The 144,179-nt window shown below is 43.1% G+C and overlaps 2 protein-coding genes across 5 annotated transcripts; one reads left to right on the top strand and one right to left on the bottom strand.

The window, feature by feature from the left end:
- Positions 1-71,273: 71,273 nt before the first annotated feature.
- LOC147884850 (F-box only protein 6-like) lies at positions 71,274-77,395 on the top strand. The gene is made up of 2 exons (XM_087397597.1): positions 71,274-73,663; positions 76,749-77,395. Exons 1-2 carry the CDS (start codon positions 72,428-72,430, stop codon positions 76,755-76,757), a joined length of 1,245 nt encoding a protein of 414 aa, XP_087253723.1. The 5' UTR covers positions 71,274-72,427; the 3' UTR covers positions 76,758-77,395.
- A 20,420-nt stretch (positions 77,396-97,815) lies between these two features.
- LOC147884849 (P-loop containing nucleoside triphosphate hydrolases superfamily protein) lies at positions 97,816-143,635 on the bottom strand. Of its 4 annotated transcripts, none has more exons than XM_087397429.1 (6): positions 142,953-143,635; positions 141,497-142,725; positions 112,144-112,180; positions 111,402-112,020; positions 111,238-111,313; positions 97,816-97,841 (listed from the first exon to the last, which is right to left on the bottom strand). In XM_087397429.1, the coding sequence occupies exons 1-5, from the start codon at positions 143,572-143,574 to the stop codon at positions 111,262-111,264; spliced, it is 2,559 nt and encodes an 852-aa protein (XP_087253555.1). In that variant the 5' UTR covers positions 143,575-143,635; the 3' UTR covers positions 97,816-97,841; positions 111,238-111,261. The 4 variants fall into 4 exon arrangements, with proteins under 4 accessions (XP_087253555.1, XP_087253554.1, XP_087253556.1 ...); XM_087397428.1 differs by lacking the exon at positions 97,816-97,841 and adding an exon at positions 99,215-99,275; XM_087397430.1 differs by lacking the exon at positions 97,816-97,841 and adding an exon at positions 100,586-100,604.
- Between the last annotated feature and the right edge of the window lie 544 nt (positions 143,636-144,179).

Raw genomic sequence — 144,179 nt, 5'->3', positions numbered from 1 at the left:
TTCTAATTCCATCGAACAAATAAGAGTAGAGTTAGGCACATCATGTTCTCCTTGAATTTGGAAGACTCTACCCTCTTTTTCAAACATAATGGAGTTATTAAGATAACTCCACTATAAGCTATGCCTAAGACTATACAGCCATTCTCAACCAAGCACTAAATATGTTCAGTTGAGATGCATGATTTGGAAATCCAAGGCATCCTGATAACCTTGAATATCTACCTCTACACCATGTATCATGGTGTACCAAACTTTTTTATCACTGCCCTTTGCTAAAGAGACCACATATTTATGGGCACTCGGACTCTTAGGCAATTTTAATTTCTTAACTAACAAGTAGTTCAAGAAATTATGTGTTGCACTATCATCGACCATCACTCTTAGTCTTTGCCCCTTAATTTTTCCATGCATCCTCATTAAATCATGAGGACCAAAGGTGGGCTATCACATTGTCGATGATAGACAACACATGTGGGTGCTATCCCCACGATAGATCTCTACCTCAATGTACTTTTGAGTACCATTAAGCTACAACACTTGCACATCATGTACTTGTTTTTGTGGAGGTCTATTTGGGGCTTTAGCTCCTGCTTGTTTTTTTTAAGGGCAGTTCCAAGCAGTGTGGTCTTTGCCCAAACATTTGAAGCAAAGATTTTCTTGCCTGGCCCTTTCATAATCCTCTTTCTTCAAGAGAGGATAATTTTTTGTTTGAGGTTTCTTAGGTGGTACCTGAGGAACCTCCTTGTTAAAGTGCCCCTTCCTTTTCAAATTGGAAAACTTGTTGAACTTTGGAACAAAACCTGTTTGCTCTGAAGTTCCAACTTTGATCATCATATATTTGGGCATACTTAATGGATTCCTCAAAGGTTCACCTCAACCTTATAAGTGTCTTTGAGGCCTCTCACAAAACCCCTTATTTTTTGGAATTCATCAATTCCCTTCAGCTCAAGGACTGCCTCCCTATAGTTCACTATGTACTAGACTAGAGTGTTTTTACCAGTAGTGCAATTGTACCAAGCTTCCCATGCTCTTTCTAATTCGTTTTCTGGTAAAAACTCTTTTAGGAAGGCTTGTTCAAACTCATTCCAATACCTAGGAATTCTATCATGTTCCCTGAGGCTCAAGACTTGCTTCCATGACTTGATTTTTATAAGTATTCCTGAGTTGATCGAAGTCTTGCCACTTTTGCAAGAATGTATTAATCGCATCTTTATTATGCTCCTTTTCTTCCCCATTGAAAATTGGCAGTTTCAAGTCCTTAAGGATATTAGAGGTTTCTCTAAGTCGAGAGGTGGACCTCTCAACTTGATTAGGAGAAATTGATGATTTTTCTGTAATAGTTACTGATTGAGAATCGGATAACTTAGTTTTGGCTTTAGCTAGGGTTTTCAATATATCACTGATAACTCCTAGCTATGTTTCTATATTTTTCATTCGAGTTTCAAGTTTAGTGAATTCCATATAGGGAATTCCATAATCACCATAGTCTATGTTGTCCATTTCCACGTTATCGTCTTGAGTTTCAATTTGTACCTCCTCATGTGTTTCCTCTCGAACTATCGCTTTTTCTTTTCTAGCCCTTTCCTCAGCCTCTCTAACCATATCATCCCTTTCTAGAATTGTCATTTTAAAGATGTGTATTTCCAAAAATTTTAAAGTAAAGCGCTTTATGTCAAAGAGAAAAATATGATGCCCACTTCCCTGATATTTGTTCGAGGCTTTGAATTCGCTTTTGACGTCGACACGTCCTTTTATTCTGCAAGCGATCCTCACTTTCGATTCCGCTTTTGCACTTCCCTCGATGTTAAACTCCGAAGTCCCACTTTTAATTTTCTTTCTTAGTTATGGCAAGGCTTTGGAAAGAGAGGGGTTCAAAGGGGGCATAAATGCCTTGCTTAGTTATGGTGAGTCTTTGAAAAGAGAGCAGTCCAAAGGGGGCATAAATGCCTTGCTTATGTGGACTTTTCAAAGGTCTAAAGACCTTAGACGATGTGGCTTATCTTCCTCTATGCAATTTTGTGCATTTCATGTTGAGCTCGGCTACTCGTTCATGTCAGGATTACCGGTGCCCTATGACACAGCCCATTCATCTACTCCTTTGAGTCAGGTGTCTCCTTCCTGTTCTGCATTGCAGCGTTTGGATTTCATATGCATAGCTTGAATTATCTATCAACCCATGTGTTGTTGTAGTGAGACCCAGAAGAATGTCACCAAATGAGAGAGAGACAACACTATGGCATCAAGATGGAGAGACAACGCTATGGGATCAAGATGGAGGGACAAAAGGCACACGCTGCTCTAATACCAATGTTGCATCTACTCAATCATAGAGGGTCTTTGCATTTTCCTCCCAACCATGGCTTCCGTGCCCTCCCTTCAATTCCCTTTTTCTCCCACTTTCCATGTGGAGCTCTCCTTCTAAAATCCTCCCTTTGCTCCGCACTTGCCAATTGGCTTATAGCTTTGGTGCCACATGTTCCACAAGGGACTCCTCTCTTTATAGCCCTCTCGAGGACTCCATATGCACCACCTCATAAATGCCTAGGTCTAGGCATGACCTTAGACCCAAGTCCTTTAGCCCCTACTAATGCAAGTGCTGCCAAGCCCTCTGGCTTCTCGCTTTATACAATGGTCATGGTATTATAGTTGATGTAACACATAGGCTTCACAATCCATCAAAAATTAGTATCGATATGTCTTGAGCTCCAAATGTAGTGATAAAACAACAAATGCTTCATACAACTAATTACTTTTCTTCATGCGATGGGATTGGCATTTCAACTCAAATATTCTAATGTCTAGCATTATAATCATTAACATAATTACCAAAACAAGGGCTTGGATATTGAGAGTCTAGGCTACGGGTCCAAGTCCATTGCTTTGTTCTTTGATACAATTTTGTGACCACTAATTTTTGGAGTCATCACCAGTAATTTCTTAGGATCGTCCACCCAAGAAGATATGACCGCCATAGTTATTTCTATGGATTTACCATTCTTGGGACCCTTTTAGAGTAGACAATAGTGTTGGACTTGGAGTCTCTCATCCGTGAGGTTATTGAAGTTTCTCTACTTAGTCCTTAGGGATCTTCCATCTATGGGTAGCTTTTAGTAGTTGCAGGTGATGAGACACTTAGGTCTACCACCCATGGGAACCATCTAGGTTTAGCAGTTCTAGTTACTAAGAATAGTCACAGTGATGAAATTTCAATAGTTCCAAGTAGTATGGTTAGTCAAGAAATCGCATCATCAGTAGACTCCGAGACAGCATTAGCAGTGACCATGTCTTCACCCTCACTTCCTTTTGGGTTCGGTCCATTCATCAAAGGTGTTCCTTAGGTGTATATTCATATTCTATGTGTGCTATCATTGAATTAGACACACTTACAAGTAGCAAATACATAGTCTTGTACTCATGAGATCTTGCACTCTTTCAGGAACCCATAGTGCCATGCATTTCTTAGTTCATTTGTGGGGCAATTATTTATCAGTTTCTCTAGGTGATGTCTATAGCTAAAGCTATTGCAGGTCCTAAAAGGGTACCAGATCTTTTGCACTCAACAATAGTCTCCATTCCCATGAGGCATCATCCCCCAAGCATCCCCCTTTTCAACATATACTGAGGTTTAACATATCCCATAGTTTAAACTTTGACATAAAACGATGTCATGGGTTAGGCCCAACCTTGCCAACTACCAATAAAGATGCGCACCATTTTGAGAGAGCCAAGAATCTGGCCGACTATGGAGCTTGTTGACCATTTTTAATGTCGGTCAACCTAGAGTTGTACAATAGACTACCTACAGACAAAAGCTTATATAAGCATGCCTTCTTTTCCATTCTAGACATTCAGATTCACCTCCTCTTGGATGTGCCCGTTTCCAGGAGTCCAATAGCAACTAGCCCTTAGCTTTGAGAGCCATGAGATGATGCAAACTTCATCACCATTCAGCCAGCTAGTTCTAGGCATTGTTCTCTTGCTTTAGTCAGGGATTTAGCTTTCTTCCAAGTCATTTTACCCTTGTATTTGCAACCCTATTAGACAATTATATATTGGGAAAATAATGCCATTTTGTAGTCATATAGTCAATTTTGTTACCTCCTTAGAGGTTCCCTATATTCCCCTCGATAGTCTCCCTTACTCATTTCATAGTTTCACAATGGATTATGGGTATCCGTTCACTTCTACATTAGTCGCATTCATTCACCAATTAGATTGGAGATTGTGTGAGTTAGTCTCCCTTTTACAATTATGGACAAGTACAAGATTATCTGCACAAGGTTGGGGAGGTAGCCTATCAATTGGAGCTACCTAGCACCTCCACAATCTACAATGTGTTTCATATCTCCTTGCTGAAACCACATGTGGAACTGCATGTGAAGTGCTTCTAGCGGTGCCACCCATGGATGAGGAGGGGCACATGCTCTATTTTCCTGAGCGCATTGTGGGTTGTAGAGATAGAATGTTCTGCAACAAGCTATGCATGGAGTACATCATCAAATGGAAAGGACTTCCTATAGATGGACAATCATGGTAGCCAAAGAGCATTGTTCAAAAGTGCCTCTATCTTTTGCTGAACTAATCATCATTTTTTCTATCTTAGCACCCTTGTGCATCAACCAGACCATGTATTTTTTAGGGAAATTTTATTGGGGAAGTGATGGCTATAATGAAGGGGACAAAATGGGGGACTTTAGTGGGGTGGAGGACTATTTAAGTAAACTCCCACCATCCATTATATTATCATGATTTGACATATTATCCTACTACTCTCTACTTCCTCCTCTTTTGCATCCTATGTGCCTTCTCTCTCTCTCTCTCTCTCTCTCTCATGTCTATCTAACTCCTCCCTCTCCCTTCTACCATCTTTGGCCCCTTCTCCAAATCTATGCTTGTCTCCTTGCATGAATCACTCTAAATCTACAAGAAACATTGTCCCATGTCATTGTACAATAGAAGAGTGACATGTGGTAAGATATAAGAAAGGTTAGATAGAAGGATAACCTTGTACAATAGCAGAGTGAACCGTCATTGTACAATAGAAGAGTGATATGTGGTAAGCTGTTAAAAGGGTAGATAGAAGGATCAGCTTGACCAAACAAAGTAGGAAATAGAAAATAAATAGAGAATGTAATGCGACAAAAGAGAGAAGAGAGAGAGAGGTGAGGGGGGTTCGATGAGGGGGGGGCTCAATGAGGCAGGAGGCAAAGGTTGGAGAGCGGAAGGTTAAAGGTAGCTGTTGTAGGCTCAATGGCAAACAAGGAATGGGGGAGCCCTACATACAGAGCAAACTGCCCCCCAATAGGGGGTCGGGGTCGGGGCCTAGATGGTTTATAAGGGCATGGGCCATTAGGAGAAGGTTGAAGGCAGCAAGTATAGGCTAAATGCCATACTAGGGTAGGTAGGTAGCCTTTACCTATTCTTTAGAATACTCATGGTCAGGAAAGCACAAGCATGAGAAAATAAAATAGACAAGATAATCACAACAAAATAAAGAGTTCTGAGATTATTGCAGCTAAATATCTTTTTTAATAACAATGCCTTAAGAAACAATTAAGTCCACTTAACATTTCTTCTCTTGTTTGTCAGTGGCCTTCATTCATTCATTTATTCATCACTCCCTATATTTTATACTCTCATTTTTATCATGGAGCATGTAAATACTAAATTTAATTTGAACTTATATCCTACTATTTTATGAAATTTTAGAAGGGAAAAATAGAATGTGTAAGAATATGAATATGAGACATGATGCGGGGTTCATCTAGACCCACTTCTCCTTGCACAACTAGGTCATTGTTTTCTTGGGTGTAGCCATTTTGGTGAGGTTGAGGGACTTTTCTATATATAGGTATCTTGCATGAACCATAACTTATGCATTGCTCAACAAAATTCAGCAAACTTTGTCTTCAAGTTGTAGTACACATTCTAAACTTGAACATGAGAGCAAAAATTATGGAATAAGGATTTGGAACGAGATTGTTAAAACATTACAAGTGCTATGTTGCATGTGAAGCATGCATCCTAAAGACTATAGGATATAGTAATTTATTCAAAAACATCAAAATTTTGTTCTATATATACATGCAACCAAGTAATCATTCAAAAGTACACTATGTGACCTCCTCAACCCAAGGACACACCTAAATGAGAACATTAGACATGGGTTAATGGGCCTTCAATGTTGTGCTAAAGTGATGCATACCTATTTGAGGGCATGCTCCATAACTTTTTTTTTATTTGTTGAAAACCAAAACGGATTGAAAATTTGGAATCCAAACTAGTGGGACTCTTACATGGTGGTCTTAAAACATTGATAGTTGTTGGTATTGGTATTTAGATTCACCCTAAAATGGAAGAAGTTGGTAAAGTGCAATTTGTGCATGTGAAAAGATATTTTAATAAATCCAACACTATTTACAATTTTGAATTGTTAATTTTTCCATGCACTTTCTTTCTATATGGCTCATAGGCATGCCAAAGGTAATTGCCTTTAATAATACATAGCATCAAACCGGATAGTGTGCCCTTTGGCCTATTTGGATTTTGAAGCATTTTAGGCCACATTGCAGTTATTTGGGATATCCAATTCTACTGATGTGTATTGCCGTGGAGGGGGGAAAATCGGTAGCAGCGGTTGAAATTTTGCTACTCTCGCGAATTTTAAATTTTCACACCTCCCGCCCATTAAATCTTGGAAGATTAAGTACTTGCAACCTGCCTCGCCCTGCAAATGCCCTGCAACCCGCACGCATCTCGATGTGACCTTGCATAGACTTTGGTTTGCCATTGTCTTCTTTTGGGTAAGTTGTCTTCTATTCTTTGCTTGCCTCACCAGCTAGGTTCTCTAGGTCTGATCATGGACATGGCATGAGTTGCAACATGCAGCTCGCCATGGCTTGCAAGAGAAGCAGACAGAGGCTGCAAGACAGGAAAGCTGAAAAGCCAGGTCAAGGCACAAGGAACAGAGTGCGGGTCGAGGAAAGCACTGACACGATATCGAATCGATAATGGAAGACACTTTTGCAACACCTGCGAAGGGAGAAACAACGAGAAGAAAGAAGACTCCTTGCATAGCAGTAGCAAGAAGCGGTTGTAGATGCACACATTCGATCATTGCCATCAGAGCGAAGAACACGAGCTGTGGTGTCACGATTGGTGGGAGCATTTGAGGTAGCAACATCAAGCCATTCAGGTGATTACTAGTCTCGAGTTTTCACAAGCTTTAGCATGCACCCTAAAGTTTGCAGAGTAACTACCGTACCAACACCTCGAGAGATGGATGCCCAAGAGGCGATGCTCTCTAACCTAAGAAATGGCCTATAGAAAGTGAAAGGGGTGCACAACTTAGGTCAACTAGCTGCAAAGAGGGTGACATTAGCTATGTTGGTGTCCCCTGAAACAAAGGAGAAATGGCTTGGGTGCATAATGTTGAAATTGTTCTCAATTAGAAGGATCAACATGCCTCCAGCGGTGAAACGTAGAGAAGAAGCAATGAATGACCCGATCCGAGAAGTCTGTGGGCTTCAACAAAATGCAAGAAAAGGAGAGATAGCCTAAGTGTGAAAGTCATTATTACAGTGATGACGTTTTGGCATGAAAATACGAGAGTTTCTCCAAATAGAAAGGACATCTATAAGAAGCGGACAGGATGCAAGGTATTTGAGGAGCACATCATACATATGCTAGATACATCGCGGGTCAGTGGTGCCTAAACTAGCCCGGTGGTTGTTTGTGATTGAGCTTTGGGATAGTTTACTTGTTTCATTTCTTAAACCAGCCTTGAACTAAATGTGATTGTCTTAAACCAGTCCGGTGGTTGGAACATCATGCAACCATAGGCTGGTTCAGCTCAATTGCCAATTATGTGATTGTCCTTAACCAGCATGGTTAAATAGACAATAGTTGTTGTCCAGCTCGGTGGCATGGTTGAGCAAAATTTAATAGCAATATATTTCACAATATATTGTTATTTTATTAAAGTTGCCCGATGATTGGAACATCATGCAACCATGGCTGCTTCAGCTCAACCACCAGTTATGTGATTGTCCCAAACTAGCGTGGTTGAACAAACATTAGTTATTGACCAGCCCTTTGGCTGAAATTATTGTATTTCTTAGTACATTTGTTAAATTTAATTTTCGGCTATTCGGGTCAAATACCACGATTTCTAGATCGGGATGGCTTAGACTTAATGTGATTATCCTAAACTAGCCCGATGCTAGTTCACGACAAATATCAAGCAGTTATACTGATATAAATTGTGAAATTCAAAAATGAAAAGAAATATATTGTTATTTTCTAATGGTGAAATTCAGAAATGAAAAGCAATATACTTGTTATTGTCTAATATGTGAAGTTGAGACCGTCAAGCTAAACCAACCTGGTGGTTGAAATTGTGGCAGTGTCCTAAACCATCCCGGTGTTTGAAATTATGACTGTCCTAAATGTGTCCTAAACTAGCCCGGTGGTTGACTGTCCTAAACATGTCCTAAACCAGCTTGGTGATTGAAATTGTGATTGTCCTCAACCAGTGCGATGGTTGAAAATTATTTTTTTTCATTATTTACTTTAATTAGACTATGTTTTGTCTTCTTTTAGTAGTAGCAAAAAGGGGGCTCACTGTTTTGTTGTTCCCGCATGTTGGGTTAGTAGACGGAGATGTATCTCAAGTTTATGTATCAGAATCTGGACATTTCAATTGGGCAGAGGAGCTTTGAGCATTTTAAGCCCTAGTACATCAGGAAACTCAAAGACTGGAATGCTTGTTGTTGCAAAACACACATAGACTTGGACCTGGCCTGGACAAGCTATGAATGACTTGAGATCTGGTCGTGTTGGAGCATTGCTCCACAAGGATCGATACCCATGCCTCCCCAATGAATGCACAGTCTTTAGGCCACCTGGATCCTCATCGTGTGTTGCAAGGGAGGGTAGATTTTGTAGCCTAAGGTCTCTGTGGGAGCTAGTGGTTTGTCCAAAGGGAGACCGTGAGTGGCATAGGATTGAATGCATTCATGGCACATGCAAGCATTGCAATTTGAAGCTAAAGAAGAAGACATTCAATGTTTGTCCAAATGAAATGAGGGAAGACAACCATGTTGCTCTAAAGTGGATGAGATTTGAAATGTCAGTGCTAAAGGATCCGATAAAAAGAGATGGCTACTATCATATAGGAGCACCCAGCCAACGGAGCTTGTAGGTCACATGGTTCAATCCATCCCAAAATATGTGCTTCACAATTTCATGACCAGTTGGTAGGATAAGCAGTTCAGGACATGCCTTGCCAATTTTCACCGTGACACTATTGTTTCTGTCATAGATTTTGCAGAAAGTTATTCATTTCAAGAATAAGATGAGATATAAAGTGCTCACTGGTACAACAAGCAGATAACAATTCTTGTGCATATCGCGTATAGTCATTTGCTTGATTCTTCCACGCCTGATGCCAATCTTCTTGCTGACACACAGGAGTCCAGGTCAGTGCAATTCACATACCATTTCTACATTTAAGATGATTATAGGGAACATGACACCTTATTTGTGCAACATGCTTTTCTACTGCATTGGGAATGGCTGAAAAAGAAAATTCCTCATGTAGAAAATATAAGACAAAATTGGGTGTGGTCAGATGGTGCTGCCTCTCAATTTAAATCAGCCCATGGATTTTACTTCGTCTCAAGGTTCAAATCTCTGAACGGTGGTCTAGACATGATGTGGAATTTCTATGGGTCTAGCCATGGCAAGGGTGAACATGATGGATGCGGTGATGTTATTAAGCAAGCTCTGTTTAAACACCAATTAGCATGCCCTCAAGAAAAACTCAATGATGCCCATGATGCTGTAACATGGCTTACAACCAACCTCTCCATAGGCACACATTCAACATACAATAAAAAAAGCCTTAAGAATACTGTAGTACATAGAGTGTTCCATGAAGTGAAAGTGGATGAAGTGCAAAGGAGAAGCCGGCACGAGTTTGAGATAATTAAAGGAGTTTGTGGTGTGCACAACATATGGGGCTTTTCAAACAATCAACTGATGAAAACAAGAAAGCTTTCTTGTTTCTGTAGTACGTGCATCATAGGGGATCATGATGATTGTGAGAACATTGCAGCCTGTGAAGGCATGGGAGCGAGTTCAAGTTTTCCCTGTACGTTCAAATGGAGTGACAATGGAGAGACAAATGACTCACCACAATTTGGGGAGAGTTTTGATGTCCTCACTAACTGTCTGGAAGAGGGGGATAACTTTGTCGTTGTTGTAGCATCTAGGGAGAACGAGGAAGATGACCCATACTTTCTGTTGAAGAGCACAAAACCTAAGTACAAGGTTGAGGGAACATTTAAGGATAATTGGGGAACAACCTATGAGAAGTGAGATGTAGTAGTCGGAGTTTTTTGGTACAAAAAAACATCCAAGAGAGGCCACAATTATGAACTACTACATAAGAGTCCACAAACATGTGTGTACTCTCATCTAGTAAGAGCTATTAAGTTCCAGATGCAACCTGTGCCACAATGAAATAAGGGCAAGAGTGTCCTCAAATTGGATTTAGACACACATGAGCACATCTTGGGGTGTCTTGGAGCGATGGACGAGGACGACTGAGATAGTACTAAGATAATGTATGTAGTCTCATTGCAAGGAAACAATATGTCCACTTGTCTTAGAAAATGGAAACTGTATTTGAGACTATGTTTCTTTTTAATATATCCCAAACAACCACCATGCTAGTTTTGTTAAATTGTTTTTGTAAATCCCAAATGGTAAATCCCATGCTTGTTTTTTGTATATCCCAATAGCCATCGCGTTGGTTTCCCATGACGAATCCACACATCCTACAAATCCATTCATCTTGTAATAATAGAAGCAAATCACCACACTGGTGGCTGTTAATATCCTACTGCGACCAACCACCGTGCTGGCGATAACTTATCCTGCACTACTACCATGCTATCCGTACACTACTGCTGTGCTATCCTAAAATTTGTTGCACAGTGCTATACTAAAATAGTCCCCTTTAGACTGTTTATCATTTCGTTAACCATCAGATTTCATCCCATGCTTGTTTTTAGTATATCCCAACAACCATCGCGCTGGTTTCCCATAACAAATCCACACATCCTACAAATCCATTCATCTTGTAATAATAGAAGAAAACCACCGTGCTGGTGGCTATTAATATCCTAGTGCAACCAACCACTACACTGGCGATAACTTATCTTGGACTATTACTGTGCTATCCCTACACTACTGCGATGCTATCCTAAAATTTGTTGCGGGTGGTAGCACATTTGGCTAGACTAAAAAGAAGTGTCTATTGAGAGTTCACGCTCAACATCATGTGATCACGTGTGCATAGCACCATCATGTGATCATATGTGCATAGCACTAACCTTATAGAGTGCTATAAAGGAAAGGGTTAGATCCCCTAACCCTAACCCTAAATGGGTTTGTATATATTCTATTTTTTCAACTAAATCTAGTGTACAGTTAGTCATTTGTGGTGTGCTCTCTAGCTGTGCCCTCTCTCCTCATCTCCACTCTTCTCCTCTCCCCTCTTCATATTTTGTGATGGTATCAGAGCTGCCTTGCCTTCCACTGAGGCATTGCGATTCTTGAGTGAGAGAGAGTGATTGTGAGATTAAGAGTTCTCTTGAGTGATCGTGAGTTTCTTCCGTTCGCTTCCTTTGAGAGAATTTTCATAGATTCATTTGAAAGAATTTCCGTTCGTTGATTTCATTCTTGTTTTTGAGAGAGAGAGATCTAGATCTTAGTCTTTGAGAGATAGGTTTTGAGAGATCTGTGAGAAAGAGAAAGAAGGTTGATTCCAAAGTAGTGAAGCTTCTCTGTCAGCTTCCTTCGACAACTTTGACTAGAGCTCCTAAGCTAAGCCTCTCCAACAAGCCTCCTTCGATGTCCATCCCTATCAAAAGCTCCTGGCCATCTAAGACTTGCCTCTACTCCATGCTACAAGCACCTACAACAAGGTGGCCCTCAACGACTACTACATCTACAACGACTGCATGCCTGAGGTGCAACAGCCCCTGCGTGCTCGCAAGTCTCCATGACTCCACCTCTTCAACGAGTAGTGCTACCAACCGCCTTCTTCATCTGCAGTCCCAAGTGTAAGCATAGTCTCCATACATCTGCACAGCAAGCACTGGAGACTACCTCAACGCCGTCGATTCTAGCCTCTCCAACACTAGCTCCTGCACCTCCAAAAGCTAGTGCAACCCTTGTCTTCCATTTGGCCTCGATAGCCCCTATTTTGGTTGCTGCTCCCGATAACTTGCGGAGTTTTGCATTTTGTGGAGCTGAGGTCATCGTGGAGGGCATCAGCATGTAGAAGTGTCATTGCGATCAGCCCATATCTGTCAGCACGTAGCGACTCCTTCTATCAGCACGCAACAAGACTCCAGCGCATGCACATAGCTCCATAGCTGAATGGCTCTCAACCTTTAACAACTCATGTATCTTCAGTCGACTATAGAATAGCAGTGCAAGCCCGCGGCTCTGTGGTTGTGTAACAAAAACTACAGTCTTCAAGAACCTCTGCAATAGCTTCTAAGGCAGGCAAGCTCGTCTTCTCTCCAACCAGCACCTTGGAAGTAGACCCGCTCCCCAAAAAAAAAAAGGGCTTCTCTCGATTCAAAATCCGCATCTACGCGATGCTCTAGAATCCGCATCTCTCCAGAATCGGTGTCGCTCCATCTCTATGTAGGTTAAGGTTATCCAAAAGTCCACCTTAGTACACGTGGAAATGCCACATGGCAAATGGATGGGTCTCTAACTATGGTTAGTAGAACGACATGTGGCAGATAGGTTAGGTCAGTTGACCTTCAGTTTGTTCACTGCCATGTCACCACTACCATGTCACTTGACACATCATCAGTGCCATGTCATCAGGGACACATCATCAGTGCCATGTCATTTGCCACATCATCTACTGACATCATCATCTGTGCCACCTCAGTTGTCTAATCAGCACTGACCTTTGTAGGCACACACAGTGCTTCACAGTCACTTCATGTGACCTTTCCTGCCACCTCAGCACAGGCTCCACTGGCACACCTCTTGCTTAGCATAGTGCCACATCATCACTACATGTGACCCACAGTGACACATCATCATTGAGCACATTTGCACTCCTTTTGCCCCTCCACCTAGATGAAGTCGTATCTCTTGATCCAGGAAGAATTTGAGGGCGCTCCAAAAAGGAAAGTCGCTCTTTTTTTTGTGCTCTACGTGCTTGTCACATCGTGCACACATTTCGGTGCAAGTTACACTCACATTTTAGCCTCACCAACAAACATAGGGTTGAGGCTCTAATTATAGAAGTTCTTACTTTTGTGTCGATTGCAAGTTGTCTATGTATTCATGCTATTAGGCTTAGTGACTGAATTTCGCCACACCATCAATGGTATCAGGTTTGATCACCTATCTATCTGATTGGAGGATTTAGTTTTTTGAATGCATGTTGAAGAGATCCATTACGAGAGCAGCAGCAACACCACTTGTGCTTCCATGAGATATTAGAAGACCTAGGAGTAAATGGTGTCGACTTTGTGTATTAATTTGTATTGATGGTAGTCATTGTGCTCTTAGCAACATTCAATTTCATATATGGTTGTGCAAGCATTAGGAAAAAAGGGAGTTCATTTTGGGGCCTTTTACGGTTTGGAAAAATAAGCTCTCAACCAATCAATAGAGGGCCAACGTAACGTTGAAAATTCACGAAAATAAGAGAAAATAGAAAAAAGAAACAATACTTTATGTAGGTACAAGCATGCTACATTAATGTGGAGATTGATTTTTTATTCTTACAAGATCTTTGGACAAGAAGATAGAATCTACACTGACATTTTATCTGACAAGGGCCTTCCCGCTTCCACCTTCCTTTGAACTTTGAAATGTTGTGCCACCTTTCGTGCGAAAGGTCTACCATTCTACACCATTGCCTCATTGTGTAGCAGCCTTTCTTTTCCAAAACTGCTCCCTTGATCCTGTTTGGCGTAGAGTAAGATGTTTCTCGTCAACTGTCTGTATGCCCACTTTCTCTTTCTTGAAACTTCAAATTGTTATCTTAGTTACATTACTTTGCTATTGTTACAGATTCAGAAAATCTCCATGGTGAATCAAAACCACGGCCGTTCTTGTGGAAGACGCTCTGTGGATGATAATGCTACGAAGGCAGAATTATACCAAACATCCTTACCCCGTCGACTTGCTTCTTCTATTTCATCGGTAGAGAATTCAAGTACAGTCAAAACGGAAGGAACTTGGGAAAGGTTTAGTGTTTCGAAAGGAGCATGGGTGCTCATGCAACCTAGCAAAAGAAAAAGACCCCAGACAAAAAACATTTTCTTGGCATCGTGGAAGGGAAGAGTACGAGATTTTAAAATCACCAGAGGGAAGATATCCGTGAAAGAAGTTTTGATTCAGCACGTGTACATGCATAAAGAACTTGTCTTGCGAGACTATCCAAAAAATCTTCCGCAACACAGGCCTAATTGTATATTTTTCTATTGTGGTTTTTTTCTTTACGAGGTGTATGGATTTTTAAGATGAAGCTTTCTCTCTTAGCTTATTGACATTCTTGTGTTGTTTTATTTCAGATTTATATCCTTCATCGTATGAGACATGGCAAAACATCGATTGTATTCTGGGATTTATAGATGTTCTGCATGGATCGATAGGAGAACAACAATACCAAGGTCGATGTGCAACAGAGCTAGCTCAATCGGGTGTATTTTGTACTGATCATTTTTATCAGTTGCTAGACAAAGCTAACACACATGGTGTATTAATAAAACAAGACCTTCCGGCATGGAATTCAGTGGATTGGCCTCACCCACATTCTAGTGTTACAGAGGCATATAGGGCGAAGCTTTTTACAGAAGTACAAAAAGCTCTGAGGCCCAATATTGCCACTAGGATAGTAAAAATTTCTTTATGGATGCCTCTCACAGTTTTTGTGGACTTGTTTAATACCTTTCCAGTGAAGGTTTCAAAAACAATGTTCACAGTTAAAGCAACAAATTCGGCATACATGCCACAATTTTTGGATAAAGGTTGGGATAAGAAGACATGTAGTTCAGTGTTTTGTGAGGTTGTCCAACCTTCTATGCAACTGAAGTACATGGTTGCATCACAAAATTTTATTTTCTCTTTTTATTACAAGCGCAATCGAATGCTAGGCACAAAACTAGTCCCAATGGATCAAGATGAAGATTCTTTTGGTGCAGAAAATAAACTTATTGATATTGATGTTGTTGAGAATGGTGATGTGCTAGTCAATATCTCATTAAGAGAATGTTGCTCCCTAGCTCAATTGCGCAGTGACATTCTGTTTGAGACAGAAGGTTCTATCTCAAACGACTTTTATTTATCTACAACAACAAAAAGGTACACCATCTGATTTATCCTAGTCTCATTAAGCATTGCTATTAGTTTAATTTACCACTCTGATTCATATTGCTTTTTTGCAGTTGCTCAAAAGAAGAGAGAGCTCAATAAAATGCAAAGACATCGAAAATTTAAAAAATGAGATAACACAGACTCCATAAACAAAGGTTTTGTATTCAATCAAGTAAGATTTTGTACAGAATTGTTTAGTTAAATATGTAGAACATATTTCTGACATCCATTTTCTATTTATGTACAGCTTGATCCAGAGGCTGCTCTACATTTTTTGGAGGATCTTTTTTCTGCTGCTCCATCCTGTCCTGTGCAGTATGTTGGTGTTGCTCCATTGTCTCCTCCACTACCCTAGGAGCATCTCTTTGCTGCTGCTCCACCTTCTCCTCAACAACATCAGCAGCAGGTCGTTGCTCTTGTGTCTTCTCCTCCTCAACACTATGTGATTGCTCCTGTGGCTTCTGGTCCTCAGCATTAGGTGCTTCATCTGTGGCATCAAGGTGTATGACACCTTCTTGTACTTTAGAGCTCTCACCCAGCTCCACAGTAGCTGGTACAATAGGTTTGGGGGAGGCATAGCTCAAAAACCTCCAAATTGTATGAGCTCTAAAATTATGTACATAGTTTGAGCTGAAGCTATCCTCTTTCATCTACAATGGTAGATGATAATTTAGAACACTTTGTATCATTATGAATTATCTTCAAGCTAAATGAAAATTATTTTTTCTTACAAGGTCTGGCTATTCCTTCTCAAAGTAGCTTGAAAGTAGATATTTTGCATTGATCAGCACTCTCCATCCGCAGCTACTTGAATCATCTTGTTGTGGTGTCTGTACAGTTGGAAAGATATGTTAGAAACTGTTAGCATCTGCACAAAACAAAATTATTCAATAAGTTCAAAGACATAGCATTTAATAGACATCAGTAGAGGGAACGACTTTTTACCTCTAGACTTATTGGCTCTATTGAATCCAAAAGAGAGACATTGGGAGGACAATGATCCAATGCATCTAAAAGCCTTCTAATACAACTGCAATATGTATAATTTAGTTAGTATGATATCAAAATAATGAAGTTTAAAGTTCAAAAAGCACACATAGCACTTACAATTTCAGCTCTCTGTGTGTGTTTTTAAGAGAGTTGAATAGAAAGCATTGCTTCTGCTGGATGTCAATAGAAACAAAACTCCAGTGGTCACTGCATAAGGAAAAAAGCATAAGGAAATCAAAGGCTACAAGAGTTCCCAATCTTAAAGAAGAATCTTAAAAGAAGTAGTCACCCACATACCTGCTATGGTATGGAAGTAGCAAAACATCAATTACTTCAAAATTGCAGTGTTTGAACCAGCTGGAAATACTAATGGGAGTCTCCTTTGCATCTCTTAATTTAGAAGAAATGGCAAGATCAATAATATGGACTGTATGCTGTACAGAGGGGTGAAGCTAGCTTCTCATCATGCTACATAGGACCAAAAAATAATTAGGGTAGTTTATAAAGGAGGTACAAGGAGGATTGATTTGCAAAAAATGTAAAATAATAGACACTTACTAGAGCATTGCAAGAATGATAGTATCTGAGCAATACTCATTCTTATGAGCCAATGCTGCTAAGCATTGTTTTGTCAAGTCAAAATCATTCACTGAAACTTCATCCTCAATATGGACAACTACATTAGGGCCCAGCTCCTGCAACCTTCTATGTATCTGCAGCTCCTTCTTTCCAGTCTCCACATCTATAACAGATTTTGTTTCTTTTATTTGCTGCTTCAGTGACTCCTTATAAGCAGCCTTCCCTCTGGTGTTCTTTGAGTGCGTTACCTCAACAACCTTTACCTCGTCTACCTTCAACTTCCTTGTAGGTGGAATTAGCAATATGTCTCTCATCTTTATGTCCTGCCATTCCACAGGATGAACAAGCTTGTCATACCTCCATCTCACTCTGGACAAAGTGTTGAAGTCTTTGGCCATCAAAGTCACCCTGTGAGCATGGGCTGCTACCAGCATTGCATCTTCAAAATATTTTTCCAAGTAATCCTCTGCCATTTCCTGTAAGGAAAGAATGGCAGTTCTATTCCACCTGAACCCAAGGTTCCAACTATCACAAATTTCTCTCACCAGTCTTTGAAAAGGTGCCTTGGGTATTGCAAAACCTATAGCTTTCTGTTGCCTCCTGATCTCCCTTAGCACACCTGCACCATGATTCAATCTTTTGGCCTTTTGCTTGAGCAGGCTCATTGTCTTACCCTTCCTGCCATGTGCAGCTCTTCCCTTTGGAGGCACACTAAATTTCTTGGTACCTGCCCCAGCTGCTGTTGCTGCAAGCCCTGGCCCTTTACCAACTTTCCTTGCAGTTGACTTGGTTCTTGCCATCACTCTGAAAAACTGCATACAAAGGATTGGAAAGAGATTACAGACATGGAGAACATGTTTTGACAAAAAAAAGGCAATCACAGGGGTGGATGAAGCAATATAGAGAAATTTGCAATAAAATGCGATATGAGGAGTTTGAAATTCCAAAAAAGTCCAAATCGCATTTTCCTGCAAATTCCTAAAATGACATGCTGGTGCATTCCTACAGAGATTTCTCTGTCTCTACAACTAAATACAGTATGAATGGAGTTTATGCAAGAAGATTACAGCCATCGATAGCTATGGAAGTCACAAAACCAGAATGACAGGGGTTGATCAAGCAATATTTCAATATTTGCAACAAAACGTGATTTCAGCTGTTTGAAATTCCTAAGGCCTTCTCCTCACGTTTTCCTGCAAATTCATGAGGCAGCATGCTAGAATATGCCTTCAGTCATTTGAAGGTGTTTGCATAACCATGCAGGATGGATTGAGTCTATGGAAGGCAAGAAGTGTGCACAGACTGAAGGAAGAACCCATAAGTACAGTTTTACCCTCACATGCAAATATCACACTTGAAGATCTACATTCCTACAGTGATTTCTCTGTCTTGACTTGAGTCTATGCATTTCCATGCAGGATGGATTGTTTCTATTGTAGGCAAGAAGATTGCAGAGACTAAGGGGAGAACCCATTGTTACTGACCTGAAATCTATATGTGGATGTGCTGTGCTGCTGATGAGTAATCTGTGCTGAGGATGAACCTGTGCTGCTAGACAGGATGCTAATGTTGCAGAGTATGGAGGTAGGGAGGCAAGAGAGCAGAGACTGGAGGGCAAGAGGTATGAAACAGGATACCACAAATAAGTGCAAATACAAATAAGGCATCTTCTAAATCCCACACGTGTGGAATGTAGTCGTTTTTCACACGTGTGGATGGGACCCAGATCTCTTGGAGTTTGAAATTTGACACGTGTGAAAGGTACACTTTATGCCTTGGAACTTGTGCCATTCATGATTTCATAATCAATTCCACAACCACTCTTCCCTCCCCTGCCTCCCAATCTTTCATCCCTGCCACGACCCTCGCATCTCTCATTTCCTTCTCTCTAATCCTTTCCTACCCAGCACATTCCATCCAGACTGCAACTTGCTTGAAGACTACTACTACTGCCAGATCTCCAGGTTACCTAGAGTGTAGGAGATTTACCAGTGCAACTCCAACAGCATGGAAAAGGAAAAAAAAGGTCAGAATTCTAGATTGGTTTCAATGTTTTTTAACATATATTTCTTCCATCCATTGGATTTTTGATGTCCAAATGTGTTCACTCAGCTCCACCCTTCTTGTTACATTTTCAATTTATACTGTCCAAGAATGTGGTAAATCACCCAGGAATTTGATTGGAGATGGATATGAATAGAAACTAGAAATTTGCAACAAAATGCGAGGAGAGTGGTTTATAAATCTCTAAATAGCCCATATCGCATTTTGCTGCAAATTCCTGTTGTTGACACATTCCTTATGAAAAGTTTCATTGAGCTCCATTATTTCTCTTGCATATGAGATCATAGTGTCCAAGAATCAGTGAGATGAACCTAGTGTTTGATTTGACATGCACATGAACAGAACTGGAGAATTTGCAACAAAATGCGAGGAGAGTGGTTTATAAATCTCTAAATAGCCCATATCGCATTTTGCTGCAAATTCCTGTTGTTGACACATTCCTCATGAAAAGTTTCACTCAGCTCCAGCATTTCTCTTGCATATGAGATCATAGTGTCTAGGAATCACTGAGATGAACCTAGTGTTTGATTTGACATGCACATGAACAGAACTGGAGAATTTGCAACAAAATGCGAGGAGAGTGCTTTATATTTTCCAAATGGTCTCCCATCACGTTTTGCTATAAATTCATGTGTCTGATTTGGTTCTCACTTCTACCTCATTAATTTGCTATCTTTAGCCCTGTGGAAATCTTCCTTGATGATGAGAAATGTTTTTGCTTTGGAACAGTTGGCTCCCAGGCCCCACCTTTCAAGAGGAAGCTGGACTTTTCTGCTACTATTATTAGACCACAGCAATCACCAGGTGAGTCATGAGATGTCATGAAGGAATTATCGGGTGATATCCAATGCATTCACTGATTGCATATGTCAGCATATAGAATTCATAGTATATAAGTTTTTGAACAGGCAAAAAGAAGAGACTGGAGCAGAGTGCTGATTCTTCCATCAAAAAACAAATGGAACCAAAAGAGGACAATTCTCCAGATTTGCTCCTATTTGAGTTTCTTCACAAATGCAAGGCTCAGAGTAACTTCCATATATACCACAGTATTTTCAACATGGAGTTCACAATGAGCTTTGTACTGAAGCATCACAAAGATTTTCTTTCAGACTATTGGGATACCTTCAAAGAACTGACAGAGGCAGGAAGAATTGTGGAAGGAGAAAAGGTTTTTGTGCATATAAATCATATTGTCTCCAATGACAGGCTGAGGTACCATGTGAACAGAAGATTTGACAGCCTGCCTGATCAATATAAATTCAACTGTACTTTGCACACCAGAAAGTGCAGAGTGCTCGAGGAAACCATGGCATTTCTTATGTACATTGTCTTCAGTCAGGAGTCTTTGGATGAACAAGGGCAAGAGATTAAAGAAGACACATCTGAAGCAGAGGAAAAGGAGGATGCTTCTTTGGTCACAGAAATGGCAGAGCAAGAAGAAGATATCAACCTTCAGGATGAGGGGCTGCAAGTGGCTGCTCTTGACCTTGTTCAACTGAGGACAAAAACTCTGAGGGGAGCAGAGCCAGTTGAAGATTTTGATGTTCAGAGCAGCGACTATGCAGTGCCCATGCTTCCAGGTGTCTTGATTGGTGGAAAAGATTATGTTTTCCTCCATGATATAGAGTGTATGTTCAATTTGAGGGAGGACTATGCCATTTCCCTTATTGCCCAGGCTTCAAGGCTTGACAAGGAGGTTGGCATAGAGGATGACCATTCACTATTGGCTTTGGAAACAATTTTTGATCCGGTAGAGGCCCTTACATTTTGTTTCAAAGAGGCTGAAAAGTTCCAAGAGCCAGATGAAGCTGCCTTCCAGCTCACACAGGAAGCTATGAATCTCTCAGCACTATACACAGAAAAGCCTAAAGAAGAGGCTGGACAAGAGGGGAGAGGGATAAATCTTTGGAAAGATGAACTGCTTGTTGCTGATGAAAATGAGAAGGTACTTCAAATCAAATACTTTGACTTCTGCTTCACTTTGTTTTTGTAGGTTGTGTATTGTCTCACTCCAATCTTTTGATATGTGGCAGCTACAAATTGACGATGACACAATCCTCCAGAGATCAAGTGGAAGCAGGCTGGTTGGGTTTCGCAAAATGTCAGGCCTAGCTCATTATATTCATGATCTAGGCAGTGCCAAGATCTTGATTTACCATAGGCAGTTGAGCAACAATGGAGAAGCCATTGTTTACTTCTTAAAATGTTTGTCCAGGGCTTTAGGTGGACATGTTCTTTCATGGCAAAAGGAAAAGATCATTTTGATAGAGAGGTTGTCTGCCATAGATATATTTGGAGATTATGTGAATAAGCAGGCCTCTAGGGCCGCTTACTTTTTGTCTTACACTTCTTATGCATTAGCATGTGGTGTTAAGGAGCCCAAATGTCTGGAGGGCTATGGAAAACACCAGCTCATAAGGTTTCGAGAGCCACCCATGATTGCATCAGGCCACACAGTTCAAGAAGAGGAATAGGTGGAGACAGCTGAAGAAAAGGATACCCCTCCCAGACAAGCAACAAAGGCAAGCATTGATAAACAGACAGTCGACATCAAGCCAATAAAGAAGAAAAAGACTCCAATCAAGATCAAAAAGAGAGTTCCGATCGGCAGGCCCTGGGAGAAATAGGATTTAGTCATCAAATATAGCACAAACATTATATTAAATTTGAATTGATTTGTACAAAGTCTTTGATATCTGGTATGATCTTGTATAAATGAACAATAAGTTGAAGATGAAATGATTTGTACATTTGCATAGAGTGGTGTCGTTAAATATTAAACAAACAATATATTGAAATTATGAACAAATTGAATTAAGTTTAGATCATATGTTTCACAAAAGAAATACTTTTCATGCATAACACCAAGAGTCACTTGTTCCACAAAAAAAATTTCTATTGAATGAGTTTGAAAACATTGGACATAACACCAATAAGTTACAAATGATTCCTATTCATGTTTACTTGTCCATTTATGGTTTCTAAATATCTTTGATTCCCTCCATTGTCTATGTCTCTCTGCTGCAATTAAATTGTCTAGAGCTTGTCTTCGTCTTTGCTTTTGGGCTAGAAAAAAAGCAAGCTTGATTTTGGAGCTAGCAACTTTTCTTTTAGCATGCAGCCTCTGTAGTATGCCTCGGTAAAACCATTGGAAGACTTCCTTCAGACTCCCTCCATAGTGTTGTGTGTGTCTGAAAAATGCATTACGTGCCATGTAGTGAGACTTCTCCATGCCTTGGGTAGACCAAATTGCTAGGCATCCATACTTTTTGACAAAATAGGGAAGGTGGTTATATATGATATGCTGTAAGACATAAGAATGCATAGTAAGTAATAAAAAAAAGAGGATCACACTTAAGTAAAAGAAAAAGACAGAACCTTACCATGTAGTGAGTTATATTGCAGGCTATCCACGCGTCTTTCATTGACTTCCCAAAATGTTTAATTGCCTCCTCAAAGTTCTTGTAATCACTCTTTGTCACAGAACATGAAGAGTAGATCAAGAGACCTCCACACCTCTGCCTTCCTATTTCGTGCTTCCCCATCTGCCTCATGATCTTTCACAGCATTATGGACTTGCTTCCACAATCCATAATTAATCTTTGAAACTTTTCTACCTTGCCTTACTTGCTTACTGTGTTTGGGTCGAGACAAGAATCTTCTTGCCTTAACACCACCAATAGAGGGCTTGATTGGTACCTCCTTGCCATTGGTAGACTTTTTAAAATCCTTTGTGATTTGAACATCTCCTCCATGCAAACCTATATCAGATAACACTTTTTCCAATGCTTGAAGAGCATCCTTTCTATTTTTTTCGGGACGGAGTTTCCAAGCAAATCCAATATATAAAAATACCAATTTCTCAATAATTCGACATAGACCATGCAATGTGCAGATGTGAACATTACATAGTGGAATGTCCAGAATGGCCTTGAAGTGAGGGTCAACTTTATCTCTATTAGGTGCTCTCTTCCACCATTTTGAATCCATTACTTGAGCTGATTCTTTGTAGTAAAGACAAGGAGACTTTGAGTTGCCTCCTTTACTAATGTTATACATGCACTCAAGTGTTTTAAGATCCCCGGCCATGTGCCACTCTACTTGAAAATCACCTTTTCCTGCAACATGGAGATTCTCACCTTGCACTTGTCTTTTGATTATTCTTGGTATTTTCGTGTGGTGAAACACCCAATCTAGTGTTTCATGGTCTTCGGTCTTCACCTGCCAGATTGTAGAAAACAAAAGTATTACTATAATAGATTTGAAAACAATGACCAAAATCAAGTATAAAACAAAAAATGATCATACCTGGAATGAGCCTAACCACCATATGTGTTTCTTTGACTGCACACTAAAATACTTCGAACTCGCTTGAGTCAATGATGTATCAATTGCTCCATTCATCAATGTAATAGTAACTCTTTCCATTTTCTTTTCCTTTACAACCTCACACTCATCCAGTTTGATAACAAATTTCAAAATGCCTTTGCACTCCTCAAATGTTATTCCATAAAACTCGACCATTCTTTTTTGAAGTTGTTGTAGATCTACAAATATATTGTTCCAAGGATCATACACAGTGGTTCCTTTAACACCATGAAATATTTCTTCAATATGGATATATTGCCCAATAAATTCATCTATACTTTCATTCAAATGACCTCTTATCCTCCACACGGTTGCTGGATTTGGCAGTAAAACTCGTTTAATCCTTTGATCTTTCAAAGTTGAGGATATCGCATGGAAAATCGAACTATATCTCTTCCTGCTAACTCCACTAACATCAAGAGCCTCTTGGATTATAGTGCCATCAACTTGATTATTGGATACAAAGTCCTCTACAACATTGCATTTGACTGTTTTGTATTTTTTTTCCTCAATCAAACCTTTTTCTACACCGCAAGAAAGCAATCCTTTCATTTGTTTAACAGGAAGAAGGTTCGGGTCCATATTTTCTTTTGCAGGCTCCAATAATTTCCTGTAGTAACAACACAATATGCCTATATCATTCAGTACCTCCATTCTTGTTTTGCGACAATCGACGAAATAGATATAGTCTGGAAGAGAGCCTTTTTGAGTATACAAAATGATAAATTTCAATCTAACCTTGCTTCCTGAATTCGTCGCTTGCATCCACCAGTCCCAGCCTTCAAATTTGCAATGTTTTTAATCCTCCTGCTACGTGGTCTGTCTCCAAGCACGGTTCTCTTCTTTCTTGCTCTTGTCAACTCTTTTTTACTCTTTGAATGCTCCTCAATTTCATTCTACAACTGCTGCTCCAATTTTGCACGAATGGCTATCTCCTGCATCTTGGCCCCCTTTTCTTGTAGGTACATCATTTTATACGTTTCCGCAAATGCAAACTGCGCTGAAATATAACCAAGAAGTCCATTTTGTCCATCGCCGGCAAACCTCAGTAATGTGGTGGGATTGACAAATGGAGGTGTAGAGTTTTTTACTTGACATTTTGGATATATGCTTCCATCGCACCATAAGTCAATATGTTGAAGCCCTTCTCTTCTCATATTTTCCCGCTGTTGAGCATTCAGCACCGTATCCTTTCGTCTTTTTTGTGCTAGAGCATATTGTTCTTCTAAGTCGATGTGAAGATGGTGTAATCGCTTCTTCTGAGATAGTGACTCACTAGTATCGGCCATTTTTTGTGCTTCTGAGGTTGCGAAGTTTGTTTTTCAATCTCATAGTCGTTTTGTAACATGAATCGTGGAAGTGTGGCGGTATCCATGTGAATATTTTGAAAACTTGCAATCACCAAGTTCAGTGATGGATTCTTTATGAAAGGCCTGCACACGTCGGCAAAAGAGATGCGGAATCTTTGGTAAACAAAAAAAAATCTAAGGAGATATTTAATGCAAAATTGTGTTAGTCAGACAAAAGATTATCTTATTCCTTTTTGAATTGACAGTTCTGTAGTCCTTACTGACAGTTTTGAGCCACGTTTCTGTATTTTACTATTTTTGAGGTCTTTTAGGAGAGAAATAAATCAAAAAATAGTGAATTTCTTACAGGGCCCCAAAATTTTTCTCTAATGTGTACTCAGGGAGTTTTTGGCATGTCTTGTGATACCCAAACCAGAAATTCTATTTTTCTAATCACTTGTGGGTTGTCACTTTATTTGAGAATTGAGAGCCTGGCATTCTTGTGACCTTCCCTACTCAATGCCATTTATTTGTGCATTTACGGTGCATTCAAGCTTATGGGTGTTTGTACATCTAACCTAGACTTACTGAGTTGTACGATATGAAAGATCTTGATCCTTAATTTCCTTTAGCTCCATGTTTGTGCTACCATGTTGTTATTTGTGGTTTGGTGGTCTCCAAATGTACTTTTATAGAGGTGCCATTATTTAATATCTTTTTCTTTTCTTTCTTTGAAAGAATTCATAGATAGTAGTGCTAACGATCTAGGCTGACATTGACATTGAGAGTTGACACTTGAGTTCTTCTATGGGCATACCTTTTCTAGAATCATATCCTGGGGCGCCAACTCAATATGTAATATGTTACTACCCTCGTCCAAAATCGAGGGTATGGGAGGACAAGGTCCATATATAATATGCATGGATTTCCTTTAAAAAATTCAAATATGCAAGGGAAAAATATGAAAATTTCATGTCCCCCCTCCCACAAAATATAAGGTATATACGTTGAGAAATGTGCATGATTTTAAGATTTGTACATAATTTTCATAATATGTGAGGCCCAAGGGGGGTTTCTTTTGGATGAAGGGGGGTAAAACAAAAAATACACTACAATATGAAACCATCTCCTTTCAAATTAATGTAACTACAAACCCCTTTGCCTCTACATCGACGCATCTGATCCAACACTTAAAAAGAACAAAAGAAAAGGAATTATTTGCTATTCTTTCATCAATCAATGGTTGGTATAGATCGAGATCAGAGTAGACTAGATTGCCATAGAGGGGATGCTTTGAATTTCCCCAAGTTGCCAATCTAAGCCATGCCTGAAATTCCTGACTAGTACCCAGTCCATATGCTCACATACAGTTTCACATCATTACATTACCTGAAACCTTACATTCATCAATTTAGTGAGCAGACTTCAGAGAGTACAGAGGCATTGCAGATTGTTCAGTGGGCAAATAGCACATGATTTCACACACACATGCCACCACTGTAAAGCCTATTCAGCTATCTCATGGCATCATACACATCATTTCAGCCTTGTAAAGCCTCTTGGCTATTCCCAGCATCATTGCCACAAGCCTTGTAATACAAATCAAATTTTATATATTGCAGTTCTATCTTCACCAACGGTTCAGAGATTTCACTTGGCATTGTCAGTGTATTTGCAGTTGATTCATACAGAGATTTTCAAGACACTTTTGAGTACATTTCTTGCACCATGTCTACGACTAGCAATCTCAATCTGGAGGCATCTACTAATTTAGACAACTCCAATTACGGTACATGGAAATACCAAATGGAGACCATTCTTATACTTCAGGACAAATGGGAGTATGTCGATGGGTCTACACCTAGACCATTGGCCGATCCAGCTCTACTCCATCTATTGTCACAATGAGAAACCAGATCAACCAGAGTTTCCGCAATAGCAATGAAATAGGTCATGCTTATGTACTCCGCATAAAAGACTACAACAATCAACTTGCAGCAATAGGAGAGACTATGAACCCCGCAGAAATGGTTCAAGTAATTCAGAATAGACTAGGAGAGGGATACGAGAATCTAGTCTAGAGTATTTCCATCTAACGGCAAATTCCGACACTCGAAGAACTTCAGTCAGAGTCCTACTTGGTGAGGAACTCAGGACTCAGGACATCCAAGCACATAAAGGTCATTCTAATGATCATGCATTCACAGCTTCAGACAGAAGTAGAGGCAGAGGTAGATCATATCAGAAAAGTGGTCATCATCAACAAAGCCAGAATCAAAATCAAAATTAGCATCAACATCAACATCATCCTCAGCAACATCAGAATCAGCAAAAAGGAACTCATTCCAACCGAGGAAGATTTCAAGGACGAGGGAATGCATCCACCAACGTGTCAAACATTCAGTGCAACTACTGTCACAAGTTTGGACAGTATGAAAGAGATTGCCGCAAGAAGCCGTACGACCAAGGCGGTCAATCCAAGTAATTGAGGAAATTTTCGAGGCAGAGGAAATCATCATGATGGACATTCTAGTCACAGTCATTTTGCAAATGAACATGGTAATATGTTTCTTACAAGTGAGAAAATGTATCAGACTGATACAGTGTACCCAAACACTGATTACAATCCCAAAGAGAATTACAGCTATCAAGTCGACCAAGTGGAATAGGATCCTTGGTACATCGACAACGGTGCATTATCTCATATGACAAATCATCAGGAATGGTTCACAGAAAAGAAGCCATTAGAAGGTCAAAAGAATGTCATCTACACAGCAGACAATACACCGAATTCGGTTCAAGGGACAGGTGTTATCCCTATGAACAATTTCACTGTTATGAAAGGATAAGTGAAAGATGTGCTCTATGTTCCGAAGCTCAACAAGAACCTCTTGTCAGTAGGTTAAATGACGGAACACAATTACAAAGTCATCTTCGATGGTGATGAATGCACTATCAGAGACAAATCCAAAAGATGTCAGCTAGTAGCAAAAGGTGTCAAGGAAGGACACTTATACAGAATGCTAGCTACAGTACTAGATAAGTATGCCATGTCAGCTCAACCGCAATAGATGCCACTATCTACAAAATGGCACAAGAGATATGGTCATGTCAATTTCAAGTACTTGTTAGATCTCAGGAATCTAAATATGGCAATTGGGATTCCAAAGCTACAGTTTCTTGGAAAAGTTTGTGAAGCATGCTGCTTCGGCAAACAGAAGCGAACCAACTTTGGCAGAAGTACCTCTCGTGCACGAGGTATTCTTGATTTGATACATATAGATGTATGGGGTTATGCTTAGACCCACAGCATCAATGGTTCACTTTACTACTTGACTTTCATCAATGACTACAGCAGATATTGTTGGGTCTACTTTCTGAAAGAGAAATCTGAAGTGTTTTCTAGATTTCAAGAATTCAAAGCCATGGTAGAAAACCAGACAGGCAGAAAGATCAAGGTCATGAGATCAGATAGAGGAGGTGAATACATGTCTTCAACATTTGTAGAAATCACGGCATTCGAAGACAATTCACATGTGCAGATACTCCTCAGCAGAATGCAAGAGCTGAAAGGAAGAATGGGACTTTAGGAGATAGTGCTAGAGCAATGCTTAGTGAAAAGCATCCTCCAAATCAGTATTGGGCAAAAGCAATAGCTACAGCAAACTACTTGCTTAATTAGCTTCCTACCAAACCGATACAGGGTGTGACTCGTTATGAAGCATTCACTCGACACAAGCCACACATTGGGCATCTCCACATATTTGGTTGCATAGCATATGCCCACATACATGATGATCATTGCAGGAAATTGGATGCGAAGTCACGCAAATGCATCATGGTTGGCTACAATGAAGAAAGCAAAGCATACAAATTGTATGATCCCATCAACTGCAAAGTCATTATCTCCAAAGATGTAATCTTTGATGAGGAATCGGAATGGAAAACCTCACCTACATAGGAGATAGAAGCATTGACTTCACAGTCATCTACAGAATAGGTTGATGAAGAAGAGCAAGAATTGCCAGCAACACCCCAAGTAGAGCCATAGCAGCTCAGACAGTCTACTAGGGAAAGCAGACCTCTAGCTAGATTCACATATGCTCAGAAAGGCAAAGCAATTCAGGTGGAAACCACCAACTATGCTCTTATGACTACTATCATGGCTATAGAAGAGCCAGTGTACTTTGAAGATGCAGTAGACAAGCCAGAATGGTAAACTTCTATGAATGAAGAAATGGATGCTTTGTATAAGAATAATACTTGGGAATTATGCGACCTTCCACCAGGAAAGAAGGCCATAGCAAACAAATGGGTATACAAAGTGAAGTACAATCCAGATGGAAGTATTCAGAGATACAAAGCCAGACTAGTTGCAAAAGGATTTGCACAGCAATATGGTCAAGATTATGATGAGACTTATGCTCCAGTAGCAAAGATGGATTCCATAAGGTTCTTGATATCACTAGTGACACTCAGCAGATGGAATGTGTATCAGCTCGATGTCAAGAATGCATTTCTCAATGGTTATTTAGACGAGAAAGTCTACATGCAACAAATAGCAGGTTATGTTGAACCAGGAAAGGAGAATAAGGTTTTCCATCTCAAGAAAAGTCTGTATGGCTTAAAGCAAGTACCCAGAAGTTGGTACAGCAAAATTGATAAGTATTTTGCTGATCTGGGATACATGAAATCCAATGCAGATCATACTCTCTACTACAAAGTTCAAGGGGAAGACATTACTATTGTACTTTTGTACATAGATGATCTGATTGTGACAGGAAGCAAGGATAGCTTCATCAGAAAACTAAAACAAGAATTATCTACAGAGTTCGACATGAAAGATCTTGGAGTTATGCACTATTGTCTTGGAATTGAGTTCTGGAGAGATTCAGATAGCACATTCATGAGTCAACTCAAGTATGTTGACAGTCTCCTGAAGAAGTTTTATATGGCAGATTGCAAGATTGCAGCCACTCCCATGGAACAGAGTTTGAAACTTACTAAAGATTCAGAAAAGCCTACAGTCAATGACAGGTACTATAGGCAACTCATCGGATCTCTTATATATCTGACAATCACATGACTAGATATTTGTTATGTAGTAAGCTCACTAGCACAGTTTATGGCAAATCCAAAACAGTCTCATTGGAATGCAGCCAAGAGAGTCTTGAGATACATCAGAGGTACAAGACAGTTTGGGATAGAATACAGAGGAAGTCATCCACGGTTGCATGGATACTGTGACAGTGACTATGCCGAAGATCATGAGACCAGGAGATCAACACAAGGATATGCATTTTTCCTTGGTCAAGGTGCTATATCATGGTTGTCAAACAAACATGTCTTTGACTAAAGTAGAATATAGAGCACTCACTAAGGTGCATGTGAGGCTATATGGCTTAGAAGACTATTGTCAGAAACAGATTACTTTGATGAGTCAAAGCCAACAACAATATACTGTGATAATCAATCGGCTCAAGCATTGGCCAAGAATCCAGTATATCACTCCAAGACAAAGCACATTGATGTCAGAGAGCACTTCATTAGAGAAAGAGTGTTACTTGGTGACATCACATTGCAGCATTGTGATAGCAAAGAAAATGTTGCATACATCTTTACCAAACCACTCGGTAAACAGCTATTCGAGAAACACCGACTAGCTCACGCAGAGGAAGGAGATTCCCATTAAAGGGGTGTGATGGAATGTAATGCTCAATCCTTCTTTGATTCCCTAGAATCATCATCTTGAGGAAAGGCCTACTTCATGATGTTGATCTTGAGGGAAGGTGTTGAGAGTTCATGCTCAACATCATGTGATCACGTGTGCATAGCATCATCATGTGATCATATGTGCATAGCACTAACTTTATAGAGTGCTATAAAGGAAAGGGTTAGATCCCCTAACCCTAACCCTAAATGGGTTTGTATATATTCTATTTTTTCAACTAAATCTAGTGTACAATTAGTCATTTGTGGTGTCCTCTCTAGTTGTGCCCTCTCTCCTCATCTCCATTCTTCTCCTCTCCCCTCTTCATATTTTGTCAGTGTCCATGGACATTGCTTTTTCAGCACTTGTAAAAGCATATTTCAAACTGATTGTGTGACTGGTCAAGAGTGTAAATTAAAAAATAAAAACCATGTCCCACGTTCATGATGCATAACTAACAAAGACATTGTAACTACCAGTCCCGCTTCTCCTTCTGAAACCTCCCACTTTGAATATGCAACCTGGAGAATATATATATATATATATATATATATCTATTGGTGCTCCGAGTTCTTTCTTTGCATTCTATCTCTCGAAAACAGCCTCAGAGTAGTAGCACTTCAAACAAATGCCGAAAGAGGTGAGATCCTGAGTGGAGTGGAGTCTGTGAATTCCACTACTAGTGAGGAACAAATCAACTTGAGACCAGACTACAGTAGCAACACTTCAAACCAACGAAATATTTGCAAACACTCCTACTGAATTAACAGCGTCCCCAGGACCATCAAAGTTCATACTCAGTTTCTTGTTGAAAAATGGTACGTGCCTCTGCAAGAAACGTCTTTTCTTTTCTATTTCTTAAATGACATTGCAAATGAGTTCAAGTGGCTATGCTTTATGCTACTTTTTGCATGTGGATCTAGTTTATTTGTCTACAAGACCTGAGGATGTCAATGCCGAGACATTGACACAACTGACCCATCAAGAAAAGGAGGTAGACACTGTCAGAGAGTACGAGGCTGCAAAGAAAAGAAAGCAACGACAAAAAGCAAGGGCAAAGGAAGCTATGGCAAATCAGGAAAATGTTGTATCTCACATGGACAAGAGACGAAAGATAGCAAAGGAGGTTGTTTCCTTCTTTGAAGAACAAACAAGAGGAATGGACTCAGAAACTAGAAAGGATATCTTCATGCAAATCATGTTTCATCCCAATATCAAGCATTTGCATGGTACCAACGAAGATGTTCAATTGTTGCAGAAAACATTCGTAACCAATATACGCATAACCTTAACCCATGTCAAACAATCATGGAGCCATGATGAAGTTTTCTTCAAAAGGTCTACTATGATGATGTTGATGAATTTTGATGAGCAAGAATGCCAAGATTTCAGCATTGCAAAGGCTTCCAAGCTTTTGGGTGTTCATAGGGAAAACTTCTACTCTGCAAAATCTTGCTTGCCCATGGAAGAACAAGAAATGTTGTCACTATCCTCCTATCGAAGACAACAAAAATGATGTAGCAGCATTACACAGGAGGTTCAAGATATTGTGCCTGCATTTTGGAATCAGGAAACACGGGTGTCCCCCAATAAGAAAGACGTTTGTAGAAAGAGGATAAGCAAAAAAACCTATGTGAAGCACCCTATCCATCTTCTTGAGGAACCTCAAGTATGGATTCGCCTCCAAATGATTCCTCATCTGAGTCATAATGAACTACTTCTAGATTGGTTTTTGCCATGATGAACTGCTTCTAGACTAGCTTTTGCCATGATGAATTGCTTCTAGATTGGTTTTTGCCATAATGAACTGCTTCTAGACTGGTTTTTTCCATAATGAACTGCTTCTAGACTGGTTTTTGCCATGATGAATTGATTTGAGGTTGCATTCTCACTGCTATGTAACTACTTGGAGCCATGTAGACTCCAAGTTAAGGAATCACACATTCAATTGGATCTTCTGTTGGACTGCTTTGTCAATGCCGCTTGGTCCTCTTGCATGGCCATGTCACTCATAGCTTCTCTTGTAACTACTTTGAGAATGGTTTGTGACTAGTTTCTGTACAGTGTGCTTTGCATGTGCTTTAGCAATGTTAAAAGTGTTTTCACATGTGCCTAGTTGGGTCTTTCACTTTAGAAGTGCTCTTGCAAGTGCTGTAGGGATGTCTTTTCACTTTAGAAGCTTCTATGGCATTGGATTCATGCTCAATGTGATAACTGTTTTACGACACTGCTTTCTTTTTAAAAACTATTTTTTCACAGCTTGATTTTTTGATTGGTTGTTAGTGCTTTAGCAATGCTTTGTGATTGCTTTGGCAGTGCTTTGCATGTTCTTGTTACTGCTTTGGCAGTGCTTTATGATTGCTTGTCCTTTTCTTAACTACTTTATGAGTGCCTTTCCAGTGCTTTCTTCTTGTAATGTGCTTTGCATTAAAATTACAAGTTCTCTGTATGTGCTTTGTGATTGCTTTGAAAGTACTTTAACATTGATTTGTGGCTGCTTGTACACTGCTTTCAATTTGAGGGAGTGCTTTACATGTGCTTTTTAGTGCTATGACAATGCTTTAGTGTTGCTTTGTCACTGCTTTGCTTTTGTAATTGGTTTGCATGTGCTTTGGCAGAGCTTTACATGTGCTTTGGCAGTGCTTTGGATGTGCTTGTTACTGCTTTGGTAGTGCTTTATGTGACTGCTTGTCCTTTTCTTTATTGCTTTATGAGTGCTTTTCCACTACTTTCCACTTGTAATGTGCTTTGCATGATTTGTGGCAACTTGTCCACTGCTTTCTATTTGAATAATGCTTTACATGTGCTTTGCATGTGCTTTGGTAGAGCTTTACATGTCCTTTGGCAGTGCTTTGCATGTGCTTGTTACTACTTTGGTAGTGCTTTATGACTGCTTGTCCTTTTCTTGACTGCTTTATGAGTGCTTTTCCACTGCTTTTCACTTGTAATGTGCTTTGCATGATTTGTGGCAACTTGTCCACTTCTTTTTATTTGAATAGTGCTTTATAGGTGCTTTGCAGGTGCTTTACATGTTGTTTGCATGTGCTTTGGCAGTGCTTTGCATGTGCTTGTTTCCTGCTTTGGCAGTGCTTTATGATTGCTTGTCCTTTTCTTGACTGCTTTATGACTAGTCACTTTTCTGCTATTTTCCACTTGTAATGTGTTTTGCATGATTTGTGGCAACTTGTCCACTGCTTTCTATTTAAAGAGTGCTTTACATGTGCTTTGCATGTGCTTTGGCAAAGAAGTTACATGTGCTTTAGCACTGCTTTGCATGAGCTTTACATGTGCTTTGGCTGTGCTTTGCATGTGCTTGTTACTATGTTAGCAGTGCTTTACGACTACTTTGTCCTTTACTTGAGTGCTTTATGAGTGTTTTTCCACTGCTTTCCACTTGTAATGTGCTTTGCATGATTTGTGGCAACTTGTCCACTGCTTTCTATTTGAAGAGTTCTTTAAATGTGCTTTGAGAGTTCTTTGCATGTGCTTGTTACTGCTTTGGCTGTGCTTTATGACTGCTTGTCCTTTTCTTGACTACTTTATGAGTGCTTTAACAATCATTTGTGGCTTCTTGCCCACGGCTTTCTATTTGAGTAGTGTTTTACATGTGCTTTTTAGTGCTATGACAATGCTTTAGTGGTGCCTTTTCACTGCTAGGGATTTGCTTTTGAAGTCCTTGAAAACAATCGTCATATCAAAAGCTTTTTCCCCAAGTCCTTTACATGTGCTTTGGCAATGCTTTGCATGTGCTTGTTACTGCTTTGGCAGTGCTTTATGACTGCTTGGGCTTTTCTTGACTACTCTATGAGTGCTTTTCCACTGCTTTCTACTTGTAATGTGCTTTGCATGAAATTCACAAGTTTTCTACATTTGCTTTGTGATTGCTTTATAAGTTCTCAGTATGTCCATGGCACTAGTGGTTTACATATGTGCTATGATTTCTATCCATGATTTCTATCCAACTATGCTCCCTTTGTTTTGTGCATTGGCATAGGTTGAGTTCTTCCAATGATTCAAGGAAGAATTTCCAGAGATCAAGATTCAGCAATGCTCGTTTGAGTGCTTGAAGCCCTCTTTCATTCGAAAGATAAAGGACAGGTACATATGCTACTGCATTTATCATGTGCAAATGTGTTTTTTGAAGGATGCAGTCAACTAGCTAAGGACCCAAAGTTTTGGGATTCATGGAGCATGCTGCAACTATGACTGTAAGGTATGTGGAAATAGTGAAGGCGAGTGTGGCTGCAATGTTTTTCAACATGCTAACATGGGTGTCACTAGTCTTTGGAATTCTATGTTAAGCCCCAAACCTCTTGAAGCCTGCTACCACCATCGTGGGTGTCTTTTGGGTGACTGCAAAAAATGTGGCCCACGCAAAATGTCATGCTACCCACACGAGATGAATTTTGTTTCCAGAAAGGTGATGGTGAAGGTCTTTCAGAATGTGGAGACAGGAACTATTCATCAAGCACAATTACACTTACAAGTGGTAGGCTAACAGTTCAACGAGTGTCTACTGAGGTTTCTTGAAGATGTGGTGGTTTCAGTGGTGGACTTTGCAGATAACTATTCTTTCAAGGAGCAGAACGAGATTCAGTCCATGCCTTGGCACTCTAGCCAGGTTACAATTTTTGTCCACATAGCATATGTCCGTATATGATCTGAGATGAAGAAGACATTTCATTCTTTCATTTTAGATGACAAGGTGCACGACACCATCTTTGTCCAGCATTGCTTTATGCTACATCATAGGTGGTTGTTTGATCAAGGGTTGGAGTTGACTAGGCATTGGGTTTGGTCGGATGGAGCAGCCTCTCAATTCAAGGCTAGAAGACCTTTCCATTTCGTTTCTAGAGTTGAATAGCTAGTGGGTTTGAAGATATGGAATTTCTTTGGATCTAGACATGGAAAGGGCGAGCAACTAAAGACACATGAACAAGTAAAGACAAATGGAGCCATCTTTAAAAATGCAAGAGATGTTGTGGACTTTTTGAGGACCAACTTGTCTCATGGGGCTCAACTATGCATCTAAGGACAGAAATGTAGCACGATTGTTTTGGGTTGTTAAAGAAGGAGATATTGATGGATCTAAACAGTGGGACTATCAACTTGTGCCACAGACACAATCCATGCATTGTATACGAAGAGTTGTGCAAGGGGTTGTCAGTAAAATAGTCATGAAAAGGTTGTTGTGCTACTGCAATGCTTGTATTTAAGAGTATTGGGGACATTACACCAGTAAGAAGCATGTGGTCGATTGGGAATATTACACCATTTTTCTTGATGATGCAGGTGTTTTGGAGACTGATGAGGAGCTCATTGAGGAGCCTCTCTTCGAAGGGCATCATGAAATTCTTAGCGATGCTCTTTGCATGGGGGACAACTTCGCAGTGAATGCAGAGGTAGACAATGAAGAGGGTGCTGCTTTCTACATCTCGAAGTGTACCAAAGCTAAAGAGAAGAGCCAAAAGGCTATGCAGGATGCTTGGGGCAACATAATTGCTGCAAACTCCTTTGTTGTGAAGGGTCTCTTTTATGGTCATCAAGGTGACTATTGCTACAAGATTCTTGATCACAAAGCTGAGGTCATATTATATTCCCATCTTGTAAGGTCAATCAAGATTTGGGAGAGCTACGTTACTTCTTGGGCATTGAGGTGATTAGATCCACAAGTGGGATATGACTCTTGCAGAGGCAGTATGGATTGGACATGCTGTCCAAATATGGGATGATAGGCTGTAAGCCTATTTCAGTTCCTTTGGTGCAGAATGTGAAATTGAGCGCAGATGAAGGTGAGCTTCTGGAAGACCCTACTATGTACAGACGCATAGTAGTAAGTTTGATTTATATGAGTATTACCAGGCCAGATTTGAGCTATGCTGTTGGGTTGGTAAGTCAGTTTATGCAGGCTCCAAGGAAACCGCATTTGGATGCGGCTAGATGCATACTGAGGTATGTAAAGTCCACATTGCAGTATGGACCATTTTATGAGACTGGGGTTCAGATACAATTGCATGGGTACACTGTGATTGGGCTGGTAGTATTTCTGATAAACGATCTACCAGTGGATATGTGTTCTCTTTTGGGAGTGCTGCAGTCACTTGGATCAGCAAGAAACAGCCTACAATTGCCTTGTCAAGCATAGAGGCTGAGTACAGGGGTGCAGCAATGGTTGCATGTGAGGTAGCTTGGTTGCATAAGCTACTTTATGATATGCATCAGTCTACAAATGGGCGAGTTGTCATTTATTGTGACAACATGAGCAGTATACACTTGGCAAATAACCCACTCTATCATGGTAGAACTATGTGCATTATCACTATGTGCGGGAGAAGGTTCTAGTAGGTTTTATTGATCTAGTTTATGTCAGCACAGAGGATTAGGTAGCTGACATATTCACAAAGGCATTGGGTGCAGAGAAGCTGTGCAAGTTCAGAGACCTACTTGGTGTGCAGGAATTGGGATTGAGCTCGAGGGAGAGTGTTGAGATATCGAGCTCTACTCGTGATATGCCAGGGTGACCGTTGTGCATTTATGTCACCGACTTGTTAACTGCAGATGCGGTTGGTACAGCGCCCATGAATAATAGCTGGATGACAGCTATCTTTATGTACTCTAGTTAGTGACTCAATCAGTATGCCACCTTAGTTAGCTGAGTTTGGTTTGAGACCCACATATAGGGTTCACCTATTCTTTTGTACTTAGAGTTCTTTTGGCTTTCACAACTAAGAAGAGGAAAACTGTTTTCAGCCTCCACCTTCGTTATATTCCCCCATTGTGTATGTGAGAAAGCTGCAAGTGAGACTCCTTCCTTCTCTCCCACTCTCTTCACATGTTGCAACTTCTACTTTGAACCTGCGATCCTCTCCTCTCCCATGTCATTCCTTGTCCAGTAGCTCCTCGAATAATGAACAAATCAGACAAGGCCAAAAAAGTGCACAGGAAAGCGACACTAAATTTTGACCATAAAAGTTTATCGCTAGAAAGAAAATCATGTTATGTGAGTCCTTGGAAGCAAGCTAATACGATGCTTATACTGAGTACACAAATAGGAGAGATCAGAGAACGGCATCAAAATATGCAAATCTTTACACGATTCGTCCAAAAAGAAGGCACTCTTGCTACATACGTTTCACGCCGAAGGCCTGTAGATTTAGATTTATTACATGTCCTGTCTTTTTGTGCATTCTGTCACCTCAATTGAGGCCAATTTCATTGCCCCACAAATTGACCGCTCAAACTTCTCTCCAGGTAACTACGTTGAGAGTCTACTTGTAGGTTCGCTGTGCAATGTCAACTGAATTGTGCCTACGACTCTTGCAATTTGTATAGGCTTCCAAATCTCTAGAAAGGAGACTAAATTGCACCTATGACTCTTGCAATTTGTACAAGATTCCAAATCTTCGTAGAAAGGACACTACATGCTAAATCAAAGAGATGGAGACAAAACCCTTTACCTCACGCTAGCCCACGAATGGAATCTCGATGCCACACTTTTAAGCTTATGTAAAGCTAAAAACTTCAAAAGCTTTAATCTTTAAAATTAATCCATCCTCCTTCGGTTTGTCATTCGAACTTTCTCATGTGGCAATGAGATGTCAAAAATAAACGAACGAATCAATGACGTGCTACAAGCTCAAGCTCGACGATGAGAGATGCCTTGTCTGTTACAAGCTTTTAAGCTCGACGATCACAAATGCCTTACCTCTAATGTTCCGCTAAAATTTTTCGGTGTTGATGCAGCCAACCAATGCCCTCTTCCGTCTTGATACTATACATGCGTTATACTTAAGATATGTCGGACGACAAGAAGCAACAATCTCAGTGCTGGCAGAACCAAAATCAGTTCTTGCAGGATCGCCACGGACCAAAGAAGGCGACGAATGTTCATCATCATTTTCTCATCATCTGCCTTCCTTCCTTGCTTGCTTTGCTGCTTCGGATTTGAGAGGATTCTAGGCTTTTGGGTATTCCTCGGCCACCTCTCCACACGATTTGTCTTGCAGTGCAGATGTTCCCAAGAGCCACTCTATCTACGTTCTCATTGCATCGTGGAAAGATTTATCTGCGTCCTGAAACTTGGCTCGGTTTGGGGAGAGCCTCAAGAAATTGAAAGGAGGTTTTCCATGTTGGACAGCAGATGGGTGGGAGAGGAGAGCGTGCTAAGCTATTACAACAGCAACATAGCAAGGGTGCCACATAGCAACGAAAGGAAGTCCCTTCCTGTTGTCAGATTAAGCTTGCCAAAAAGGATAATGGGCGATTGTGAACAGACGGTAAAAGAGGGATATAAAGAAGGAAGGAATCAGAGGCAAACATTCACAAATTGGATTGAGGAAGAAGGGGAAGCAACGCCCAAATAGATGCAATTGGGCAAAGTCCTACAGAAAGCTTGAATGAGAGCAGTCTATCAACAGGAGGTTGGGTACTAGCAATGGATGAGAGCAGTCTATCAGCAGAGGTTATGTGCTAGCGATGAGCAGTGATGAAAGAGGGCAAGCTATCAGGAGAGGTTGTGTACTATCAATGATCAGTAATGGATAACGAGTTACATATGCTATAGTCCAAAAAATGTGGTGATTGCCCACTTGTCTACCATTTATTTTTTTCACACTGTTGCACAAATATGAATTAAGTAATCTGATCTGAGTCTCAGAGCATAGATCCAGTCTGATATGAGTCTGGCAGCATACATCCAAAGCGTGAAGGCAATGCTTGTTTGAGCAAGAACTCACCTAAGATAAGTGACATGGATGATGTTCTTGATGAGGATCAAGTTCACTTGCTACTGCAGTTGCTTCTGTTTTTTTGCATGTTGCATTTGTTGCAGAGAACACAAATTGCTGCTTTGCTTGAGCTAAAAATCAAGGCAAGAAGACATGCAAAACATCGACGGACTTAGGCAAGGATTTACTGCTTTGCCATACCTTGATTTTACTGCATTATGGTCCAGAACAAATTTGGAGAGATTTCAGATGCACTAGAGATACATTTGAGTGGTTATGCTTTACAATTTTTCAACCCTATGGGATAGAGGGTGATGAAGTAGCACCTAATTGGAGAATTATCTCTCTGCATCGAAGGGTAGCCATATTTTTATGGGAGGTCGGCACATGGTGACTCTAAAAGCTCCATTGGTCAAACATTTCTATGTGGTCAAACAACTGTCAACAAGATTGTGCACCTAGGAATCAAAATAATTGCCAAGCATTGGGCAAATATCTACATCTCATGGCCAATAGGTGAGCAGAAATTTGAGGCCTTTAGAGGGTTTTTGAGAGTCATTGCTTCAGTCGATGTGGATGCCACATTCCCATACAAAAACCTAGTCTACATGGTGCGGACTATTACAATTACAATTACAAGCAGTTCCATTCAATAATTCTTATGGTAGCAGTAGACGTGGACGTATACTTCTTGGATATAGATGCAGGACTATGTGGGAGCCTTCATGACTCTAGGGCATTGGCCTTGTCACGGATACATAGGCGAGCTGAAGATGGCCTCATTGATGGAAATAGGTATTGGATCATTGCAAATACGGCCTTTGCACCTCCAAAGGCTTGGTTGATGTGCCCATATAAACGAAATAAGGGAAACCTTGAGCCTGCTCAAAGAGCCTTCAATTATGCATTAAGCTCCACACACATTTGCATTGAGGTAGCTTTTGGGAGGCTAAAATCAAGATTCAGGATATTGCTTAAAAGAATGGAGGTTGCTCTTCACACTAGTGTCATGATGGTGGCCACATGTTGCACACTTCTTCACATGTTCTTATCTAGGAATGAGCCAGGAGATCCGGCATGGCTTGAAGAAGCTAGAATCACTATGAATGCTGTTATGGCTGCTTGCTTGCAAAGACACCAAGGGAGGTCTCATTTAGAGCAGTCAATTGCAATTGAGTTAGCTATTATGGAGGCTGGAATTGATGACTTGCGAGCTGAAACTCTCAGTACAGAAGCATCCTTTCTTGCTAGGGCTATGGGTCCCACACCGCTACAAGAATCTCAACGTCACACTAATGTGGATGCAGGAAAAATTTGAGACAACATGGGCTGATATTTTCTTGCAAAAGAAAAGGCTGAAGGAAGCTTCAAACATAATTGAATAGTTAAAGCGGGACACAAATGCATGGAAGCATTGGGTTGCCAAATCGAGCTCACTTGCAGAAGCATAGGAAGCATAGCTACTAGTTCGATATGAGGTCTCATGGACTGCACTAATGGCAGGATGTGCCAAGCTGGGGCTTGTGAAGCATTGGTTGCCTTGAACAGATGCAACTCTATCTCCAAATGCTGTCACATTTATTTGCAGCTTGAAAGCTTGTGGCAGCAAAGAATCCATAGACAAGGGCAGAGAAAGGCACTAAATGATTGCTAGAAAGGGGTTGGAAAAAAGATATTTCTGTTGCCCAAATTTGCACACCTGCAGAAGCAAGACACATTTGACAAGCTCTCACTTCATGATGTTGTTTCATGGGGTGCACTAATGGTAGGATATGCCCAGCTTACTGCTTACGATGTAGGTGGGCTATATCTTTGGCTGTAATGGAATTGATTTGAAGTGATAATTTTCCATGAGTTCCATATTGGAGTGTATTGAAAGATGAAATTTAGTTTGCAGGGTTGTGGCCATTGCAAATAGCTTATTAGTTGCAGATTGAGAATACCATACTGGAATTTTAGTATGGTATATGACTTTCAACTAGTTTAATTTCCTTATTCTGGTTTAACTTCCAATTGGTTTATGATATGCAGAGGGCAGCTAATATCTTTAGTAGATATTAATGTGGTAAATGTAAAATTTTGATCATAGCAGTTAATGAAAAGCTTTAAATGAATGACCAAGCGCCTATAATTCAAACAAATGTCCACCTTAAATGCTTTTCAACACATGGGATGTCAGCTCTAACTTTGAGCTGATTAAATGCTGAGGGAGAGAGAGAGAGTTAGGATGATTAAAAGAGAGCCATAGAGTGTGCGAGGCCTTACACATCAATGGGAGCAAGCTTGGTGCAAGGCCCTATCCACAGCAATCCATTTGCTGCAACTCTTTTTCTCAATCCCCGTGTACTGCGCTAAAGCATAAGTGCTGCCCTAAACAAATTTATCTCCAAGATGATAGGGAACTTCTCATTAGTTGAAAGTGTTACATTTACATTCATTCTTACATAAAATCATTCATAATAACTACCAGCACTATGCACAACATATGGGATCCATTTCCTTTCTATGTGTCCACCTCTCCACCGTACAAGATCCACACAATAACTACATATGCTACACTCTGCTGACATTAAGTATTAATAAGCCCATGAAATTGGGGTGTGCTACAGTGTGTCTTTCATCAAGCTTATGGTTTTCCTACTAATGTTGTCTTCCTTCAAAAGGTCCAACGTCTCTGCTCACCGTGCCATTCTGAACTGTTGTCTTCGAGCACTAGGATCACAATTGTGCAAGTTGCAAGTAAGGAATGTTGTCTCCCCTCTATTTCTCTTTGATCCAACCTGATTCTCCCCCTAATTGGTTTCATTTCTTCTAGCAAAGGGAATATAACCCATATTACGCCGAAGAATAGTGAAACCCATATTACAGCCATATTTCACTCCTTCTAGCACACCCATATTTCATCCATATTACACCAAAGAATAGTGAAACCCATATTTCACTCCTCCTAGCAAAGGGAAAGGTAATGAGAAGGACAAGGCTCGGTCAAGGTAAGCCAAAAATTTCTTCAATAGATGGAAACTCTTCTTACAGTGAGAGCAAGAAAACGGGAAACTACTATTTATATGATTAGCTTGGACGTCTTGTGCGAGACTGCAAATAAGTTGGGATGAAAGAACACAAGTACAACAATCGACAAGTAGTTCTTGTTGGTTACCACCAGTAGCTCCAAGACAAGATTCATTGATCAAAGTATGACTGTGAACATGTCCAACATACAATGGTCCAAGGATCCAGATCCTTTTGTGAAGGTAAAGACATCACATGTTGCTCAAATTATGCTAAGATTGAGGCCGTTGTCACCGAGAGGGAAGAGGATGAAGAAGGCACTACAACTTCAGACAAGTGTGAAAAAATTGGAGATAGTTGGATACACCAATGGATATGAGGATCCCGAGACTCAATCTGAAGATGCCAGTGTCATGGACTCTATGGAGGTGGCGATGCTAACTATAGCAAGTGACAAGGGCGGTTTTCCAAGGTGGATGAAGGGCATGATGCTGAACAAGGAACAAAAGTCCAGACCTGTTGAACTCAGTGATAGCTTGGTTCCACAGGCAATTGGCAGCAGTTCCACAGCTTCTTAGAGAAAGCCCGTTTGTGAGGATCTGCATGGAGCAGCCAAGAGGATCTCACTGATTTCATTATTGCGGTTATAGGTAGCTTGAGGTCGAACAGGTTGAAACTGACCCTAGGGCAGCTACATGGGCTGCACAAGCCAGCACATAGGGCTGGCTGAGGCCCTAGCAAGTGGGCAGCAGGATCAGGCCCACATGTAGGGTCAGCCTGGGCTGGTCTGCAGCAGACCCTATAGGGGGCCACTTGACCTAGTCAAGATTGGCATAACACTGACAGTCGGCCCATTTGGGGAGGGCTTCAACACTATAAAAGCACCACATTAGGAGGCATGTGGCAGTCCCCATTGTGGAGACCAACAGCCCTGTCGGAGAGCTCTGCTTGAGAAGCTACTGAGACCTACAAAGAGGCACACTGCAGATAGGAAAAAAGTCTCTCAGTAGTAAGTGCAACAAACAGAGCCCATAACACTTTGATAAAGATAACATCCCCTATAATGCGATAGGTGGAGCTCTTACCACGTTCTCTTTTTTATAATTTTAGTTATGTTATTATTTCAGCTATATTGGCCCTGATCCTTCATAATTTCATGTGTTATAACCTCTGTGTGTGTGAACACAGTTGATAGCATCGAAGCGTTATGAGCACTACACATTATAGAAGGGACTTGGTCACCTTATGAGCACTACACACTACTACTCAAATGGAAGCTCCCAAATGGAAGAACAATTATGTGGGTAGAAATAAGAGACTACACAGAAAATATGATAACATATTGCAATCAAAATTCATGTCATATATTGCAGGTCCGAAATATGATAACATATTGCAATCAAAATTCATGTCATATATTGCAGGTCCAAAATACGATGTGATATGTTCAATAGATATGATAAAGAGACATACAAAATGCCATGTAACATATTTCATGTCATGTGTTGCAGGTCCAAAAATGACATACATAAATTCCATGTCATATTTTGCAAGTCCAAAATACCATGTGATCTATACAATAGATCCATTGATGGGAGAAACAAAATTCCATGAAGCATATTACATCAAAATAGTTCAAACTGCGTATGAAAAATGTGCCCTCATGTATGCATGCAGCTACATTGTAGAGCTCCATCTTTGACATCTCATAGATGCTACTGTGCTGGGTTTACTGGCTATTTCTATGTCCTACTATCAACCGGTAGAGCCAAGTTGGTTCTTCATTTTCTTCAACTCATTCCATATGAATCTCTGTGGCCTGATTGGCAAACCCATCTTCTCCAAGTCTTCAAATTCCAGTAAAGTTAAGTAGTCCCAGTCCACCATTGCCTTAGCAAAGTAATTGGTAAGGCATTCTTTGCCAAGGGATACCAGCCAGTCATAAACCTTATTGTCTATTTCTCTTCCCACATCCGCTTTACTTTTGGAGGCTGGATTTGCAACAGCAGGTTGGAGACTTGCTCGATCACTTTTGTTCTTGAGGAAGCATTATGTGTAAGGGCCTCAACCATAGAGTCCACCGAGTCTGTTAAACCATATGAAATTCTCTTTGCTCTCTTCCCACCGAGGCCTAATACCTCACCAACTCGCTCCTCAGAACAAGTCAAGCCTTTAGCTCCCTCAGCACCACTCTGGAACCTAGCCTGTGACACAACCTTTGGGCAATGATGCATGTACTTATGGATCTCTGCAAGGATCTCATCATCCTCGAACCCAATGGCATATGATTCCTCTACCTCATTCTTGTCTCCATATCCACTTTGGTGCAGCTTTTTCTTTGCCTCATTGTTATACCTCGTGTGCTCCAGGATCCACTTGTCTTTGTAGCTGTTTCTCTCTCTTTTTGGGTGACCCTTGGCTGCCAACTTAATTGCAATTTGAAGACACAAGTTCTCATGAGTGCTTATCTGCTCAAACTTAGGCTGCATTTGACACTGGAGTGTGATAAAATCTTCAAGTTCATCATATGTATACCTCTTACCTTTCACACCCTCCACATCCTCACCCATGGAAGCCTCAACGGGGAGCTCGCGTGCTTCCTTGGGTATCTTTTTCTTGTTTGTTCTCTTTCTTTTCTTTGAGGCCTGCTCCATATGTACCGATGGCTCTTTAGGATGTGCTGATGACTCTATAGGAGGTACCTCTGCATGACCCAGATCTACTTCACGTGGCTCACTTGAGGATAGGGATGGAGGCACATGCAAGGATAAAGGTGGAGGCTCATATGGTGGGGGACCAAATCTTTCAAGATAGGCATTGTTCATCCTATTAAAGTAACCGGGATATGAGAACGCTCTTCGAGGCTGTCTCATAAAAGCTTGGAACTCAGGATCTTGCTGCAAAGAAGTCCATTCCTTCTCATCCATCTACACAGTCACATCAGTACTCAACCATAAGCTGCCATCTTAGCTCACTTTTTTCATTCCAAAAAATAGCTGCAAGATCTGATAACTTGCTGTAAAAAAGAAATATGTTCGTGATTGTGACTAGGCTGCAACATACTGTGCAGAATTCAGACACTCATCCAAGTTTACAACATCAAATGGTACCAACCTGTCAAGTTTGTAGAACCCTCTTTAAAATTTTCTTCAACAAGGGCTGCTTCCCTTGCAATCCAATACCTGTCACCAGGAGAAAAATTTCTACAGTTATGATGAACGTGACATCACCCAAAAGTCAAAATAGAGGATCATAAAGGCATATCAACAGCTACATGCTCAGTTGGAGACTCAGCTCTAATGATTGGGATAAGCATGCTACAACTAGACGAGGAAAATATGACACATTTTTTGGAGGGAAAAGTGCTCACATTTAGAATCACATTCTAGTGCTCCAAATCAAGCTAAAGCACACAGAAAACTTGTCCAAAATATTAAAGTGGAGAAATAACACAGCATTAGTTTCTATCAACCTCTCTTCCACATACAAAGCACAATTAAAAATTTCTGAGACAAATTGTTGCATTTCGCACAGGTTACTGTTTTGCATAGGCTAGTCTTATCAGAGTCACATACGATCCACATATTACTACCATAACTTTAGAATATGCAAGGGTGGGTTAAGGAAGAAGCAAAGACAAAATCAGTGCTAGCAATATGACAGATTAGAACACGTCTTGGTACTACTTTTGGGCCTATTGACTACATAAGAAGTAAGCGTGATGGCGTAAAACAGTCATGGCTGCCAAATCTGTGCTTATAGAAATTTACAAATTTATATGCAGCCATTGGTTACTAAAACTTTCCAATTGCATATTCATTGATCCACTCATATCTCCCAAGGTTTGGATGCTTAAATAAGAAAGACTTGACAAGTGATTGGCAAGGACAAATGCATAACACTGGATATATCTGATGATGTTGGACTCACTTCAATTAGATCTCGAGCAGAATAGACATACATAAGCTCAAGTATCTGTGGAATTCAGGGATCTAATAAAATTTTCCCTCATGATTTCTGAACAATACAGAGTCTAGTGTATAATGAAAACCACAGGGCAGCTGCTGCTGTGCCCTGTGTAACTTACATTATCCCATACAGATACACCGTTGACAAATCGAAGTCTTCAGAAGGCTTATTCAAAGCACTTTCTCATACTTCTTGTCTCCATACATACAAATATTTGCATATCCCTGAGACCACCAGGGCAAATAACTGGGTGGTGTTTGCTTGTTTTCAATTAGCCAATTCACACACCCAGTAAAGCTAATCTACAAAGGTAAGATCCACACTTCATAAACCCCTTTATGAGTGCCAACAGTGCAATTACCAAGATTTTTCTTGGCATAGAAATGTCAGCAGCTGCTGCAGTTGATGCAGAAACTGACAAACGCCTGAAATTGATGCATCTCTTACCTCATTGAAATCAAGAAGGCCATTCAATCTTGCCCCAACACCCAATAGTGTGCTTCCCTTTGCGGCTCCATCGAAATTCTCAAGATCGTCCTATTTAAATAAGAGGAAGCACACAGTAGACAATTATTCAGTTGGTAGTAGTACCTAGAGGCTCATAATCATAAGTTCCTCTACACCTCACAGCAATTGTCTACTCCAAAAGGCTAAACACTAAAAAGAGTGAATTTCAGGAAAGTCCCCACCCTTAGGGGAAAAAAATGTACTTTTAAAATGGTCAAATACAACGCGGGCAATCCAAGCATTAGGGGAGAATTGGGGTCTCAAAAGGGCCTCATAAGGAATGGATTAGGGTATGCTTAGTGGGCTAATGCAAGGGGCTTGGAGGGTCCCAAAGAGGCCTAACCAGCCCAACCTAGGTGGGTTAGCCCACCTCTCCCCCCATCAATGAGGGGAGGGGGCCACTTTTTGAAATTTGAATTTCAAATTTCGAATCTCCCTCCCTCCCTCTCTCTCCCTCCCTCCCTCCCTCCCTCCCTCCCTCCCTCCCTCCTCCTCCCTCTCCCTCTCCCTCTCCCTCGCTCCCCCTCCCTCCTCCTCTCCGTGGGAAGTTGCCTCATATTTAGATAGCCCCTCAGACAAAATGGATGAGGAGGCACTGCAAAAAGCGCTCCTTGAAGCATTGCATCATAAATAGCAATCAGCTAAGAAAAGAGCTAAGTTTGAATACTATTGCCAACATATTAGTCCCAGCTATTGGAGCACATATGCTCAAGCAAAGGACAATGTTCAAAGATGCATACGCATGCCCATACCTATTAATGTCAGGCACAATATTGCAAGTATGCGTACCCGTTCTCATATGCTAGAGGTGGAGAGAGGAGCCTAGGGAGATACTTCAAGAGATCGACGAATTTGCCAAATGTGTGATTTGCAGGATGTGGAGACAGAAGCACATGTTTTATTGACATGCCCACAGTATGCCCACATAAGGAAAGATTTTCAGAATGTCGTAGAGAGGCACTCAAATCTTGTGAGCCTACTCACACATGTACATCCTCCTATCTTGGGCACATATATTGGTAGGATTCTTAAGCACAGAAAACAATGCACGATGTCGTAGGCTATAAAGCAGTGATACTGTGTTACTTTATCGCCCCTTGCTCTTTGGAGGACAGAGACTTCCTTTTTTGTATCTTCTCTGATCAGATGAGGTCCCATGGGTCGTTTTTCGGCCCCCAAAGGACGATAATACAACATTCTATTCTATTCTATTCTATTCTCCCCTCCTCCTCCCTCCTCCCTCTCCCCTCCTCGTCCTCCTTCTGGCTCCTCCTCCCTCCTTCCTCTCCCCTCCTTCTCCAGCCACCCAGGCTCCCTCTCCTCTGCTCCTTCCTTCTACAATCTCTCTCCTCCTCCTCCCTCCTGCCCTCATCTGCTTCTCCTCCTCCCTCTTCCTTGCTACTATCTCCCTCTCACTGCTCCATCTTTGCTAGCTCTCCCCTACATTTTAACCAGCATCACTGATACCTCTCTTTGAGTACTCATGGCACCATTCGAGGACATATCCAACAAGTACCATGTCAACCTACAATTGGAGGTAGAATATGCAAGCACACGCTCTTTGGGATATAGTGGAACTCCTCAAAGTGTGCTCCACAGTCTTCAATTGCAAGGGAAGAAGCATCTTGACCTTTGGGTGGATGGAAACTTGTATCCTTTAGACCCTATCACCCAAAAGAGTCCTCCTTTTCATATAGTGCATGATGTTGTTCGGTTTGTTGGCAAGGGACATGCTGGATTGTTCGGTTATTGCAATCGATTGAACCATTCTCAGAAATTGGCTATGCAAGCAAGCGAGGTGCAGAGAGCCCAAGCAGAAGAACTTGCACATTTGGGAAATATTACTATTGTGGCAATGCATAATAGTATGCAGGATCTCCAATTGCAAAACAAAGAACTCAGTGAGACAAAGCACATGCACTGGACTTAGAGTGACATGAATTGAAAGAATCAATCTAGAAGCTCGCTGAAAGCAAACAAGATTTGGAAAGGTCTATCTATGGCCAAGTTCAACGTGCTGTGGAGAAGGAACGAGAGAAGTCGATAGAACGAGTACAAAAGTTGAAGGGAACACCTTTGGGACTGAAGGAGAGGAAAAGACAATTGCAATCTATGGATGGGTTGTCAACCAATAGTGGTGCTCGAAAGAGGAGAATATGGGCTGTAAGGTTAGTTCCCTAAATTTTAAATGAAATTTTTTACTCCAAAATATTTGTGGTGTTGCATTGTTTCCACTAAGACTCATTTGTAGTCTACTTTAGGAATTTCATGGAGGATGTGATGGGAACAATGGAAATGGATGATAGTGATTCTTCATATGTTCTAAGAAGTTTAATAAAGCCAAGTGATGTCATGGAAGTGTTGAAGGACCCTAGACAAAAAGGGCTACGTAAACAAGTTGCTAGAGAGGTAATGAAGGATTTCAAGGGCCTTGTGCAAGCAAAGGAGGCGCTTGGAGCTTGTGATGCTGCTGGTGTAAGTCGTGAAGTTTACAACTCTATTTTTAAAATTTTCAAGTCTGCTATGGAGGAAAAGTATAAGATATCTACAATGCCATTGCCAACACCGTGGTCTGTAAGGCTTGCACGTCAAGAAACAAACCAATGTGCTAGAGAAAAGCTTGGACGATACCATTGTGTAAGTGGCACAATGACTTGGAAGAGTAAAAAGAAATCTAGCATCCAAACGTTTGAGATGAATGCTTTCAATAATGTTTACGTGGATGTAGAGAATTTGCAGAGAGCCATGGTCAAATTCTATGGGATGAGAGAAGAAGGTAAGAGAAATTCCCTCTTCGCATTCAACTTTATTTCTTCTCATTTCTATATCCTTACTGTATTTCTCTTTCATTGTACAGATGGCAAGCTAGTATTTGTTATAAAAATGGATGAAGCTCAGTTGGTAAAAGAGCGCAAGCTAGAGAGGGTGAGCATTTGTATTATGAATGACGCCTTGCATTTGCTCAAGGGGATGAGGAAGTGAGCAGGGTTTCTCAGTCCAATTTGAGAAGGACATATGGTGGCTTGCAACCTTTGAGACCCCAAAGCAGTGCCACGAGACATTGAAGTGGGTTTTGGAGAGAACCGGCATCCCGTCGATTATTCGAAGAGAAGAGGCAGGGCAAACATTAATAGTGGATGGGCATGGGAATTCACGGAGGCAATGTGAAGCATAAGCAGGACAAGAAACAATCAGGAAAGACACAAAACCTTTCATCTAAAGTGTCCATGGGTGGAGGAAAGGCAAGGAGGTTCTTGTCTAATCACAATGCTGATAAAGAAAAACATACATTGGCTCAAAGCACCCTAGGTTGGGAGTACTGGAAAGCTTTGTGTGAGTGCACTACAAATCAAGCTTCACATCCGCGAATTACTACTTTGAGAGCAAAACTATGGACAAAGCTTGATCATTTATAAAGTTGCTTAGACAAGGTCAAACAGATGAGCTTTATTATGAGAGATTCACGACAGCATTGGGAGAATTCATATCATTGATGGTAGAAGCATGGGGGGAGTCACATATTACACATTACATGGTAATACTCCTTAGGTTGAAATTTTGTGCTTTAAACTTGAGTCAGTTTATGTTTCTAATATAATGTTTTTCTTTACAGCATATTCTTTACACACATGCACCGTGGTTTGTGGAGCAATGGGGCCCTCTGTCCATTTGGAATACTCAAGGAATGGAGAAATCACACTACAGAGCAAAGGCAGCATACTTCAAGAATACAAGGCATGGGGGTGGTATTGCGCGAAGCAATGCACTACACGAAATGTTCGATTGGTTTTATAGATGTCTAGAGGCCAGGACTCTCAAGCGCGATAAGGTAGAGGTCTCAAGTCTCGCAAAAGCGGTTCAACATGTCAAGAAGACAAGGAGATGTGCTGCTTGGAAGTCCTCAATAGGGAGCCAAGGGGTTACACTTTGGTTGCAACTTTGGTTGCAACGTAGAGTCAGATAGGGGAGGCGTTGGATCCTAAGAGAGCCTCAAATGTAAAATGTTTGATGAATAAAGTTAACACTATTTTGAGTCAATTATAGATTCCAAAATTCACAAATTTGTTTGAAAATTGCAGAATTGCATGCGCGACATGGCAGGGCGGAGGGGTGAGTGGGTTGGGAGGAAGGGTGGTGAAGATTAAGTATTACCGAACTGGCGACAAAAGACTGGGGGGGGAGGGGTGCACTCAAAAAACCCTAATTTAAAACAAAAACCCTGCAGTGCTTAAAAAAAGACTATATAAAGCACTTCAAAACCCTAAAATCCCTCATTTCTATGGCACGAGTTAAACAAACTGCTAGACCCACTGGATGCCGTTTAGACGCTACCCGTTCTCCTCCTCATAACTCCATGGCCTCCGAACACACTGCAAGCCCTAGTGGCCAAGAGGGCAATGATCAGTAGGGATTTGAAGACGATTCTCATCATCAGGAGTCCAAGCAACGCAAGTCCCCACCATCGAACTCTCATGGGGGATCCCAGCACCATGAGGAATCCTAGCACGATGAAGGATCCAAGCACAATCAGTGGTCCTCTTAGTCCTTCCACACAACTAGCTGTGGAAGTAGAGAGGTCTCCCAAGAGGGGCAAAATAGTCCAATCAATCATGATTAACTGTCCCTCCCTCCTCCGTGGGGTCCTGGCATGGAGCATCTAGACCAATAAGGGGAGCAAGAAAGGCAAAGAGAGGAGATGGAGAGATTACAGAGGCCACAACAAGAGGAAGTATGTGGCAGGCTTGTAGATATAATGAACCTTGGCCCTAATCCTCCAACCAAGTAGACCGTACAGAAGAGCACCATCAACCCTTTGTGCCTCGATATTATCACATATGAGGAGCCTCTAGTATGAGCTAAGCAAGAGCCTCAGCCTACTGTCTCACAGCCTCATGAAAAGGAAAAGAGACCAAGGACAAAGCAGACCCCTAGGCGCAACAAGCCACCTCGAAGGACCCACCAGACATACGAAGAGGAGTCTGAAGAGGTGGTTGCAAGGGAGGATAGGCGAAAGAAGTTCAAAGCATACAAGCGGCCATGGAGCCATGTCCAAAGGCCAGTGCAGGGTCCCCCAAAGATTAAAAGGCGCAAAAAATCAGGCGTGAACGCACTTTAGGAGATCCACAAGTTCCAAATTACTGTGGACAATCTCATTCCCCGTGCAACCTTAGTGAAATAGCACAGCATTACAAGGATGATGTGCATTTCACTTCAGGCGCTGTGGGAGCAATTCAGGAGGCAATGGAGCAGATGACAGTAGGTCTTTTTGAAGACACAAACTTATGTGCTATCCATGCCAAAAGAGTAACAGTGATGGACAAGGACCTTGCACTCGCCAAGCACATCCGCTCCGATCCCTCCCTTAGGCCCTAGATGTTGTTTAGGTTCATTTGGTGTAACCTGAATCATTTTGCAAATCTCTGCCCTTTGAGGCCAATGAATAAAAAATATTTTTATATTCTATTACTGTTCCCATGTTATTATACATGTTACGTGATGTATTCTATTACTGTTCCCATGTTATTATACATGTTACGTGATGCTTTCCATCAGTTTATGCAAGTTCAGTGTGAATGTGAGTGGTCAAATGACGTTTTTTCACCGTGGTACAGAAGGCAAATGTGTTCGGCATCGTGCAAGGAGCCCAGAAATGCCAAAACTTGCTATGGCGTGTATGGGGCCTGTTTGATAGCAAGTTTTGGCATTTCTGGGCTCCTTGCACGATGCCGAACACATTTGCCTTCTGTACCACGGTGAAAAAACGTCATAGCGGGTTTTGGCACATTTTCCTTCTGCCGCGTGGTGAGATTCTTATTGGATTGCTCTGAATTGACCATTATAGCACAAATATTTATCTGATAGCATGCTTTTGAATAGAATAGTGAATGAAAATATTAATGCCAACAACAATTAAAGTTACAAAATACAATGACAGTATAAAATAAATTTTGTAAAAGAAGACAAAATGGGGCACTGTATAAAAAGTTTATCTGTATTCATATAAAATAAAATTTCTATACAATAAGGGTTCAGAGCCTTTCTCTCTTCTCTAAAACATTGAGCACATTGGCTTTGAATTCCCAAATACACTCCTAGCTCTAAACCTAGTCGATAGAGAGTCAACGCTATTGTTGTTGCTAGCCAGGAACATGGCTGCTGCCATCAATGCCATACCTTGAAAATTGGTTCCAAAGGCATTGAGGGTAGCCATGCAGTTCACCAAAATGACCTTGTCAGCATTGCGAGCGATTGGTGTCAGCATGACCAATCACTCGTGACAAGGCCTTGCACTTCAGGAGGTCATTAGTGCCATGTGGAGAAAACTTTTGTGGATAACCACAAAGCGCCCTTTTGCTTAGCCAAGGTAATGTGCCAGTGAGTGATCTCGGCCGAAGCTACTGCAAACAAGGCGTTGCCAAGATGAGAATAGGTCGACCTCAAATGCCTCCTGGAACAGTCCAACATTACATTAGAATTCCATTAAAGCAAAAGTATACCAAGAGAGAAGAAATTCAAAGCTCATAGTTTCTTACTACTATGGAGTCGTCATGCTCAATCCCTTCCTCTCTATCAATGAGGATGGATCCAGAGGCCTCCTGCTATCTGGAGTGAGATGTGGAGGCTTCTTCTAAAACATCAGGTAGGTCGGAGTAGATTGACGTCTATGCATCTTTGATTTGGGCCAGTGTTAAAGCAGGAACCTCTTCTATTGCTCCCAAAAACCTAGGTTCTTGCATAGTCGTGTCCACCTCGTATCCACATAGGACACCAAGAGCTTCATCCTCTCGGAGAGCAAACATAACCTCTATGTCATGGAGAAAGAGGTATTGTTCTCCATCGACAAGAAGGGGAGCAAGAAACCATATCATTGTTGCGGGGCAAACAGAGGTGGAACCCGAGGTGGATGGAATTTGAGAAGTAGAATGAGTTCAGGAGGTTGCTGGAGCACTTCTAGGGCCAATGCAGCTTCCTGCTCCTCAGCTTCTTCATCTATGGGCTCTTCATTATAGATGTTGGGCTCATCTACAAAAATAAGAGGATCGGAAAGGGCAGGGGCAAGGTTAGGGCTTGAGGTCTCGAGGCCTCCTCTTCCATTTGTCCCTCCTGGAGAAGGAAAATAAAGGTCATTTCCCAAGATAGGAACCTATTTCCTGTGTTTCCGACGACTCCACATGCTAGGAGGTCAGCAGTGTCCACCTCCCTAAACCTTAGGGGTGTGTGCTGGGCTCGAAAGCGATCTAAACGCTTCACGAACCTAGGTTCTTGATTGAACAAGTACTTCAAATAATCAATTGGGACCCATCTTTTTGTAGACTCATCAAGTTGATATCTCGTGATTCTTGATCAGGTGTCTCTTGATCAAAGTTCTTGTTTGGCCTTTTGGTTTTCCTAGCGCTCTGTGTCAACGAGCAATATATTTTCCATTTGTCCTCAGTATGGAAAACACATACACTTTATTACGCGTAGTGCAATATTCTTTCAATCAATTTTTGTCCCTCATCCTATCGCAGGCTTCAAGCTATTCCTCTCTGTTTTCTTCAAGCATTTGAACTCTTTTGTCATCCTGCCATGGACTTCTCAATCAAAATCATCCGATTGGATTTGGTTGTAGCACATAAACGTAGGTGCTATCATATCTGAAGTTGTCGTAGGGTTGCAGGTCCATCTATCTATTAAGGAGGGATGTTGTGTCCTTTTGCTATCAGTACTACTCGCATCTATCGTGTATTCCGATGCCTCCTTTCATAAGGATCGGCCTTTCTAGCATCTGGTCCCTCGGGAACATCTTGTTAAGCCCTCCAACTTGGGCACTCAATCCATCACGCTCCATCATGTGTTGTCACTTGAAAGCAATCCATGTCGTCATCAAATTTGTGTTTAATGGAGAGATCACGCTATGGGAAATTAAAGGGAGAGTCAGGCCAGGCGAAAATCTTTCCTTGTGGGGTAATTAGTTCATTTGGAAGAAGATAGGCAACGCTGAGTCACAGGACAATGCAGATTCCAAATACATTCTAGGAGGGATGCTGAAATCCAAACCTGCTGAAAGCAAGCCTTTCACAATTGCTTCATCCTCAGTAGCAACATCAGTGTAGAGCACCCACACATTGTATCCTATGTCAACTAAAATACTGCCTTGTAGATGAAAGATATAATAGAGCACCCACACACCGGCGCATCCTATGTCAACTAAAAGATGGCCTTGCATATGATTCCCGCATTCTTGCATTAGATCTCTGCCTATCTTCGCCATGGCGCGTGCTGTGCCAAAGAATGTGAATTGATCGTACTTCATGGAGTGTGACACATTTCAAGTGCTACAAAACACCAGTCTTGCAAAATTTCTTGCATTGGAGGGGATCGAAAAAGTAGGACAGGGTAAGAAGAAACGTATTTGCTGGGAATTTCGGGTACTAACACTGGTCTTGCAAATTTTTTGCATAGAAAAGACAGCTCCTCTTTCTATCTTGAGATCAACTTGGCGTCCATCTTTGGTAGTAGATTTGCAAGCCCGAAATCCATCATTGTGTCTAGATCCTTGGAACTCATGTTTGACATTGAAATTGAGACCTGTCTTCCTTGACGTAAATACAATGAGGACTGCTCAAATAGTCCAAGAGCTCTTTCTATCTCCTTTTAGTCGTCGTTCATGCATACTTTCATGATTTAATGTGTATTGATTACCTTGTATTGAGTTCAATAATGGATTTCTAGATAATAGCGATGATGATCACGAGGGACACATTATTGAAAAGCCAATCAAAAGTGTTCAAAACATTAACAAAGGACTATAAGGTAGCACTGATATCCCAGATCATACAAGAAAGCTGAACGGGAGGTACTTGTAGAAGTGAGATTGAGTAGAACGAAGGGGTTAAAACAAATTTAATTCACAAATTGAAGGATTTAGGACTTGAAGTAATGTCATGTCTGACAAACTTCAGAATCTGTAATTTCTTGCTCTGTGAATGGAAAGCAACCGTGTAGAGAAAGGATGGGTTAGCTCCCCGTTAGCTCATTAGCTTGTAAAGATGAAGAATGGCACTCCCTTAAGATACATATTGATGTAATTGTAGTGAACATGGGCATTCAAGTGGAGGTAAGAACTTAGTCTGATTCAAACTTCATCTCTTTTGTAAGAATTAATCTGATTCATACATCATATCTTTTGTTAATTTATATGTAAGGGTGGATGGTTGCTATCTTGAGGTATTGTGGGGGCCTCTATTCTAAGAATTAACAAACACTCGGTCTCCTTTGTTACTTGGTCCCTTAGCTTTTAGTTTGATTCTCATCAATGGGGAGAGGTAGAGAATTGTGATTTTTAGAGTATGAAGGCACAACAACGTGAAAATGGTGGAATTGAATCTCACATGAGGATAGTTTGTGATCGACCTCAGGTCTATATTTATTGATTACATGCACTCAATCGTGGCTTGCCACGGGCTTCCCACTAGTACCTCTTTATCGACCTTTCAATTTGACCATCACTCTGTGGATGATCCACCGTGCTCATATTGAATGAAGTTTCTAACCTCTTAAACACAGCCCTCCAAAAATGGCTGTTAAATTTGCTATCCCGATCACTAATAATACCGACTGGTAGCCCATACACTCTATAGATATGATCCACAAATAGCCTAGCTAGTTCTAGATTTTTAACATCTTCATTAATAGGAATAAAATCAGCCATCTTGGTCAACCGATCCACAATTACCCACACAGAGTTGTGCCCTCTCTGTGTCCTATAGTAATCCCATAATGAAATCCATGGAGATGCTTTTCCATTTGCCAGATGGAATCTCCAATGGGTGTAGGAGACTTCCTACCTTAAGGTGTTCAGCCTTATTGAGCTGGCATTTTTGGCACTTTAATACATAATCTTGGACGTCCTTACCGATTCCATGCCAAAAGAATTGTCTTTTCAAAAGCACATATGTATGTCTTCTGAATTCTCAGGTGTCCAGCACTCGTACTATCATGACATTCAAAAAGAATTTGGCGCCTAATGTCATTATTATTCGGGACACATACTCTACCCTTGTAGAGCAGGTAGACATCTTCAATAGTATATTTTTTCCACTTGAGTCCTTTATCACCAACCTGTGGTGTGTCGCCATTACCATGTGACAGTGAAATCCTCTCGATTAGTTGGATCCCTATTTCTAATTGCTTTGGACATATTTCAAAGAAGTGAGGATCAAACTCACATTTTCCATTTAAGGACTCTAGGAAATCATTCTAAAATTGAGTAAAACTCAATTCATTAACAATTGGCATTCGGCTACGAGAGTCTGCTACCACATTGAACTTCCCTTTCCTATATGTCAATTGTATATCAAACTCTTGCATTAACTCAACCCATCTAGCTTTCCTACCTTTAAGCTCTGGCTTATTACAAATCCATTTAATGCTCTCTTGATCAAAGATCTCGAGGGAATCACTCATCATATGTAACCCTATCACGTGAGTTCAATAGAAGGTTATTTTAAATTCCTAAATCCTACAAAAATTAACTTACATAAGGGAGTACTTATTTAAAGTAATCTTGGGAAAATTTTATAGATTTTTATAGGAAAAGGGTGCCTTTTATTAAGAATTTTTTTATGGATAAGGGGTTTTATAAATATGCCTTGAATGCATGTGATGTAGAGGGTTTATACACCCCCCAGAGTCAAAGATGATCTCAAATTTTACACCATATAAGTAGTGCCTTCTCGTTTTTAAAGCATAGACTATAGCATATAGTTCCTTCTCATATGCCAAGTAATTCCATTGGGCATGATGTAAATTTTTGCTTTCAAAAGCCACTAGTTGACTTTTTTGTAAAAGTACTGCCCCAATAGTAAAATCACTAGCATCTGTCTCAACCACGAATGGTTCATTGGGATACACTAGTTGACCTTCCTGTAAAAGTACCGCCCCAATAGTAAAATCACTAGCATCTGTCTCAACCACGAATGGTTCATTGCACCGCATGTTCTTGTTTTTGTAGAGGTCTATTTGGGGCTTTAGCTCCTACTTGTTTTTTATAAGGGCAGTTCCAAGTAGCATGGTCTTTGCCCAAACATTTGAAGCAAATATTTTCTTGCCTGGCCCTTTCATAATCCTTTCTTCAAGAGAGGATAATTTTTTGTATGAGATTTTTTAGGTGGTACCTGAGGAACCTCCTTGTTAAAGTGCCCATTCCTTTTCAAATTGGGAAATTTGTTGAACTTTGGAACAAAACCTGTTTGCTCTAAAGTTCCAACTTTGAATTCCCCCATCGTATCATCGTATATTTGGGCATACTTAATGGATTTCTCAAAGGTTTTAGGAGAATTTCTCTTCACCTCAACCTTATAAGTGTCTTTGAGACCTCTCACAAAACCCTTGATTTTTTGGAATTAATCAATTCCCTTTAGCTTAAGGACTGCCTCCCTATAGTTTGCTATGTATTGGACTAGAGTGTTTTTACCCATAGTGCAATTGTCCCAAGCTTCCCATGCTTTTTCTAATTCGTTTTTTGGTAAAAACTCCTTTAGGAAGGCTTGTTCAAACTTAGTCCAATACCTAGGAATTCTATCATTTTCCCTGAGGCTCATCGACGATTTATAGGCTTTATTTCCAAGGGAAAGACTTGCTTCCACGACTTGATTTTCAGGAGGAGCATTCCTGAGTCGATTGAAGTCTTGCCACTTTTGCAAGAATGTATTAATCGCATCTTTATTATGCTCCTTTTCTTCCCCATTGAAAATTGGCGGTTTCAAGTCCTTAAGGATATTAGAGGTTTAAGTTGAGAGGTGGACCTCTCAACTTGATTAGGAGGAATCGGTGATTTTTATGTAATAGTTACCGATTGAGAATCGGCTAACTTAGTTATGGCTTTAGCTAGGGTTTTCAATATATCACTAATAACTCCTAGCTATGTTTCTATATTTTGCATTTGAGTTTCAAGTTTAGTGAATTCTGTATACGGAATTCCATAATCACTGTAGTGTATGTCCTCCATCTTCACGTTATCCTCTTGAGTTTCAATTTGTACCTCATCATGTGTTTCCTATCCAACTATTGCTTTTCCTTTTCTAGCCCTCTCCTTGACCTCTCTAACCATATCATCCCTTTCTAGAATTGTCATTTTAAAGATGTGTTTTTCCAAAATTTATAAAGCAAAGCGCTTTATGTCAAAGAGAAAAATATGATGCCCACTTCCCTGATATTTGTTTGAGGCTTTGAATTCGCTTTTGAAGTCGACACCTCCTTTTATTCTGCAAGCGATCCTTACTTTCAATTCCGCTTTTGCGCTTCCCTCGATGTCAAACTCCAAAGTCCCACTTTTAATTTTCTTTCTTAGTTATGGCGAGACTTTGAAAGGAGAGGGTTTCAAAGGGGGCACCGATGCTTTGCTTAGTTATGGTGAGTCTTTGAAAAGAGAGCGGTTCAAAGGGGGCATAAATGCCTTGCTTCTGTGGAACTTTCAAAGGTCTAAAGACCTTAGACGATGTGGCTTCTCTTCCTCTATGTAATTCTGTGCATTTCACATTGAGCTCGGCTACTCCTTCACATCACGATTACCAGCACCCTATGATGCAACCCATTCATCTACTCCTTTGAGTCGGGTGACTCCTTCTTGTTTTGCATTGCAGCGTCCAGGTTTCATATGCATAGCTTGAATTATCCATCAACCCATATGTTGCTGCAGTGAGCCCCAAAAGAATGACGCCAAATGAGAGAGAGAGAACACTATGGCATCAAGATGGAGAGACAACACTATGGCATTAAGATGGAGGGACATCTCTATGGCATCAAGATGGAGGGAGAGAGCCTTAACAAGATCTCATGGAAGTCCAAAGTATTCAGCATGCCCAAATCGTAGACCACAAGGAACGATGCCAGCAAAGTTGCTGCCTCAAAAATTAGTGTCGCAAGCTCCTTCAAGGGCTTCATATCAGGGATGGAGATAATGATCTCTAACTTCACGTTGGGTGCATCACCCTTTCACTATGCTTCTTCTAAGCTATAGGTAGAATGCATCTCCTAGACCTCTTTTCTTGTTACTTGTTTGCTTGTGCTTCATAGCTATCCTCGTTAGCCTCTTCACTTCATTCTAGCCCACCGATTCACATTACGCCTCAAAGGGTTCAGGAAAACTCATTCGTCACTCAAAAAAGGTGCAGGTAGAAGGAATTTTTATGTTTGTAGATCGTCACACTGCTCTGATACCAATGTTGCATCTACTCAATCATAGAGGGCTATCTTTGCATTTTCCTCTCAATCACGGATTCCATGCCCTCCCTTCAGTTCCCTTCTTCTCCCACTTTCCATGTGGAGCTCTCCTTCCAAAATCCTCCCCCTTGCTTCGCACTTGCCACTTGGCTTATAGCTTTGGTGCCACATGTCCCACAAGGGACTCCTCTCTTTATAGCCATTTCTAGGACTCCATATGCACCACCTCATAAATTCCTAGGCCTAGGCATGACCCTAGACCCAAGCCCTGTGGGCCCAACTAATGCAAGTGCTACCAAGCCCTCTATCTTCTTGCCTTATACTGTGGTCATGGTATTATAGTTGATGTAACACATAGGCTTCACATTCTATTAAAAATTAGTATCAATAGGTCTTGAGCTCCGAATGCAATGATAAAAAAATAAATTCTACATACAACTGATTACTTTTCTTCATGCGATGGGATTGGCAATTCAACTCAAATATTCTAATGTCTAGCATTATAATCAAAAGCTAAGAACTCATTGACATAATTACCAGAATAAGGGTCTGGATATTGAGATTCCAGTCTATGGGTCCAAGTTCATTGCTTTGCTCTTTGATACAATTTTGCGACCACTAATTTTTGGAGTCATCACCAGTAATTTCTTAGGATCGTCCACCCAGGAAGATATGACCGTTATAGTTATTTCCACGGATTTACCATTCTTGGGACCCTTTTAGAGTAGACAATAGTGTTGGACTTGGAGTCTCTCATCCGTGAGGTTATTGAAGTTCCTCTACTTAGTCCTCAGGGATCTTCCATTTGTGGGTAGCTTTTAGCAGTTGCAGGTGACGAGACACTTAGGTCTACCACCCATGGGAATCGTCTAGGTTTAGTAGTTCTAGTACTAAGAATAGTCATAGTTTGATGAAATTTCAATAGTTCCAAGTAGTATGGTCAGTCAAGAAAGTGCATCATCAGTAGACTCCGAGACACCATTAGTAGCAGTGACCACATGTCTTCACCCTCACTTCCTTTGGGGTTCGGTCCATTCATCAAAGGTGTTCCTTAGGTGTATATTCATATTCTATGTGTGCTATCATTGAATTAGACACACTTACAAGTAGCAAATACATAGCCTTGCACTCATGAGATCTTGCACTCTTTCAGGAACCCATAGTGCCATGCATTTCTCAGTTCATTCGTGGGGCAATTATTTATCAGTTTCTCTAGGTGATGTCTATAGCTCAAGCTATTGCAGGTCCTAAAAGGGTACCAGATCTTTTGCACTCAACAATAGTCTCCATTCCAATGAGGCATCATCCCCCTTTTCAACATATATAGAGGTTTTCATATCCCGTAGTTCAAACTTTGACATAAAAGGATGTCATGGGTTAAGCCCAACCATGCCAACTGCCGATCAAGATGCGCACCATTTTGAGGGAGCCAAGAATCTGGCCGACTATGGAGCTTGTTGGCCATTTTTGAGGTAGGTCAACCTAGAGTTGTACAACAGACTACCTGCAGACTAAAGCTTATATAAGCATGCCTTATTTTCCATTCTAGACATTCCAATTCACCTCCTCTTGGATGCGCCCATTTCCAGGAGTCCATTAGCAACTAGCCCTTAGTTTACATGGGATGATGCATGCTTCATCACCATTCAGCCAGCTAGTTCTAGGCATCATCACCTCAGTCCATGCCTCCTTCAGTGGTGGTTCATCTCATGTAGGGTAGTTCAATTGTCCTAGTTTTGTTCTCTTGCTTTAGTCAGGGATTTCGCTTTCTTCCAAGTCATTTTACCCTTGTATTTGCAACCCTATTGGACAATTATATATTGGGAAATCATGCCATTTTGTAGTTATATAGTCAATTTTGTTACCTCCTTAGAGGTTCCCTATATTCCCCTCAACAGTCTCCCTCACTCATTTCATAGTTTCACAATGGTTTATGGGTATTCATTCGCTTCTACATTAGTTGCATTCATTCACCAAATAGATTGGAGATTGTGTGAGTTAGTCTCTCTTTTACTATTTTTGTTTTACAAGATTATCCGCAAGGTTGGGGAGGTAGCCTATCAATTGGAGCTCCTAGCACCTCCACAATCTACAATGTGTTTCATGTCTCCTTGCTGAAACCACATGTGGAACTGTGTGAGAAGTGCTTCTAGCGGTGCCACCCATGGATGAGGAGGGGCACATCCTCTATTTTCCTGAGTGCATTGTGGGGTTTAGAGATAGAGTACTCTGCAACAAGCTATACATGGAGTACCTCATTAAATGGAAAGGACTTCCTGTAGATGGACAATCATGGTAGCCAAAGAGCATTGTTCAGAAGTGTCTCTATCTTTTGCTTAATTGATAATCATTTTTTCTATCTTAGCACCCTTGTCCAGCAACCAAACCATGTATTTTTAAGGGAAATTTTATTTGGGAAGGGATGGTTGTAATGAAGGGGACGAAATGGGGGACTTTAGTGGGGTGGAGGACTATCTAAGTAAACTCCCACCATCCATTGTATTATCATGATTTGACATATTATCCTACTACTCTCTACTTCCTCCTCTTTTGCATCCTATGTGTCCTCTCTCTCTCCCTCTCTCCCTCTCTCCCTCTCTCTCTCTCTCTCTCTCTCTCTCTCTCTCTCACACACACACACACACACACACACACACACATGTCTAACTCCTCCCTCTCCCTAAGCCTCTCCCTTCTACCATCTTTGGCCCCTTTTCCAAATCTATGCTTGTCTCCTTTCTTGCATGAATCACTCTAAATCTGCAAGAAACCTTGTCGCACATCATTGTACAATAGAAGAGTGACATGTTGTAAGATATAAGAAAGGTTAGATAGAAGGATAACCTTGTACAATAGCAGAGTGAACCGTCATTGTACAATAGAAGTGTACAATAGAAGAGTGATATGTGGTAATCTGTAAAAAGGGTAGATAGAAGGATCAGCTTGACCAGTCAAAGTAGGAAATAGAAAATAAGTAGAGAATCTAACGCGAAAGAAGAGAGAAAAGAAAGAGAGGTGAGGGGGGCTCGATGAGGGGGGTGCTCAATGAGGCAGGAGGGAAAGGTTGGAGAGTGGAAGGCTGAAGGTAGCTGTAGGCTCAATGGCAAATAAGCAAATGGGGGAGCCTTACATATAGAGCAGACTACCCCGGTCGCGGTCCAAATGGTCTTAAAGGGCATGGGCCATTAGGAGAAGGTTGAAGGTAGCTGTAGGCTCAATGGCAAACAAGGGAATGGGGGATCCCTAGATATAGAGCAGACTGTCCCCCAATAGGGGGTCAGCCGGCCCAGATGGTTTAGAAGGGCATGGGCCATTAGGAGAAGGTTGAAGGCAGCTATAGGCTAAATGCCATATTAGGGTAGGTAGGTAGCCTTTACCTATTCTTTAGAATACTCACGGTCAAGAAAGCACAAACATCAAAAAATAAAATAGACAAGATAATCACAACAAAATAAAGAGTTCTGAGATTATTGCCGGCTAAATATCTTTTTGAGTAACAATGCCTTGAGAAACAATTAAATCCACTTAACATTTCTTCTCTTGTTTGTCGGTGGCCTTCATTCATTCATTTATTGATCGCTCCCTATATTTTATACTCTCATTTTTATCATGGAGCATATAAGTACTACTTTAAATTAAACTTAAATCCTACTATTTTATCAAATTTTAGAAGGGAAAAATAGAATGAGTAAGAATATGAATAGGAGACATGATGTGGGGTTCATCGAGACCCACTTCTCCTTACACAACTAGGTCATTGTTTGCTTGGGTATAGCCATTTTTGGTGAGGTTGAGGGACTTTTCTATATATAGGCATCTTGCATGACCCATAACTTATGCATTACTCAACGGAATTCAGCAAACTTTGTCTTCAAGTTGTAGTACACATTCTAAACTTGAACATGAGAGCAAAAAATTATGGAATAAGGATTTGGTAACGAGATTGTTAAAGCATTACAAGTGCTATGTTGCATGTGAAGCATGCATCCTGAAGACTATAGGATATAGTAATTTATTCAAAAACATCAAAATTTTGTTCTATACATACATGCAACCAAGTAATCATTCAAAAGTACACTATGTGAGCTTCTCCTTTGAGGTTCACCCCATATGAAGGTGCTTCCCTTCCCCCTAAGCTGGTTCATTCATGGGAACAGCAATCTTAGTGTAATCCTAGATGAATCTCCTATAGAATCATGACAAACCTAAGAATATATGTAATTCTTCTAGATTTGTAGGATGTGGCCATTCCAATATGGCCCTTACTTTGTCAGGGTTCATACAAACCTCTTCTTGTGATATTATATGTTCCAAGTATTTCACTTCTTTTACAAAGAATTCACTTTTGGATTCTTTAGCAAAGAGTGAATTATCTCGAAGCAGCTGGAACACTTTTCGCAAATGTTCCAAATGCTTTTTCCTGGTTTTACTATAAATAAGGATATGGCCTTAAGAAACTCTTCATAAGTGTCATGAAAGTTGTTGGAGCATTTTTTAATCCAATTGGCATTACTTTAAATTGATAATGCCCATACCTAGTACAAAATGATGTCTTAGGGACATCCTCTTCCCTAATTCATACTTGGTCTTAAATCAATTTTAGTAAAGTATTTTGACCCTTGCAATTGATCAAAGAGCTCATCAATGCGAAGCATAGGATACTTATTTTTTATGTTATTTAGTGCTTGGTAATCTATGCATAAATGCATAGTACCATCCTTTTTCTTTACCAGTAAAACTGGTGGAGACCAAGGTGAGCTATTTGGTTGAATTTGTCCCTTCTTAAGATATTCCATTAATTGTCTTTTGACCTCACGCTCCTCTATTTGACTAAGCCTATAAGGGGGTTTACAAACAGGGTTAGATCCATGAATTAAATCTATTTTATAATCTACTTCTCTCTCAGGGGGTAAACCATCATGCAAATCAAATGGAAAAACATCTTTAAATTCAAACATTAAATCATTGAAAGAAGATTTATACTTTTTAATATTATAAAAAATAATATTACTTCTTTCCAATACAGAAGACATAAAATCACCAATAAAAGTAAGTTCACAGAGATATACCTCGCATTCTTCTCGGTGTAGTAGTCTTCTAATTCCATCGAACAAATAAGAGTAGAGTTAGGCACATCATGTTCTCCTTGAATTTGAAAGACTCTACCCTCTTTTTCAAACATAATGGAGTTATTAAGATAACTCCACTGTAAGCTATGCCCAAGACTATACAGCCATTCTCAACCAAGCGCACTAAATATGTTCAGTTGAGATGCATGATTTGGAAATCCAAGGCATCCTGATAACCTTGAATATCCACCTCTACACCATGTATCATGGTGTACCAAACTTTTTTATCACTGCCCTTTGCCAAAGAGACCACATATTTATGGGCACCCGGACTCTTAGGCAATTTTAATTTCTTAACTAACAAGTAGTTCAAGAAATTATGTGTTGCACTATCATCGACCATCACTCTTAGTCTTTGCCCCTTAATTTTTCCATGCATTCTCATTAAATCATGAGGACCAAAGGTGGGTTGCCACATTGCCGATGATAGACAACACATGTGGGTGCTATCCCCATGATAGATCTCTACCTCAATGTACTTTTGAGTACCATTAAGCGGCAACACTTGCACATCATGTACTTGTTTTTGTGGAGGTCTATTTGGGGCTTTAGCTCCTGCTTGTTTTTTTAAAAGGGCAGTTCCAAGCAGCGTGGTCTTTGCCCAAACATTTGAAGCAAAGATTTTCTTGCCTGGCCCTTTCATAATCCTCTTTCTTCAAGAGAGGATAATTTTTTGTTTGAGGTTTCTTAGGTGGTACCTGAGGAACCTCCTTGTTAAAGTGCCCCTTCCTTTTCAAATTGGGAAACTTCTTGAACTTTGAAACAAAACCTGTTTGCTCTAAAGTTCCGACTTTGATCATCGTATATTTGGGCATACTTAATGGATTCCTCAAAGGTTTTAGGAGAATTTCTTTTCACCTCAACCTTATAAGTGTCTTTGAGGCCTCTCACAAAACCCCTTATTTTTTGGAATTCATCAATTCCCTTCACCTTAAGGACTACCTCCCTATAGTTCGCTATGTACTAGACTAGAGTGTTTTTACCAGTAGTGCAATTGTACCAAGCTTCCCATGCTCTTTCTAATTCGTTTTCTGGTAAAAACTCTTTTAGGAAGGCTTGTTCAAACTCAGTCCAATACCTAGGAATTCTATCATGTTCCTTGAGGCTCAAGACTTGCTTCCACGACTTGATTTTTAGGAGGAGTATTCCTGAGTCGATCGAAGTCTTGCCACTTTTGCAAGAACGTATTAATTACATCTTTATTATGCTCCTTTTCTTCCCCATTCAAAATTGGCGGTTTCAAGTCCTTAAGGATATTAGAGGTTTCTCTAAGTCGAGAGGTGGACCTCTCAACTTGATTAGGAGGAATTGATGATTTTTCTGTAATAGTTACTAATTGAGAATCGGATAACTTAGTTATGGCTTTAGCTAGGGTTTTCAATATATCACTGATAACTCCTAGCTATGTTTCTATATTTTGCATTCGAGTTTCAAGTTTAGTGAATTCCATATACGGAATTCCATAATCACCGTAGTCTATGTCATTCATTTCCACGTTATCATCTTGAGTTTCAATTTGTACCTCCTCATGTGTTTCCTCTCGAACTATCGCTTTTTCTTTTCTAGCCCTTTCCTCGGCCTCTCTAACCATATCATCCCTTTCTAGAATTGTCATTTTAAAGATGTGTATTTCCAAAAATTTTAAAGTAAAGCGCTTTATGTCAAAGAGAAAAATATGATGTCCACTTCCCTGATATTTGTTTGAGGCTTTGAATTCGCTTTTGAAGCCGACGCGTCCTTCTATTCTGCAAGCGATCCTCACTTTCGATTCCGCTTTTGCGCTTCCCTCGATGTTAAACTCCGAAGTCCCACTTTTAATTTTCTTTCTTAGTTATGGCAAGGCTTTGGAAAGAGAGGGGTTCAAAGGGGGCATATATGCCTTGCTTAGTTATGGTGAGTCTTTGAAAAGAGAGTAGTTCAAAGGGGGCATAAATGCCTTGCTTATGTGGACTTTTCAAAGGTCTAAAGACCTTAGACGATGTGGCTTATCTTCCTCTATGCAATTTTGTGCATTTCAGGTTGAGCTCGGCTACTCCTTCACGTCAGGATTACCGGTGCCCTATGACATAGCCCATTCATCTACTCCTTTGAGTCGAGTGTCTCCTTTCTGTTCTGCATTGCAGCGTCTGGATTTCATATGCATAGCTTGAATTATCTGTCAACCCATGTGTTGTTGCAATGAGCCCCAAAAGAATGTCACCAAATGAGAGAGAGACAACACTATGGCATCAAGATGGAGAGACAACGCTATGGCATCAAGATGGAGGGACAAAAGGTGCACACTGCTCTGATACCAATGTTGCATCTACTCAATCATAGAGGTTCTTTGCATTTTCCTCCCAACCATGGCTTCCGTGCCCTCCCTTCGGTTCCCTTTTTCTCCCACTTTCCATGTGGAGCTCTCCTTCTAAAATCCTCCCCCTTGCTCTGCACTTGCCAATTGGCTTATAGCTTTGGTGCCACATGTCCCACAAGGGACTCCTCTCTTTATAGCCCTCTCCAGGACTCCATATGCACCACCTCATAAATGCCTAGGTCTAGGCATGACCCTAGACCCAAGTCCTTTAGCCCCTACTAATGCAAGTGCTGCCAAGCCCTCTAGCTTCTCGCCTTATACAATGGTCATGGTATTATAGTTGATGTAACACATAGGCTTCATAATCCATAAAAAATTAGTATCGATATGTCTTGAGCTCTAAATGCAGTGATAAAACAACAAATGCTTCATACAACTAATTACTTTTCTTCATGCGATGGGATTGGCATTTCAACTCAAATATTCTAATGTCTGGCATTATAATCAAAAGCCAAGAACTCACTGACATAATTACCAAAACAAGGGCTTGGATATTGAGAGTCCAAGCTACAGGTCCAAGTCCATTGCTTTGTTCTTTGATACAATTTTGTGACCACTAATTTTTGGAGTCATCACCAGTAATTTCTTAGGATCGTCCACCCAAGAATATATGACCACCATAGTTATTTCTACGGATTTACCATTCTTGGGACCCTTTTATAGTGGACAATAGTGTTGGACTTGGAGTCTCTCATCTGTGAGGTTATTGAAGTTTCTCTACTTAGTCCTCAGGGATCTTCCATCTATGGATAGCTTTTAGCAGTTGCAAGTGATGAGACACTTAGGTCTACCACCCATGGGAACCATCTAGGTTTAGCAGTTCTAGTTACTAAGAGCCTCAATGGTGTGCAAGTTTATTTAAAGATTCAACTTATATGCATACATTGCATTTGAAAGACAATTGAATAAGGAATAAAAATGGCATGTGTATATCTTACCCCGCTAGCTCAAGGCTTTCTACTTACAAAATATATGTGTACTCCCTATCTAGTATTACATTTTATTGCTTCTAGTAGCTCAAGGATTTCTACTTACAAAATATTTATGTACTCCCTATCTATTATTACATTTTACAAGCAATAAATAATGTAAAAATACATGTGATTTTACCTAGACCATAAAGTTTATACTAAACCAAATTACTTTTTAGCACAAATTAGTTTCAACCAAGGATTAATAATTATTACTTTTCCATTTTGATGGAGACTATAATGTGTAAAGATAAAATATCCAATGCAAAAGATTACCGAGGGAGCTGCCGTTCTCGGGAGAATCTGAATGCCAAAGACAACCGATGGAGTAAGTCTGGAGCTCACCATGTATGACCCCCCCCCCAAAACGACCACCACCACCATCCCGTGGCAACATGCGCATCCCCCCTCCCTCCCCCTTTGTGGGCATGTGCAACACCCCTTCGCCCTTGTGCGACAAGCCCCCCCCATCACCCCCACCCCTCTTGCCTTCCTTAATAGTACATTATGAAAAGATGCTCTTGATGCGTATTCTTGATTTAGGGTGAACCTCATTTTTTTGGATGCATTGCATGACCTCCCATGATGATCAAATGAGGAAACTAGATGAAAAATCAACAAAATGTATGATCGTTGGTTATAGTGAACAAAGAAAACCCCATAAGCTATAGGATCTAGTTAATAGGAAAACATAATCTCTAGAGATGTACTATTTGATGAGGATTCAAAATGGAAAACATCCTATCTCAAGCAATGATGATAACAAAAAAGGGGATATTGATGTGAGAAACAAGAACAAGCGAAAGAACAAAATGGACTAATAAAAAACCATAATCTAGTTATATGATAGAATTAGTTGACTAATCGAAATCTTTCGTCTCATATTAGTTGACTAATTGAAATCTTTTAGTCTCACATTAGTTGTCTAATTGAAATCTTTCGTCTCATGTTAGTTGTCAAATCGAAATCTTTCGTCTCACATTATGGTCCTTGGTGTGTCAAAGGTCACGATCTAGTCACATAGCTGAGAAAACATTGCCCAAGTAGCTTTCTAGAGAAGATTAACAATTCAATAGATTACACATAGATTACATCTCAAAGACTCCTTTTCTTTACATTACATCTCAAGGACTCCTTTCCTTCAAGGGGCTGGTTCCATATTGCTTTGAGTAGGTCGCCTTGTTGAGCTTCCTGATTGTAGGCTCAGCCCTGCTTGCTCCTTTTGAGAATGGGGCCGGTTCCTTCCTTCAGGGGCTTGGCCCCTCCCTTCATGCCGCTTCCTCTTTCCTTGATTTGAGCTTCCTAGTTACAGGCTCGGCCCTTCTTTCTCCTTTCTTGAAGGTGGCTAATTCCTCCCATTCACGATCCTTTTCCTCGTAGTCACAGGCTCGGTCTTGGCATTCTTCAATTTAAGCTCCTTGTCTTTTGCATCTTTTGCCCAAATGGCAATTTGAGCTTAAGCATCTACTTTCTCATCGTAGATAGCTATAGTAGGCAGGCACATTTGATCTGTCCATAACCTAGGCAATGGCAAATGGCATTCTCTACATAGCGATTTTGCATGCACAAACACCCCAAAGCAAAAAACGTGCAAAGGGTGGTAGCACGCATTAGGAAAAAAGGGAGCTCATTTTGGGGCCTTTTAGGTTTAGAAAAATAGGCTCCTGACCAATCAGAAGAGGGCCAACATAACGTTGGAAAAATACCATGTGGCTATTTGGGACACTAACTTAGAGTACTCCATGCAAGCTTGATAGACCTCAAGATGTTTACCTCGCACCTTGCGTATAGAGGCCAATAACTACTGGAGAGAAAACAAGAATAAATATATATTTGGTTTATGATCTATGTTGGTTGGTTTGAAAATATTTGAAAAAGTGGAAGTTGGTTTTCTTCTTGTCAATCATACACATGAAGATATAGATCAAATATTTAGTGTTATCTCTAGCGAGTTAAAGTCAAGGGATATTTTGACATTGGAGGATATGATGTCTCGAATTGGGAAAAACGACTATAATGGAGCATTCCAAACCGGCATGCCTTCCTACGTGAACACCACGTTTGTCCCCCTCATCATTCAAATACTCTGTTTGCGCTTGTATTCACAAGTAGCCTTATTTATGTAATATACGCTCCACTACACATTCACAAAAAATGGCTATCTTGGATGGTAAAGGTTGACAGACTTTACTTTGTGGGACCCGGGTTCAATTCCTGTGCAGCATGTAGATTGGTGGAGGTATTGCAGACATTCAATTGGTCGTGCATATGAGGCCACCCGAAAATTTTGGGTTGCCCGTCCATGACTCGGATTCCACGTCAGTTTTTTTTGTTGTGGGGGCGGGTGGATGAGTGTGAGGCTTGGCTACACACCAAACGACGCCCAAGGTTAGGCGTCCGTTTGGACCTATAGAAAGCCACCATTTAAGGTCTAGGTGGGCACCTCTTTACACATATAGCGCCGAAGATTAGACCTTTAAATCCAATGTGGAGTCAACCTCATGCGTTGAGAAAGGCCTTCCTAGGGTAGCCTTGGCTGCCTACGGATGGGTAGGGTTGGATTCAGCCAATCACCCTCACGATTTGGGTCTCCAAGCTCCACGCCCACCCGGGCCCTCACTTTTACAAAAGGGGTTTGTACGTGGGCACTCATTTTTTTAATGATATCACGATGGGCGACTGGTGGGTAATGGCGGGCACCGATTCCAATCCGCCCATGAATGTTTTTCGGTGCTCAAACTTTGGGCACCGTTTGGCAATGTGTAAAAACAGCCGAAAGAGGCTACAATGTCATTTCGGGGCTAAAGTTGACCCACGCTAACACTGGGCTTGACCCAGGAGCAAACCCAGGTCACTCTGAACCAAACCCCCCTTGAACTTGGAGCACGCTCGAGAGTCCAAACGCTAGGGCTAATGGCTTGATATGTTAACAGCTTGAAATGCTCGAAAATCTTCTTTTTTTGGTTTCATCTTCACGAAACCCTTCCTTTCATCTTTTTTTCCGTTTCTGTACCATAGGGTTCTCTCGCACACTGAAATTCCACCTGATTCTCCCCCCAAATCCATTTGCTTCCCGGCATCGCACCTCCGGGATTGCAATCCGTCCATAAACGGGAGAATTTTCAGTGCACCACGCGCAGTTTTTGTTCTTTCAGAGGGACGAATTTCGGCTTCCTGCATCTCCGGCATTGCAATTCGTCCATAATTTTCAGTGCACAGAAGAGCAAGTTTTGTTTCTCTCAGCGGAAGAATTCCCGCTGCGAGCATCTCGGGGATTGCATTCGCGGCGAATTTCAGTGCGCGAAGAGCAAAATCTGTTCTGTCAGAGGAAGAATTCCGGCTTCCTGCATCTCGGGGATTGCATTTGTCCATAGAACGGGAGAATTTCAGTGCGCGAAGAGCAAGTTTTGTCTTTTCAGGAGGAAGGATTCCGTCTTCGAGCATCTCGGGGATTGGAAAATTTCAGTGCACGAAGAGCAAGTTTTGTCTTTCCAGAGGAAGAATTCCGGCTTCAGTCCGCCCTGTGTACAATAACCTTTTACTGATACGGCCGAGTTTTCTCTGTCAAGCTGCTGCAATTAACGGAAATTTCCTCCTCGGCGAGCCTCCATAAGCGGCCTTCTGTACAATAGGCTTTCTTCTTCTGTGTCTACAGCTGCAAGTTCTCCTCGTTTGCTAGAGAACTTTCTCATCATAGAGAGAAGAAATTCAGCTGCGAGTTTACCACGTAGTCCGACTGTGTACTATAGTGCAGCTCTGTATCGGAATCTTTCTGGGAGCACTTTTAAATGAGAACTATATACCTTCTTAGTCTACGACCTCTCCTGCTGGTATAATTCGCTGTGCGACGCTCAGCACAGTAAGGAAGTTTTGTGGGAGAACAGAGTTGTTATTGGCAGCGCTTGACAGTCGCCTTCGGTGTACTCATCAGGGGGCAAGAGAGCGGGTTTAGTGGCTGGACTTTTGACGCCAGATTTTTGGGTAGTTTTTGCTCGTAGTTTTATCGAGGGATTGCCTTTCTGTCAGGGAGGTTAAGTTGAGAAATAGGAGAATTCAAACCTTTGGTGCGGGCGTCGTTTTTGCACAATTTCCGGCTCTGTCCCCTACTTGGCGAGGATATCTGCAGCAATGGATCCGTCTAGAAAGCATCTTGGTTTCTCTAACGACGAGTTTGAAGGCAGAACCATCGATACAACTCACAATACTTCTTCAAACGCACCTGAAAATGGGCGCCATAGTGTCTGGGACAGTGTTCCTGAAGAGTTGGTGGCTAGAATACTCGCGCTTCTTCCTTTTTCGACCATCTATCTTGCCCGAGGTGTTTGTAGGAAATGGCGATCTGTTATATGGTCCCCCCTTTTTTTTTCGTTGTGCAAGTTGCAGCCGTCAAGAATGCCCTGGTTGCTTGAATTTCAGCAGCATATGTATAATCAAGCCTGGGCTTACGATCTTGCCGGATGTCAGTGGTTTCATCTGAAATTCTTCTTCCTTCCAGAGAATGCTAGCGTTGTGGCTGCTTCAGGAGGGTTAGTTTGCTTGGGTCGTGTTACTGAAGAAGGGTACACTCTCTTCCTTTGCAATCCTTTGACGAAAGAGTGGAAAAAACTGCCACCGATCCCTTTGAAGCCTGGCCTTGTTTTGGTGGACGTGGATCAGCAGTCAAACCTCTACAAGGTCATTGCTTTAGTTCTAAGGGGGCAGGTTGGTGCTGGCAGTCTGAGGCCCACCGGTTCAGTTTTTCTTTTCGATGCAAAGCTTGGAGACTGGAGAGAGACCATTGGTACTCCAGCAGAATTACATACGACCAGTCTCTGGGACGCCACAGTGTCTGAAGGGGTTCTCTACTGTTTGACCACAGAGCAAGGGATCAAGGCTTATGATCTTGATGGTGGAGTCTGGAGCCAAATTACAATTGGTCGCAATATGCAACAGCAACGACTCAATCGAGTCGGCCTTCAACTTGGGCATCAGCCCTCTGTACAGGATTCATATATTTTAGATCGTCAAGGGCAACTCGCTATGGTGACAAGTTATGCCAATTTAAGAAAAATACATGTGAATGAGTTTGACATGAATGCGAGGGGCTGGAGGACACACCATTCTTCAGCAGCTGCAGGCAATGTAATATGTGCTGGGCGCTTCTCATCTTTGTGCTTAACCATGCCGCAAGATGGAAGCAATGTGTACCTTGTGCAGTCTGGGAGCAATAAGCACTATTGTGTGGCTTCGAGGTCATGGCATGAGTTACCCAGAAGCCCCCTAACAAGGCACAAGATACAGGGTGAAGAGATTATGGTGACAGGACTTTGGTTTGAACCACGGGTAGATGCCACTGCCCAGGTGACATTGAACTCAGTTGGAAAAGTACGTAATTTCTTATTTGGGATGTGCTTATTCGCTCATATTTATTGCTTACGTCAGTTTTGCTAGGTGTAGCTTGGTGAATATTTTGTTTTAATTTACATGATAATTTTTAGATTAATTATGTTTACGTTTCTGTTATACTAGCAGACATTGTTACCTTGTTAAATTCTCATTCAGGTTGCGTACAAGTGACATTGTGATCAATTCTTCACTGCATTTTAAAGATAAACTTTGATCTCTATGTTTAGCTGTACATCTATGCTTTGAGTTACATTGTATGAGAGTACATGAGTGATAGAGAATAAGTTCACTTCACAATTTTGGCAATTGGTGTCCCACATGTTTGAAACCTCGTTGACTAGAAGCTAATTGGACCTTCGGGAGTTGAAGGGAAGATATGCATGAGCCTAGGGTAGTCTTCAAGATAGAGCTAGATATCATGCTAAACATAAGAGATCACCGGACAAGAGGGCATTTGTGGATTCCCAAGACTATATGAGGATGCTCATGCGAACATCCTATGTCTTCATAGTATTATAGACCGCATATGATCAGCTGGCCTATTGGTGAGATTATCTGAGTTTACTTGCGTATATTCTCTGCTGTACTTTTCTGAGTTAGATTGGAGAGAGTTTCCTAGATCTGTCTGCTGCTGTTGACGTTGAAGTTTCAGTACCTCTGTGTCTAACGGGGGCAGTAGGGCTGACTTCTCCTTAAATGAGAAGTATGCAGGGAAGTGATACCTGCAGGGGTGATGAGAGAGAGCGACAAGCTGCCATGTGGGCAGCACATGGGCTGCCACTGGGGCAGCATATGATATGGTTTCTTATGTTTTATTTAGCCCACCCTTCAGGGCAGATCTGTCCTTCATTTGGGGCTGCGCATGGTCCCTGAAGTAGGGCTGGAAGGTAGCCAATACATGGCCCAATCTGTGGGGCATATGGTGCTGAAATTGGTCCAACAAAATGGGCAGATTTGTGCTTAGCATGTGGGTCTTTTATAGACCCCAAAGACTGCTCTGGTCGGCCAGAACAGGTCAGCTGGGCAAAGGAGCATGTTGGCGAACCAATCAGGGTCGGCCCACAGACCTGTTCGGGAATTGGAGAGACCAGTCGGGCTGTAGAAGGCCTGGTGCCCCCCTTTCGGCCCCCCCCCCCCCCCCCAAAAAAAAAAAAAAAAAAACCCATCATTCATTAAAGATTGAGTGAATTGTTTCTGATCATCATTTCTATTTTGTTGCTATTAGCCTTGTAATTCTCCATAGTCACTGGACCAAGCTGCCTTAACAGTTCGCAACATGAGAATGATCCTTCCTTGTATATTAAGAGTCGGCTGCATAGGACTGAGAGGAACTCTCAGTCTCATTTGACTACTTTTTGATTAACCTTCTCCTTGAGTGCTAGCCTTTGTCACGGCTTAGTCCGCCCTTCACATCCGGAGTGCCAACAGGAACGCAGTACGAAGATCTTTGTATAAATGGATGCTCAAGTATGTGTGGGTGAGTGGATTTGTATGTGAGAGCATGCGTTTGTACTATGGTCTACAGCCACTGTTGGGCGCTGATGATGTCAGTGGGGATGTCATAGTAGCTAGTTCCTGCTATGTGTGATGGAGTTCCCTTCACCTCCGGAGTGCCGACAGAAACTCAGTATGAAGACTTTGTATAAATGGATGCTCAAGTATGTGTGGGTGTGTGGATTTGTATGTGGCTGAGTTTGCCCTTCACCTCCGGAGTGCCGACAGAAACTCAGTACGAAGACTTTGTATAAATGGATGCTCAAGTCTGTGTGGGTGTGTGGATTTGTATGTGTGAGAGGATATTTTTATACTATGGTCTACACCCACTGTTGTGTGCTGATGACGTCAGTAGGGATGTCATAGTAGCTAGTCCTTGCTATGCATGATGGAGTTTATGGTTTTCAATCTTATGAGTGACTATCGTGAGATTGAAACTGCACTATGTTGTGTTTTAGAGGATGAGTTTGGGAATGTGCCTTGATTCATATAGGTATATAAAAATCTATGAAACATCTCATCACCTGGCACTACTCACTCTTTAGTGCTAGCCTTTGTCATGGCTGAGTTTGCCCTTCACCTCCGGAGTGCCGACAGAAACTCAGTACGAAGACGACGTATAAATGGATGCTCAAGTCTGTGTGGGTGTGTGGATTTGTATGTGTGAGAGCATATTTTTATACTATGGTCTACACCCACTGTTGGGTGCTGATGACGTCAGTAGGGATGTCATAGTAGCTAGTCCCTGCTATGCATGATGGAGTTTATGGTTTTCAATCTTATGAGTGACTATCGTGAGATTGAAACTGCACTATGTTGTGTTTTAGAGGATGAGTTTGGGAATGTTCCTGGATTCATCTAGGTATATAAAAATCTATGAAACATCTCATCACCTGGTACTACTCACTGTAAAGTCAGGTATAGACCATGCAGTCAATGCGAAGGCAAATGCATTGTTTGTCTCAAGCATGGACAGGGAGGGCTGCATTTCCAACCAGTTGGCCTAGCCAGGTTAGCCAAATGGACTGATGAATCAATTTGCCATTGCTGATTAGTATATGTGAAGTGGTGGCTGACTTACTGCCTGCCATACCTGACAAGTTGACTGCCATGTTGGCTGTGTCACACTGCAATAACCTGGAGATCAAGGTGGCAGAAATGTAAACATTCTTTTGTGGCAAGAAGGGGGAAAAGAGGGGGTTGGTTTGGGAGGCAGCAAGAAACTATTTACTTCTCTTTCAATACGAAGGCTTCTAATTCCCAAGATAATAGATTGTTGCCCTAGATGTATGATTGGAAACCATAATTTTTACAAACTTAGGTATTGGTGCTTGATCAAAATCCTTGCTTGCTTTTGCTTTTTCCAAGCTTTTGAACCCCAAAGCGCCCCCCCCCCCCCAAAAAAAAAAAACAAAACAAAAAAAGCCGCAACACACACACACACACACACACCCACACACCCTACCACCTACACCTTTCCTGGTTTTGTAGAGTCTGAATTTGTAACAGTACATTAAAGCATGATGGTACTTTGGGTGAAGCAAGTCTGAAAGTTGGCTTTGGAATGCAGGTGGACTAGAAAAGTTGCAGTCATTGAGGCTCAAGGTCTATGGCTGCAAATTTCAGTGGGGCATGTCTTTCAGGCAGTCATTGTGGTTTGATTTGCATTGACATCCGGATGGTTGGCTTATGCCCCTTTTAAACTCAGTGATTTTTCCTAGCAGAAACACAGCTGGCATTACTTTATTCAGTCTTGGAGTGCAAGGGAAATGGAGCCTCACTGGAATTACTGGGATTGAGGCAGGTCTCATGCACCCTGTGGTGAGGATATTGGTGGTACATTGTCAGCTGGGCATACACGGAGGCCTATGTGTAAAGTGAATATGCAGTCAACAGAAAGCGGAGGGGAAGTACCTGAGTTTTCTGTAATAGTATCTTCATTCATGGGTAGAGTGGACGTTTGATGAAAGTTTTGACAAAGTGACGATAAATTATTTAGATCACACTTATGGCTTTACTTTGTGGGTGTGTGTCACTCAGCATTGTGTATTTAACTTTAAAGGCCATTGTAAAGGTATTCTGGGTAGAATTGAGCACCATAAGACTTCAGATTAAAAAGCGATAGTTGGTACCCTTGCTACAGCAAGGAAAACAGTTCCGTGTTTTCCATTTTATGCAGGAACGGATGCTTGATTGAAAATATTGGCCAGCTTTTAATAGTTTCCTTATCTCCTGTATTTATGAACCCCTCTCAGGAATTGATCCTGTCTGAAAACGGGCAGCAAATGATAAATATTGAAAACAAAAGTCCATGCGACTCTTTAAGTCTAGATTGATGTGTGGTCTGACAATCTGGGCTGCTCATACAGTACTTTGTTGTCTTTTCATTATTAATACAAGTCAGCTCTCGGATTACTGTGCTGCTCATACAATGCTCTGTTGTCTTTCCAATGTTAGTACGAGCCATCTCTCTGGCGTCACCACAAATGCTTCCATGAGGTGCATCATGAATTATTATAATTTTTAGTATTATATATACTGATAGATACTGTAGGTAAACAGGTTGTGAAGAAATAATGCTGAGTTTCTGCATATGGCATTTGAAATGTCTGTCCTGACCACCTGGGCTGCTCATACATTGCAAATGCTTCCGTGGGGTGCATCATGAATTATTGACATGTCTCTTAGCAATATGTAGTGATAGATGTTGCACCTAAAAAGTTCTTGGGAGATTTGTGAACACTGAAGTTGAGTTGAGAAAGAATGCTGGTCTTCTGCATACAAGGCTATATTGTTTGATTTTGTGTCAAGCTTGGGTGAATGTGTTGGTGACACAATTTAGGTGTTGGAACAGAAAGAAACAAAGTAATTGTTGGTGTGATAGAGGATATTGGGATGTGTTTAGAATCCTCGTTGCTGCTTTGAGTATGTTTAGAATCCTTGCACATAGAATCAAAATCCAAAGTGGGGAGCTTGAAAGCCCATTTTCTCCTTAGTTCTTAAGTTTGTTTGATTTTGGAGGTCATCTACTCTTAGGTACTTGTTTAATTTTTGTATAAACTTATTTGCTTGTGTTTGTGTTTAATTGTTTTCTTGTATGTAAGTTGGTTTATCTTCATTCCCTTGTGTCAGCACTAGTTGTCGTCTTCTTTTTATGAGTTGTGTTGTGTTGGATAGTTAACCTAATTTAATATACTCTCTCTCTTTCTCTCTCTCTCTCTCTCTCTCTCATATTTATTTTTCTTATCGTCTCTTCCTTTTTGCTATGGATGTTGATTGAGTTAAAGCTTAGTAAGCACTGGGTTTACCCAAATGCTTCTTGAATCTTTCGAAACCCAGGAGGCAGCTTATGCTTGGGTACTGATGGTGTAGCTTTGCTTACTAAGTTATTTTTATTTTTCATTTTTCTCATTTTTCTCATAATTTTACTCACAATTTTGTTTAAAGTTGCTTACTCCCTTCTCTCCTCTGCTCTTTTGCTTGTTTTATAAAAAAATTAATTTGTAAGATTGTATTTTAGTCTTATGAAGGTATGTGGAGCGACCTGAACAGTTACAATGGATTTGCTGTAGCTCCAAAATTCTCATGCAATCATTATTAATTATAGAGAATAAATGGTGTGCATGTTTGTTGTTTCAATTTCAGCACGAGGAGTGCTTATTTAATGTTGTTTCATTTTTGCCATCTTGTGTTTTCTTGTTCAACCTCAAGAACGCCTTTTTAAAACTTCGTTCTAGTGCATTATAACATATAAGGCTAGTAGGCTAGCATTCTTGCCTTTTTGGTCACTGAAAATTCATACGATGTCCAAAATGTTGGATTGCATGTAAACTCATGGACCATTTTGTTGGGAAACATGGTGAGAGACGGAGACTGATATCTAGGAGATGGAACACAAGAAATGAGGTGAGTACATGGGATATGATTGAGTGATCATAGTCAAAAGTACATGACACTTTTATAGCATTATCTTCTACATCATAGGTGGGGTTATGGGAGGAGCTTACATGTGATCACATTGATATCTGATGTAAGACTAATGGGACAAGGACTATTAACATCCACAAGACTCTAGTCAGGGACACTTACTCTAGGACTCTCACACACACGCTTTGATATCCAACATCCCCCTTTGAATCTAGAGCGAGAAGGACCCATTAATGGATTCATGAGATCTTCTCTCCAATGGTGAAGATGACAACTTTGCATAGAGTGCTTGGACTCATTGCACGAGAGGACATGGATCTTGTCCAGATGGATGTCAAGACAGCGTTCTTGCATGGTGATCTACATGAGGAGATCTATGTGTCGCGGCCAGAGAAATTTGTGGTGCAGGTAAAGGAGCACATGGTATGCAAGCTCCAAAAGAGCCTTTATGGCTTCAACTTGACTAGTACCTACTCGCAGTCGGTCCATATGCTCACATACGGTTTCACATCATTACATTACCTGAAACCTTACGTTCATCAGTTCAGTGAGTAGACTTCAGAGATTATAGAGGCATTGCAGATTGTTTCAGTGGTGCGCAGATAGCACTTGATTTCACACACACATGCCACCATTGTAAAGCCTATTCGGGTATCTCACGACATTGTGCACATCATTTCAGCCTTGTAAAGCCTCTTGGCTATTCCTGACATCATTTGCCACAAGCCTTGTAATACAGATCAGATTTTATATATTGCAGTTCTATCTTCACCGCCGACAATTCAAAGATTTCACTTGGCACAGTCAGTGTATTTGCAGTTAATTCATACAGAGATTTTCACGACACTTTTGAGTACATTTCTTGCACCATGTCTACGACTAGCAACCTCAATCTGGAGGCATCTGCTAAGTTAGACAACTCCAATTATGGTACATGGAAATACCGAATGGAGACCCATTCTTGTACTTTAGGACAAATGGGAGTATGTCGATGGGTCTACACCTAGACCATTGGACGATCCAGCCACTAGTAACTCTACTCCACCTATCGTCCCACAGCACTAGCAACGGGATCTACAGCTACACAAACAGTTTTTGCACCAGTAGCAGATCCTGCCATTGCCCGAGCTCAGGCAGAATGGGATAAGAAAGACAAGTACACCTATCATCTGATCAAGCAGAATGTGCAAGATGTCATGCTAGGATAGCTCAACACAGTCAAGACATCGAAAGAAGCACGGGATATGTTCGCAGCTCTTTATGAGTCCAAGAACACATCCAGGATTCTCACACTGAGAAACCAAATTAACTAGAGTTTCCGCAACAGCAGTGAAACCGATCATGCTTATGTACTCCGGATAAAAGACTACAACAATCAACTTGCAGCAGGAGGAGAGACTATGAACCCCATAGAAATGGTTCAAGTAATCCTGAATGGACTAGGAGAAGGATACGAGAATCTAGTCTAGAGTATTGCCATCCAACGCTGGAAGAACTTCAGTCAGTCATACTTGGTGAATAACTCAGAACTCAGGCAATTCAAGCACGTAAAGGTCATTCTTATGATCAGGCATTCACAGCTTCAGACAGAGGCAGAGGCAGATCATTCCAGAAAAGTGGTCATCATCAGAACATCATCATCAACAAAATCAAAGTCAGCATCAACATTAGCATCAGCATCATCCTTAGTAGCATCAAAATCACCAAAGGGGAAATCATTCCAATCGAGGAAGATTTCAAGGATGAGGGAATGCATCCACCAACGTGTCAAACATACAGTGCAATTATTGTCACAAGTTTGGATACTATGAAAGAGATTGCCGCAAGAAGCAGTACGATCAAGGCGGTCAATCCAACAGTAATCGAGGGAATTTTTGAGGCAGAGGAAATCATCGTGGTGGACATTCTAGTCATAGTCATTTTGCAAATGAACATGGAAATATGTTTCTTGCAAGCGAGGAAATGCATCAGAGTGATACAGTGTACCTAGACAGTGTACCTAGACACTGATTTCAATCCCAAAGAGGATTTCAGCTATCAAGTCGACAAGGTGGAACAGGATCCTTGGTACATCGACAACGGTGCATCATCTCACATGACAAATCATCAACAATGGTTCATAGAAATAAAGCCATTAGAAGGTCAGAAAAATGTCATCTACACAGCAGACAATACACCGAATCTAGTTCAAGGGACGTGTATTATCCCTATGAACAATTTCACTGGTACGAAAGCATTGGTGAAAGATGTGCTCTATGTTCCGAAGCTCAGCAAGAACCTCTTAGCAGTATGTCAAATGACGGAACACAACTACAAAGTCATCTTTGATGGAGATGAATGCACTATCAGATATAAATCCAAGCTAGTAGCAAAAAGTGTCAAGGAAGGACCCTTATATAGAATGCTAGCTACAGTACCAGATAAGCATGCCATGTCAGCTCAACTGCAACAGATGCCACTATCTGCAAAATGGCACAAGAGATATGGTCACGTCAACTTCAAGTACTTGTTAGATCTCAGGAATCAAAATATGGCAATTGGGATTTCGAAGCTACAATTTCTTGGAAAAGTTTGTGAAGCATGATGCTTCGGCAAACAAAAGCAAACCAACTTTGTCAGAAGTACCTCTCATGCACGAGGTATTCTTGATTTAATACATACACATGTATGGGGTTATGCCCAGACCCGTAGCATCAATGGTTCACTTTACTACTTGACTTTCATCGACGACTACAACAAATATTGTTGGGTCTACTTTCTGAAAGAGAAATCTGAAGTGTTTTCCAAATTTCAAGAATTCAAAGCCATGGTAGAAAACTAGACAGGCAGAAAGATCAAGGTCATGAGATCATATTGAGGAGGTGAATACATGTCTTCAGCATTCATGAACTTTTGCAAAAATCACGGCATTCGAAGACAATTCACATGTGCAAATACCCCTCAGCAGAATGCAAGAGCTGAAAGGAAGAATGGGACTTTAGCAGACACTGCTAGAGCAATGCTTAGTGAGAAGCATCTTCCGTAACAGTATTGGGCAGAAGCAATAGCTACAGCAAACTACTTGCTTAATCGGCTTCCTACCGAACCGATACAATAGATAACTCCTTATGAAGCATTCACTGGACATAAGCCACACATTGGGCACCTCCGCATATTTGCTTGCATAGCATATGCCCACATACATGATGATCATCGCAAGAAATTAAATGCGAAGTCATGCAAGTGCATCATGGTTGGCTACAGTGAAGAAAGCAAAGCATACAAATTGTATGATCCCATCAACCGCAAGGTCATTATCTCCAGAGATGTAATCTTTGATGAGGAATCAGAATGGAAAACCTCACCTACACAGGAGATAGAAGCATCGACTTCGCAGTCATCTACAGAATAGGTTGATGAAGAAGAGCAAGAATTACTAGCAACACCCCAAGCAGAGCCACAGCAGCTCAGACGGTCTACTAGCGAAAGTAGACCTCCAGCCAGATTGACATATGCTCAGAAAGGCAAAGCAATTCAGGTGGAAACCACTAACTATGCTCTTATGACTACCATCATGGCTACAGAAGAGCCAGTGTACTTCAAAGACGCACTTCAAAGACGCAATAGACAAGCCAGAATGGCAAACTGCTATGAATGAAGAAATGGATGCTTTGTATAAGAATAATACTTGGGAATTATGCGACCTTCCACCAGGAAAGAAGGCCATAGCAAACAAATGGGTATACAAAGTGAAGTACAATCCAAATGGCAGTATTCAAAGACTAGTTGCAAAAGGATTTGCACAACAATATGGTCAGGACTACGATGAGACTTATGCTCCAGTAGCAAAGATGGATTCCATACAGTTCTTGATATCACTAGCGACACTCAGCAGATGGAATGTGTATTAGCTCGATGTCAAGAATGCATTTCTCAATGGTTATCTAGACGAGGAAGTCTACAAGCAACAACCAGCAGGTTATGTTGAACCAAGAAAGGAGAATAAGGTTTGCCATCTCAAGAAAAGTCTCTACGGCTTAAAGCAAGCACCCAGAAGTTGGTACATCAAAATTGATAAGTATTTTGCTAATCTGGGATACATGAAGTCCAATGCAGATCATACTCTCTACTACAAAGTTCAAGGGGAAGACATTACTATTGCACTTTTGTACGTAGATGATCTGATTGTGACAGGAAGCAAGGATAGCTTCATCAAAAAACTGAAACAAGACTTATCTGTAGAGTTCGACATGAAAGACCTTGGACTTATGCACTATTGTGTTGGAATTGAGTTCTAGAGAGATTCAGATAGCACATTCATGCGTCAGCTCAAGTATGTTGATAGTCTCCTGAAGAAGTTTCATATGGCAGATTGCAAGATTGCAGCCACTCCCATGGAACAGAGTTTGAAACTAAAGATTCAGAAAAGCCTACAGTCAATGACGGATACTACAGGCAGCTCATAGGATCTCTTATATATCTGCCAATCACACGACCAAATATTTGTTATGCAGTAAGCTCACTTGCACAGTTTATGGCAAATCCAAAACAGTCTCACTGGAATGCAGCCAAAAGAGTCTTGAGATACATCAGAGGTACAAGACAGTTTGGGATAGAATATAGCAAAAGTTATCCACGGTTGCATGGATACTGTGATAGTGACTATGGCGAAGATCATGAGACTAGGAGATCGACATAGGAATATGTATTTTTTCTTGGTCAAGGTGCTATATCATGGTTGTCAAACAAATAGCCAACTGTTTCTTTGTCTTCGACTGAAGCAGAATATAGAGCGGTGCATGTGAGGCTATATGGCTTAGAAGACTATTGTCAGAAACAGATTACTTTGATGAGTCAAAGCCAACAACAATATACTGTGATAATCAATCGGCTCAAGCATTGGCCAAGAATCTAGTATATCACTCTAGGACAAAGCACATTGATGTCAGAAAGCACTTCATCAGAGAAAGAGTGTTACTTGGTGACATCATACTGCAGCATTGTGATAGCAAAGAGAATGTTGTAGACATCTTTACCAAACCACTCGGTAAAGAGCTATTCGAGAAACACCGACTAGCTCTTGGTTTGACATAGAGGAAGGACATTCCCATTAAAGGGGTGTGATGAAATGTAATGCTCAGTCCTTCTTTGATTCCCCAGAATCGTCATCTTGAGGGAAGGCCTACTTCATGATGTTGATCTTCAAGGAAGGTGTTGAGAGTTCATGCTCAACATCATGTGATCATGTGTGCATAGCACCATCATGTGATCATATGTGCATAGCACTAACCTTATAGAGTGCTATAAAGGAAAGGGTTCAATCCCCTAACCCTAACCCTAAATGGATTTGTATATATTCTATTTTTTCAACTAAATCTAGTGTATAGTTAGTCATTTGTGGTGTGCTCTCTAGTTCTGCCCTTTCTCCTCATCTCCACTCTTCTCCTCTCCCCTCTTCATATTTTGTCACCTCCATAGCTCAACATACACACAAGCACACTAATCATCCACTAATCCACACATTTTATCACCGTGGGCACCACGGAGTGCTGGAGAGGATGCTAGGATCCAGAGTAATTAACCATCAATAGATCATCAGGTATAGATGTTTGCAATGACATAAGGAATCCATAAAGCCTTTGGGTGACTCTAGAATTGCTAGGAAGTCCAAGAAATGGAAGTACCTCTTGAAAGAGAGCAAGTATGCAATTCCATAACTTCAAACATTAAGAAAAATACTACACATCTAAAGAGGCACCCAACAAGCTAGAGATGCTTTGAGAGAAGGAGATAAAAGGTAGAGCCACACAAGTTTGGAATAGTTGTCGCTATCAAGAACTGGGGCTAAAAGAAAGATGAAAGGGTAGAAACTTGATGAAGATTCTAGTCCAAGGAGATTACGAGACACGGAGAGGTATCTCAAGCGAGGTTATCGACTTTACTAACAACACAATCCTCGAACAAAAAATTGGCAACAAAAATTAATTGACAATGACTCGATGCCCCAGAGACCAAAGGGATACCACATGGCTTTGAGGGGTAAAAGAAGTGCTTATTGTTCCTCATCGAAACAAGAGAACACGTCATTCAAAAGATCCTAGAAGAAGAGTATGCCCCTCTTTGCAAGGCAAGAGATCGTCTGGATCACTTTTTTCCCGCTCTGAGGGTGGGAGTCCGTGGCTAGTAGCTTGTTCCTCTATGAGCTTAGTCATGGGAACATCCTCCACAAGTGGATGTCTCATTGGAATCCCCCTTTGCAAGACAAGAGACCTTCTCAGGCAACGTTTTACTGGATGTCATTTTGTGATAGGTCAGAACAAGCATGAAGGGTGGGTTAACTCCTTGGAGTAGGTACATAGGCAACACTAGGTGCTCAAGGGGAGAGGGTGGGGTGAGTGGATTGCCACACAAGATTTTTTCACGACTGGAATCAGATGATGAGTCAAACTCAATTGCTGAAACACAGGTATAGGCCTGAGTAGGAACTAAATTCTCAGGGGTGCTAGGAAAGAAGGGCCCATGGAGACATTTGCACTTGGTAATGGGGACCATTTGCACGCAGCAGCTTCTAGGAGGGATTATGTCTTTAAGATGTCTTAGTGCCTGAGCCCAAGATGTATTATTGCCCAAAGGGATCTTAGAGCCTTGAGACATCTAGGCCAGCATGAAATGTGTAGCCTAGAAAGCCTGATTCGCACAATGTGGTTTCAGCGGGGCTGCATGTACGTGGGCGGAGTACAAACATCATAAGAATGGCTCGGTTTGCCACAATACGAACAACCTCAAGTCACGGGTTCATCCTCTGTGACTGAGTTAGTAGGAAGAGACTCGTCAATCATGACAAGGACTGAAGGCAATGATTGTGGACTATTCGTGACATGAACCACAATACGTGCAAAAGAGCTAGAGTGCGAGAGGCACTTAGCTTTGCTAGAAGTGCTCGAATTTGGAGGGTGTTGGGACCTAGACTCTCCCGACGCTCTCAAGGATGGTGCAACGACAGGTGCATAGATCTCGCTTAACTTTGATGCGAGAAAAGCTGATATCGAGACTCCTTGGCACTTGGATGCCACCATTGCTTGAGAATCGAGGCATGGTGCAGAGCGAGGTATTGAGGTAGATGTTGAAAGAAGGCGACCCTCTCGCCTATAGTTGTAAGTGTCAGAATATGATTCTCTAGGGCACTCAGTCCTTGTGCTCTGCTAACAGAGTTGGCAAAAGTCTTGGAAGATTGAATGGTGGGAAATCCCTGTAATGGAATCTAGGGCTTAGAGGCCACATCATTGTCAGGAAAAACTAGCAATTTCCCAGCAGAGCATAACTATTCAGTGATGCAAGAAGGTCTGGGGATGATCTTTTTTATGAAGAAATTTTGACACTATTTCCTGCGTCACTGTTTCGTATTCCATGTAGACCATTCTACACTTATTTATTTGGTGAGCCAATAGGACCACGTAGGTTGACTCGCAAGCTGGGTATTTCTTCTTCAATAATTTGACTTCGAAGTGGTACACCGACCTGGATCGCAGCATGTGGACTACCTGTCTCATTTGGATCACAGCATGCAGACTACCTAGATCGTAGTATGTGAAGTGGTACACCAACCTAGATTGCAAATTTGGTTGCATACTACTTGTCTTGTTTGGAATATGGCGATCCTACAACTGACATCGAGGACGAGTTCTTGGATGTGGTCTTTGCAGCTATTGATGTGGACGCCAATATGCGGTTGAGGTTTGCCAAGAGACCCCTTGGTCCTGGTATGATGAAATGCTATATTTTATGTTTACGTGCACTATGCCACAGTACTTGACGAGAGATCAACAAAAGCGGTTGGCTTTATGAAGCTGTAGATTTGAATAGTTAGTTAGCAAACTCTACCAAGACGTTTGATGAATGTCCAAGGGCCGATGCGTGCTGCCCCATGAACAAGAAGTAGTGCTCACGAAGGCTCACTATGGAGTGGCAGGCGGCCACTTTGCGAGAGCAATCACAGTTAAGAAAGTGCCGTAAGCTGGACTTTGGTGGCCCATGCTACAAAAATATTCTCGGCTTCATGCTGCGGTGTGACCTGTGTCAACGACTCGATTAGCCTTTCGATCGGGATCGCATGACGATGTAGCCAGTGCTACCTTTAGGACAGTCTCAAAAATGGGGACTAGACTTTATGGGCTTGTTCAACCTCGTAGCTGCATGGACCAGGAATTGTTACGTGCTAGCCACAACAGATTACTCGACCAAATGGGTGGAAGCATGGGCTCTACAGGATAATACAACATGATCAACAACCAAGTGCTTGTACAGATTACTGTACCAAATGGGTGGAAGCATGGGCTCTGTGGAATAATAAAGCACGATCAACAACCAAGTGCTTGTAGAAGGATATTTTTTGCCAGTTTGGCTGTCCCATTGAGTTGGTGAGTGATCACAGAAAACATTTCGTGGCCAAGGTGATTAAGGAGATGACATTGTTTTACATGGTGATTCACAAGAAGTCCTCTTTGTACTATCCACAACCAAATGGCCAATCAAAGTCTTCCAATAAGCAATTCAAATGGATCACCCACCTTGCTGGTCAGCAGTCATCAGACGGATTGGGATGAGAAGTTGCTATCTGTAATATGGGCATACTGCACTTCATTCCAGGTAGCCATAGGCCTTGATGCCATTCAAACTCGCATTTGCTATGGAGGCCATCACTCCCCTAGAGTATGCGGTGCCTAGTTTCCGCATTGTAGTGGAGGAGAGGTTACTTACACAATCTTGAGTCTCTAGAATTCTAGCTTGATGTGTTGGAATAGCTGGATGAAGAGTGGATGGAGAGCTATTACTTGACTCGAGTGGTTCATGCATGTAGGAAACAGAGAGTGGACTTGGCCTGGAAAACAAAATTCTTCAAGAAGGGGCAGCTGGTGTTGGCTTTCAATAGCCGCATGGGACGGATGCCGGGCAAGTTGATGATGCGTTGGTCTAGCCCATTTTGGATTTTTGAGTATTGCGGCTCGACTTCATTTTATTTGGCAGAGCTTCAAGGCTGGGTGCTACCACTTCTAGTAAATGGTTTTCAATTGCGGAGGTATCATCATGAGGGGCACCTTAAATGCCCATTTCCTATGAAATGTGAGTTACTCATTTCTTGGTTCAGAGTGGAAGCACAATAATCAATGGCAAGATCTTGTAGTCCATGTGATGATGGGCACTTAACTGCTAGTGATATCTCGAGTTTGGTGTCATCCGCTCCATTGCTTCCTAGCATCAACTAAGTCTAGTTCTTCCTATTGTGCACTCATAGTGCCTCACACTTGTGCTTTCTCATCTGCTTTATCATGCTCTTCTCCTCAGCTTTCTATCAATCTCTTCATCAGTTTGCTCCCTCATGGGCATGGCACTTGTGTAGAGCTCAACATCATGTTGTTGCCAATCCTAGTGCTAAGTGATGAAGTAATCAACCAGTGGTTGAGCTACGATAGCACGCAGCTTCGAGAAGGCTACCATTGGCTCTAGGAGTCTTTGTTTCTATAGGCAAAGAAATATACAATCTCCATGCACACCTGAGGGGTGTTATCACTTGTAGAGTCTCAGTCACGGTTGCATGGGCTTTCAATTTGAAGGACAAATTTCAAGTGGAGGCATGACGGGTGGCAAAAGCAGCACGGGGAACTCCAATGATGACAACGGTTGGTCATGTGCTCAACATCCTCTTTCCCATTAGAGGTGACACAGAGGTTCCCCTGTGCCTCAAAGTGGCGATCTGATCTTCGGTGCCAAACGGTCCTCGGATTGTGCTACCTACACAATAGAAGAAGCAGAAGAGGAATAAAGAGGGCAGAATCTCTTCTCCGTTAGAGATGCCCAGTTTGAGTGCCCCTCCTTTGACCAACAGCCATGGTGTCCCCAATGCCCCCTTTGCCACCACCTAGTGGGAGCAGGTGCCTACATGATGATTTCCACTTTGTCAGGATCCATCACAATTTCGTCTGCGCTGATGATGTGACCCAGCAAATGGCCATTGCGAGCTGCGAATGCACACTTCCTCGGGTTCATGCTGAAGGAAACTTCTTGGCTATGTTTGAAACATAGCTACAGGTGCTCTAAATGATCCACTTTTGCTCCGAACACAATGAGATCATCTAACAAAATCCTCATAAAGTCCGTCACAGTATAGACGTACACCCCCCAAGCAGTGATGAAAGATGTCTTGGGTTGATCATCCAGTGCCATTCGGATTTGATTGTACCCACAATTCCCGTCCAAGAAGAAATAGACCTCATGCCTTGCCACTTCATCTAGCATTGGGTCCATGTACGGAAGTGGAAAGGGATCTGGCACAGTTGCAGCATTGAGTTTTTGGTAGTCCACATAGATCCACAATTTCTTATTTTTCTTGGGTACAATGACAATCGGAGAAATCCACTCTGTGGTGCAATGAATCCCACTTGCAAAAGATGCTCCAATTCTGCCTTTACCTACTTAGCCACATGCAGGTTCATCCGATCTCTCTGTATTTTGGTTGTGTGGGCATCTTTCTTCGAGTTGACTCGGTGCTGGTAAAACTTGGGCCCCGCATGTCAGAGAAATTCCACGTCAATACAACTGCAAACTCCTTGAGCAATAGTGACACCAACTTTGTCCAAAACTCCTCATAAGTAGGGTGCTGATCTTCACAGGTTTGGAGCACCCATCCATGCCTAGAAACACTATATCGAGGGCATCTTCATGAATGCGGGTCACTCTTTCCATGTGTTCCTTGAATTCCATTCCTGCTCAAAAACATCACGTAAATCCCAATCCACTACAACTAGATCATTCGTCGTCCCAGTCTGTGGTAGTGGGGTTGGCATTCCTACGAAGGGTCCAAGCAGGAGGTACTATGTGGAAATCTCCTAGACATCAACCGTGAACAACGGGACCAGATTTGGATTTTCCCACAAAAACTCTTTCTCCTCCTCATCTAGGCCATCTACCATGTCGACTGTTTTTGCTAACACTAGTCGCGCTACTCCTTCTAGCATGGTCACTACACCCATCAGAACACGGACTTTCTTTTTGCCTCTCCACATAGACAAGGTATTGAGTTTCCAATTCTGCATGGCTCTGGCTTGCTGCAACCAAGGTTGACCTAACAAAAAGCTTTACTCCTAACTTGGTGCTTCCATGCTGAGAATGATGAATGAAATGATGAACTAGATTCCTATGACCTCCATCACCAATGGCTTTCAAGATTTCGAGTGGGAGAACTCGCCCGCTGATCTACCATCTGCACCAAGAATGGTGTAGGCTCCCATTTTGTCTAGCCCATCTCCTGACAAGTCTTCAATGTCACAATGTTAATCTTGGAACTACCATCAACAAGCACGTGTGAAAAGCTTTGGCCATGTGCTTTCGTGGAAATAACTAGAATGCGCATGTCAGTGAGAGGTACGGCATGGAAGATGCTCCACCTCAAGCACTGTGGCTCTTCTATTGCAATAGAATGTGACACTTCTAGGAATTGAACTTTTTGTATTTTTTCCAGCCTAGGTCTGGGAACTGTGGCCCTAGTTTTGATGGGGCTGTCTCTTGAACCCAATCGACCACCTGTCGTCTCACTGCTTCCTGTATTAGCCACTGTAGTAGTGCTAGTGTCTTTCCTTATTTGCCCCACATTCCTTTGCCTAAATGCATCACTACGTTAACTTTAAGTGAGACTGCTAGGTCATCATCCACAATATGCACCATTGATGTGCTTGGCATTTTCCTAGCCATCTTCTACCGTTCCACTTTTTGCCAATCCCACTGAGCCTTTGGGCATTCATTCCTCTAATGGCCTTTCCCTAAGTAGAATAGCTAGGCCTTTGTCTGAGTACCACCCCGACCAGCCCCTCCTTGTGCATGGCCACCACGGCTTCCTCTGTTGCCACCACCTATGGAGGAAGGTTATTCCATGGGTCTCCGCAGTCCCAGATTGTTGCATGTATGAAGCTCCGGGCCAAGTAGATGTGGGTGTTGTCCATTGCGTCTATCCCTGTGATCTTGGACCTCATCCATTGTTAATTGTTAATGACATTCGAATATGGTGTGCATATTGGTCATGCAGATGGCACACCACTTCTCATTTAAAGCACACTCCATTGCTGAATGGCCCAGATTCCGACAGTGAACACACCAGAGTTCTGTTCTTCCTCGACCAAGTGAGTGCCCTCCAGAAACCGCAGAATCCCTTTTCCTCCTTTAGAGATCTTTTTGGACTTCTTCTCTTCTTAGTCTTTTGACTCATTGCTTTCGTTAGAGGAACTCTCATCCGAACTCTCATCGTCCGTCTCATCATCACTACCTCTATGCTTTTTCCTTGATAACTTCTTTTTGGATTTGCTTTTTCCCTTGGATGACTTGTGGTGCTTGGCTGTTCAACCTTGGAGTTCCTCTCCCTCACGGATCGCCTAAGTGACATACATCATTCAGAGGCATTGTGGCTTTGTTCGCAGTAGCCACTGCCATCTGCACATCCTTGGCCAATCTGGAAATAAAGTATTCACTAAGCACTTCCATCGTAGGTTGCTGGGTGACAAGAACATGTTGCAAAAGTATACCGAACTGAGCCACATAGTCTTCGACATCCTGATCGCCTTGCTCCAAGATCCGCAATCCCTCCAGAGTCTGTGGAATCATCTTCTCTTTGCAAAACCACCTCACGAATGTGACCTTGATGGCATCATAGGTTGCGAATTCATCTAAAAGGTATTTTGCCCACCATCTTGATGCCTTCCACTCTAGAATCGACTCAAATATCGCTTCCTTCTATGTCGGATCCACCACACCCAGTGCATTGAACACATAGATCTTGTTGAACTGTCAAACATATGCATTCCGACCATCTTGAGATTTCCCCATAAATTTGTATACTTGACATTCACAGTCGACATGGGAGCTGGAATGAGTGGAACGATCGAAACAACCGGCACAAGTGGAACTTGTCCACCTCTTGCTGGTGAAGATTGCGAAGTGGTGAACAAATCTTGTATCGTTGATGAGACGTGTCCCACAGTCGGTTGATGATGGTTCACTCATCACACACCGACCATGTGAAAAAGGGCGAACAGTAGATACCGAATTCGAACATCACCTCAAAACTACCGGAGTGTCCTCACCTCTTCCTATGGGGTGTTCTGGTTCACTCTGGGCATCACCATACGTCTCCTGTGACATCTTTTGGATTGTGCTATCTCCCTTTACCAGGGGATCTCCGTCAGTGGAAATAGATCGCCTAGGCCACCGAGGTAGCCTTATTGTTAAAACTAGGGGATCTGGGGGTCCTTTCAACCTCGTTTACATGCATGCTACTGGTTAATTCCATGATTCAATCGGACATATAGTTGATCTCCACATGCATATGCCAAACATGCCGAACAGATTCATTCGCGAAGCGTCAATCACCAAATTGAGTGTGTTACGACCTTGTATTCACCGCGAATAAGTCTATGAGCACTTTACAAATCTGCACTCACTTGTGGTCAATGCACGCTTGCAAATCGACAAAAACCGTAGGCCTTGGTCAAGTCAAATGTCGCCCTGCCCGATAATGCAGACATGACTGGCACACCATGGTGCTCTACACACACCCCACACATGTAGAAAATGTGATAAATTATGGTCACCAATGTGTAACACCCTAAGTGGAAGGTGCTACGGTGGAAAACATACTCATGCACATTCAAAAATACACAGAGACACAAGAATGCAAAAAGAGACACATCTCTATGAAATTCAAATATGTGAATAGATGCATAGAATAATCAAAGACACTAGTCTCATGGATATACAATGTGCCATTGCAACCGTTACTCAAAAGGTTGTGGGTACTTGTGCCTCTAGGAATCCGTGCTAACTCCACGATAACCCCATGTACTGTTAATGCCTTAACATACATGCATGTTCTACACATAGTTCTTACATGCAGTTTCTGCATGCATGTTCTACATGCAACTCCAACATGCAGTTTCTACATGCACGTCCTACATGCAACTTTTACGCGCGCATCCTAGATGAAAGTTCTACATGTAGAGAGAGAAAGTCTTACAATTCCTACTTTTAGAGAGAGAGGCTCTCCAACTTATATAAATACCTCATGATAGCATGAAGCTCACACTCTTTGGGGATTATGTTGAGTTCTATTTTGGTGTTTAATACATTTTCTCCAGGTGTCCGTGCTCCCTTGCACTACACGTCCAAAAGCATGTCCTGACCTTGTTCCCCTTCTTCCCTCTCCGCTAACCTTGCAACTCCTCCCCTCCCTCTACTCCTCCCTTCTAATCTCTCTCCCCCAATCCCATGCTCTTACACCTTCCTTCTCTAACATGGAACGAGCAAGCAAAGGGGAAAAGAGAGAGTACCACATGGCATAACCTTCACTTTTACTCAGAAGGAGCTCTCTCAAAAGATGTCGTACTTTCAAAACCACTCCATGGTCCATCTCTATAACTTCTACTAATCACGCTATTGGATGATTGATTCAAACAAAGCCATCATAGATAGCCCTCTGATTGAACACTCTCACCAAAGCACATAGCGCTCTATGATGTCTTTCGAGTGGATCTTGTGTCTGAAAGATTTGCACTTTGTATCACTCTCACGCTAATTCAGATCTTGTTGTCTGTGCCTCACAATCTTTTAGCTACAACAAATCATACACAAAAATCACACACACACACACAAATCATTTGAGCTCTAAGGTGGACTCCCTCCATGCACAATGTGGCAATTTTAACCTCCCCTCCATGCTCCACGTGGCAATTTCAGCCTCCTCTCTCCTTAATATATGCAGAGAAGACTTTGTGCTACTTCTTGAGACTTTGTTACTAACCATTGATTGGAAAACCTTGCTTTGATTATCAAAGAAAACTTATTGCATCACCACAGGATCAATCTTCCTCCACATAGCTTTGTAATCTTTGCCTTGCACTCCATGGAAAGATGTCTTCACCAAGATCATCTACATTTAGTCCCAAGCAAAGGTGTGCATTGCTTAGGCCATTTCCAGGGTTCAAAGAGTAGAGAGAAGGGCCCCATTTGTTGTCCCCAAACGTCCACATATTTGCATTCTTAGACATGGTTTCAGAGATTTTAAATTTACCAAAGGAGAGATGATTCATGAAATCCTTGCATCCTACAATTTCTTTTAAATGTTGAGAGGGCCGAGGTGGGGATTGCTTGAGCATGGCAAGGAGCTACCATGAATTTGGTGAGGAAATTGTCAATTGAAGCAAAAAGATGAAAGATAACATGTGGGCATGGGGGCTAGTAGTTAGCATAGGTTGTAAAGAAGCAAAGACGAATACATGCAAATTGGTCACTATACATGAGATGGAGGAAACCTAACTTTTTGAAATTTTAAAGAAAACCCATATGCAAGGCCAGCCTTCATTTTTACATGCCTCATTAATCTTTTTTCCCAACACCTCTCTTCTTTCTCCTTTCTGGACTTTCCTCCTCTTGCCACATATTAGCCTCATATTCTGACTACAAATAACACTTACAAATAAAATAACAAGGTAAGGTATGATGTGAAGGACTCTCTTATACCAACAATATGGCAATTTGCAAAATGAAATATGTATAAGACATTTGGCAATTTGCAAATAAGAAATATATATAAGATAAGAAGAAGATAAGATTCCTTGACATTTGCCCTGCTATTGCCTTTGCTTTTGACACCAAGATTGTGACAATGAGATGTTAATTGTGGGCTTCTTCATGGTTGCATCAATATGCGCAGCCAGAAGGCTTTCCTCATCCCAATAGAGGATTGCTTGCTTGTTTATTGCAGCGAGACCAACCACTTAATGCAGGGGGAAGGGAGTCACTTAACGAGGTAGGCTTTCAAGCAGGACCTCAAGCCACAAGGAGTTGTTCCCACTAACTCAAGTGACTGTATATTACCAATATGTCTTTTGTTTGGACATTATGACCTGGCAAATCCAAAGGAGGCCTCCTAGTATTCTGTTGAAGATATTGTCCGATGCTGCTGGAGATTCGGATGGGTCAGTAGATTGCCAGTGCCGAAATCCAGACATAGTTGATTGATCCTTGTGAGCTGTTATATGCCAGTTGTCATTGGAGGACTGAAGTTCATTGATCTGGTGACCGTGTACTAGTTTGGACTTGAGAGGGGGCTATCCACCCGAAGACTTTCCTGTAAGCAATGAACCTAGCATGATTAGGGTAACAAAGACACGGGGAAGCTCTGGCAGCTTTCAATAGGCGAAACAACAACTGCTTCCACGTACATAGGATCCATGTCTTGGCCTCACCCACTTATTTGTTATAAGGGGAGTATGAGTTGTTTCCTTATCTATCAAACATTTTGGTGAAGTATTATGTTTCTTTGGAGCCACTGGTTCTTCAAAATCAATTTTGCAAATGCAGGAAAAGGTTAAGGAATGAAGTGCACACTCCTTGGGCATTATGTTCATGAAACTCACTTGGTACTACTGCACTTTTTCTCAATTATCCATGCTCCCTTGCAATACCAACGTGTAGTAGCATGCTCTAACCCCTTAACTCCCACTTTTAAACCTATGCAATCCTATAGCTTCTCCCTCTCTCCTACACTTCCATTCACTTCACTTATCCTCTACTATTCTCTCCCAACCACCCTATTCCTACTCCCCATAAAACCATTTCTAATCTCTAAACCCTCTTTAAAACGATTCCTATCCTCATTCTACTCTTTAAACCCTAAAAATCAAAGATAGACATCTAAATACTTACCCTCCATCAATTCAACAAAGGAGACTAGCTCTTTGTCCTAAACCTTTTCTCATCCCTACCCCCTTATGAATCCTATAACCATTTCTAAACCCTATTCGACATGGAGATAGATTTCTTAAAACCTAAGTGTCTTTACCTCTTGCAAAACTCACATTATAACCTTTGCGGCTTCTCTTCATATAATACTACTTCTAAAGCCCTAGTCTACGATGCAAGCACATAAGCTCATTAAGAGTAAACATAATGCAAGAAGGCGACAAAAACCTCACAATCTTGAATAAGAATAAGTGACAAACTATGGGTGCCATTGCCAAGGGGAATCATGTCAATGGAAATGGAACTTTTGCAAGGTATGAAAATGTTTTCTAAGGAAACATTACTCTAAGTCTATGGGTGTGAAACCATTTCCTATCAAGCCATTGCCATATCATGCTCTCAACAAAATTTTAGACATTTCTTAGTGGAATCATGGTCTTGCTCTAGCTTGGACAAGATCATGAGTGAGGTCAAAATGACCACAAAACTATGCTAAAGCTCATTCGTGTTAAAATCAAATCTAATGTTGGATCCCATTCGTGTTAAAATATAATAACTTGGGCTAGTGGTTCAAGGTTGCATAAACCCATAACAAACTTGGAGGAACAATTTGAACGGTTTAGAGTGTGGAAAAAAGCATAAGATTTTGAAAATGTTTTTATATGTAAAGGATTGAAACCAAGTGAAGATTGATGGCAAGCTCTAGTGGCATGCAAGAGATGTAAGGGCTCAAAAACTAGCACCCCAATGCATTTGAAAGTGGTGTCTATGAGTAGCTTATAGCCAAGTTGTAAAACTCATGGCTTCCATTGAATGTCATGCCTTTTCTACACATACGATCTCTCTCTATACAAACTAAAAAGAAAATTCGTTAGCAATACACAAAACACTTGAAATCCACTTTTAAGGAAAGCGAGCATGTTTGTTCAATTATTATTTTTCATTGTGTGAACCTCTATTGCTTAACGTATATGTAGGTGGTTTCGAAGTTTGCTTGAAGTTAAAAATTTGGCATTCTTACCAAGTAAGTATTATCTTGATAACGCAAGGGAAGTGAAGGGGTTATGAAAAATATTCATCATCTTTAAACTCACGAGCATTTAACTTCCAAATTACTTCAAGAGGCATATCAAAGCTCCTTGTCAAGAAGAAGGGCATATACTCTACAACCCCAAAGCCATAGAACCTCTAAAGGCACTACATGATTGACTACTTCAATTGAACAGTGGAGACAAGGGAAGGGGTCATAGGTCTCGACCACCTTCAGGAAGAATAGCTCATTTGTTTGAGATTTACTGAGTGTTCTAAAAGGGGTTGCATTCTTGTTAAGGGTGGTGTAAGTTCCTTCATTTCATCAACTTCAAAGGAAAGAAGCTCGAAGTAAAAGGCCTTGCAACAAAGCAAAGAAGCCTACGAGAAGAAAATAAGGCCACCAAGCAGAAGCTATGAAGAAGCTCAAGGCCAATCTACAATGAAAGAGAGGAGAAGAACTCAAAAGGCATGGCAACGAAACAACAAGGTCAATTGAAATATGGCAATCAATGGATTAAAAAGTGACAATCAACTAAGGTTCCACCCACTTTGGTTGCAACACATATGGACAAGTAGATGGGTGAGAATACAGAATAGGTTACAATATTAAAGGGAGGAGATCAAAGGTGGGAGCAAAAGGAGGTGTGGACAATGCCAACAAAGGTTGTGTGAATGGATGGACTTATTCTTGTTCAATTAATATGAAACACAAGTGTCTAAACAATGATTGCTAAAAGAGGCATAAAACGTTACAATGCGCACCTCAACATTCTAGAACAATAATGAAGTACATCAAATATACAAATGAAAAGAGGATATCAAGTTTTCCATACATTTTCCTCTAGTGTTTAAGAATTGTGTTCACAAGTTATGTTTTCCAACCTCAAATCTGAGGAATCCATAACCAGTCTGCCATTGTTGTGAAACCACCTTCATTAACTTCCTACATTGAACATGGTAGGTACTTAGAAGGGTATGTAGATGGAATAAAATATAATGTTTTATTCCTATGCATATGGAGCTGATCTTAAATGCATTAAATATATCATTCTTAAAAACCTCGCATAAAAACACACAAAAAACAGCCCACTCCAAAACAATCACACCCCACCCAAGCAAGCACCACGATAGAACACGCAACAAGCATATCCAACAAAACAGCTCGCAAGATAGTATGCAAGCATGAATGAATGTGTGACGCACATGCACGTGTGCGCAAAAAACTCAAGGGGAATAAGGCACATAGGTCTTCGCTATATCTATGACTCCAAGGAAAATCACCCAGCAAATATAATCTCATTAAAAAAACATTTGCATAAGAGCAAAACTTGGGCAGAGCTGGTACGTACATGAATGTAAGACCCATATAAATTCTCTTTTTAATGGTTTAATGTGAAGCAACTCTCCTCACCATTTGACTTGACATGTACATAATGGCTCAAGTTACTACTGCATATTGCACATAATGATATTGCAGAGCTGTATAATTTTCAAGCTATTCAGGAAAGCAAGTTGCTGCATGTATAGTGACTTACAAATATGTACACGGGGAAAATATAAATGTAATAGAGGCCAAATAATTCAAGGATTAAAGTTATCCTGATTGAGGATGGAAGTCTGTTCAGCTGTGACATTGTTAGCAGTTACACAAGCACAATCTGCCAGTTTGGAGGATAAAAGCACTGACTGTCCACAGCAGGAAAAGCAAATGTCTGTTGCTCCTCGCTCTCCACGTTCTACTCAAAAAATCTTGTACTAGATCCCTAAGCTAGCAAAACCAAGACACTTAAGGCATTTGGCCAATTAAGAATCAATCATATTTCCAAGTTGACATGCACAGAGGGTGCACGCCATTGCATCTCAGGACAATTAATGCACTTCACCTGGCGTTTGAGAGGCCATTGTATTCATAAAAGAGTTCAATAATGTCCTTGCAAAGTGCTCAATAGAACTTTACAAATTAAGTTCTGACACATTCACAATGAGCTCTTGAGCAAACACGTAAGTGTACTCTAAATCTAAATCAAGCTTCCTTGTTTGTTTCATAATCACTGGCTGATCAGTTCAGATTCCTAGTCTCGATATGCCAATATGCACCCACACAATGAAAACTTGCCCCCTTTGTAGTCTTAATTTAAGATCCATATGCCAAAGGACGCTCATGATGTCAACACAATTCTAACATCCCTTCTCAGCATGAGGTATAAAGCAGAGGTAACTTGACATAATGCAAGCAACACATAGGTCAAAGTCACTAAGGCCTACTGACACATTCTGAGCAACAAAGTTAGCTATTAAATAAATACTTCCACTAATCTAGACATATATCAAACAGTCCATGTTTGTTTCACAATCTGTGGCGGATCAGTTCATATTCCTGTAATATGAATATGCTTATAAGCATTGGCCCTTCCTTGTAAAACCTTCAACTATGGAAATTGCCAGCCTTGTGACAGAGAGAGTGCAAAAATAGCATTATTTCTTATATGCAAGCCATCATAACCTTTGCTGATAAAACCATTGCAAATATTCATCTGACACCTTATGCTTCCAGTGCTACTTGGCTCCACCAGTAGGTTACTAACGGGAAAAACCACACAACGCACCCCCCGCATCCTCAGCAGCCGTGCAATCTAAGCAAGCAACAAACAATTCCTCCAAACACACACTACAGAGAACCTCCACAATAGGTTGCACGCTGCTAGGTACATCTGCTCAAAGAGTCCAGTTAATAATAAAACGCTACATTTTAAATCCCCTCTCTAATTGTCGTTTTAATCTATAAAATAGGCAACTTTTGACTTGCAAACTAAGAATCAAGATATTCGTCAGCTAAGGAAATATACAAAATAAGATATTATGCTGGTCATAGAGGCATTGTGTCTACATTTACAGCCCTAGATAAACTCTTCTATTCGCCAGACATGAAGAAAGACACTATTGCCTACATTTCAAAATATGTATAATGTCAAAAAGCAAAATTTAATAGAGGGTAGCCCAAAGGGCTACTGTAATCTTTGCCTATTCCAGAAAGACCATGGGAACATATCACCATGGACTTCATTACTGGAATCCCTAGGAGTAATAAAGCACGTGACAAGTTCCTTAATGGCAGTTCCCAGACTCTCTCTCTCTCTCTCTTTCCCCCCAAACCAAAAAAAAGAAAGTAGGCTGAAGTTACAAAACATCCAAATGTTACAAAAATGCACCCCCTCTCAACACGCATACACCTCCGCCTCCCCCCCCCCCCCCTCACACCTGTCTCCCTCCCTTCCAGCTTCTCCAGCCTCTTGCCTTCAGCTCACATCAGCCGCCTCCAGCAGACCAGGTCACCATGCCACCAGCAGCAGCTGAGTTCAGCTCGGGGGGCATTACAGGAAGCTCCAACCCACTTCGGGGGCTTGCATCAGCTCTAAGGGCTTGCAGTTCACAGTTCAGACAGCCCCAAGTTACCACTCAGTTTCAGCTCGAGGTCGCCTTTCATATTCGAAGTTTGCAGGCAGGCAGCTCCAGTGCATCTCTACACCTTCCTCTACTTCAAGTTGGGCTGAGCCCCAGGCCCATCTCAAGAACTAACTTCAGCAAAGGGCTACCCAGAATTATCTCAGGCCATTATGGAGTTTCCAAAGGTGAAGTCATTTGCTACCTCAACCCGACCCAGTAAGCCTTCTTATTCTGCCATCGCATCTGCCCGGACACCCGCCCCCTATGCAAAAACATATCAAAAGCGGATTATTATCTCAGACCCGCAGGAGCACATTTATTTCTTGGAGCAGGAGATACGTGAGCTCAAGCTTCGACTCGCAGCTATGGAAAGGTAAGCACAGGACGTGGACAGTAGTGGAAAGCAGAAATTCATGGAAGTACTACACAAGTGCAATGCATCTCCACCAGCACCACAGCTCGTCTCTACAGTTGATGAAATGATCACCGATCACGTGAGCTCAATCAAACAAAAGATGATTGCTGATGTCAGCAATAAAGTGAATAACGTTGATCTTTACGTGGAAGTAAAAGAGCAGGAAGCCAGAGAGAACAATAGAAACATCCTACACATCAAGGGGCTGCAGGATGAATGTCTTGGGGATGAGGAGGGAGATACAAAAGACAAAATCATATGCCTCAAGAAGAAAATTCCACAGGTTGAATAGATGAAAGTGGTATATAGAATATCACTCAAAAGGGAACTCAAACGCAGGTCTACTCAGAAAGAGGGCATCAAGGGTTAAGATTCTCATACAAACACACAAGCTGAAGGGTACAAGGATTTGGATATCAGAGGAGCTCACTCCAACCCACCGCAAAAGAAGAAACATCAAACATACTAAAGTGAAAGAAGCACGTAAGGCAGGCTTATGGGCGGTCTATGGGCAAGCATTGATTCGGAACTTCAAATCCAAACTAGGTAAGTCAAAACATCAAGCGACTACGTTCGAGCGAGCCCAAAGTTCGAGCGATGCTTATGAGGAACTTTGTCTAAACCTGTAGGAGCAATAAATTTTTACTAAAAATGGTTGAATCTACATGACACTATTACAGATTGGTTTTAATTATCTTTTGTATGATTCTTGGCAACTTACAAAGATTAAACTTACTATTGGATAACTCATAAATCCATGCAAGTCAGCAATCATTAAATGAATACCAAAGGGAAAATTCTTGGCAACATACAAAGAGAAAACCTATTATTCGATAAATAATAAATACATGCAAGTTAGCAATCATTCAATAGATACAAAAGGGGAAATGCTATAACGTCTACACCTCGAGGTGATCACTCAGAATTATGTAAGGTAGTATGTGAGTTGAAGGGGTTTCTTTATTTTATGGAGTTACATACATGGCAACAATAGTCCTACCGATGATATAGAAGCTCCTCCTAGCAAAATCCCTCACAACCAGCTATTTGTAGCTCATCGATTTTTATGCTACCGACATGATTTGATCCATTTTGTACACAAAATGATCACATGAATAAAATGTTTAAACTATGGAACTAATAAATTATTGATCACCTTATGACCATGATGATGCTAACTAAATATGGATCACCTTCATATGTCCTTGACCATGTATACACCTCTAGGATGGAGGGAGGAAACCAAGGACCCAAACTCTAAATGAGAAAAATCCATGGTCATAATTAAATATAGAGTTTGATAAGGTCCGGCTCTCATGAAACAAAGATAGGTATAAACTTTCTAAATATCTAGAATTCTAACACTTTAACATGATAAATGTATTCATTCATATCATTCCGATCGTTTTGACTACAAACATGACCATATTTGGAGTCCCATTGACTAAGTTATGGCCTAAATAAAATTGGCAAGAGGAGCCTCCCAAGAGGCCGCAATATCGCGGCCTCTAGGGAGAATCCTCCTCCCATTATTTTTTTGCCTTGAAAATGAAAATTGCACAAGAAAAACACATACTTTGACCCCTTTCTTCCACCCCTCCGTCGTTGACCCTTGAAAAACATTGCCAAACATCTTCAGAAATTGTTATTTGTCTATAAGACAATTGATTACTCACACAATGTCATGGGTAGGACAACAACCGTAAAAGTAAGCAATGCATGCTACTTTTTGAACATAAAACATCACACTAGAATGTCAAAATTTATGAAATTCCTCGCTCGAACCGTCGCCTCACTCGAATGCAATCGCTCGAATTCTGGTAATCCTCATCCAAACCCAAAGACTCTCAGTCTTAAATTGATGTTATGCAGGGCACCTTATGATAGTATTACAACATAGTTATGCTTATAATACCTCGGGAGGAGTTGGGCTTTATGCACATCACCGACTCTCTGTTATCCAGATGTAGTCACTTTTTGGTGTTTGTACTATCTCATAGGCCTACGAGGTCTCCTATAGACCGCTCTTTTACTGAGTTCTTTAAGCCGGATCACACAGATGCCCGCTTTACAGGTCTCAGACATGATCGTGACCCAAGGCCAATGACACGACCGCTCAAACAAAGGGTTGATGCACAAATTACACTTGGGGACATTCCCTTCATACTCAGAGTGGGAGCCAGACCGACAGGTGCGACGGTCGCCCTCGTCAGACGCAGAGTTATGACCAAGAGACAGCGTAGGGCTACACCCACTGGGGACAGCCAGCACTCCATATCTGATTTCATGCTATCACTCCCTCGCTCTTGACAAGGGGAGAGGCCACATTGTCTTGGAGCACACTTCATTCTGTCTTATAACGGTAGTGGAGGATGGTTTTGATGTAGATGATTACTATTATTTTTTTATGACTATATATGATACAGTTTTCAGTTTTCAGTACACTGTATGGATGTGGATGCTCGGTTAGTAGCTCCACCCCTCTAGCTGGATTTGTATAAGGTTTTTTCACAGTCTCATAAACCCATCGGTCTTCCGAAGACTTTAATAAACCCTCCCTCCCTCTCTCCCCTCTCTCTCTCTCTCTCTCTCTCTCTCTCTCTCTCTCTCTAGCAAAGCTATTTAATGAAGCCGTTTGCCTCGATTTCCCACGCACATGGACCCTCAAATCACACCTATTCACAAGGCCCTTGGGATCCCATGAGTCTAGAAACTTACATGACCATTATGATTGGGCATGTCATGTCCAAGATATATGCCTCAGCACTTGACATGGAGGTCGGCAACTATGCAGAGATGCAGTGACTCAGAGCAGAGGGCCAGGCACGTTTCCAAAGTGATCATGGAACCATATTACACTCAGAAGTGTGATAGAGGAGGCCAAAGCACGGAGGCAGAGGGTCTATTGCTGCTTTGTGGATTTCCGCAAAGAATACCATATGCACGTCTTCTCATGCGGTTGCAGGAGCTGGGCTATGGCCGTAAGATAGTCTAGGCTGTGATGGCACTATACAAGTCGGTGGGGGTGGATGGGCAGATGAGATCATGAGCACCATTGGGGTCAAACAAGGCTCCTGGTTGTTCTCTTGCATGCTCCAGATTCTATTATATGTTGATGATGTGGTGCTCCTATCTTCGTCCGCTAAGGGGGTCAAAAGACACCTAGATGCACTACTGGCCTTTTGTGAGTCCCATGACTTGAAGGTCAACCTGGGTAAAACCAAGGTTATGATCTTCGACACCTCCAGAGTAGCTGCACACAGAGAGCGGTTTACTTTTGATGGGACACCAGTTGAGATTGTCTCATCATACACCTGCCTGGGGGATCTATTTTTTGGACCTACATTCACGATGACACCAGCGATGCAGGCCTGCCTGAGTAGAGGATACGCCTCCCATGCCCGACTGGAGAGACAATGCTTTTATTCGCATTTCCAGGATCCACGAACCAAGGTTCTCCTTTTCAACTCCTTGGTTCGACCTACGGGCATGTATGGCAGCCCGTGCTGGGGGCCAAACCTATCTTATACAAAGTGGACTCGAGTGGAGAGATTACAGGTTCTCTTGTTATCACGGATGTGACGCTCCAATTTTGTATATGAAATATTTTGGAATATATATCACAGATAGTGTTCAAAAAGGATGGTTTTGATGTTTTGAAGGTTTTGGGAAAGTTTGGTGTTGATCGAAAATTTTTGGTTTTTGTCCATTATGGTGTCGGCTGGATTTTGCGGCTTGATTTTGAGTTGGTTAGAGAAATAATTTGAAGAAACTTTGTATGAGAGAGTTTTAGATCTTGTTGAGTAGAAAAACTTTGTCCTAGTGAAAAATTTGTGGTTCACTCGTTTGCATGCTTATATGGAGGTCAGAAGTTGCTAACAAAGTGGTTTTGAGCTAAACATGCATCTAGATTTCCGTGTCAAGAGTTGCCGGCATTAGACGGAGGTCGAGATGGAAGAATTAGCCATGAAAGGTCACATGCAAAGGGAAAGAAGAGGGTCCGATCTTCCAAATGAGCTATTGAGCTTGTCCATTGGATCTATGAGGCAGGCGTGGTGATGCTTCGAACAGGGCCATTTTCATGCCTTGAAAAAAAAAAAAAAAAGACGTCAAAAGAAGGTGAAAAGCACACGCACACTTTTCGAGAAAAGCTGCTTTTGGTCGATTTTGGAGGTTTTTGGCGGCTTATTTTGGAGTCGTGAAAGGCTATAAAAGAAGAGGAGATCGTGAGAAGGAGAACACACAATCCAACGCACGCATATCGAGGCTGTACGAAAGAGAAGAGAAGGCACGCATCTCAAGGTTGCTCGAGCGAAGAGAAGGCACGCATATCGAGGCACTGCGAAAGTGACAATTAGCGCACGCAAATCGAGGCAACGCAAAGAAGAAGATACGATCAAGATATTTTGAGAGTGAGAGTGTGATTGAGATTTGATCATTTGATCATCTGATTTGAACATCTCCATGCGAGAGAGTGTGAGAGTGAGAGTGAGAGTGAGAGTGAGAGTGAGATAGCTTGGGGGTGGACGGGTGGTATCGAGCTCCTTCACGGAGTGATTCGTCTCCAAAATTATTGTAAAGACTCATCAGTTTGATTCATACTGCAATCTCTCTTCTCGTTCATTCGTGATTATTATCTTGCTACAATTTTGATCGTGATTGTGAAAGAACGGTGCGTGATAACGGATGATCCGCAGTAAGCCATATGTTCCCCATCAGATCATTCAAGCTGAGTTTGAGGCATCTCCATTGCAGTTAGATGCGCCATTCCAAACTATCACTAATCTATGCCCCGTGTGAGATTATGGCTCCTATACAAACCGGAGCAAAGCTGCTCGGAGGAGCAAAAAAGCTGACATTGTTGCGGACTAGTTCACAGTTCCTAGGTCGTCAGTTCAGGTTGCAGTTCTCATGTTCCAATTCACAGCAGCAGATCCAGGTTTTTCCCCTAGTCCCGATTTGGCTTGAACCCCCAGCCCAGCTCATGGGTTAGTTTCAGCTAGGGGGTATCAAGAAGAAAGTGATTGTAGAGGTGGATACTAGGAGGGCTCATTCACTTAGACTTTAGCACAAATCAAAGTAGCCACTCCTAACATAAAAAAGCTAGAGCAACTAATGTTTGCCACGCTAGAGGACATGCTATCATCAAATTTAGTTCACGGGATCTACGAATCAAGCTTCTTCGCCAATCAAGATATGGAAATCACACGAGCTCAGCTGAGCCAGAAAGCAACAGAACTAGCCAAAGTCAAAGCTGCTAGGAAATGGGCAGTATACCATGAGGGTGTAGCCCTCATCAAGGAGTTTAAATCCACATCATAAGACTCAGTCTTAAACTGATTATTTTTCAGTCTACATTGTAAGTATCCTGAATAAAAAATTTTGCACTGCCTGAATGTTGCCTTGTGCCCTCCCTAAGCAGATGTATTAGTAGGTTTTTTTGCTGTGTTGGTCTCCTGCATCATTAATAGACTCTCTCTCTCTCTCTCACTCACACACACACACTTTTTTTAGTGAAAACTTTTGATTGATTATATTACAAGAGTAGCAACCTCAAAAACGAGGCAGCCAAAAGTACATCAACTGAAAATCTCCGTGTATGCTAGATATACATCATGATCTATGCAGTTCGTTTGCAAGCAATCAAAGAAGGATTGCTGCAGAGAACACTTAAAAAAGCCAAACAGGGAAAGTTTGGGATCACCAAAGACTTTACAGTTCCTGTCTGTCCATAAAGTCCAGAGTGCCCAATAGCGAACCCAAACAAAGAAAAGATGAAACTCCGGTTTGGGTGGATGAAAACCAAAGAGCCAAAAAAACTTCCCAAAAGGAACAGTCGGGAATCTCGCTCGCAGGCGCTGCCGAAGAAGATCAATGAACTCATGAGAACATGGACAAAACCAAAATAAAGGAGGCACAGTCTCCTGAGAACTCAAGCATCTATGGCAGCGAGCAGGAGCAATATGTCTACGAGCCAACATCTGTCCAGATGGAAGAATGCCCAGAAGCACTCACCAGAAGAAAACCTGTTGCCGAAGAGAAGTTTTGTAGGCCCAAAGCTGTTGTAATCTCTTTCTCCACCACTTGGCTCAGCGATGCATTCAACAAATAGAATTGCCTTTCTCTGAAACCCAAGGTTGAGGCAAAAGAATTTTATACAATATGCAGACACCGTTATCTAAGATAGCCTCAAAGGGAGAGAAGAGGACCTTGGTGAGGTCAAAGTCCAATCCTCCAACATGTCCTGAAGTTCTAAGGAGGAATCGGAACAAAAAGGCAAAAGTATACAAGTAACTTGTTGCCACAAAGCACGATAATGAGAGCCCAAGCCATACCGTGTAGCTGTCAGAGAAAAAGGTAGAACAGAGCCATCATCATGAATAACATCAGCAACAAAATTGATGCCCTTTAAAGAAATAAAATAGGAACATCGAGGTTCCTGTAAAGCCAATGGAGATTGAAAAACTGTCGACCAGTGAATGCTTTCACCTCGCAAGGAATTACCCAGCAAAGACAATCGACCATGCCATTCCAGATGAGAAAGGACGTGCTTTCAATCAAGAAGCAACCTGGAGACCAAAAGGCAGCCACGCAAAGTGCCATCAATGCGACCAAATAAAAAATCCCAATAATTGATTTGCCAGTAACCAAAGGCAAAAATACTGATACGTGTAACTAGAGATTTAATCATAAGAGCCCAAGGTCGATCACCTTGCACAAATTGCCACAACATTTTTTCCCTATGAGCAAGGATGTGCACCTGAATATTCGTGACGTTCAAACCACCATGCATCTTAGGCAAACAAAGTTGATGCACTGAAAGAAGTCTGATACTTTTTCTGCCATGTTTGGAACGCCAAAAGATTTCCATACTGGCAGACATGAAAGGAGCAAGATCTGCCTTGGTGAATAGGATCAAAGGCAAATAAATTTGAATATATGCCACAAGAATGGACTGCACTATCCAAAGCCGAACATGCAAAGGCCAGGTTGCCAATTTCCAATATTCTAGCTTTTTCCGAAGCTTGACCATCACCCAATCAGGTTGTTGACGATGAGTGAGACCCCATCCCAAAGGGTAACCAAGGCGACAAACAATCTGAGTGGGTGGAATGATTTCCCCGGGCCACAAAAGACTATGCCAATCTTTAGAATGCAATGGGAGCAACTTGAACTTTTGAAAATTTACATGAAGACCAGCTGCCAAACCATAAACAGAGAGAGCCTACATCAAAGCAAAAAGATCATTATGCGTATTCTTCGTGGTAAAGAAAGAATCATCGGCATAGGCTTGAGCAACCATGTTGTATGCAGCATAGAATGAGTAGCAATGGCATACAATGAAGCACTAAGGGGCAATCCCTGACGGACCGAACAACGAAGAGTCCATTCATCAGAGAGATCTCCAGAAAGAATGCAAGCTGCATTGCTATTCCTGTAAAGCCAGTAAATAATCTACTGCATTTTTATTCCAAACCCCAAAGATCGCATTGTTTGCGAGAAGAATTCCCATTAAGCTGTATCAAAGGCTCTTGCAATATCCACCTGTAAGAGCAGAACATCCTGTTGCGTGTATTTGGCATATTCAATCCCAATATAAGCATTAGCAATATTATATGTGATATGCCTACGGGGAACGAAGCCATATTGCGAAGGATGAAGCCCATCATGCAAATAACCTTTAATACGGTCAACAACCATTTTGGCTATAATCTTGTAAATGACTGGCATGAGCGTTATTGGTCTGCAATCAGTGAGTGAATCACATAGCTGTTTTTTGGGAAGGAGCTTCACACACACACACACACATGCACACACATAAAGCATGCAAGGGAAATGTGCAGATAGTAGTGCAACATCACCCGATTAGACATCTCAAATGAAGTTTCAAGATCGCTCTTAAAACCTTCAATTTTTTCTTCACTTGTGCCTATGGGCAGCATATCATCCACATAAAGGATGACATCTCTTTTGTCCTTCTTGACACATAGGGTACTTTCAGTTGGACTAACATGTAGAGCCTTTCTTGTCAAATATATATGAATCTTCGCATAGCAAGCAGGCGCTGAAACTCTGCTGTCCTGCAGACCTTCAATCAGCCACCTGGGTACTATTATAGATTCCTGTGAAGCAGCTCTCTCCTCTCTGACAATTTCTTCAACGTCATCATGTGTGATAGGCTGCCCCTGGAACTGATTGTGAGCACTCTAGGGCTTCTGTGCATCAGTGTGCAGGATGTAAATTTTGATCTTCTACTGGCTGGTCTAAAGTGCCCTCAATCACCAATGGAAGCTGTTGGCAAGTATTGTCATAAGATCCTCGATCTTAATCAAGTGATCTAACATTGAATCGGTCTTTGGCGACCTGATACTATCAAGTCCTCCTTTCAAATAAGAAACCCTATCCTCATTGCAGATCTTGCCATCAACCTCTTAATAGACAAGGTAATAAGTGACATAGCTTGCGCATCCCTAGCATCCCATCTCCTCTAAATTCGGCAGGCCTCATCATCTATGACATAGCCCCATAGACTCGAACAAATTCTTCACCATAAAACTCCACAAGGAATAATTGGTGCCATCCAATTTATCCTTCTAGGCCAAAACTGTTGGATATATTAAAAATTAAAGGTAGTGGAAAATGCATTTAGTTAGGAGGGTTAGGGGCCATCCAAGGTTTTTCACCCCAACCATAATTAATGGTTGAGTTTAGGATTGAGTGAGTTTTAACTCACACTAGGATTTACCTAGGGTTTTGGGTTTTGTCATGTTGACAGCCCGTTGTACTTTCGTTCTTGCAACTTGAATCCAGGATTGCTCCAGTTTTTGCTCTCCCCTCCATTTCCAATTCTCACATTTGGTATCAGAGCAGGCTGCGCATCATATCACGCACCTTTCCCACCCTCGGTGTGCACTCATGCCACGAAGACCTTCGATTATGTCGCAGCCGCCTCTTCTGAGAGCTCAGTTGGCTCAGTTTGTGAGGGTTTCAGTACTGGTCGACCTGATTTGGAGATTTTCCAGCCCTGCCCTATGGACTTTTTGACTGGCCGTCTCAATCGACCACAATAGTGCAATATCAATGATCATGATGCAGGCAGTAGGTCCACCTCTAGGCGAAAGCGGCCAACCTAGGGTGTTTGACATCCCTTGACAAGACTACCAAGCTAGTTTTTTCAGAAGCAATGGAAGAAAACTGAGAGGCAAGGGTTACAGAAGCAGCCATTGCAGCTCTAGCTACTGATAAATCCTCATCCTCTTCACCACCCTCAGCTTTTGATCTAAAACAGCAGTTGTACCTTGTCAAGCAAGTAGTGGTTATGCTGTTATTTGCTGGCAGAAGGCCATGACCCAGTTCTACTGTAACCAAGTGTTTTTGTTTCAGCTTGCTGTTTGGTACTTTTAGAATTCTGAAAGGGTGGATCAACTTGCTCATTTAGGTTACCCAATGCCAACACCCACATTGACTCACTCCCAACCCCACACACCCAAGCCTCTAAACTTCCAATTAAGATAAGGAGATCAAAAATAAATAAAATCCCACATCCAAATTTGGGTAGGTGGTACCAAATAGGCAGTGCACATTAATCTGTTGCTGGCCTCAAGATAGGTATTAGCTGTAGAACCAGTTACTCCATTTTTTACCTGCTTGGCCACAATATGAGGTCCCTTCGACAATTTCCCAATGTTATTCTCATGACCATCAGAACATACATGTCAGAAACTGCAATGGAAAGAAACACACTGAGGAAAATAGAAACAAACTGCCTACGGCAAGCCTTATAACGTACAAAAGCAAATGACAAACTTTAATCATATTATCTTAGCAAGTCATACACCCACATGTAATAAAGAATACCTAAACAACCACAATCACAAGTGAACATCTTCTGTAAGGTTCATTCCCCTTATGTTAATGCCCTCTCAGCCCTGGGGGGAGAGGGGGAGCATGGTTGCAAAAGTAAAGCCTCAACAACACTTAATCTCAAATAACAAATGCTATCCCCATTTATATGGGATATACAGATTACCGAACAAACCACAATCTTTCGTATACTGCCATTTTGAAACTCATCCAGGCTTGAGGGTGCAGCAACCATATTGCTTGAGAAAATCAAAGGAAAAGAGACTACATATTTGGATGTACTGCCATCTTGAAAAGCATCCAGGCTCAAGGAAAAGCAGACATACAACTCCAAAAATTTGAAGGAAAACTCCTTAAAGACCCTCAGATGGCCTAGTAGCCTAGTGTAGGAAGAAAAAATAAAGCAAGAAAAAAATAGTAGCCTAGTGTAGGAAGAAACAAATAGTATGTGTTGGACAATAAAATGCATTCTATGTAATTCACAAACACTATTTCCATGAAGTCCACTTTGGCAAGCCAAAGGACAGTATACAAAACTCTTACAATGGGAATACAGACCTCATGCTCAGGATTAACCATTATATTTCGGAAGCATAAATATAAGCAGCACCCGCACCTTGAGAGTTACTGACAGAAAGAATTATCTGTCCCAACCTGACAGCCTCCGTCTTTCCCGAGGGCGCTCTTGACCACTGCAATCAGGAAAAAAAGTTTTAAACGCCTTACAGCTGAAAAGCATCTCAGAGTCAAAGGTATGACCTTGAGGTATTTAGTGCACACCTCGAACTATTCCGCTCTTTACTAGTATCTCCATATCCCTTCGCATTACGATAATCCCTGTCCGCTCTATGATCCCTTTCCCTGTCACGAGCATCTCTCCCTTTGTCACGGTCCCACCGAGATGTCTCCCTATCACGTTCTGCATCTTGTCCCCCCGCTTTCTCTCTTTCACTTACAACGTCAGGGCTCGTAAAACCAGCCATACCACCACTTGTCTGGTTGTGAGATATCCCACCTATAGAACCACCTGAAATAAATCCACTTAATGTGTGTGCCTTGCCATTGGCATATCCAACACCCCCCAAGCTTCGTCCTTGGTAAGGATTTTGGCTTAATTGCTGGTTAGCAGAAGATACAAATGTGGCTGGCCCTGGGACATTCCCAGCTGATGCAGCAACAAAGCTGCTCTTAAAGCGAGCCAGCATCCCAACCTTCAGCGCATCAACTGCTGCACCACGGTTTGGAATCTCAACTTTCCCAGTCACTTGCGTGGATTTGTTGTTTGCATCTGGCTTATATCCAATCCCCATCCCATAATCCACACCACGTACACTCCTAGCCCCGCCAGCCCCTGCAGAGCCTCCTTTACCCCTGCCTCTTCCACCTCCTTTCTTTCCACCTGCAAATATATGAAAACCCATCAGATGAAGAATATAGAATCTTGTATGCTTCTTACCACAAGACTTAAAAAGTACAAAGGAAGCCTCTGTGGATAACCCATGTGAAGAAAGAGAGCCCATACCTTTCCTCTCTTCACGTCGAGCCCTATATCGACCATCCTATAAGACCACAAAAGACTGCTGTTAATCAATCTTCTCCAGCATGTACGTATTTCTCAAGATGACTGTCAGCAGCTTCCAATAAAAGACTATCAAAATAGGAAATGTACACATCCAAACAAAGACAGCAGTACAAAACACATAATCTGGAACATTGCAGGACCATTTCCCTATGAAGAGAAAGGCACAGCCGCACTAATCATATTTCTTGCTGTACTTTAATCTATGAGGTAAAATTTAGGGCAATGGCGAGTGTAATTATTCATTAGAAGGGTTGCCCCACTTTTTCCTCCTGAAGTTTTTCCCCCTAGCCACAGGTAATGATTGAGTTTACAGTTTAGTGGGTTTTAAACCTAGTCTGGGTTCAGCTAGGGTATTGTCATGTTGACAACTCTTTGTACTCTTTCAGTTTCTCATTCTTGCAACTTCAAATCTCATTTTTCTTCGCATTTGGTATCCGAGCATACAAGTGCTTCACACTCCCTGTTCCAAGCTACGTCTACATCTGCAGCAACCAGCACACCTCAACTACAGTGGCGCGCCTTAACTACAATCAACCGTATGCTCAAGCACCGTACCGTCAGCTCAATAGTCGACCATACAAATAATGCATTCAAGCGCCGGAGGAGGCGGGCTCTCGGAACTGCATCAAATGCTTTGCAGAAATCCACAAAGCAACAGTAAACCCTCTGCTTCCGTGCCCTCGCCTCCTCGATGATACACCTAAGCAAGAGAATGTGATCCATGGTACCATAATCACATCGGAAACCAGCCTGTCCTACTGCTCTTTAAGTCCTCGACACTCTGCAAATCGACCGACCTCAAAATCAAGCCCTGATGCATAAATCTTGGACATGACATATCCAATCATCATGGTCCTGAAGAAATCGACTGCTCCTGCGAGCTTCCCCTCCCCCCCTCGCCGTTAGCCCCTACCTCCCCCCTCGCTCCCCCCCCCCCTCGCCGCGACCACCTCCACCCCTCCCGTCCGCCCTCGACCCCCGTCCCCTCTCCTCCCCCCCCGCCGGCACCCCGCTACCCCTCGCCTCACCTCCGCTCCAGCCGCCCCTCGCTCCATCCCGCCCCCTCGCTCCATCCCGCCCCCTTGCCTCCGCTCCATCCCGCCCCTCGCCCCCTCGCTCCAACCCGCCCCTCGTCCCTCGCCCCCTCGCTTCAACCCGCCCCCTCGCTCCATCCCGCCCCCTTACCTCCGCTCCATCCCGCCCCCTCGCTCCAACCCGCCCCTCGCCCCCGCTCCAACCCCCCCCCTCGCCGCCGCTCCAACCGCCCCCTCCGCTCCATCCCGCCTCGCCTCGCCTCGTCCTTTTTTTTTTTTCGCCCCGCCTCCGCTCCATTCCGCCCCTCGCTGCTCCCTCGCCATCCACCCCGCTCCAACCCGCCCCCTCGCTGCTCCTTCACCCCCTCGCTTCACCCGCCTCCGCCTCATTCCGCTCCCCTCGCCCCCCCGCTTCACCCCTCCACCCCTGCCATTCCAACTTCACCCCCCCCCCCCGTCCTCTCGCCCCCTTCCGTACTCCCCGCATCCCGCAGCCTTCGCCCCGCCCTCCGCTTCGACCCCTCCGACCCTTCATTTCGCCTCGCCCGCCTCACCCCCAGGCTCCACCGCCGCTTCATCCCCTTCTTGGGTGGCAGCCTGTTTTTCTTCATCGGAAGCTTGCAGTTAGTCTTGGCGGTATGGCGGCCCCCAGCCCGGATCCGGAGGCCCAGTCGGACCCTCCCTCTCCAGATGCCTACCGCGTTATCCTGACAGAGCAACAATCATCCCGTGTTCAGGCGGTAGCCAGTGACTTTGCTCGTACCTCTGTTTACGGTAGAGTCATTGGACACTCCCCCTCCAGGTCTACCATCAGGGACTGGCTCCAGTCCACCCTCTTGCTAGAGGATGGCCACATTGAGGAGGTGGCCCTTATGGGAAGGGGCATCTTCTGGCTCAAACTCTCAAGTGAGAAAGCTGCGAGCAATCTGATTGCCGGTTCCCCCACATCGGTGGATGGGAAGATCATCATGATAGTCCCGTGGTACCGTGGTTTCAGCGCAGCGGATTTCGATACTCGGTTCCGTATACCTCGCCACCCAGTGACACTAGTTTTTCCAGGGCTTGCTACTGAGCTGCGGCCGATTGTCAGGGACTTGGGCTCCCATTTTGGCTGGGTTATGCACGACACCTTTGCCGACGCGGTGACCACGGCAGGAGATCCCCGAGTCCGTGTGGCTGTGGCGGATCCTGCGACTCTCCCTGCAGTGATCGAGATCGTGACAGGTGCCGGCAGTATCACCCAGAGCATGATAGTCACCGGACAGCCAGGTCAGTGCCTGCGGTGCCATGGCTTTGGGCACTTGGCGGCTGCTTGTCCACGCTTTGCCAGTTCGTCTCGACCCTCCCCGCCCCCGCCCCCTCCGCCCCCACCTCCCCCCCCCGGACAGCCACGTCAGGAGGAGCCGAGGCAGTCGGAGCCTGGGCCAGAGGTAGTGGGCGGTTGGACCGAGGTTCGAAGGAAAAGAGGAAAGAATAAGAAGATTTCGGATAAAGGCAAGGAGGCAGAGGTCACCCTTCCTGCAGCAGCACTCCAGAGACCTGACAGGCAGTTGCCCCAGGGACCTGGGAGAGCTTCTTCTTCGACGGCAGCCCGCCCTCCACAGCCTCAGATCCTCCTCTCTCCCACCCCCCCGCCTTCTCCCCAGTTTCCCCCCCCTTCGCCCGCCCCGCAGTTTCAGTCCCCGCCTCCTTTCCCTCAGTCCCCTCCCCCTCCCCCTCCCCCTCAGCCCCAGTTCCAGATGCATCCCCATCCCCCTCCCCCCCCTGCTCCCCTCGCCCCTCCTACAGAGTTAGCTGCACCGTCGCCTTCCCAGCCGAGTGCAGCCTCCGTTCCACCTCCTCCACCTTCTCCGCCAGTCGCCTCCGTGGAGCCCGAGTCGCCTATCCCGCAGCCTCCTCCCCCTCCCCCCCCGCTTGTAGGACACCCGGAGTCTGTACCACCAGTGGAGCAGGTTTCCCTTCCCGCTAGCCCCTCAGTGGCAGACTCAGCTGGGTCTCAGCTCCAGGAGAGAGAGCTCCCTCGAGACTTTTACAGATCTGGCCCCTGGGACTACCTGGATGTGGCCGACCTTGGGACCTTCCCGGCTTGTCTTGACATTAGTATCTTCATGCTCCGCAAAGGGGCGGATGGGAAGATTGCTGCCTTGGCTCCCAGGGATGGCCCTAGCTTCGCCTTCACGTTCCTCAGCGATGGCACTGAGACCTGGACAGACGACTCGGTGTGGGAGGCTCTCAGAGAGCAGACACACACCCAGATTTGCTCCTGGATAGGCCCGTCCGGTGGGCAGCTCCTCGAGACTCAGTGGTCCGAGGGCGATGTGCGCTTGCGGTGGCGTTGCGCTGCCAAACGTTTCCGATTGATCGTGATCCTCAGACCCCCCCTGGCATGGCCTCTTCCCCAGGATGTCAGAGCTTGGTCCCAACAGAAACTCCGAACCTTCTACGGGATGACCACTTCAGAGATCTCGAGCTGGCTCGAGAAAGCATTTGCTCATGGCACTAGAGGCCTCTCGCCATTGCTGAAGGTGTTGAAGAACGGGCAGGACGACCCCGTCTCCCCCTCCAAACCTTCTCACAAGCGGCAGCGCCTCCACTCCGATATGTCTGATTCTTCTTCGACTTCGACTGCGAGCAGACAGCTGTTCGCAGCCCCCCATCCCTCTCCATGAGCCTACACCTCGTATCCTGGAATGTGAACGGGTTTCACTCTTCGAGCACCCGTGGTCCCAGGAAGCTCATTTTGCGTCAGGAACTTCAGCCTGCAGTGATTGGTCGATTGGATGTACTGCTGCTCCAGGAGCACAAGCTTTCTGCGGCTCATGCCCGCAGCTGCGGGAAGGTTCTCCCTGGACGCTCCTACACTTATTGGGAGCCTTCGATCGGCGCACAGGGGAGGAGCGGGGGGGTCTGTACCTCCGTGTGCGAGCAGTTAGCTCAGATAGTTTTCGGTCACGGCACGTTGATCCCAGGCCGAGCCCTTTGGGTAGGCCTGAATTTGGAGGGATCCAAGATAGGAATCCTCAACATTTATGCTCCCACAGACCTCCGTTGCAGAGCCACCTTCTGGAGGACACTTACAGGGATTCTTCCAGACATGGATTCCTGGATTGTTGGAGGAGACTTCAACAACCTGGAGACCTTGGAGGACCAGCAGGGTAGAGATCCGGAGTTCACAGGTATGGCTCAGGCAGAGCAGTCAGCTTGGGACTCTTTCATCTTCGCGACAGGAGGGAGGGACAGTTGGAGAGACCCGTCTTTCCGGCGTTGGCACGGGAGCCTGGACTTCTCTTGGGGCTTCCGCAGGGAAGGAGGCAGACTCCTGGAGCGGCTTGATAGGTTTTATGTCAGTGATTGGGCCATCAGCAGAGGTGGCCAGGCGGGCATTGTTCCAGGGACGACACTCTCCGACCATGCGCCTGTGCTCCTTTCATTAGATTCGGCAGCCCAGACTCTCCCCCCCCCGATCATGCAGGATTCCCGATTCCATCTTCTCGAGGGTGGACGTCCGTAGCAGCATTTGCAGTCTTTGGGACAGAGACTGGGGGGAGGGCGTGGATCTGGTAGACTCGGTCGCGCAGGCTCTGCAGGAGTCCAGCCAGATCTGCCAGCTCGCAGCCCTACAGGTTCGACAGGATTGGTGGGACAGAGAGAGAGCTCTTCGGAGGGACCTCGCCTCCATTCAGCGACTTCAGCAGTCTTCCCCGGGCTCGGAGGAGCTTCGGATCCAGGCCCTTCGAGCCAGAGCCCTCTTGGAGGAGACCCTCCAGCGTCGCTCCGAGTTCTCCTATCACGCCTCTCTCTCCTTCTGGGCCCGGAAGGGTGACCGGATGTGCAGGGAGTTCTTCAGGACACACGGCCAGAGAGCTGCAGGGGATCAGCTACGGAGTCTCAGGACAGCGGATGGTCACATTGTTACGGACCCGGGGGAGGTCCTGGGGTTGGCCACTGACTTCTACAGGACCCTCTTCCAGCAGGAGCCACTTGCTCCTCGTGCTAGTCGTGACCGTGAGGAGGTGTGGAGGCACATTCCATCCCTTGTCCAGCCTAGTATGCAGGCGACGTTGTTGGCGCCGTTCACCTCGGATGAGATGTTGGAGGCCTTGATGGCCATTGATGGGCAGAAATGCCCAGGTGAGGATGGGCTATCCCGAGCTTTCTTCACCTCCTTCTGGGACCAGATCCATCAGCCCCTCCTTGCAGCTCTGCAGGGGATTTTCAGCAGCGGTCAGATGCCAGAGAGCCTTTCCTCGGGACTGATTTGCCTCATCCCGAAGGGAGGAGATAGACAGGAGATCCGCCAGTGGCGTCCGATCACTCTCCTTACCACTGCCTACAAAATCCTCGCCAAGATGATCAGTGCCAGAGTTCGACCTCTACTTCCAGACCTCGTCCATGACACTCAGACAGGCTTTGTCCAGGATCGCAGTATCCTGGATAATGTCTTCACCTTTTCAGAGGCGGCGGAGTGGGCTCAGTACAGCGGATCACAGTACAGCGGATCACACCTTGCCATTTTACTTCTCGACTTCGAGAAGGCCTACGATCGCGTGGATTGGTCCTTTTTGGAGGGGACTCTGGAGCGGCTAGGTTTCCCGGCAGGCTGGATTCAGGGTATCTCAACTTTGTACAGGACAGCGTCCAGCAGAGTCATCATTGGAGGCAGGATGGGTGAGCGATTCAGCTTGGAGAGATCAGTACGTCAGGGCTGTCCCCTGGCTCCTTATCTGTTTCTCTTCTTCGCCGAGGCCATGACTTACTACCTTCGGGCGAGGTCCACAGGGCTCAGGGGTGTTCGCCTTCCACTCCGGGAGGACACGGAGCTTCTGGACTCAGAGTACGCAGATGATACAGCCCTTTATGTCCAGGACGATGAGAGGATGCTAGAGAGGGTGCGGATGGCCCTGGAGGTTTTCTGCTCGGCCGCTGGTGCGAAAATCAACTGGAACAAATCAGTTGGTTTTCTCACAGACCCGGGGGCGTGTTCTCAGTGGGGGCGATTTCTGGGCTTCAGATGGATTCCACGTGGACAGACAGCTAGATACCTTGGCTTCCAGGTTGGCCTAGACATTACGCCAGCTCAGCAGTCTCTCCCAGTGCTAGATTCCATCCGACGGAAGCTGGCTTTCTGGAGCACTGCTAAGCTTTCCCTTGCAGGTCGTGCTTTGGTAGTTAACCAGGTCCTTCTAGCCACGGCTTGGTATGTGGCTTCCTGTTGGTGCTTCTCGAGATCCAGCGTGGCACAGCTCAGGAGGTTGGTTCGGAACTTTCTTTGGTCTGGGGAGGATGGGCATAGAGATACCAGAGCCAGGGTTGCTTGGCAGACAGTCATTCTTCCGCAGGCTGAGGGTGGTCTGGGGGTCATTGATCCAGAGCTTCAGAGTCAGGCCTTGTTAGGCAAGCTTATCATCCGTGGTTTGACCCCAGGGGGGCAGACGTGGAAGATGTTACTTCAGCAGGGAGTCGGCTCTTGTGTCCCGCGCCGAGGTGGAGAGTGGCTACCGTCCTTCAGGTGGATCTTCACTTCCGCCCCGCTCACTCAGCCCCGCTCCCCACTCGTTCGTAGCCTCCTCATGGTTTGGAGGCGGCTCCGTCTCAGTCTCATTCAGTCCCAGCCCAGCTGTCAGGAGGAGATCGATCGCCAGCCGCTCGTCTGGAATGGGCAGGTCAGAGACGCCGAGGGCCTTCAGTTGGGGGAGAGATCACATATCAGGTGGGACGGCTGGATGAGGGGGCCAGCCCGGTCCCTTCGAGTTTGGAGGGATACGTACAGACATCTGGAGATGGCCGATCTTGCAGACGCAGCTGGAGGTGCACGCGGAGTCCAGGCGAGACGCACGGAGATCGACGGTGCGATCCCAGCCGCTTGGTTGGCTCCACCTGAGCCTCAGGTCCTCATGCCTGGAGACACCCACTGGCTGGGACAGTTCACCCCCCGTGGCATCCCACTGGTGGTCGCAGGACGTTTGGATGACTCCTCTATCGCCTTCTTCGCGGTTTCAGGGGATGGACGACTCAGGAGAGAGGATGCGCTCATCGACCCCCTACTCCCGTGGCAGAGGGTTAGGGTCGTAGGCCTTCTGGGGAAGGTCTGGCATACCGACCCTAATATCGAGCAGGACCAGTTGCAGCTTTGGCGTCTTTGGCTCTGGGAGGGGCGGGCCTTGTCAGAACTTGAGTGGGACCCAGGAGAGTGGTGGTGGCCAGAGATTGTGACAGGACAGGGGCCGACTTCCTTCTTCGCTTACAGCACGACTCTGGGCAGGTGAGTTCTCGGGAGGATGCAGAGCCGCCCCCCCACCCAGCGTCCTAGCTGGTACGCACAGGGTATTTCTAGGTTCTTTTTGCAGGCATTCTGGAAGGCCTTGTGGGAGAGCTGGCGGCCGCGGAAGATCTCATACTTCTTGTGGCTTCTTACCCACAAAGGTCTTCCAGTGGGGAGCTGGTTGAGGCAGATAGGCCAGGACGGTTGCTGTCAGATTTGCCATGCGGATGAGGAGTCACCAAAACACTGCCTGTGGAGCTGCACGCGCGCCCAGGAAGTGTGGAGGTGGACTTTCGGGCTTCTTGCTCGTGCAGCACCAGAGCTAGGAGTGATCACTTGGGGCGCGTTCTGTTGGTGCAGCACCGCACCTGGTCTTCATCACTTGTTCGAGGCATGCCAGCAGGACCCCACTTTCCTTATCACACAGGGGACGTGGGGGCCGCTCGAGGGTATCCCACAGCACCTAGCAGAGGCTGATACAGGAGTTCGGGAGAGGCAGCCAGTCTGGGAGATTATCAGCAGCATTACAGGATGGCACATCTGGACCTCGCGCTGCGCGCAGATCCTCGGTGGCACCTCCTTATCGACTGCCCAGATCATGGCGGAGATTTGGAGTGAGATTATTCATACCCTCAGAGGCCAGTGGGACCAGATTCAGGGAGACTCCCGGGCCGGTCAGGAGAAGCGGAGACGCTTCCTCCAGGCTTGGGACACACAGAGCCTCTTCTTCGAGCAGACTACGCAGGGCCTCCGGTGGCACTACTCACCACCCCGATGGCTGTTCATTCACACTCAGCATATCCCTCCGTGAGAGTATGATCTATTATGCTACCTTTTGGGCTGCGTCCGGTTTGTGAACGCAGCCCGTCAGCTATAAGCTGACCTCTTGTATCTTGTTCTCGAAGTAATATAATTAGCACTGTTTTTTCGGCAAAAAAAATCATCATGGTCCTGTAGTTCTCCGGGCTCATGGGATCCCTTGCCTTGTGGATGGGCGAAATAGTGTTAATGGTCCAGGTGCGTGAAAACCCCAAACAAACAGCTTCATTATAGAGCTTTGCTGAGATCGGGGCTAGGAAATTAATCCCATATGCAATGAACTCGGTGCATAGCCCCTCATGATCCTTCGCTTGGCCATTATGAAGTTTCATTACGGCATCCTTCACTCCTCCCCTAGTGCAGAGTGTGCAAGATGTGGGACGTGGCATATGTGAGGTCAAGGACTAGCTGATTTGGGATATCATATAGCATGCGTTCATAGTTATACCAGACCTGAGTGTCAATGAGTGGTGAGGGGGGCCGTCTCTCTAGAAATCTCCACCAAAAGTCCTTAGTGTTGTTACTAAACAAAAAGTTCGGTGGTTCCTCCTCGTTCCAGCGAACGAAATCTAGTTTCTTTCTACGTACCAGTCAACGATACTCACGTAGCGTCTCTGGTTTGTTCGGAAGATTGTTTTTTGTTTCGAATCTGAGCTGACGGCATAAAGCCTTACACTCATCATCGTACCAACTATTACAAGGTACGATCCCAGGTGGTGGTGGACGGGTGGACCACTTGTGTGAGGGAAAGCGTGAAGGGCAGCCTCGTGTTGATCAGGGCAGCGCAATCCTCTAATAGGGTATGAAATCAATATAAGTGAGACGTATGTACAGATGGCTTGAGTACACAGGTGAGAGATCGTGTTCAAAGAAGGCATCCCGACCTTGCATCCATACATTGCCTCAAACGGGCTCATGCCAATGGAAAATTCAGCAAGTGACAACCATTTATCCCAAGACTTCTAAGTATCATGACAAAAATGCCTCAAATATTCCTCCACCCATTTGTTCACCTTTTCTGACTGTCCATCAGTCTCTGGATGGTAAGCAATGCTAGGTGTGAGTAAAGTACCCACTGGTGTAAATATCTCCTGCCAAAAGTGACCCATAAACTTTGCATCTCTGTCACTGACAATTTCCTGAGGGAAACCATGATGCTTAAAGTCATGTTCAATGAATTACCAAGCAACCTCCGATACTGAATACCAGGTCTTAGTGGGTATGAAATGGGCCTATTTTGTCATTCTATCTACCACAACAAAGACGTTGTCCCATCCCCTCTCTATAGAAGGCAATCCTGTGATGAAATCCATTGCTATGTGCGTCCATTTGCCCTTTGGAATGGGTAATGCCTACAAGAGGCCTGCGGGTAGCTTGCTATCTACTTTATTTTGTTAGCAAGGCAAGCATTCAGCCACGTATTTAACCACATCTCTCCACATGCCTTCCCAGGTAAAGCTCTGCTTGATTCTTTCATATGTTTTAGTGATACCTACATGTCAGCCATGGGAGGGGAGTGCATTTCTTGCAAAACCAGCTAGCAGTATTTTGAGTCTGGCACTAAATAAATCCTGTCTTGGCACCACAACAGCCCATTATGCAATTTGAAATATGGATGACCTTGACTAGAAGGCTTCTGCAAATCTGAAAATATGAGAGCTGCTTTAGAATTTTGCATATACTCTTCCTGAATGCCATGAATCCACTCCTGATATATGGTAGAGATAGCAGACAAATTGCAAGCCCACATCCTGGACAAGGCATCTGCAACCACATTTTCCTTCCCTTTTCTGTACTCAATGTCAAAATCATAGGATTGGACTGTAGCCAACCACCTCTTTTGCTTATATGACAAATTTGGCTGGGTGAGGAAGAATCTGAGTGTCCTATGATCTGTTTTCACCTTAATTTTACTTCCGTACAGATAGTGGTGCAATTTCTTGAAAGCATGCAAAATAGCCAGCATCTCTTGATCATAAACATGGAAATTGAGTTATTTAGCATCAAACTTCCTACTTTCAAAGGCTATTACCCCATGTTCCTGCCTCAGAACAGCCCCCAATCCTTTGCCACTGGCATCTGCCTCCACAATGAAAGGACGCGAAAAATCAGGGCATACAAAGATAGGTGCATGAGTGTGAGCAAATTTCAGGTCTTCAAAGCTGCGTTGTGCTTCCCTTGACCACCCAAAAACATCCTTCTTCAAGAGGTCAGTAAGAGGAGCTGCCCTCTTGGCAAATTTGTGAATAAAGCGCTTGTAGCAAGAAGCAAGACCTAAAAATCCTTTCAACTGGGTGGGATTTTGTGGCTGATGCATCCTCAAAATTTCCAGCACTTGCTTCACATGCTTAATGTGCTCGTCTATCCTTGTTGTAAATGAGGATATCATCAAAGAAAACCAACACGCATCTGAAAAGAAGTGGCTGCAATATCTTGTTCATCAATGCCTGGAAGGTGGCTGGGGCATGTCAATCCAAAAGGCATCACCTTGAATTCATACAAGCCTCATTCTGTGCGGAAGGACGTCTTGTGCTCATCTCCTTCTTTCACCCTAATTTGATGGTAACCAGACCTCAAATCTATCTTCGTGAAAAACTGAGCACCCTTGAGTTCATCCAACAAGTCATCTATCCTGGGGATTAGAAACCTGTTCTTGATAGTGGCCTTATTTAGATCCCTGTAATCAATGCACATGCGGTATGATCCATCCTTCTTCTTCACCAGAAGCACGGGAGAGGCAAAAGGAGAAGTGCTATGAGAGATGAAGTTCTTCTCAAGCAATTCGCGCACCTGTACTGCCACTTCCTTCCGCTCAACCTTAGAAAGACAATATGGGGCTTTGTTTATGGGCTTACTGCCAAGCTCTAGAACAATGGCATGATCCACATCCCTCTTGGGAGGCAATTGGGATGGCATATCAGCAAATACATCAGCAAACTCCGATAGCAACTACTGCATATCACAATCCTCAACACGGGGAATGCTACCCCTGAAATACTGACACATTCAATGCATAGAGGGCATGCTCCTTCCTGAGCTCTCTAGCTAACTGCTTGCTGAAATGACCTGCAATTTAGGAGTGGCAATGCCATACAATGTTACAGTTCTACCCTAGTGGACAAGCTGAGTGATAGGGCATTTAAATCCACGCTGATTTTACCCAAAGATTTCAGCCAATCGCAGCCTAGAATAGCATCTATTGGGCCCATATCCAGTGCCAAGAGATCCCTAGCAAATTCATAATCCTCAGAGAGCTTGATCCTTGCATCTTGGCAACAAAATTTACTGACCAAATGCTGTCCATTTGCCACCTCTACTCTCAGCCCATGATCAATCTCGGTAGCAATCACTCCCACCTTCTGTAAGGTCTTAGAATTGATGAAACTATGAGTGCTACCGCTGTCCACAAGCATGGGAACAGTCCTGCCATTAATTTGTCCTTTCAATCTGATAGTTTCAGCACTTTTGGCACCCATCAAGGCATGAGAAGAGATAGCATAAATGGCTTGCTGCGCATCCCAATAGATCTCCTCTTCGTCCACAAGAGCATTGCCATTTGCATCCTCTCGCGCAAGAAAAGGCATAGCAACCTGATGCTCCACATGAAAGACTTTAGGCCAACGGCCTCGCATGCTACATATGGGCTGAGTGTCATCGCAATGTATACCATGCATATTATGTTCATTAGCACCACCGGGGTCAAAGGGGAAATCAGCCCCCTTCATGGCTCCAACATCTAGAGCTTCTTCTACGATTTGTGCACCCTCTGAATCATCATGAGTGGCATCCAACGTCTTAGAAGCATCCATCAAATCCTCATCATCCAATATCTTAATAATCATGCTGAGTTTTGCAGTACCATTGTTACGCATTTTGCAAACTTCGCGATGCTCAAGAGTCCATTTCTCACCACACTTAAAGCATAAGTTTGCCCTCTTTCTACTGTCCATAATAGCCCTAGTGTGTTGTTTAAATTCTGATTTTTCATGTCCAACACTTGGCTTAGCTCCTGGCTTAGCATCAAATGACCTGTATGGATTAGCATATGGCATCTTGCTGCTTGTAACTGTGGGAAACCTTGGAAATGGTGTTGCTGCTGATTTTCTTTCATTCCAATCATTCACCTTAGGCTTCTTCTCAGCCGCATTTGCATTCCCATATGCATTGCCCACTGTCATCTTATATTTGTTGGCATATTTGAGCTCAAATACCTTTGTGGGTTGCACGCTCAATTGTTTGAGGGTTATGTGCCTTCACATCTGCAGCGAGAGAAGGACTTAACCCATGGATGAAACATAGCAGCTTTCCCTTTTCAGACACATCCTGCACAATCAGGGAAAGCCTCCAAAAGCACTGCAAGTACTCTTGGACCGTACCGGTCTACGACAAGGCATAAAATTCAGCCAAAGTATTGATCCAAGACAAGCGGGGATACAAATGTAGTGACCATCAATTCTTTGAAACCCCTCCAAGTGGTTGGTCTCTGAGGCGAATCCCTCATGTATCGCCACCATGTGTGGGCATAGTCCTGCATATGCATACCTGCAAAAATGATGCGCTCCTCCTCAGACTTGAGGTAGAAGTCGAAATAGTCTTCCAACTTCAGGAGCCACTCCTCCAACTCATTGGGAGCCCCTTTAAACTTAAGCACTGTGAGTTTGTCCTTGATCATAATTCTTGTGTATGTACCCTCCAGAGGTGTGGGCATCATCACGCTTGAGGTTCACATATTCGAAGAAGGGCATCTCAAGTTTGATGGCCTCAGGTAGGGCCTTATATGAACGCAAAGAATCTGCCAACATGTCATCAAAAGTAACTTGCTGCCCACCACTGACCCCCTGCTGCGTAGTAGCTACTGCCATCTGACGCACTGGCTGCGTCTCGCTATATGCGCTCATTGGCGGAGCGAGAGGTGCATGAACCCCAGGCTGGGTCTCTCTGCCAACCACATCTCTCCGAAATGATGGCATACCAAAGGGCTGCAGCAGAAAGGAGCACGTGATCCACTCTTGGGCCTACATCCTGAAAGGACAAGAGGAGTCGGGGCACTGCAGACTCAGCTCTACACAAGGCTGAACCCTAGGCTTTCTACCAAGGCAGCAAGGTGCTAAGATCTTTGGACAGAGAGTCTACATACGCTCGAGGTGGAGATCTAGAGGTACCAGAAAGATAGTAGAAGAACCTTTTGGTAAGATCAGAGGACCACGATTTGGTGGAATTCTGAATATGTCTTTTGTATTGTGTCCATAGCTTTGGACGGAAATATATTGTTTTGGTGGATTCTATATATGGCTTGCATCACTATCTATTTTGTAGGCCATTGTATGGGCTATCCCTAGGTGCCACTCATTCCTTGTTATGTGCCTTATAGGCCTAGTTATAGTCAATTAGGTCAGTTGATACTGTTAGTATATGTACCACTTAGGATAGTTAGGACACTTTGTCCAATATAGGGCATTTAGCGCTAGGGTTTTGTTATTTTGACTCTCTCTTGAGCCTCCACTCTCAGGTTTGCAGCAATTCATTATGGTATCTCGTTTTTTGCCTTCTAGAGCACATCGGGAATCCATTCCCTCAGCCATTGACAGCTTTTCCAAGCTGTTTGGCAGCCTCTTGCGCCCTCATTCTTGCTGCTCTGCTGGTTTTCTACACACCCGTGAGCATTGTGGTCTCTCCAAGCACTTCCGTCGCAGGAAGTCTGAAGTGATTGCATTTTGGAGTATCTGCTGCGAAGGAAGACCAATTTCAGAGCATCTTCTACTACACCATGTTCACACGTGTGGCACTTACAAGCTGCACAGATTCCGTACAATCTGTACGGACCTGTACAGACGCTCCAGCCAGCATTTATTGCAGATATAGCACACACGTGTGGTCCATACACCATGTACGGACTCTGTACGGAATTCTATGCAGGCATTTGATGCGGTATGGCCTGTACGGAGATCTCTGTCTGTATTTAATGCGTTTCTGACAGTTGTACGGACCTGACAACAGCATTAATGACCTGTACGAAACTGCTGTGCCAGCATTTGTACAGACTGCCTCGGAGTTCATGTCAGCCAATTTGAAGCTTTTTTCAGCCTTTTGGAGCCGTCTCGTGGTGCATGCGGTTGTTGAAGACATTTGGAGATTGTTGAAGCGATCGGGAGGCCTCTCCTTGAGCCCATTCCTTCTCTTTTGGCTTGCCCCGGGCTGCAAGCTTCCCTCCATTGGATCACTCTCCTCTCATTTCCAAGTGCTCTCCTCCTCTTGGGAGCACTTTCTCTTGCTGTAACTCTCATTTTCAGCCCTCTCTTGGCATCTCTCATTTTCATCTCCCATTCAAGGATGAATCCCTTTGCTCAAATTCGGAGCTTTTTCCCTACTGTATTTTTGGGCTACATCATTTGGTAAGCCTTTGTTGCATTGGTTCTTTCCAATTTCTGCTTCATTTGCAATTTAGAAAGGCCCCGTGTTGCCTTGGAAGGCCTCGTGTTGCCTTTTGGGAAATTTTTGCAATAGGTACACCTTGGGACAGCAGAGTCTTTTGCAATGATAAGCTTTGAACCTTGAACAAAATTTTGCCACTTGATTTTGAGTGGTTGCCTCTGATTTGCCTTTCTAGTTGATGCATTTGCTTGGATTTTCAGCACCATGACCAGCAGCATGGCTGATTTGTTTGGGATGATTGGGGCTGAGGACAAGCTTGATGGCACAAATTACCCCATGTGGTCATACATGATGGGGCATGTATTGGTTGCCAAGAATTTGTGGCACATTGTTTCAGGCTTTGAGGTCATGCCTACATGCAATGCAACTTCTGGTGCTACGGCAACCGCCTCTAGCGCTACAGGTACTGCTTCAGGCTCATCAGGTGATGGGTCTAATGCTACTTCTGGAGCAGCTGCATCTTCTACTACAAGTACTTTGCCTCCTACACAGGAGCAGATTCAGTGGGATGGTCAAGATGCCAAAGCACATGCCTTGATTGCTCTTTCAGTTAAAAGGGTCATTATCCCTCATATCCAGTCTTGCAAGACAGCAAAGCAAGCATGGGATCAGCTTGCATCCTTATATTAGGTGCGGAATGAGGTGAGGGTTGCCTATCTCCACGAGCAGTTAAAGGACTTGAAGCTTGAAGAGGGTGGTAACATGGATGTCTATCTTACCAATGTGAAGGATTTGAAAGAGCAATTGGCTAATATTGATGAGGTGGTGCCTGATTCTCAACTTGTTTCTACTACCCTTGATGGGTTGCCTGACTCTTATCAGGGCTTTGCTACTACATTGTGGTTGGTTGCACGTGGAAATGCCAACCATTATTCTTTTGACCAACCGGTTGCTCTTCTCCTTCAGGAGGAACAAAGCCGTGCAAATCACAATGCTTCTATGGCTAGTGCTAAAAACAAAGGCAAAGGCAAGGTTTCAAATGGTAAACCCCCTCATTCACATGCTGGTCACTCCCATGGTGCCTCTTCTTCGGGGGATAACAAGAAGAAGAAAAGATGTAACTATTACAGGAAACCTGGGCATGATATCTCTGAATGTAGGAAGAGAATTGCATCTGAAAAGAAGAAGAAAGAATCTGGTCTTGCAGTATTTCGTTCTCCTACTCCAGAAGATCGACATGAGTCATCTAATTTTGCACAAGACCAGCATTGGGCTTTCTTGGTTACATGTCAGTATAATCCTAATGTTCATGATGCCTACATGACAGTTTCTGATGTATCTAATGCCTGGTTCTTTGACAATGGTGCTAGCAGCACATTACTTCCTGCAGTAATGCATCATATACAGTGAAAGGCGTCGGGCAAGTTGCTCTTACTTTTGTTTCCGATGGTCTTGTCACTCTAGAGAATGTGCTTTATGTTCCAAGCATTCACAAGAACCTTATTTCTATTTCAGCCATAGCTACTTATGGGTATCAGGTTCTTTTTTATGATGTTCGATGTGCAGTGTATGATGCTACACATACCTTTTACCATGGTCTTGACATGACTGTATGGGACTATATAGACTTGATGCCTATGACAGATGCTTGGATGATGCTGGACTTGTAGATGCACATGCCTTTGCTGTTGATTCCTCTAACCATAACAGATACCCATTTGTGGCATGAGAGGTTTGGACACCTCAACTTTGGGGCTTTGGTTAAGTTATATAAGGATGGTATGATTCTAGATCTTCCCAAAATGCATATGCCTTCAAAGCATGTTTGTGAACCTTGTTTGCTTGGTAAGATGCACCGTTCTGCATTTCCCAATGATGGGAGAGTTGGTGCCTCACGCAAGCTTTATTTGGTTCATAGTGATGTTTGTGGACCCATGCGGGTTGCAGCTCTTGGGGGATTCATTATTTTGTCACATTCATTGATGACTTCACCAGGTACAATTGGATTTTCACATTGAAATCTAAATCTAAAGTTTCTACATGCTTCAGGCATTTTATTGCCTTGGCTGAGAATGAGAGTGGGCTGCAAATTGCTCACCTTAATGCAGACAAGGGGGGTGAATATATGTCAAAGGAAATTTTTTTGGCCTCACGTGGAATTCATCATCAGTGCACGGTGCCATATACTCCTCAACAGAACCCCGTGGCTGAGCACAAGAATCGATCTGTGATGGAGATGGCTAGCACTTGCCTAACAAGTTGTGGTTGGATGCCGTTATGTATGCTAATTACATTTTGAACAAATGTTCCACAAAGGCATTGAAGACCATCACACCTTATGAGGCTTGGACAGGTCATAAACCTCGGATTTCTCACCTGAGCAGTGAGGACTTGGATGCTTGGCATATGCCCATGTGCCTTCTTCGACACACACCAAGTTGGATGATAAAGCTGTCAAATGCATTTTTATTGGGTATAGCTCAGAGGGCAAGAACTACAAGCTCTACCAGCCCCACACGGGCAAGTGTTTTGTCAATAGGGATGTTGTATTTGATGAATCCTTAACTATGCCTTTGCTGGACTGTCAAAAATAGCCCATTGTTGATGCCTTAGATCTCTTTGACAGCTTGATGCATTTGTTTCCATCAGATGCTCATGATGATGTCACATCTGAGGTTGCTCCTCCTCCATCTGTTGGTCATTCGCAGCCACATGGGCCGCATGATATTCAGCCTCATTTACAGCCTGATATGCCTCAGCTTGATCAGGACATTATGCACATGGCTCTTGACCAGGAAAGAGCTGAAATACAGGAGCCCAGAAAGGTCCCCTCACTAGAGCAGCTGTCCGGAAAGTTGCAGCTTTTAAGCTTGACTTGTCGAAGACATTTGCTATGTCTGATCTTGGCCTTTTGCATTACTATCTGGGCATTCAACTTGCTAGCAATGAAGGGGGCATTTTGATGTCACAATCTAAGTATATTGGACAGGTTTTGCAGCGTTTTCAGTTTGAGGATTGCAAGCCAGTATCCACACCATTAGAGCCTGGTTTTCACGTCTCTTCTGAGGATGGCAGCACTCTCTATCAGCACGCAGTTGGTTGTTTGATTTATGCCATACGAGACCCAATCTTCAATATGCTGTCTCACTGTCATGTGCACGGATTGGTATCTGACGTGTACTAGGTACACAGAACTAGCTCAGGTTAGCCTGGGGAGGCTTAGAGCTAGGCAGGCTTGATTCTCGGGTTGAGTGGCAAGGGTACGAACTATTTATAGGTCTTCGCTATTTTTGGCGCCGGGGCCCGAGTCTATAAAAGAGGCCCAGGGGGTTCAGTTCTCAGTGTGCAGTTGGGAGCAAGTCTCGTTCCCAGGTGCCAGGTCTGATCCTGGATTGAGTCGCGGACGCGCGCCTGCATCTTAGCGTAGCCCAAGGCCCAGTGACAGATCCAGGGCTTCACAGCGCCACCTGGTGGTATGGGACACCAGGCTGGTTTGGATCTGATTGGGAGTTCGTGCCAGTAGCTCAGCTTGTGGCTCGGAGGGGACATCTTCTGATTCGGGATCACATCCCGTAGATGTCACGGTTGGGTGGTGAGCAGCCTGCTCAGTTCTGATGTTATGTGTGGTTGTTTTGCAGATCAGGGGTTTCAGGAGTGCTGGGATGTGTCAGTTGGTATCAGAGCCAACTCCTGAGGTAGGAACTTCTGATGCGAGAATTTTGACGGATTTCTCTTCCAGGTATGGCCTAAATTTCGAAATTCCTTGCTGCGTTTTTGCTGGCTACCTGGGATAGAAGGGGTGGAGAGATATCTGGAAAAGAAAGAAGAATATGAGAGAGAGAAAATCGAGATCTCTGAAGGCCTGTGAGAGAAGTCTAGAGGAAGGAGAAAGAGAGCAGAAAAGCAGGAGATGGGCAGGAAAAAGGCAGCAAGGGAGGCGGGGATGTAACGTTTAGGATGGTACGGAGTAGGCGGGGCAAGGAGAGGCTTGACAGCCTGCGCAACAGGCTGTCAACAGCCTGCGCATAGGGCTGCGTGCAGCCTGCGCAGGGGGGTGCTTTTTTCGAAAAAGCACCCCTCCAAAGCTGGAGGGGCCTGGCCTTTTTTGGAAGCTCAGCTTCCAAATAAGGCTGCCCTGCACCCTATATAGGTGAGGGCAGGGTACTAGCCTACCCACCAGCAGCCTCAAGCTTCGAGCTTTCCCCTCGAATTCTGCACCAGCCAGCCAGCCTCGTCCGTACCCTGCCTGCGCCAGCATCGCCCTGCCTCGTGCAGTCTCCTGCATCCGCCCCTGCTTGCGTCAGCCTGCGCAGCCATCGAAGGCCCTGCATCAGCCCGTACAGCCTGTACGGACTACTTTCGCCAGCCCCTGCACCTGCTGCTGCTTCAAAACTCGACTGCGCCCTGTACCTGCAGCACTGTACGGACGCCGTACAGTTACGTCAGCCCTGTACGGCCTCCGTCAGCCTCTGTACGGCCTCCGTCAGCAGCCGTACAGCCACGTCAGCGACCGTACGGCCTGCGTCAGCAGACCGTACAGCTACTCCAGCAGCACGCACATCCGGGTGGCGGGTTCGGGGAGGCCTCGGGATTCGTGGGCTTCCGATTCGCCAGATTTCAGCATCTCTTTCCGTCAGCATCATTCGGGACGGTTTTCTTCTGCTCCATCCTCCTCTGTGCTTCGTTTCAGTCAGTTATTTCTCTCCGTTTGTATTCAAATCAGATTACAGCCATGTCTGATGCTCAAAATCCCGAGTTCACCATGGGAGAGCAGGACTTGGATTACACTCCTGTGGGAGAGGAGGATCAGGGTCTCTATGACGACCTGATAACTAAAAAAGCCTTCAGTGAATTTACGACTGCTCTTGATGGCAAATTCGAGCAGGTCAATGCTAATCAATCGGGGTTGACACAGCAGCTCCAGGGGATACAAGCAACTCTCACTCTTCTGGCTAGCACTGTACAGGCACTCACGCATGTGGATGCCATGGCTTCAGTGCTAGGCCCGAATATAACTCCAGATCCTTTTCCGGGTGACCAAAAGTCAAGAACAAAGGAGGTAGTTGACACTTGGTTGCACAAGTGGCAGGTACACTTCCAATTCCACCCCTATCCAGATGAGAAAAAGATCCAACTTGCAGCAGGGTTTATGTCAGGTAAAGCCTTGCTATGGTGGAAAGAACTCCAGCCTAAGCCTGATACTTGGACAGATTTTGAGGGCATCTTCAAGAAGGAGTTCCTGAAGAAGGAGGATGACTACGATATCGTTGGCAAGCTCAAGGCCCTCGATATGTCAAAATTAAACTTGACCTTTGAAGTTTATCTTCAAAGATTTAGGGATCTGCAAACCAGGGCCACTAAAATGGATCCAGTGACCTTGTTAGGTTTCTTCGTGGATGGTTTGCCAGACTCCTACAAGTTGCAGATAAAGACAACAACAAGTGCACAGCGTTGCAGGAGGCCATGACATATGCACGCATATATGATGATACCATGGCCGGTACCAAGGCAACCACAGTTACCGATACGAGTGGAAAGAACAAACGCAAGTTCTTTCAGCATACAACTGGTATTGCGGAGATGAAGTCTATGGACAACGCCTCCAGGAAAAGCTTAACTCCAGCAAAGAATGGTAAGGCCCGTTTCCTTCGCACTCTCAGGCTCAAGCAAGAAGGCCGATGTTTCTATTGCGAGGAGCGGGGCCACACAAAGAATGAGTGTCCTAAGCGGAAGAACCAAAAGTTGGTGCTAGGACCGAAGCTCCAGGCGGGTCCACGTACCGCAGCCAAGGGAGCAAACCAAGTCACGATGACAGGTATTTCAGTAAATGTCATTACCTGCCCCCTTTCTTGTAATTGTACTTTCAATACTTCGTTGTTTGGTTCCCATGATCTTTTCCGAGTTTATGGAGAAGTTAGGGACCAACAGGTTCACATTCTCTTTGATCCGGCAGCTCTCACAATTTTGTTAATTACAAATTTGTGCAGAAGATGGGGCTGTCCACAGTACCTAGCGACCACACCTATGAGGTGCAGCTTCCAGCTGGGAAGCAGTTTTGGGATCGCAAGGTTGAAGCGCTTCCTATCCGGATTCAGGCCTACACGGGAGCTCTCACATGTTATGTTATGCATCTAGAGCATGTAGACTTGTTGATCGGGATAGAGTGGTTTAAAGCCCACAATATTCAGATCGGATGGACGGAGCATAAGCTTTCTTTTGTAGATAAGGACACCCAATTTTGTATTCAGTGTGATCAAATCCCCCCTTCTCAGGGGCCTATTGTATCTGCGATGCAGCTTCGGAATATATTAAACAATTCTCATTATGATGTCTATCAGTGTGTTTTGATTCCACTTTCTTCATTTGTTGTTTCGGTCATTAACAAGAATGAATTAAGTGTGTTTGAACACCGTGAATTGAGAATGTTGTTAGATAATTTTAAAGACGTATTCCCAGCTCAACTCCCGGAAGGTTTACCTCCAGAACGGGCAGTAGATCATCGCATAGACTTAGTCCCAGAGACTCAACCTATCAGTGTACCACCTTATAGGATGAGCCAGGTAGAGGAGGATGAGTTAGCTTTACAGCTTCAGGATTACCTAAATATGGGCTATATCCGCCCAAGTAAATCACCTTGGGGTGCACCTGTCCTCTTAAGAAAGAAGAAAGATTCTTCCTGGAGAATGTGTATAGATTATAAACGATTAAATAAAGTCACAATTAAGAACCGCTATCCTTTACCTCGTTCCGATGATTTGATAGACCGTTTGGCCGGAGCGAAGTATTTCACTAAGATTGATTTGCGTACGGGTTATCATCAAATCCGTATCTATGCTAAACACATAGATAGGACAGCATTCCGGACTAGGTATGGTCATTACGAGTTCCTCGTATTACCTTTTGGTTTGACCAATGCTCCTGCTACTTTTCAGCAGATGATGAACGATTTGTTCAGAGATTATCTGGGCAAATTTGTTGTAGTGTTCTTAGATGATATCTTGGTATATAGTAAAACGCTTGAGGATCATATAGGACACCTCCGGGTTGTCTTAGTTGTTCTAAGACAGCATAAGCTTTATGCCAAGATGAGTAAATGTGACTTCTTTATGAAGGAGATCATTTACTTAGGACACAAGATTTCTTCTGAAGGTATTAGCATTGATCTGGATCGTATCCAGAAGGTTTTAGAATGGCCTATCCCTCAGACTGTGAAACAACTTCGTTCTTTCCTAGGATTTACGGTATTTCTTCGGAAGTCAGTGCGTGATTATTCACATATCACGGCACCCTTGACCAACATATTGAAAGGTCGTGGACGCAGGTCTACCCAGCCGATCTCTTGGAATGATGCAATGAACAAGGCTTTTGAAACCTTGAAGTTTTCTATCAAGGAAGCACCCGTTCTTGCATTACCCGATCCTACCCGGCCTTATGTTTTGGAGGCCGATGCGAGTGATTATGCGATTGGGGCAGCTCTATTCCAAGAGGGCAGACCTGTAGCTTTCGAGAGTAAGAAGCTAGACGACACTCAGTATCGTTGGCCCACACTTGAGAAGGAACTTTATGCTGTAGTGTATGCTCTCAAGGTTTGGAGACACTACTTGTATGGTTCAAAGTTCCTTGTATTGACTGATCACCAGTCAATTAAGTATGTGTGTGATGGCTCAGAATTGAGAGGAAGGAAAGCTAGATGGGCAGAGCTAATGCAGGATTTTGATTTCGAAATACGTTATCGTAAGGGTTCGTTGAATAGTGTGGCGGATGCCTTAAGTCGAGTTAAGTTTGTAAATGCTTTGTCATTTACGGCAATATCCTCAGACCTATTTCAATCCTTGAGAGGGCTATACGCAACTGATAGTCATTTCAGTTCTTATTGGCAGAGAGTCCAGGATGGGAGCTCCATGGTTGACCAGGACTCAGGGATTGTGCCACCTAGGATACAGGCGGCAGGAGGTCAGTGGATGATTAGGAACGGCTTGCTGTTCCGGAATGAAAAGATTTGTGTGCCTGATGTTCTGGGAGTGTCATGATGCTCCTAGTGCGGGACATCCAGGTATACATAGGACTCTGTCTCTTGTGAAGCATACCTTTTATTGGCCTAAGATGCGTGCATTTATAGAGAACTATGTAGTAGGTTGCCGGGTTTGTCAGGTTACTAAGGCTGAACGCCTTAGGAGCGCGGGCTTATTACAGCCTTTACAGATTCCAGGTAATAAATGGGAAAGTATTTCCATGGATTTTATTACTGGTTTGCCTCGAACGCGCAAGGGTCATGACTCTATTTGGGTCATAGTCGACCGTTTGACAAAAATGGCTAGGTTCTTACCTACTAGAACAACTATTTCAGCTGTTCAGTTGGCTCACGAGTTTGTGGACCACTTGTTCAAGCTGTATGGTTTGCCATAGTCAGTGACAGGGACTCAAAGTTTACAAGTAACATTTGGACACTTGTTTTTTAGAAGTTAGAAACTACTCTAAGTATGAGTTCCTCGGATCATGCACAATCCGATGGCAGTACAGAGAAGGTCAACCAGTTGGTTGAAGACATGCTTCGGGCATATGTATCTAAGAGACAGTCTTCATGGGAAGATTATCTACCTATGATTGAATTTGCTTACAACAGTGCAAAGCATTCTAGTACAGGTTATAGTCCTTTTATGCTTATGTACGGGTTTCAACCTAAGTCACCAGTTATGGTAGGATTAAAAGGGATTCAAAATGATGCTGCTAAGAACTTCTTGCTAGATATGCAGGAAATGTTGCAGTTTGCCAAGGAGTCTATTAGAAGTGCCCAAGATCGGGACAGATTTTATGCTAATAGACATCGTTCACCCAGAGAGTTCTCTGAAGGAACGATGGTATATTTGAGAATTCCTAAGGAATCCAAGAGCCTAAGTACTGGTTTGGTTCCGAAATTATCCCCCAGATACTGTGGCCCATTCAAGGTCATTAAAAGAATTGGACCAGTTGCATATCGACTAGAATTGCCTCCTGATGTTAAAGTACATCCAATCTTTCATGTCAGTAGACTGAAAGAAGTATTGGGTGCAGATGATCAACTTGTTTCTCCTCATGAGATTATAGAAGTTACAGATTTAACTTTTATTCCTCACGAACCTGAATCTATTCTTGAATTTCGTGAGAGACAGATTCGAAATCGTACTATCACGGAATACAAGATTAAGTGGAAGGATCGTGTTGAGGAGGATGCAACATGGGAGACATTACAAAACCTCCAAAGAACATTTCCGGATTTCTTAGCGAACTCAGGAGTGAGTTCTTAGAGGAGGGGGAGTATGTCATGTGCACGGATTGGTATCTGACGTGTACTAGGTACACGGAACTAGCTCAGGTTAGCCTGGGGAGGCTTAGAGCTAGGCAGGCTTGATTCTCGGGTTGAGTGGCAAGGGTACGAACTATTTATAGGTCTTCGCTATTTTTGGCACCGGGGCCCGAGTCTATAAAAGAGGCCCAGGGGGTTCAGTTCTCAGTGTGCAGTTGGGAGCAAGTCTCGTTCCCAGGTGCCAGGTCTGATCTTGGATTGAGTCGCGGACGCGCGCCTGCATCTTAGCGTAGCCCAAGGCCCAGTGATAGATCCAAGGCTTCACAGCGCCACCTGGTGGTATGGGACACCAGGCTGGTTTGGATCTGATTGGGAGTTCGTGCCAGTAGCTCAGCTCGTGGCTCGGAGGGGACATCTTCTGATTCGGGATCACATCCCGTAGATGTCACGGTTGGGTGGTGAGCAGCCTGCTCAGTTCTGATGTTGTGTGTGGTTGTTTTGCAGATCAGGGGTTTCAAGAGTGCTGGGATGTGTCACTCACAGTTGAGCAGATATATGCACAACCCTTCTACGCACCATTGGCATGCCGTGAAACCTGTCTTCAGGCATCTCAAAGGCACTCAGCATTTGGGCCTCCTTTATGAGGCTGATTCTTCACTTGTTACGCATGGATTCACTGATAGTGATTGGGCTGGCTGTTCGGACACCCGTGTGTCACATAGTAGCAACTGTTTCATGCTTGGTACTTCATGATGAAGCAAAGTACAGTTGCTACTTCTAGCTATGAAGCTAAGTATATAGCAGCTTTTACAGCTACAATGGAGTGTGTTTGGCTCCAGAAGATACTTGCAGATCTTTATGCATGTCAGATTGCTCCTACAGGCTACGACATCTTCACTGATAGTCAGAGTGCTTTGTCTTTTGCATGGAATCCAGTTTTCCATGCTCGCACAAAGCATATTGAGGTTCATTATCACTATGTCAGAGAGATTCTGAGCAAGTGATATTCAGTTGTCTTATGTTCCCACTAAAGACAACTTAGCAGATCTTATTACGAAGGCTCTACCTCGACCTAAGTTTGCAGGTTTTTGGCAAGCTTTGAGCTTAGTATCTTTTGTGACTTGATCTGTTGTACTCTGTACAGTCATAGGTTGCTATATCCCTATAGGATGAACATGTGTAACCATGACATTAGATATTCAAGTATCTTGAGCCATGTCTAGGATACTTCAGCCCATACCATGGAGGGGGGTTTGTAGGCCATTCTATGGGCTATCCATAGGTGCCACTAATTCCTTGATATGTGCCTTGTAAGCCTAGTTACAATTAGTCAGGTCAGCTGGTACAATTAGTACATGTACTACTTAGGACACTTAGGACACTTAGTCTCGTTAGGGCATTTAGCCCTAGGGTTTTGTTATGTTGGCTCTCTCTTGAGCCTCCACTCTCAGTTTTGCAGCAATTCATTACAACATCTCATTTTTTCTCTTCTCACCTCCATTGCTTGCCATAGCCTACATGTTTGCTAGTCTACACAACACATCTATGTGAAGCACATTAAGTAAAGAAGTTTGTGATTCCACCCACACCACACACTATGTGAGCTCTTGGGCTATTCTATCAATCTTCCGCTCTACATACCCTCAGTTGGTCCATTTCTATCACCTTATCGCAAGCATAAGAGAACTTATACACGTTGAGGATTTGACCTTTATACCGCACGAACCTGAAAGAATTCTTGGATTTTGTGAACGTCAAGTTAGAAATAGGACAATCACTAAATACAAGATTAAGTGGGAGGATCATGTCGTGGAGGATTCTACATGGGAGACATTGACTAACCTTGAGAGAAAGTTTCTGGACTTTCTTATGAACTTCTTAATGGAAAGGGAGTATGTCATTTGCATGGACCGTATCTGACGTGTGCTTTAGGCACACAGGACTAGCTCAAGAAACCTGGGGAGGCTTGGGGCTAGGCAGGCGATTCTCAGGTTGAGTTGCAAGGGCACGGATGAGTTAGGGTCTCTGCTTTTTCTAGCAGCACTGGGCTCGACCCTATATAAGAAGCCCAGGGGTTCAATTTCCAATCATGCAAGGCAGAGCAAGCTTAGCTCTTCCTTACTAGTCTAGATCCTAGATCGTGTTGCAAACACGTACCTGGTTTCTAGCGTAGCCCAAGACCCAGTAGTAGATCTAGGGCCCTTGAGGGCGCCACCTAGTGGTATGGGATGCCAAGCTCGTAGGAATCTAGTTGGGAGCCGTTCTAGTGTGCCAGCAGCTCAGCTTGTGGCTCAAAGGGGACATCCTAGTCCTAGATGTCATGGTTGGGTGGTGAGCATACATGCATCCATCATCATTGTTCTATGGTTGTTTCTTTGTGCTTGTTTGCACGTCCGGATTCTCAGGAGTGCTAGGGTCGTATTAGTTGGTAAATTTGGATGAGTATAAGGAAAGGCCGAATGCCTAGAGATCAAGTTCGAGATCTCTCATGCTTGTAAAGAACATGGTGTTGACACAATGCTTCTAAGACACATTCGCGACACTTGGCACAGTATGATCCTTTAGTCACATACTTTTGATTATGTGGAGTCTTATAATATCCAAGAGATTCTCCATCTCTTGAAGGACAGCTTCCGGTCTTCGTGGAATGAGTTTTGACGTGATTTCATCCTCCAATTCCACAAGACAGTAATCCAACGAAGGAGTCTTGTTAATGTGGTGGCTCTCCGTCGCCAAACACTGGTGAAAAATTAAGCTGAAAGCTGCAAGCTGCTTAAATTCTGTCCACCATGTTCCACCACGTATACAAGGAAGGGAGATCGTTCAAAAGAAGACAATGACTGCAGGGAATGGTAGAGGAAAGGGAGGATAGCACGGGGACCAAGAATCGTACAGGAGAAAACTAATCGGCCAAGGCAGCAAAAGAATGAGAGGAAGCTGCAAGGAATCGTATAGACGCACAAACGGAGGGGAGGGACCAGGGTGGCCATGGAGAGGAGTTTTGAAGAGTGGATGAGCGCTATCAAAAGCATTATATGCTTTTAATCCCGAAAAGCAAAATCCACTATTACAAGGTGCTTTTGAATAGCCCAAAAAAACTGCTCGCATGGGACAAAAGATACAATTTAGAAGATCATTTGGCAGCCACTGTGGGGTGCAAACAAGCCACAAATAGTAAAGCTGCAAGCACAAAATCATTGCAGCAGTTCCAGCCTATATAAGTTCACTCCTAGGCGCTAGAGAGTCAGATAAAGACAGTAACAGGGATCAGCAGAGGCACGACCAAGCAGAAGAAGCCCTTAACACTTGTGTAGAGCTCAATCATTGTGTAGAACACTGAGGTTACAGAACGGGATCTGACAAAGGCATTTGGGGCTCCTCCTCCAAGCCACAAAAGACCTCGTTTGAGAGACATGCAGCAGGAGGAGAGAGAGAGTTGGGCAACACCTTATGATCTCAGATCTAGCAAGATCTGACAAAGGCATTTGGGGCTTCTCCCTAAGCCACAGAAGACCTCATTTGAAAGACATGCAGCAGGAGGAGAGAGAAGGTTGGGCAACACCATATCTAGCACCAGTGGAGCAGCATCCCGCTGTCCACATGGTATAGGTTGTTTTGTACTCATCGTTGGTCCTGTCTTTGGACTTTTATATTTAAGTTTTGGTTTCCATATTTCAATGTCTATCTTCACATCGGAGCATTGATTTTATCTTGGGCCCACACATGGTGTAGGATCCATAACAGTACATGACATTGTGGACTAGTAATCTCTTACTTGGCCAAGCAAGCAAGGCCCATTCATAGTTAATCTCTAACAGAAGATGAAAAAGCACAAAGGAGCATCAAACAAGAGAATGGAAGCAAAATAGCAGAAAACAATGATATGCAAAGCAAACATGACGATAGAATAGGATGGAAGTGAAAGTCCCCCAAAAAAACTCTGCAGCAAACAGCATGAGTACTGAAGAGTACATAAGCACAATGAGACTGGTGACTTTTCAATGCCCTCATGTGAGCTGGAGCCAATAAGTACAGCTTTAAAATGATTGGAGCAGAGAGAGCATAAAGTGCCCAAACCCTTTAAAATTAAAATGAGCACATACGCTGATGTGTATGATGTGCTGATCACATATATTATGTCAAAATAGGAATATAAACTGATAACCGAATAGCAACTGAATTCTAACACCATCCAATGAAACATTGACCGGATGCATGCTTGCATGAGATGCATGCAGCATGACACTAAAAAAGTTAAAATTTAATCCTGAACTCATCCTCCCAGAATGTAGAGCTGAAAGTTCATGAAAGTGCATACAATAAGCTTCAATGAGGCAAACAATGAGCAACATCCAGATAATTAACACAAATCTGTACTTAATGCGGATCTTTTGCTTTCGCTTCTAAACATCTTTTGCTTAGAAATGCTCATTTGGTAGAGACTAAAATGAAATTCTATAGTCTTCACAAGCAGTTGTGGTTTGAATGAACAGGATTGGACAACTACTTGATTAGCCTTCTCCTATAGTACTAGCATTTGTCACGGCTGAGTCTGCCCTTCACCTCCAGAGTGCTGACAGAAACTCAGTACAAAGACTTTTGTATAAATGAACACTCAAGTGTGCATGGGCGTGTGGATATGAGAGCATTTGTTTATACATTGGTCTACACCCACGTCAGTGGGGATGTCGTAGTAGCTAGTCCCTGCTATACATGATAGAGTTACGGTTTTCAACCTGTGAGTGACTATCACGAGATTGAAACTGTACTATTTGTTGTGTTTTCAAAGGATGAGTCTAGGCATGTTCCTGGATTCACCTAGATATATATTGATATGTTTTCTAATACTCCTCAGAGACAGAAGAAACAGAGGGCAGAATTCGCCATGATATAGACTCCAACTTTGCAAAAACAATGTACTACTACTTCTGTTTGCAAATTTCTGAGTTTAGAGAACAGGTTTAAAAAAAGAAAGGAAAGAGAGAGAGCAGAGATTTGATCTGAGACTTTCCTGGGAGAGCAAGGTGGAGGTTGACCTAATGCTAAAGACCAAAATCTTCACTCACAACCCAGAATCTGAGGATTTAAAAATATCAGAGAATTCATACATCCCCTCCCTTACAGATTTTCGTCGAAAGAATAGACAGAAACCAGACCTCGATCTTTGTGGAATGGTCCATAAGCTCCAACAGAACCATCTGACTAGCAGCTAGCTGCAATTAGAACATTTACAGCTGTTGTTTTTTCCCCATTTTTGCAGTGGAAGGGGCGAGGGGCAGAGGTGGATTGGCAGGGCGCGGTGGGGACCAAAGATTGTTCTAAAATGGCAATCTTTTTATCTTTCACTTTCAGAAACTTGCGGGCAACAAACAAAACAGGAGCTTGATGGCAGAGATTGGACTAATGGCTCCGACACAACAAAGACATTAAACTGGAGGGCTTAAAAGCCTTAGAAACAACAAAGACAAACTGGATTTTTCAACAGTTAGAAACTGGAGGATTTAAATCATCAGAGAATCCCACCTTCATGGCCAGGTCCATCAGCTCTAAGGGTACACTCTGACCAGCTGCAATGAGACTATTTACAAGCTCTCCAGCAAACCGTGCCTCCTTCTGGGTTATAAGGGTATGAGCCACCCCCTCTTTATCGCCTGCCCGTCCTGTTCGTCCTATTCGATGCACGTGACTGTCCATGTCCTTCGCAATATCAAAGTTAACCACTGCCTTGATTGATTTTATATCCAGACCCCGAGCTGCAACATCAGTTGCAACCAAGACATGATAGACCCCAGATTTGAACTTCTGCAGGACCTCCATCCGTGATGCTTGATCCTTATCTCCATGCAAGGCAGCAACCTTAAATCCCTTTTCACTTAATCGATTCTCAAGCTCTTCCACTTTAAGCTTTGTAGATGCAAACACCAGGACATCGCCTTCATCCACCATCGCTGGAAGCCTATTCAGAAGCCAAGGAAACTTTTCATCATCAGAAGGCATCACTGCAATAACTTGGGTTATGTCTTCATTGGCGCTTCCCACCTCCCCAACAGTTATTCTAACAGGATCTGATAAAATTTCCCTTGCCAGTCGTTCTACTCTCTTGGGCATTGTAGCCGAGAAGAGAAGAGTTTGTCGATCAGGCCTGATCTGACCAACAATTGACCGAATTTGAGGCTCAAATCCGAGGTCAAACATACGATCAGCCTCATCCAGAACAAGATACGTTGCTCTGAGCATTGTTAAAGCCTTCATTTTTATCATATCTATCAGACGTCCTGGAGTGGCTATGACAATCTCACATCCAGCTTTCAACTCCTTAAATTGCTCAAACTTTGACATTCCTCCATATATACCTGAAACCCTGATAGAATGAGATTTTGCAAACTTTTTTGTCTCTGTGTATATCTGCTGGGCCAACTCTCTCGTAGGCACACAAATGACACCTATAGGACCTTCACCTTTATCGAGTTCTTCCTGATCCAAAGTGTGGACAATCATAGGCAAAACAAAGGCGGCCGTTTTGCCTGACCCAGTCTTAGCAATGCCAATCATGTCCCTACCACTTAGTACAACAGGCAATGCCTGACACTGAATAGGGGTAGGCTTTTCGTAGCCCTGCTTTGAGATGGCGTTCATAAGCACAGCATCAAACCCTAGATCTTCGAATTCTCGAACTGGTCGAGGAACATCAAATCCAGATACTTTGATTGCCAATGATTGTCGATAAGCGGACACTTCTTCCTGGCTCATGCCTGCTCATAAATCAGCAAAGTCAAAATTGTAACGGCTCTACACTGAATAAAATTAAATGAAAGCGAGAAAGCTTGACATATAACTCTGCTGCATCTACGGGGCTTACAAGGAGAATAATGACACTATAATCACTACTCATTTCTGATCACCTATTTTAGGAGATTGGTAATTAACCGCAATGCTTTAGACAGACAATTTCCCGGTTCCGTACTGACCGATAATGTACCTGAGATAGAAGGCTTCTCATCGTAGAAATCTTTAGTAAACGGTTCATAGTCTATGTCGCTATGGTCCAAAGGTGGAAGGGGCTCGATCTTCTTTCGATCAACTGTGATGATAGGATTGTCATCTGAGTCATACTCAACAAGCCCCGCATCCACAGCTTTGGCAGCTGCATAAACCTCCTCATCGGAATCATAACCTGCGTGCAACGCTTCTGCAGCCAGCGACAAACCCGCGTCCCTGCGCGCATTCAAGAAGCTCTCCATGGGGTCGTCCTCTTCGTCTTCCAGGCTCTCCACTCTGGGTTTAGGGTTTGCAGGAGCGTTCTTCACCTCCTCGTGGATACCTTCCATGAAAGCATCCAAAGGGTCGATTTCTTCCTCGGGGGGGGGCGAATTGGGACTGTCGGGTCGATCCAATCCGGCCTGGGAGCGATCGATTCTGGAGGAGTGGGACTCGTCGTCGTCATACTCGATGTTGTCGAGGTCGTGATCCTCATGGTTGTCGTGAGCACGGCGGGGAGGGGAGGGGAGGGAGATGCGGCGAGGGGCTTGAGCAGGCTCGAAATTGAAGGTGGCGGGGCGACTGATTCCAAAGCCCTCGAACCCAAATTTGCGCTTCGCCATAGCTTGTGCTGTGAAGAAAGGTGCACCTCTGCACTTTGCAAAAACGAAAGAGACGATGCACGACGTACAATCAACTCGAAAATGAGCAAGTTTCCTTGCCTGGTGTAAAGGCCACCGTGATGACTGCTGACTCATCACCCATGATGACATCATCATGACACATCATCATCACCAATCCGAACAAGCGGCACCGCGTGCCGCGCGCACTGCCCTCTTGAATAGTGATTGCGAGTTGTGCAGGAATGGTCTCAAAGTGACTATGAGTTGCACAGCAGCTACACCTGTTTTTGGCCTGTCCTGGGGGGTAGGCTATAGCAACGACGATTTCTTTAGAAGAGAAAAGTACTTTTTTGGCTTTTAAAAAATCAAATTTTGTGATTGGTTGATCTCCACCATTTTCTCCTGTTTTTCTCTTCTTTCTATTGGGGGCATGTGATCTCCACCATTTCCTCCCTAGTTTTCTCTTCTTTCTATTTTGGACCTGGGCATGCCTCATGAATGATTTTGATCATTCACCTTGTTTGGAAAGTCTGCATTCCCATAGTAAAATTCACTATTAGCACGTCCGCTTTGGACGAGCATCTTACAAGGCAAGTTTTATCGTT

The sequence above is a fragment of the Dipteris shenzhenensis genome, chromosome 26, assembly GCF_047967505.1.
Source record: "Dipteris shenzhenensis isolate YYH24624 ecotype China chromosome 26, Dip_SZ_1.0, whole genome shotgun sequence".
NCBI classification, from domain to species: Eukaryota; Viridiplantae; Streptophyta; class Polypodiopsida; order Gleicheniales; family Dipteridaceae; genus Dipteris; species Dipteris shenzhenensis.
The sequence above is the reverse complement of the archived record's forward strand: the minus strand, read 5'-3'. Positions and strand labels throughout refer to the sequence as shown.

Excerpts from the sequence above, each read along its gene's own strand:
- LOC147884850 (XM_087397597.1), top strand. The coding sequence starts at position 72,428 with ATGGATCCGTCTAGAAAGCATCTTGGTTTCTCTAACGACGAGTTTGAA.
- LOC147884849 (XM_087397429.1), bottom strand. The coding sequence starts at position 143,574 with ATGGCGAAGCGCAAATTTGGGTTCGAGGGCTTTGGAATCAGTCGCCCC. Across the intron at positions 112,181-141,496 it reads TGATGGACCTGGCCATGAAG|GATGGTCGATATAGGGCTCG; the intron begins GTGGGATTCTCT and ends GTGGTCTTATAG. Across the intron at positions 111,314-111,401 it reads AAAGAGCGGAATAGTTCGAG|TGGTCAAGAGCGCCCTCGGG; the intron begins GTGTGCACTAAA and ends TCCTGATTGCAG.